General features: G+C 47.7%; 1 protein-coding gene across 5 annotated transcripts; it reads right to left on the minus strand.

The window, feature by feature from the left end:
• Nucleotides 1-15,599: 15,599 nt before the first annotated feature.
• Col6a3 (collagen type VI alpha 3 chain) lies at nt 15,600-98,832 on the minus strand. 5 transcript variants are annotated; one of them, XM_021657422.2, is made up of 44 exons: nt 98,587-98,832; nt 82,413-82,528; nt 80,354-80,971; nt 74,320-74,922; nt 67,666-68,250; nt 64,922-65,521; nt 63,246-63,818; nt 61,763-62,365; nt 60,038-60,643; nt 55,957-56,571; nt 54,217-54,816; nt 53,144-53,481; nt 51,842-51,920; nt 50,013-50,158; nt 47,334-47,426; nt 46,760-46,813; nt 46,244-46,315; nt 45,632-45,658; nt 45,481-45,525; nt 45,322-45,375; nt 44,436-44,498; nt 43,844-43,909; nt 43,342-43,395; nt 41,772-41,807; nt 41,256-41,318; nt 40,540-40,602; nt 40,259-40,321; nt 38,943-39,005; nt 38,181-38,231; nt 38,005-38,040; nt 37,497-37,559; nt 36,468-36,530; nt 34,928-34,960; nt 34,811-34,847; nt 34,693-34,704; nt 34,124-34,617; nt 32,516-32,612; nt 30,078-30,776; nt 28,877-28,979; nt 27,045-27,730; nt 25,054-25,317; nt 23,889-23,987; nt 16,922-17,086; nt 15,600-16,340 (listed from the first exon to the last, which is right to left on the minus strand). In XM_021657422.2, the coding sequence occupies exons 2-44, from the start codon at nt 82,498-82,500 to the stop codon at nt 16,327-16,329; spliced, it is 9,786 nt and encodes a 3,261-aa protein (XP_021513097.1). In that variant the 5' UTR covers nt 82,501-82,528; nt 98,587-98,832; the 3' UTR covers nt 15,600-16,326. The 5 variants fall into 5 exon arrangements, with proteins under 5 accessions (XP_021513097.1, XP_021513098.1, XP_021513099.1 ...); XM_021657423.2 differs by lacking the exon at nt 64,922-65,521 and having other exon boundaries at nt 98,587-98,831; XM_021657424.2 differs by lacking the exon at nt 80,354-80,971 and having other exon boundaries at nt 98,587-98,830.
• Nucleotides 98,833-123,546: the final 24,714 nt, after the last annotated feature.

Below are 123,546 nucleotides of genomic sequence, written 5' to 3' on the forward strand. Positions count from 1 at the left end.
AGCTTACCTAACTGGGCTCTGGGAATCAAACTCATATCAGCATGCTTGCGCAGCAAGCATTTGGCCAGCTAAGCAATCTTCACACCCCGCCTCTTTCACTCTAAGGACCTTTGTTATTACATTGTTCCCACTCGATAATTCAAGATAAACTCATCTCCGCCTTCAGCCCCGTGTCCCTGTGCTATGTAACATGACGTGTTTACAGGTCCCGAGGTCTGAGATGAAGACATCTTTGCAGGGTCATCCTTCCATCTACAGCACCAGGATCACGAAGCTAATGGGTGTCAGGGGGTAATCAAACAGCAGCCTAACTTAGACAGTCGCCTACCACTCCACTCTCCCGTCTCTGGTCACCCAGCATGCTGCTTTTCTGCCCTGCAACATCTGGGACATTTCCAGCACCCCTACAGCCCAGGCCTCTGCGTTCTTCAAAGCTCAGTGTGGCTTTCATCTCTGCCTTGGAGCATTTCCTGAGCAAACTTGGCTGCTGAGCATGAGAGCCATGTGATGGAAACCCCATCTGGAGCCTCCCCTGCCTCATGGTGACAGTCTGGACTAGAATGCATCTGGCATGGAGAACACAGCCAAACACTGGGCAGCCCAGCCCAGTTCCTATCAGCATCCCATGTGCTTTCAGCCATTATGCCTAAGCAGAGCAAGAAAGGTCTTTCTCCCCTCACCCAGAAAGCTTTGCAAATAGAGAGAAAATGAGCCATGGGCGTCTTCCAGCATCTTCTCTTTGTCACGGGGAACAGCTATGACTTCTTCCCCATATTCTCAGGACATGTCTGGCAGATTCCATACACCTGGACACAGTGTCCTGCTGATTCTGTAAGGCCATACAGAGTGGCTGTCACAGAGGCATGTCCTAATCGGCCTTCTTCCTTGATGGCTCATTGCCCCTGAATGAGATCAACCTAGCTTTCTGCCTGGTTCATTGTAGACCAAGTTAAATCTGCATGTGTTCAGACTGAACTGAGTTAACACTGCAGCATGCTTTCTTTCATCCTGTAGATGCTTTTTTACCACTGTTCCCCAAATCAACTTGGGGAGAAAAGTAGTTGCCTTACATTTCCATATCACTCTTCATCACTGAAGGAAGTCAGGGCAGAAACTCCAACAGGGCAGGAACATGGAGACAGGAGCTGACGCAGAGGCTGTGGAGGAACACTGTTTACTGGCTTTCTCTCTATGGTTTTCTCAACCTGCTTTCATATAGCCCTCAAGATCACCAGCCCAGGAGTGGCATAACCCACAATGGGCTGGGCCTCCCACCTCAATCACTAAGAAAATGCCTAGGCCTATAGCCCAATCTTATGGAGCCACAGTTGAGGCTCCCTCCTTCAGATGACTCTAGTTTGTGTCAGCTTAACTTAAGACTAGCCAGCATACAAGGTCTCATTATGTAGACCTGGCTAACCTGGAACTCCCAATGTAGACCAGGCTGGATGCAAACTCACAGAGCTCTACCTGCTTCAAGTGCTGAGATCAAAGACGTGCACCACCACACCCAAGCTGACTTTCATAAATCCGGGTCCTTTTATCCCAGTCTCTTCACTTTCCTCTCAGCTTTATGACATCCTTAAATATTCAAATTCTCACTTGCATTTTTCTGTCCATGGCACTGACCAAAACACTGACCAGCCTGGAATCAAGAGCAGAGCTCTGCAGCCCACAGCTAGAACTTTGGCTTAGTGAGGGCGGGAGGGATCCCTCCAGTCACAACTAACCAGTGAGTGACATACCGAGCTGCACCACCTCCTCACACGGCCCCCACTTGGCTGCGTCCCGTCGTCAGGAACTGTCAGATGCCCTGATGGAGAACAGATGGTGCAAAGAGCAACCACATTCCCAGGGTCCTGCCTGCCAAAGGAGGAAGTGAGTTCCGTGGGCAGTAGCTGCTGGTGTGGGGCGGGGAGGAGATTCTCCCTAGATTTTCCACTAAACACAGTGGAGATAGAGATAACTTCAAACTAGCCCTGAATTCAAGATGACGCTTAGCTCCCTCGGTGCCACAGATAGAGCATTAGAAGAGCAGAATTCCGTGATCAGGTCTGTTGTAGGCCTTTGGCATACGGAGCTCACTTGGTTTCCTGTGAATAGCGTGAGTTTCTTATCTGTCCTAAGTGTTTCTGACTTAGGGTGGGCATCAATGGAGCTGAACTAAAGAGCCTACACAGCGGCAACCTCCCTCCAGCGCTCTGTGTGAGGCGACCACCACACTATTCCAGACACCGTCAACGGGCCCAGCTCTTCTGGCTCAGACAGGGCACACACCAACGAGCAAAGCTGGGGACAATTCTAATCAAAATAACTTCCTTAGAACCTAGGTGATGCAGAGGGAGGCAGTGTGGGTGGAAATAATCAAAATACATTGTATGTATGCATGAAAATGTCAGACAATAAAATATTTTTAAATGCAATCATATATGGTTAGTATTGAGGTTACTGGCAATGCAAATGGTTGCAAACAGTAGATGGCTGATCTTGAGAGAGCCCCAGTCCCGCTTTGCTTTAATAGAACAAGTTCCATACTTCACCGTTCAAATTCTTTTTAGGAATGTGCTTAAGCTATAGCTCTAGCATTTGGGGGGGGGTGGCTTTTGCAAAGGAAAAAGTTATCCAGTGATGTTGACTGGATGCCTCTGGTCACACCCTCCATGCCCAGGCCTGCTCTCAAAGCTGTGGGATGAGTTGAAGCAGAGTCCCTGGTCTAAAACACATCTCATGGGTGAATCTCACAAGTGGACAGTCACACCTGCTAGTTGATGCTCCTCAGTTCCTAAAGAGAGACACAGAGCATGGTGCGGTGTGGCTGTTTTCTCAGCCTTCCTCTGATCACACGGAGGGTGGCTGGTATGTTCAGAATCTGGTAATGTGTAAGTTTCTCTCTCTATGTCTCTCCATCTGTCTCTCTCTCTGTTTCTGTGTGCCTGTCTCCCTCCCTCTCTCTCCATCTTACCCCTCTCTCTGTCTGTATAGCCTTGAGTCCCCCATTTGCGGAGTGGACTTACTGAGCCCTCTCTGCCTCTTTGACAAAGTCATCATCATCTCTGCATTGTCTTCCCTTTGTGCCCTCACCATGGGCCTGCTGGGAAGTCAAAGGAAATAATGTATGTGAAATTGCCAACCCAATGCCAAGGCTAGACAACAGGGTTTCCATGACAAACGCAGCAACAAATACGTTCCTGGAGACGAATCATGACTAATTCATACAAGTTTCCACAAGGGCTGTGGGATGCTTTTGATCTCAAGCTTGGCATTTGCTATGGAGTCAGAACACTCATTCATGAAGTCCACAGTAGATAAACTATAGTTAAAACCTTGTTCATTACATGATTGCTTGGGAATAATAAATAGAAGCTGTCCAGGTTTTCAGAAATAAGATTCTCAAAACTAAAATGTACTCATTTAAAAGCAGAGACCAGCAGAATGGCTCAGCAAGTCAGATTTAGGGACCTGAATCTGACCCACAAGGTTGGACCCACAAGGTAGAATGAAAAAATTGATGCCTGTAAATTGTTCTGACCTCCACACACATACTGTGACATGTGAAGCCCCATCAAACACATCTGTGCTTGGGTACACACACACACACACACACACACACACACACTCACAGAGAGAGAAAGAGGGGAAGGGTGTGGTGAAGCCACTTACTTTTTTTAGTATATATGTATGTTTGCCTGGATGTATGTATGTGCACCACACAAATGCTTTGCCCCACGAGGCCAGGAGAGCACGTTAGAGCCCCTGAAACTGGAGTTACAGTATGCGCTGCTAGATGGGTGTCAGGAACCAATCCGGGGTCGTCTGCAAGAGCACTGGGCTCTTTAACCACTTAGCCATCTCTCCAGCTCCAAGCAAGACCGCGCACTCTTTTTCTACTTAGTATTTAAATTATTGCTATTTTATGCATATGTGTCTTTGCCTACAGGTATGTTTGTGCGCCACTTGCACGCCTGGCATCTGTGGAGGCCAGAAGCTCGAAACTGCAGTTACGGACAACTGTGAGTCACTGTATGTGTGCTGGGAGTCAAACCTGAGGCCCCTGGAAGAGCAGCCAGGGCTCTTACCCACTGGGCCATCTCTCTAGCCTGAGTCACTCAGCCTGAAACTAAAGACATTAAGTAACGATGTGCACACAGTACTTTCCATCCCCCTGCCGATGTCTCTGCTATCTTCCACAGTGAAGCTAAGTGTTGCGTGGTGTGCTGGCAGATGAGGGGTGGACTGACCGATGAACTGAGGGTGTGACAAGGAGATTAGGATCTGATACCTGGACTACTAAGGGACCTTTTAGAACCCACTGAGAGACGTCAGAAGGACCCAATCCTATCTGAGGTTGTGGGACTAAAGAGGAAGCATTAATAACAGAAAAACTCACTAGAAAAGTCAACTGGATACTAGTATTTGTTATCAGCATTTCATAAAGGTTTCCCTTAAGTGACAAGATTTGTCAGATGAGAGCAGTTTAGTGGCTTGATTGGCAGCTAGCAGACCCCTCCCAGGGCCAGGCCATAGCAGCAACTCTGAGGACCAAAACCACAGGATTGACTGGGGTGTGTAGGGACAGAACCAGATCCAGTGTGGCTTCTGTTGTCTCCACAGCTCTCAGTCGGCGCTCCTGGGACCTCACTGTTTTCATTGGATGCACAGCGAGCACTCAATCAAGCAGCCACTACCCCTCTAGCTGTCACGTGGACAGTTGAGGATGGCTCTTCCTCAACCCACTCCAGATTCATCTTCCCTGCAACAAAAACAACCCTATGTTCACTCCCTCATGGCACTGCCTTCCGCCAGCACCAGGAGTTTTCACGTCTCCGTGATGGCTTCACAGTGCCTGGTTGCTGGGGACATTTCTGTGAGGTGCTCACCACCATCAGAGCTCTTACCACACTGTGCTTTGGTCACTGCCTACACACATCTGCTCACAAAAGAGAGTAGGACCCATGGGCTTCTCCTTGTCCGTGTAGTTCTGTGTGGTAGCCACTTGTGGTGCCCGGCCAGCTTGCCCACTGCTTTATCCATGTGACATTTGATGTGTCTTTGGGAAGGCACATACTTTACAAGGACTAGATACAAAGGTGATCAAAAGAGGTCACCTCCCCATGGCCAGTTTGGGAAGGGTGACCTGGCCTGTAGTTTTACTTCTACAAGTTTCTTTTCTTTGTGCTTTTGGTTTATTAAAAAAAAATTCTTCAGCATTTGGCTCATATCACAGAACGGTCTCCTGTCTCCCAGGGCTCTGAACCTAGCGGCGTATCCAGAATGTCCATTTGTGGCGGGTAGGGTTCTACACATATTCTTTCTTGCTTAACACACTGGGCCTTCAAGCAACTTGTAAATCCTCATGATCAGTTTATAATACTCCACAGACCCTGTCATGTGTGCAGTCTTTATATAATGCTCCCATTCAGGGAACTGTCCCTAAGCCAAAGTTTCAAAGGTTTGTACCTTCATACACAGCAGACCACCCACAGAAGCCTGTCCTTGGAAATAAATTTTAACCAGTGCTTCTAAAACCAGAGCATCCCGAGGTCCGTATCTGCCCCGAACACATTTCTTTGACTGTAATGTGTTAAAAACTTTAAACTTGACTACCTTCAAAATGCAAGGCCTACCATTCTAGACTCACATAACAGACGTCTCTGCTGTCCCATCCTTCCGCTGAAGTTTCTCCTCTGTGACGCCTGCTTGGCGGTTAGTGGCATTGAAGCCGGTGGCCCCACCTAGCCCATGCATCCTTAGTGAGGCTCACGAGAACCCTGAGGGGCTGAGGCAGGGTGGTCATGGTAGCCAGAGGGGCTGGCCTACTGAGACTTGTTTTTGACTAGCCCATTTTTATTTTATTCTCCCAACATTGGCATAATCTGGCAGAAAGGTGATGTGACCTGGCTCTGGACTTTAAGGAGGCAAGAGCTTCACACTTGGGCAATTCCAAGAGGAGGAGGAGAGCTCTGAGAGATTCCAAGCTGGTGCCATTTCTCAGAACACCAGCAGTTGGCTCTGGCTGGGGTGTGAGTAACAGCTTCTGCCAAACACGGGCATTAGCAGCATCCCAGCGAGACATCCCTATACTCAGCCGATGAAAACCGGCTGCTGCTGAAGTCCGCCCTGCTATTTTTAGCCGTCCTTACTGCCACGCTGGCAAAAAACTGCTGCTCAATGGCAGGCAAAGGGCTCCTGCACATGCAGGCTGGAATGCAGAGACGAAACACCCCCAGGGGCAGGGGGAGAGGCTGCTTCCTTAAAAGGCATGAGAAAGTCTGTGGACTGTGAGTTAGGAATATGGACCCCAGATGCAGACATATTTCCTTTCAAGAGTTCCTTGGGGCAATGAATTCTCTAGAGCCTCCTGATGAACACGCTTATGAGGAAAGCAAGATTTTGCTTCAAAACCTCAAGAGGGACAGCAATTAGAAGCCATAGCTATGATGCACTCTTCCCGAAGGCAGGGCCCCTAGACAAATTTCCTTCAGAATTTTTTTAATCAAAGTTGTGAGCCAGCTGGTCACAGTTTGTACAGATTCAGTCCTTGGACACAGATTTTTCCAGGGAAATCTTTCTTTCCACAGAAAGCAAGCATTTTGAATACATTCTGAAGGAAGAATAGAATAGAATAATGGAACTAGAATAAAATTAAAATGTCTTCATTGGTGACCTTTATTCTGAGTAGCCCGAGCTGTCCTGGAACTCACAGAGATCCGCCTGCCTTCAAGTGCTGGGACTGAAGATGTGTGCCACCACACTCTTTTCAGAGCCATGCTGACTCCAGCATTGTCCCGGGATTTGGGTTGCTTAATCCAAGAAAACTTCAAATCATGTTTTTTAGATGTGTTTATTTCACTTTATGTGTACTGGGGTTCTCCCACGTGTATGAATGTGCAACGTGTGCGTGGCTTATACCCACTGAGGTCAGAAGAGGGTGTTGGGTCCTCTGGAACTGGAGTTATGGATGGTTGTGAGCCCGCAGGCGCTGGGAGCTGAACCCAGGTCCTTTGCAAGAGCAGCCAGTGTTCTTAACCTCTGAGCTATCTCTCCAGCCCCTCAGTCATTTTTGTTTTTGTTTTTTCCGTAATGCTCAGCTTAAGAAAGACCATGGGACCCTATTCAGGTATCTGAATGCCACCTCCTGGTTTCAGATGTCCCATGGCTTTCCATCACATTGAATGAAAACCTTCAGATCCTCCTCATGATTGAAAAATATGTAAAGGCTGTTGTATAGTGTTCAGCAATGGTGGGTATGCTCGAAAACCAGGTTCAGGTTCAAAACTGGGTGGGAAACAGAGACCAGGCATCCGGAACCACAGCCAGGGGTCACATCACAGAGGGGTTCTGGGCTCAGTTGCTACATCTGGCATGAATGTGGTTCCTTCCGCACCAGCCAACTTTACCGATCCAGTGGGAGAGGGCGCCAGGCATGCCCGGCTGTGGTGCTTTCTCCAAATATTTACCCAGCCAGGGAACAGCTCTCTTTCTTCTAGAGGATGGACAATGTAGTCTCTCACCGTCTTAATTCCTTCTCCGCTGCCACTCCTCTAGATTCATCTCCGATGTGACTGATCAATACCATCCGTGCCCACCTCTGAGTCCCCCTTTGTTTGCAGTGAATGTTTCCAGCCGTATTGTCTACCTCAGTGGTCCTCATCCCCTGCCTCTCCAGCCTAAGCCCTTTCCTTCACAGTGTTGTGCAGGTCTCCAACAGATACAGGGAGTTAGCAGGACCAGGGTAGCCTCCGACCAAAGAACTGAAACAGAGAAGCACTCAGCCCCTTGCTCCTTGCCACACTGTCCCCAGAACCCGGTGGCTCGGTGTGACCCAGTCCCAGCTGCCCACAATACACCTGTGTTGGCGTTCTCCCGCTGCAGTCTTGCTTCTCAGCAGTCCATTTCTTTCATCCCCTGTAGTTTCCTAAATCGCCGTCTGTGGCCAAAACTGGGTGTGGGTCTGCTTCAGGTCAGCCATTTTACACAAGACCTCTCAGCTCACCCGGGCTAGACAGAGTAGCTATCAGGCACTTGAGCTCTAACTTCAGCCTCCAAAAGCAGAAATAGTTTTTCTCAGGTATATAAGCACCACCAGTTTCTTTTTGTTGTGTTATTACTGTTTCCAAGATCTTTGGAAAAATTTTTTTCATAGACTGGAAATCCATCATTCTCTCGAAATCCAACATGTGTGGCTAGTTCTCTCTGCAGATGTCCAAATATCTTCCATCTGATGACTGCAATGGCCACGCAAAGGCTTTCCCAGACACCTCTGAGTCAAGGCAAGAGCACAGCGTCTATTTTCCAGGCTATTACTTAAAAGACGTCCTCATGACACAGCACCCCTTTGCTGCTCATCACTCACTACCAAATGGCACACCTGGATTTACCAGACCTCCTCCCGTCTGGTGTTTTGCTCCATAACAACTGAGTGCCCATGCGTGGGTCACAGAACTGATACTATGTAGACTGGATGCATGTGGGGTGGGGGAGCTCAGCAGCTCACGACAGGTCAGCCCTTGCCCGAGATTCCAAGCAAATAGCAAAGATTCCTGAGGAATGCAGTGGACTTTAGAGCAGCTACCCGCTCCTGCAAGCAAGAGAGGATGGGGCCAATAGGCACTATGGAAACTCTGACCATCAAGGGAACAGAGAAGGAGCAGAGGAAAGTGCCTTCCCTGCCCCATGCCCCACCAGCCCTGCCCCATGCCCCACCAGCTGTATATCACCTACATCCCACTTGCCCAGCCCACCGCCCACCACTTCAGAACTATGACTCGTGGCTCCTTGGCGTAGTCAGACATAGCAACTCTGAAGTTCTCCAGAAGCCACACCCAGCTAGGTGGAATCCTGACACCCTGCCTTCCAGGAACTCCAAGGCCAGCTGGAAAGCTAACCAGGTAAATCTGACATGAGACTATAAAACAACCCTTCCAAATAAATCACTCTGAGGAATAAATTCCAAATGAATCTCAGAGGTCCAGATATTACCTTCCTTCAAAAAAACAGGCGACCATCACATGAGTTAAGACTCCTCTTTAATTGTGTAAAAAATTGTAGAGATGAATAAAAAAAATAGAACATGCTTGAAAATATTACAGAGATGTTGAAGGAAAGGCTGAGGCATGCTGGGTGGTCATAGTGGAGTCAGCACAAACAGTGGAAGGGCAGCATGCTGCAAGAGGTCCTCAGCCCAGGCCACTTCCCCACAAGGCAGAAAGATGGTCCAGAACAGCCTGATTTTTTCTGAAGAAAGCCAGAACAACTTGATAACAAAGGTCACAGTGGAAGGACAGGGAAGGGTAGTGACTCTGTCAGAGAGAAGAACAGAAGGTCCAAGCAGAGCTGGAAAAGGGGGTTGAGCTTGGCTCTGATAGAACATCCAAGATTCTCTGACCTCAGTGAGACAGCCGAGGCTGCTGAAGAACAACAGTTGGGATCAGTCAGGGACCAGAACCCTGAAACTCTGGGAGAGCTGGTGTGTTGTAATGACTTGTGCATTACTGCATAACTGGGTGAACTGGACCACTCTGACATTATGAATAGTCATTTGCTTAGATTAAAGGCTTCCACTGAAGAGCATCGTCTGTAATGGTGTGTGTGAATCACCTATGGTCATGCCAGACTCCAGCACTACTGATGAAAGCAACTTGTACGCTGAGGTCACAACAGCTACTAGAACAAGCCATGGTTTCAGTGCCTTAGTCCAGCAGACATCCATTTCTTTAAAAAAAAAAATCCAACTCAGGAGGAGCTTTTTATTGCCAAGCCAGGCTAGAAGCTGACCCAAAGAGACTGAGGGGACACTAGTCTCATGAACATGTCAGAGATCGAGAAAAGGCACAAAGTGCATGCAGTCTAATGAAGAACAGTCCTTGTGGGTAGAAAATAGCAAGAAGTCAAGGGTCAGGAGGAGCCCAGCAGATCAAATCATACTCACCCCAGCCCTAGCCAACATAAACAACCCCACAAATGTCTTGGGTCTATTTTCCGTGTGAGAACTTAGGTCACTTTTCATCTATTGGATCAAAATGAACCTAGAAGCCACAACTATGGTGTTTCATCAGGTGTCACCATGGGCTTCCCTGAATTTCTGCAGTGGCTTCATGGCTGTCTATGATTGTGCAGTTCTGACATCTTGTGCACCCATACATGGCCACCTGGGAATCCTTCATCTGTTTCCCAAGATGCTGACAGAGCCTTCTTCAGTGTGCAAAGTCAGCTTTCTTGTATACCCGATGATGCCTGAGGCCTTTTCCCCTAGTTCCCCAGACCACCCATGGACCCATCTAGTCTTCTTACTCCTTTGGAGATTCTCAGATTTGAGTTTCATGCTAATAAGAACCCTGAATCTACATTTCCTTCTTATCTTTCCCCTTAACTCCAGTATTTAATACCTTTAGCATTTAATCAGTTACCTCCATGAGGCCTACAGAGATTCCATACAGAGATCTGATGACCCCGTGGTGACATCCCAGACTAGTGCTGTCACCCCTCCCCTTTCCTCACACACTCCTCACAGTTATCCATCATCATCGCCCCCCCCCAGCAGCCTGTCTGTGCTCATCTTCATGCGTTACAGAGGAGGGATCCAGGGCTAATTGTTCACTCATTTTTCCTCTGAGCCCAGAGCAGCACACAAACTCAGCTGTCTTTTGAATTGATTGTAGCACCTGTGGTCTGTCTTCATTGGTCCAAACAACTACTTGTGTCTAGAATTTCCACACAAACTTCAAAGTCTGGGGTGAATGAGTCCTCCACTCTACTTCAGAATGTGCACCAGGTACAAAGCAAGTTTGCCATGGCTACACAGGAGTAGTCAGCTGCTAACTGAGGGAGGCCACTTCCAATGCCCAGTGAGTGATTTGTGACAAAGGGATCCTCCTTCCAGCAGCCTGCAGCTCTGAGCATCCCGTGGTATAAATAGAAGGTCCACAGTGGTAACCAGGGTTTCCCTCCCATGAGAATACCATGTCCTGCTGTAAGAACAGAAGATGAGCAAGAAAAAGGAATCCTGCCGTAGTTACTCTTCAGGACTTCCTATGTGCCAGCATATAGAATGTATCTGTTTTCTAAAGGTTCCGTGAGAATTGTGTTTCCAGTGCCCACCATACAGTTAACACTTCAGAGGCATGTGCATGTGTGGATGGATGGATGGATGGATGGATGGATGGATGGATGGACAAATGGATGGATGTAGATGGATGATGTGGCAGCTAGCTTTAATTGTCAACTTGATACAACCTACAGTCACCTGGGAAGAGAATCTTAATTGAAGGATTATTTACATTGGGTTAGCCTTGGGCATGTTTATGGAGATTGTCTTAAGTTAATTGTTATGGGATAAAACTAGTTGTTGATTCATACCAGGTGTGGTGGTTTGGGTAGGAATGGCCCTCCTAGACTCATGTGTTTCAAAGTTTGGCCCATAGGGAGTGACACTATTAGGAGGTGTGATCTTTTTGGAGGAAGTGTGTCACTGTGGAAGTGGGCTTTGATGTCTCCTATGATCAAGAGCTGCCCAGTGTGATCAACAGTCTCCTTCTTTTGCCTGCAGATCAAGATGTAGAACTCTTGACTCCCTTTCTAGCACCATATCTGCCTGCATGCTGCCATGTTTCCTCCTATAATGACAATGGACTAAACCTCTAAACTGTAAGCCAGCCCTAATTAAATGTTTTCCTTTATAAGAGTTGCATTGATCATGGTATCTCTTCATAGCAATCAAACCCAAACTAAGCCACCAGGAAACATAGATTATTTTTCAAATGGGCAAGAAAGTGATCTGCCTGGTAGGAACATGGCCTGAACCAATCCTTCTGTAACAGTAGCTAAACCTCCTGAAAGTGGGGACTCACCCCACTGACACAGATACTCTTGGGAGCAGAGATACCTAGGATGAGAATGGCTAGCCTGCTCATCCAACCACTTGGATTTCTGTGATCTTCTGTTCTAACTCTGGAGAAGTGGTGGGTGTGATTTTCCCCATAACCTTAGGCAGCCCAGGAGCAGGTGCAGAAAAGCAGCACACAGATGTAGATACCCAAATCAGAGTGATAGGTTAAATATGATGGCAACCGCAGGTAGAAGAGCAGAGAGGGCCTCTTTCTCCAACAGGAGGGCATGTCTCTTCAAGTAGTGGATGCTGCCCAGCTTATTCACAGCTTACCGGGAGCAGACCCTTCAGAGGTTCAGAAATATAGGGGTCCCATCCACATACCTTTAGGCCACCCACTGCTATGTAGACAATATGTGTCTACAGGTCTTTTCCAGAACACAACACACAGGCCCAGTGGCCAGTGGACATATAAGCAGGCTCACTCTCCAGGACAGACAGACAGACACCCCTGAGAGTCTGTGTAAAATAGTCCTGCTTCTTCACACCACAGCTGGGCTGCAAGGTCCAGAATTCCATGGACCATGGTGGTTCTCAGAATTCCCTTGTAGAATTGAACCCTTGACCCTACCACCTCCATCTCACTTTCCACTCCCCAGCTTCTCCGTGGCTCCCTTCACCTCTCAGAGAACTGACTTACAGCTAACACCTCAGGGCTGCTTCTGGAGGAACCCAAAAATAACCCCCCATAACCATTTTAGCTCCATATCATATAAATCAATCAAGAGGGCAGATGCAAAGCTTATCCCGTTGCTAGGGTCAAAAGTTCTCTGCTACTGAGTTGTTTTTTTTTTTTTTTTTTTTGGAGTGGGCTGGGGGCTGGTGTTGGTTGCCTGGAAGTCTCATTTTTTTCAGAGCCATCACTTACCAATGCTCCAAATCAGAGCACTGAACTAAATTTACCATGGTCATTGTGGAGGCAGAAGAGGACAAGGTAAAAAGGTCCTAGTGCTCCTGCAAGGACAAAGCAGGTCTTCTGCAAGGAGACACATGCTTCCCTCATCCTTTGTGGAGAAAGGAAGGACATTCTGATGATTCTTCCTCAAAGCCAAGGTCTCAGAATACCTTAGAAGGACACTCAAAGAATAGGTAGGCATATGAGCCATTCCTCCCCCACCTCTGAGTCACAGGACAGACTCCACTGACCATATGCCCAGCCCCTTTTCTTTCACACAGGATGTGATGGCAACTGAGCAGAAAGAGGGAATTCCAGTTTATGTGGCATTGTCACATGAGTTTTCTATAGACTGAGTAACCCTGGAAGGGGATGGGCTCACTTGAGCTCCACAAGACAAAGACCCGCCTGATAAAGGATGCTAGTACCAAGAGCCTGTGGGTGGCGTTGCCTTACACAGAGCTGCAGAAGAGAACAAGAAGTTCATCCCCCAACCTAGGCAACCAAGAGTCCTCCGGAGAGCCAGTGTATACCTCCCAAAGGAGTTGGTAGGGGAAGCCTGACACAGACATGAGCCAAGAACAACAGCAACTGACAGACACCACCAACTCATACCACCCATCCAGAGTCCCATCTAGACTGCCCCCTGAGGCGGCCCACCAGGGCCCTCCATGGGTCTGGAGAACAGAGGGCAGAATGGGAGGCCAGAGCAAGGAGAGCTTCCACTCAAATTCCACCCAGAGCCAGGGGCTGAGCTTGTCCTGGGAAGTGAGGCCTTCTATGAGGCTAAGACAGCAAGGCTTCATCTAAGATCTGAGATTTGGCCTTTAAAATGCATAGGGGATTCCAGTTTTAAGACTCAGTAGTGATGGTTTCAGGGACCATCACGACAAAGGAACAGTGGGACTTGCTGCGGCCTCATCAGTGGAGCCCCTGTTTAGCAACGAGCTGAATCAGCACCCCGAGGTGGGAGCAGACGTTGAAGGTGCTATGAATGCACTGTTGACTGAAAAGATGACTTCTTGACCCCAGTCACTCAGGGTGTGTTCTTGATGGAAAGCGGGATGACTGCAGATGTCATTAGTTGAGATCATGTCAGACCAGAGGATCAGTGTTCCCGTGAGAAGACAGCTACGTAAAGAAAGAGATGCATGAGAAGCCCTGATTGTAAAGGAGACTAGGGGGAGCGTCTACAAGCTGAGACATGTCCAGGGCTACGGAAAGCTCAGGGAGAGACAAGGGGAGGGTGATTCTTCTTTCTGATTTAGAGGCAGCAGGGTTCTGTTGATATCTTAGTTGTATTCTGTCTTAGTTAGGATTTCTGTTGCTGTGACGAAGCTCTATGACCAAAGCAACTTGGGGAGGAAAGGGTTTATTTCCATAGCACTGTTCATCACTGAAAGAAGCCAGGACAGGAAGTCAAACAGGGTAGGATCCCTGGAGGCAGGGACTGATGCAGAGGCCATGGAAGGGATGCTGCTCATTAGCTTGCTCTCTATGGCTGGCTCAGCCTGCTTTCTTATAGAACTACCAGCCCACAATGGGGCTGGAAAATGCCTTACAGGCTTGCCTACAGCCTGATCTTATGGAGGCATTTTCTTAATTGAGGTTCCCTCTTCTCAGACGACTTTCACTTGTGTTAAGTTGACATAAAACCACGCAGCGTAGACTTTCCACACCACTGATTGTGAGGGCTTTTGAAATGTCCCCAGTGCTTTGCAATTCTCCTGAAGCCACCCTGATAATCAGTTGCCATCTAGCCTCAGATACAGGTGAACTCAAGTCCCCCAGCACCTTGGATCACAAAGCCCTTACTCCTTTCCAAGACCATCATTAATTTCCAGTAGGACTCTCCTTCTCCCAATACATCCTTCTTGTCTACAGTGGCATCAGCACAGAGATCAGTTCTTGCTCTTGTTTCTAAACTATTTGCTCACTCTGAGAACTTATGTCATTTGAGAATCTGGCAGGTGTTCTGAGAATGGCTTTGCATATAGATATATAAAATCTTCCCTGACTTTACAGGTTCTGCACACCCCCACTGTATCTCTCCTCTTCATCCATCTACAGATCCACGAGCAAATCTACCCTCAATCTTACATTCACAGCTCTGTCCACACCTAAGGTCCATCTGAGTCCCACCAGCGGCACCTGGCAGAGAAGAAACATTCTGTCCAAAAACATAGCTCCTTCCCCAGTGGGAATTTTTTGTGCGCCCTCTCCTAAAGTGTACTGGTTTGTAGTGTTGTTGGTGATGGTGATGATAGTAGTGGGGGGAGATTACTTTATTTTATGGGTATTTTACCAGCATGTGTGTCTATGCACTGTGTGTAAGCCTGGTGTCCCTGGAGTCCAGAAGAAAGTGTTGGACTCCATCCTTCAGACCTGGAGTTACAGATGCTTGTGATTGTCTGTGTGATCTTAACCACTGAGCCATCTCTCTAGCTCCAAGAGAGAGATTTCTGAAGGGAAGTGGAATCAAAGAAAACCATCCCCTCTCAGCCATTGTGGGGTAGGAACAATTTAGTCCCAAAAAAGTCACTGTACAGAGGTCAGAAGCTGAGATTCTGGGGTCAACCAAAAGTTAGACAAGGGAGTGAGAATCCTCTCTTGAGTCTCAAAGAGTCTAGGGCTCCCAAGCAAGAGGATGGTGAGCCTGGATCTTCCACAAAAGAGCCAACTCCACTGGCCTCCTAGAAAACTGTCCCATAGGGTCTTCTGTCCTTTCCAGTAAAACCAGAGGCTGGGCGTGAGCAAAGTCCTTGGCCTGGGGGAAGTCCAGTGGGTGCTACCGAAATAAGAGACCAAGAATACCAAACCTATGACACATTCAATATACTTTATTAAAAAGTTTTCTTTGTATAAATTTCCTAAAATTTTAAACATTAAATCCCACCTCCAAGCTCCAAGACAACAACAATAAAAAAACAACCCACATTAAAGGAATGCCAAAAATATTCTCTATGACAACTTTCTTTGAATTCTTTAATGGAGGCATTTGTCCCAACAGTGTGCACAGATGAAGGGGATCTGATTTCTTCTAATTAGATCATTCATCAGAGGATTTAGGAGAAAATTGCTCAATCCAGGAAGTTGGGGCCATGAGAAAGTTAGACTCTCGTTTCTCCATCTAAGCCATGCAACTACAGGGAAGTGAACCAAGCAGAGGTGCGCAGAGCAGCTGCGACCTCGAGGCTAGATCTAGACATCGTGGTTGCCCGGCACAGGCGTAGCGTTAAACTCCAGCAGGGATCTGAATTTATAGGAATGTTCACATAGACACCAGCAGTGGCTAGCTAGCACACAACGGTCCAAGTATACGGTAGAACTGCCTGGAGGCGGAGAGCAGGGTCCACAGACACATTTAGCACCATATTGACAGGTCACGCGCAGAGGGTTTCCTCCCGAGGTTGAGTGTCAATCAAAGCATGAAAAAGGCACCGTGCTGGGGCATCTACCCAGAGCTTTTATAAAAATGAGCTGGAAATGACTGCCTCCTTTTTCTCCCAGAGGTACGTGTTGCCTGAAGGCCATGCTTAGGTTCCTGTCAGGCTGTTAACTCTGGATGTCGGATGTCGAAACATTCAGTGTGGAGGGAGGGAGGGAAGAGTGAGGCAAGAGATATAAAAGAAAAAAAGAGAGAGGTCACTAGACATAACACACACTGTAATTTGCCATGTCACGACCCCACAGTCTGTAATCTCTATCCCTTCCTCACTGGTTCCTGTGACCTTATTAAATTACCCACTCTGCTGGACAGATCAGATAGCCCCCAGTACCAATGGTATTATTTATGGAAAGTAAAATTATTTAAAATAGATGTATGAGTGTTTATCATTCGTTTTCTACTAGTCTCCTCTAATAATCGTGTATGGTATGATATCTCCAAAGAGTTGAGGATGTGGTATTGTTTCTGCTGTGCACAGCTCTGTGTTTCCCAACTGCCAAAGATACACTTATGCTTTCAGGAAACAAACCAGTCATTCCAAAAACATTTATCTCCCTTTAGTGTTTCATTGGCATCTCGTCTGAAGACATCGTTTAACTTTTTCCAGGTACCTCGTAGTCATTGTAATTCAAAATTCTTCAGTGGTAAGGTTATTAAGTGTGACCGAAGCTAAAACACAGGGGGTGCCACTTACCAGGACTGCACACCCTTTCACATTCTTCCTGTGCCTTGAATCTGTTCTCGTTGCCTCCACAGCCTCCATACCAGAATCTCTTGCAACTCTTGTCTTCCATGTCATAGTACCATAGTAACTTAAATTCCTTACAAGTTCCAGCATCTCTGGGCAGCTTACAAATATCTGTATGACCACGAGAAGAAAGATGCGTCATGGGACTGTGCCAACACCTCAGCCTCCAGAGTCCATATTGGAGCCTGTGGTTGGATCTCAATGCTAGAGGAGAGAATTTCCTGATGGGAAGGTTTCAAGCCGCCGAGCCTCGGTTTCCTCACTACTGCACTGACATGTAGTCACTCTCAGGTTTGTAAAGAATAAAAATCACACTGAGGATCTCAAATATTAGCCAATAAAGTGATTAACTTCTCCCCATTTCGTTCATCAAACCATTTGTCTCCCAGTTCTTTCTGTCTACAGTATCCAGAGGAAAAAATCTGAATTTTCCAGACCAAGGACTTTTATACTCCTTGGTAAAATGGCATTAAATTCTGTTAGAATGTACTTCAAAAGTAAGGCTATCCAGTTCACAAAGAAAGTGCATAAGAATTTAGATAGAACATAAGTAGGAGTTCATGTGTGTGTGTATATATGTATATAATTTGTATGTCTGTATGTATTATATCATCCCCTGGAGCTGGGCTCATGGGCAGTTATGAGCAACCTCACAGGGATGCTGGGAACGGAACTCTGAACCTCTGCAAAAGCAGCAATCACTCTACACCTCTGGGTCTTTTCTCTATGTCTTCAACAGATTTTCTTGATTATTGAGCATGTGTGCGTGCACACATGTGTAGCCAAGTATCTCCCTGGCCTCTCACATAAAACTAACACGGAGATGAAGCTCCGCACAACAGCAGAAATGCCCCAAGGCAAGACTGTGTGGGAGCAGGTTAAGGAAATGCATGTTCTGGTGGAGACCAGCAGCAAAGTGAGGCTGGGTCCTGTAGATGCCTACAGAGGTAAATTTACAGTTCGTGAACAGCAAGGCTCCTGTTTACAGAACTTTCTGGCAAACACTCAAGCTTGCTGGGAACGTTGTGTGCATGTATAATGTTTTAATCTGAAAGTCTGAAGGTCTAAGCCTTCTTTCAACAAAAGCCCTGGAGAAGGTAATCTGCATGTTTGTGGGGGTAGCTACCAGCCTGCGAGGCAGCTCTCCATGACTAAGCCACTTCCAAGTAACACTGTGCAAGCCAGAAAGTGATCTCTGTAGTTAGTGCTTCCTTGAGCCACAGCAGGGAGGGGGGAGGGCCAGAAGCATTCAGTCTGCACCTGGAAGTGTTTTTGTCTGCAGTTTCGTGGCTTTACAATCACTAAGTTGATCGCCTTGAGCACCAGCGGTGTTGGTGGGTTGATACGAACCTACAAGGCAGGAGACTTTCTGAAGCCAGAACGCCGCGTCTTCAACTGAGGCTTAATTTCTTCCAAAAGGACAAAGGATTTAGAGGTCAAATTTTCACTTTTGGTTTTCAGTGTGACCGTAACTAAGTTTTGGACTCTTCCTTTCAGTTTTATAGGTCGAATACTGAAACTGATTAGCCACCTTTTCACAAGAGGTCAACAGCCTTGAGGACGGCCAGTGAGAGCAACCATTTGTATCTATTTATCTTAACTTGCAGAGTTTAGCTCTTTAAATTGTTATTGACAAAATTTCCTGTTACATCATTTTATGCCAATCAGTGGTAGTTTAGAAGATGCACAGAAAAATGACAGATAAACAGACAGTTAGCCAGATGATAAATGACAGACAGATGGATTGATTGATAATAGACAGATGATAGATAGATAGATAGATAGATAGATAGATAGATAGATAGATGACAGATATGTAGCTAAATAGATGGACACACAGATACATAGATATGTAGATACAGACAGTCTATCCATTTTGGCATGTGGCTAACCAAACGATATATTAACATCTTAAATTTACTTTCTGTCCTACCAAGTAACACAAAACACGGCCAGAAATCCCACAACATGTACTAACTGTAAATCAAATTTTGATGTCAGAGTGTTACTATGAGAAAAGAATCTTGTGTATCTTAGAATCAACACAAGAACAAAATCTTGGTAAGCATGGGATGACCATTCATTTAGAGCTATGCAATTGGCCCAGTCTTGCCTCTGCTGACATATGTGATCAGTCCTGGAGTCTGGTCATTTTCTAGGATAAGTGACAATATCTACCAACACATGATGAGTTCGTTTGCCTAGATTTCGCATTAACACTTTTCTTCCACAAATATGGCTATTAATTTGGGTTTCATTTGGTAATAGTGAAAAAATTTAAATGCTCTTAAACTTGCTTCATTTAGAAATGTTCACTTTAACAGTAAGGTGCCTAAAACTTTTCACTCAAAGCCTTTGCCAGCCAAAAATGAGATGGGAAAAAATAGTTACTAACAAAATTCTAAAACCAAAATTAACAACCCTTGCAATGAAAGCCTGCGGCTGCCAGCATCCCCACACTCAGGCCTTCCACGTTTTTTTTTTTTGAGTAAGATAAAGTGAAAAATTTGTTCAGTTGTTGCTGAGTGCCCTTAACAGGCAATACCCATACTACTTAAAAGTGGCTGCAATGTAATATTTAAGAGCTGAAGAAAGCAAAGGATAGAGTAGTGTTCTTAAGGAAGGTTTGTTTTGCTTGGTTTTAAAAATCCAAATTTTAACTATTTCAAATGTAATATTGTAAAGTCTAGAATCATTATGATAGTCTGCTTGCCTAGCATAACTGTTTTTTAAGAGACTTCATCCAGCAGCTGAGGGAAACAGATGCAGAGATCCACAGCCAAACAACAGGCCGAGCTCAGGGAGTGCTGAGGAAGAGTAGGAGGAAGGATTGAGGGAGCCAGAGGTGTCTTGGGTACCATAAGAAGACTTACAGAGTAAATTAACCTGGCACGTGGGGGCGACAGAGACTAAACCAACCAAAGAGCAGGCATGGGTGGACCTAGACCGGCTACACATAAGGAGGAGATGTGCAGCATGGTCATCACGGGAGCCCCCTAACGATGGAGCAGGGACTGTCTCTGACTTGGTTGCCTGCCTTTGGATCCTTTTCCCCGAGCTGGGCTGCCTTGTCTGGCTCAGTGGGAGAGGATGTACTTTGTCATGCTGTGAGTTGGTGTGCTAGGGTGGGTTGGTATCCTTTGGGGTCCTTCCCTTCTCTGAGGATAAGGGGAACAAGGGGGTGTGAGGGTAGGCCTGGATGGAGAGAAGGGAGGGGGATCTTATCAGGCTGTACGTGATTAAATAAATTAATGGGGAAAAAAAAAGTCTAGAATCTTGAAAACCAAGTTATGGATGACGCTGTAGGTCTACCAGCAGAATCAACTTCATTAGAGGCAAGGTCTGACAGAGGCACAGTTCTCTGCCAAAGGGGCAGACTTTCGGTGGAGGACATGGCGTCAGACCCGCTTTCCTTGTGAGGCAGACACAGACGCTCGCCTGCATCCTCAGGTGGAGGCTGCTTGCCCATCAGTGTAAAAACCAACTTTAGACTCACCTGCAACCAAATGCTCTGCTCCAGTTAAAAACAAACCCAAATCACCCCTCTTTGTCACATGTCTGGGTAGAAAACCCTTCCCTAATTCTGGAAGCAGCAACTCCACATTTAAAAACAGAACAGCCTGACCCAGATTCCTGTTTAAAGATTATGTTGTTTACACTAACCAAACCCTGTTTATACAACCTCATCCTCCTGAGCCAAACATAAAGAAACAAAACCTTCCCTGAAGCTTGCTGTCTAGGGGTTCCTCCAAGCCATCCTCTCTCAATGAAACAAGAATTTGCTGGAAATGGTGCATTTTCCACACTCACATAAGCAAAAGCTAGTAAGAGGGATTCAAATAGAACACACAGATTCCTGTACCTTTGAAGTGAATGCATTCTGGGCCTTCTTTGGCTGGGATTTTTTCTAAATTGTATTTGGTGTATGTGTGTGTGTGTGTGTGTGTGTGTGTGTGTGTGTGTGTGTGATTGAAGAGAGGGGTATGCCATGGCATGAGTATGGAGATCAAAGGAAAATGTTGTGAAGTTGATTCTCTCCTTCCACATTTGCATGGCTTCTAGGGGTCAAGCTGAACCACCTCACGGGCCACAAGACAGTATCTTGAAGGAAAATCCGGGAAAACCCAGCCATGTCTGTGGCTTCCTTTGAGGTCAGTCCTCACGTCCAGGGATCCTTACCATGGTAACTTAAGAACATACTGAAATAGACTGTGAGTTACAAGGTAGAACCAGGCAGGAGACAGAAATCTGTCTGCAGTCTTTGGTGTGGGCAGCAGACACTGATGACCAGCAGAGTGGAGGGTGTGAACTTACATTCTGTCGCCCTCATCCTTCTCTGCCCTTCCCCTCCCCTAACCAGCTCTCACTGAACCTACCCGCTTCAGTTTTCTACTCTGAGTTCACGTCATAGCATCCTAGTTCTTCAAGGCGTGTCGTAGAGCCTTGGCAGTTGCAGTTTAATCATCATCACCTGTACGGATTCCTACCTCCCTCTTTTTTCCTAAGTTTCTACTGAGAAAATTCCTTAGGTTTCTGCCGGTCTTTTCACTGGAAAGGCTAGAGCCGCTGGACGCTGCGCAGTCATTGGAACAGTAAATGACCCGTGGTAGCTCTTCTGTCGAGCACAGTTACAAAGACGACTACAAATGCTTGTTATGGACAATGAATGGCAGGAAAAAAAAAAGCACTGAGGACTATGAAACAGCGCCATACCTAAGCTCTCACTGGATTTTGAGTTCTCATGTTAGTGATGGCACCTTTGGCTGAACCTATTGCGTTATGCAGTGGTCGCTCCCTCAAAGCTAATGAGCCTTCCTCCCTTCTGCTAAATGAGAGTGGTAGCTTGAATGATGTCGTCACCCACTGGCTCTTATGTTTGAACACTTGGTCCCTGTGTGGCTGGTTTTGGGTTTGACAACTTGACACAAGCTAAAGTCATCTGAGATGAGGGAATCTCAATTAAGAAAATGTCTCCAGGGCTGGAGAGACGGCACTACGGTTAAAGGCTAGGCTCACAACCAAAAATATAAGAAAATGTCTTCAATTTTCTGAGAAGGCACCAGATTGATTTCCAAAGTGTTGTACAAGTTTACATTCCCACCAGCAGTGGAGGAGGGTTCCCCTTTCTCCACAACCTCTCCAGCATGTGTTCTCACTTGAGTTTTTGATCTTAGCCATTCTGATGGGGGTAAGGTGAAATCTCAGGGTCGTTTTGATTTGCATTTCCCTTATGACTGAGGACTTTGAGCATTTCTTTAAGTGTTTCTCTGCCATTCAATATTCCTCTATTGAAAATTCTCTGTTTAGCTCTATATCCCATATTTTAATTGGATTACTTGATTTGTTATTGTTTAACTTCTTGAGTTCTTTATAGATTCTGAATATTAGCCCTTTGTCAGTTATAGGGTTGGTGACGTTCCTTTCCCAGTCTGTAGGCTATGGCTGGCTCTTTGATCACCTCCCCCTGAGAGGATATCAGCCTTACCAAGCCACAGAGGAAGACAATGCAGCCAGTCCTGATGAGACCTGATAAGCTAGGGTCAGATGGAAGGGGAGGAGGACCTGCCCTATCAGTGGACTGGGGGAAGGACATGAGAGGAGAGAAGGGAGGAAGGGTGGGATTAGGAGGGGATGAGGGAGGGGGCTACAGCTGGGATACAAAGTGATTAAATTGTAATAAATTTAAAAAATTAAATTAAATTTAAAAAGAAAAAGAAACTGTCTCCATAAGATCAAGCTATAGGCAGGCTGATAGGGCATTTTCTTAATTAGTGATTGACAGGGGAGTGCAAAGCTCATTGTGGGTGGTTCCATCCCTGAGCTAGTGGTCCTGGGTTCTAAAAAAAACAATCAGGCTGAGCAAGCCATGGGGAGCAAGCCAGTAAGCAGCACCCCTCCATGGCCTCTGCGTCAGCTCCTGCCTCCAGGCTCCCACAATGATGAGCAGTGACCTGTAGGTGTCAGCCAGATGAACACCTTTGCTCCCCAGTGGCTTTGTCGTGGTGTTTCAGCACTGCAACAGTCACCCTACCCAAGACAGGCCCCAGCTGGAAGAATAGTTTAAGAGAGATTAGGAGTTGTGGTCTTGTTGGAGCAGGTGTGTCACTGGCCAGCTTTGAGGTTATAAAAGCCCCACCACCACCAACCCCAGTGAGTTCCCAGGCTTCATCTTGTGGCTCAAGATATGAGCTCTCTGCTGCTCCAGCTGCCAGCAGCCTGCTATCTCTGCTTCACTAGCATGGGTTCTTTTTCTTCTGGAATTGTGAGCCCCAAATAAGCCCTACAAGTTGCTTCGGTCATGGTATCTTGTCACAGCACCAGAAAAGTCACTTGCACATTTGGGGGCATGGGTGGGTTACAGGTTCTCAGACTTGTATTCCAAGAACATAAGCCCTGCCGTATGTTCCTGGAACACACTCTGTGCTCAGGTGCCCAGGGGAGTTGTATATAAGACCAAGTCAGAGTATGTTGATTCAGGGAACTAGGAATACATCCGAACCCATGTGTTCTGTGGGGTCCAATCTGGTTGTCTTGTGTTTCCTAGGCAGTTTCTTATAGATAATCCAGTGAGGAAATGAAACCCTATTCTTGGCAGCACCACAGACCACAAGTCAACCCTCGTCTCAACATAAGATACAGAGGAAGTGACTAATGGAGACGCACATGCTGCCCATGGGCTCAGAAGCAGCTCCATCCAGCTTCCTCTCGAAGTGTGGTGACAAGCACGGTTCCTCTGCATTTGAAACTGAGAATACGAAGAATGGCATGAACCACGGCAGCCGAGGGCCCCTTTAGAACTTACCGTCACGGAGTCCTGTGACTTAGACAGGGGACCTCCATTTCAAAGGGTTTGCAGTTCTTAGGAGAATACTTCCTAAGGTCTATTAGGGGGTCTCCTATTGCCATGACTCACCTGTTTTAGTAAGAAACAATGGCTCTGTGTTCACCATTAGATTGATGGTTGAACTAGATGCTGGTCGTGCTGGCTGAAGAGCTGGAGGTTGTGTCTGCTCTGTAAGGAAAAAAAAATGCAGGCCAACTAGTAGTTGACTCAGAAACTGAAAGGGCTGGGGATGCTAAGCCCAGAGGCATGCTTGCCCTTCTGGGTCAGTCTCTTAGGCAATGGTGTTGAGCACTCGCTACCTGCGCTGCAATACCAGGCTGCCTCCAGCGTTTAACAAGTAGATGGAGGAAGTGCCTGATCCGGGAGAATGGTGTCCTGGAGCTGGATGGGTCTCTGGACTCCCTAAGCTGCAGCTACTGATGGGAATCCCTTCCTCCAAGAAGGATTCCACCATCTGAATCATGCTGAGCTAAGGAGATGCTCCACCCATGCTCTTGAGCAGAAGGGTCAAGAATAAAGGGATGAAGAGCCAGAATAACTCAGAATGAAGAGGGACAACACCATGAGTGGTTCAGAAAGGCATGGGCGGTGTGTGGCCGCAGTCTCAGCTACTTAGGAAGTGAAGTGGGAAGATCATTTGAACCCAAGGGTTCTAGGACATCTTGAGCAACATAGAGACCCAGTTCTTTAAAAAATTAATTTAAAAGAAAAACAAAAGAAAACAGCTGAACAGAAATTTGAGGTAAGGCCCAAGCAGAGTGTATAAGCCAACCAAGTACAGGCAGGTAGGGCCAGGGAGGGAGTGTTATCTGGTAGCCTATCATCCGTAGCTTTAGGCACCTCGTGACTCTGATCAGCAAGGGCTCCTAGACTCTTCCCCGGCTCCCTAAGGAAGCACTTCCACTCACTGAGCTTGGAAACAGGGACCCCACCATCATTATTGCCAGTTTTCCCCGGTGCCGCCCTGGAGGCAATGGACTAGGGCAGAGCAAACCTGGTCTGCCCCTTAACACACCCCAGGAGCTAAGGGTGAGGACAGTGCACAGGAACCCCGTCTCCCGTGCTGCTGCTGTGTTCTATTTTCAGGGTGCAATCTAAGTACCCAGGGTGGACGGGTTTGACTTCGCTGTGTCACTGCAGCCTCTTTGCTTTGCAGCCTCTTTGTTGTGCAGCCTCTTTGCTGTGCCATTTAGGAATCAAGAACCGAGTGCTCTCAAGTCAGCCGCATACTTACTGGTGTTGAAACTTCCTTGGTAGACGGCTCTGACCTGAGAGTGCAGGTAGGACACCACTACCACATGGTACATCTGTCCAGCCAGCAGGCCAGTGATGACCCGCTCAGTGGAAGTGAGGTTTTTCCTCAGAACCACGGACTGGTCATGGGCTGAGGTTATAGTGAGGTCATAAAAGTAGGAACTCGACGGCTCAGGCCGCTCCCAATGGAGTCTGGCACTGTTCTCGGTGACTTCAGAGACCTGGATTTCTCGGGACAATCTCGCTGAAAGAGCAGAGCAGAGTGCAGAGTTAAAAAAAAAAAAAAGTCATACTCCTCATGTCTGCAACAAACACAGGAGCTCCCAAAGAGATCTGGAAGATGTTGGTGGACAGGTGATCTGAAGTTTGCCGAGAAAGCGAACTTATGTCTTATCTCTGTCTGTCCTGTCCTCCATCAGCCTGTGTCTCATGTAATCTCACAGTAACAAAAACCTCCTTATTCATCAGCAAGGTTCATAAACAACTGCTTTCACCTTTCTGTCAAAAATCACTTGTTAAAAAGACACTTGGAAATGTAAGTTCCAGCCTGCTGACAGGAAATGGTGTATGCAGTGCAAAACCAGCCTAGTATTTCCAAGTCATGACATTGTAGGCTACAGCAAGATGCATTGTCAGGAGGTCTCTGCTCTCCTTGCTCATAAGGTGAAGATAGTGTCTACATTTTCATGAGAGCGTGTATCCTAGACTCATTTTCCTTTATAGCCAGGGACATCGCCTTTGGGGAAAAAGGTAACAATAATACCCCGTGGGTCGCATTAACTCACCTACTTCCCCACTAATAAAATCAGGAACATGGCCTTTTTGGGTCAGAACAAGCATGCCTGAAGAATTGAGATTCTAAGGTATAATTTCTCACTTTACTGAATACCCCGATACTGCCGCAGTACTCAGTGTGGGGACCCCTGTCTGCAGCTCTGTCCCTTTTAGAAGGAATGAAGAGACTACCACAGCTCAGCTCCAGCTTAGATCTTTTCAAGGTGGGTTCCAGGAAAAAAAAAAAAAAAAGGAATGAAAGAAAAGAAACAAACCAACATACAAACCAGGAAACAAAGAGGAAGGAAGGAAGGAAGGAAGGAAGGAAGGAAGGAAGGAAGGAAGGAAGGAAGGAAGAGCTGCTCTGCCGGCTGCGCAGAACGAAAGCAGCAGCCTTCTCCTCTGTCTCCCTCCAAGTCAGGAGAGTCCACGGCCCACATTCCACACGCCGCCAAGGACAGCTGTGGACAGGGCCCAACATGAAGCCATAAACTTACTTAAACTACTACAGAATATTTCTTGTGTAACTCAAGCTGCAACTCTGAGGGTGACAGTGTCATGTGCCGATGTCAAAAAGCTAGACAGATACCTAGCCGATTACTCACTGGTGGTGAGGCTGTGGGGCACAGAGAAGACCCTGCTGCCACGTTGCAGTGTAATTTCAAGCTGCGTTCTAAATGTTCGTCTTTATACCCACAGGTAGGTATGCTTTGCTTTCCTCTCATCAAAGATGTCTTTCTACAGCAGAAACATTGCTCAAAATGCAGAGAACAGCTGACCGTGTGGTGCCCAACCCTAACTGAGACATCTAAAACACAACCTCCATACCTAAGGCTCAGGGAATGTCTTGGAAGATGGGGCAGAAATGTTGTGAGAGGCAGAGAACTGGGACAGGGTTCTACAGCAGGGAAGCTACACCCACGGAATCAGGGCTGGCAGTACAGGAAAGAGCTGCCTTCCCCGGGAATCCGGCAGCCTCGAGAGGTGGTAAAAGGGAAAACTGCTTTACGACACAGAGAAAAGCAAAAGCGACATGTGGACAATCCTATGGTGTGGCTAGCGTCTTCTAAAATCTATCTTCTAGTTATTTATGCCAAACTCAGATCAGCAGCCTACCCTGTAAATAGGCTTCTGGGGCGACGTCCTTGGAGCGGTAACTGTGGGCATAAAAGATGGTGTCCAACCAGGCTTCCTTACCCATGGGCTTAGTAGTGGCTGGCTTGGCGGCAGCTGATTTGGCCTGTTGCCTGGAGGCCTCTGGCTTGGTAGAAACTGGCCTTGCAGCTGCAGCCTGGGGTCTTGCTGCTGCAGCCTGGGGTCTCGCTGCTGCACCCTGGGGTCTCGCTGCTGCTGGCTTCGCTGCTGCTGGCTTCGCTGCTGCCACAGGTCTGACTGTGGCTGTGTTCGTGGCCACAGGTTTGGCTGCCACAGGCTTGTTGGCAGAGGCAAGCTTCACAGTGGCTGGTTTAGCAGGGACTGGCAGAGCTGAGGCTGGCTGAGTGTGAACTGGCTTAGCAGGGGCTGGCTGAGCAGGGGCTGTCTTAGCAGGGGCTGGCTGGGTATGAGCTGGTTTAGCAGGGGCTGGCTGAGCAGGGGCTGGCTGAACTGGGGCTGGCTGAACATGGACTGGTTTGGCAGAGGCTGGCTGAGTGTGAACTGGTTTAGCAGGGGCTGGCTTAGCAGGGACTGGGTGAGCAGGGGCTGGCTGAGCATGGACTGGCTTAGAAGGGGCTGGCTGAACTGGGGCTAGCTGGACTGGTTTGGCAGGGGCTGGCTGAGCAGGTGGCAGATTTACAATTGTTGTTGCTTTGGTTGTTGTCACTGGCTTCACTGTGGTCACAACTTTGGATGCAAAACTTGAATTAACAACATACGGAGTGTTTCTGTAAAAACAAATCAAGCATTACTTGTATCCATACTTTTGCATGCTATATGAAAGTCAGAACCCTATCATCTACAGGAAATTTGCTGTATTAACAACATGAAGATACTTGTTTCTGTAGACTTCATATAATATTATATATACTACATTTATTACTTTTAGAATCTACCACTAAGAAAATATCAAACAGCATATTAAAATAGAATTATTCAAAATGATTACATTAATTACAAATGTTATCCTATGTTCAATTGATAACAAATGGTGAAAAGTAAAAGGGAGAAGAATGAAAGTTTAACATTGTTCTAATTTAAATAATTAACTGAGTCATGTACATCAAAATCAAACCAAATCAGTACTATTTGTTTGTACCATTAGGTGAGGTGGCTCACACTTGTAATCCTAGCACACTGAAAAAATGAGACAGGAGAATTACCAATAGTTTGCAGCAAGCCTGGGCTACAAAGTAAATTTTAGGCCAGCATGGACTACACAGTAAGACCATGTCTCAAAAAGTCAAAAAGAAATGAGAGAGAGATTGGGAGAGAAGGAAGAAGGAGGAAAGGAGTGAGTAACGCAACATAGCAGGCCCTCGATTCAGTTCACACTTCCACACTTAAATCTAGGCTTTGGGCATATTTGACCCATAAAATATCATTTAAAGTACCAATGTGCTAGGCCTGCTTCAAGAGAACTTATATTTAATCTTTTCTCATGAAAACCCTCCGTGTCAATTTGTGAACAGTCCAGTCTGGGCCACTGGAAATTGAGAAAGCGTGGAGCAGAGATGAATCTTCCCTCCTAAGACCAGGCTAGACCAGCCTGTCCACCGCTGACAAACATATTCTCATCAATGTAAAGGCGACCGGGAAGGAGACAGAGAACCACCAAGCTGAACCCGGTCAGCTATCTCTAGCCCACAAGATTGCAAACTATTCTTGTTTTAAGTCTCTAAATTCTGGGTATTTCATTATGCAGCAGAAGACAACAAATACAAATGAATGTTTCTTTTCAAGAACTCACATTACTTTAGGGAAGTCATATTTCCATATTTCAATGTCTCCGTCCATGAACCTAGGGACTGGCTGAAGAGCCTCTATACTACGCTAGTGCTATGATACCTGGAATGACAATTATAATTACTCACATCTGTTTGTGACCAAACTTCACACCGTTCTTCACTGGTTGGTCCCCTTGGAACCAGTCACACTGTTTCCTGATATCTGGAGGCAGATAAAATGCATTTTCACCTAGAGGGGGAAAATTTGAATTTTGTGTGAATCATATGGAAATTAAAATTAGTGTTGAAGAGTTAGTTATATAAGTAATTGGGTGAGTCAGTTAAAGATAATATGCCCTCAATGTGAGAGAGTGAACCAGACTAGAAGGAAACTTGAAGTAGAAAGTATAACCGGTTCCAGACACTCATTGAACATCAAATTATAGCCCAGTTATATTCAGCGAGCTCTGAAAGCTTTGTTGGGCACACTCTTGTTTAATCCTCCTAAGATAGAAGCATGGAGCTGAGGCTAACCTCTGCTTCACATCTTCCCCTGAATCCTCTGTGGCAAAGGCCTTCAGAATGCGAATAGTGTGCTTTTTATGGTCCTCAGCTTTCTCTTGAGGGATGAGTACTCAGCATGAACATGCCTTCTTCATAGGCCTGCCTCGGGTGTTTGATATGCGGCCTGTGCTCATTCACTATGAATTATGCGAGGCCTCAACTGTCCACCTGGAGCACAGTCTCCAGAGATGACAGATAGAGAAACAAATTACCCATAGCCCTAAGTCCAGTGTCCAAAGGTGAAACTGTTGAAAAATGTTTTTTAAGGTACATGCAGAGCAGCTGCTGAAATAATGGAGGAGTATATAAGAGGGAAGATGTGTTTCACCCAGAGGCCAGCATGCGTTTGGTGGAAAAGCCCAAATCAGTGCAACTGCTTCTAGAGGTTTCTCTCAAGCCCCCTGACAGGATAGACTTCCTTAAGGCATGCCAGTATGCTAGGTCATGCATAGTCAATGTGTGTTTGGTCCATTTACAAATCCAGTTGTGAACTCTGGGTTTGGAACACGATCAGTGTCTTATTGATAGAAAGTACCAGTCAAATAGGCAGAAAAAGTGATCAAAGGAGGATAAAAGACATTGTCTATGTATGTCCTGTTGACTGTAGCTCCTAACTCAAGGCACAGGGTAGACACGTGTATATATACCTTTGTTGAATGGATGAACAAGGTCACATCAGCACATAGATGTATTTTCTATGACTGTTCATCTAGCCCTGTGACCTGACGGTAGGGGCCAGAAGAAAGCTAGAGCCAGAACATGCTATGTGCGACATGGGACTTACTGCTGACAAAGGATGGGAGCAGCCTCCCAAAGCGCATCAGAGGCTCCTCGTTGAGCTCGGTTGATTTGTCCACGAGTTTGAAGAAGACATCGTTGGGCTCACTGGCAAAGCTGTACACCTCCTTGACATTAAGCTTCCTGCCAATGCCCAGAACCACAAAGAAGTAGCCCTTGCACTTGGCCTGCAGGATGGCTCTCTGGGCCTCCTCCAGCTGCTGCCTCTGCATCTCACCAGTCAGCATCAGCACCACAATCTTGAGGTCCCGTGGGTTTGGCGCACTTTCAAAGACATTCTCTATGGTGTATTCAATGGCATTGCCCAGACCCACGGTTCCTTGCAGCTGGGTCATCCTCCTGCTGAGGAAATCTAGCAGCTTTTCCTTGGCACCATAGTCCGTCAGTGAAAATTCAACCCTCACAGGTGGAACACTGGCATTGGCCACAGATTCATAGGTAGCCTGTTGCACAACAGCTACTCTGGTAAAGTGCTGGGAGGCTTTGGGGTCTGGGCTCAGGTCCAGCTGTCTGACCACGTAGCCTATGTACTTCTTCATCTCATTGAACTGGAACAGGGTGGTGGCCTCTGAGCTGTCCAAGATGAAAGCCATGTCTATGTCCACATCGCTGCCTGCTGCCCTTCGGTCCCTAAAGGAAGGCCTCCAGCTGCCAAATCCACAGGATGGGTCGATATTGCAAATGTCTAGAAATAAAAAGCAGAGTGGCCCATTACCTTGTTGCCCCTACAGCATCTCAACATTCTGAGAGTCAGGTGGCTACACTCATCACAGGAGATAGAAACTCTGCTGGGAAGGATGATACACACCTGGAATCCAGGCACTTGGGAGGCTGAGGCAGGAGAATTAACAGTTTGAGGCAGCCAGCTGGGACACATACTTAGACTACGACTTACTGCTTTAATTGTAACCATATCTCAGTTTTTGTCCCTCATTTCACTAGATGAAACTTGATGATGACCTAATGTCTTTGTAGTTCTCCGTGAAACCAGACACTCCTGTCACTTGCTATTCCTTAAAGAAACATGCTCTAAAAATACTTCTGAGCCGACCCTGAATAATCATTTAGCCAATGTAGCTCATGCCTTAGTTGTACATAAAGGAATTAATGCTCAACTAAAAGGAAGCTTGATGGTGTTCAATCAGATTTGACCTCTTGCAGGAGCAAATTGATACCCTATGGCAAATCGCTCAACCTGGCTGTCAATGAAAGTATGCTGGACTTTGTGTCACTAGCATACAACATGAGAATTTCTCCTGCGCTGCAAATCTGTCTAAACAATTGTTGAGCTATATTTTAGGTAATTGGACTGGAGAATTCGATACTACGATGGAGCAGCTGAGAGTGGCCATTGTCACAGTAAATTCTACCGGAGTGGACGCAGGACTAGCCACAGGATTATCAACATGGATTGCTGCAGCCATGAATCATCTGAAGGAATGGGTGGGCATGGGAGTGTTAGCAGGCCTTCTGGTGTTGGTCTCCTTGGTTTGCCTGTGGTATATATGCAAGATTAGAGTCTCACAACAGTGTGATGCAGCCATGATCATTCAGGCCTTTACAGCCATTGAAGCAGGACATTCTCCCCAAGCATGGTTGGATACCATAAAAAGCTAAAATGTTACGCTCAGGATGGGAGGCTAAGCACTGCACTCAGGGTCAGCCGCTTTGGACCCAGAGAAGAGCATGTCTCATTGCATGCGGGTTGATGCCCCAGGTCCCGCCTCTGAGAAAAAGGTATCAGACGGGTCTGATGCTCTTTGGGTGGATGACACCTAAATGAACATCTGTACAAAGTCCCAATTTATTTCTAATATCAGAGATCAGACCTCTACTCTTGCCTGATGCGTCTAAAACAAAAAGGGGGAACTGTAGAGAGCTGCGGAATGCTATGCCTTAAAGATGGAGCTGGTTTCCGCCTTCCACCTTCCCGATGGTGAGTGCTCTCTGTCACGAACAACTCCACATTTGGCTAAGGCCGAGGATCTGGCTTGCTTCTATGTATGTGGACCTATCTGCATTGCCCCCGTGGCACGCCTCGGTTGGCTACCCAGAGGCTATTTAAGCTGTGGGCTGGCTTTCCCCGGGGTCCGAGGATTGTTCAATGTTCCTGAATAAACTGCATTGAAAAAAAAATAAATAAAAAAAAAATAAAAACACACACACAAAAAAAAAAAGAATTAAAAAAATAAAAAACTTAGACCCTCAAAAAAAAAAAAAAAATACTTCTGAGCCAAGCAAGTAGGCTCTAGATTCTAGGACACATCCTTGAGTGGCCTTTACGTTAATAAATATAATGAGCCTTGAGTCTTAATTCAACGTGAGCTCTTTCAATACATCATCACTCTTCATTCAAATGTCTCCCTGTAATCATAACTTCAGTGACTGGCTAGACAGATCCCCATGACCAGATGAACAGCTTACCCAAGCAAACATGACAGGTACGAACATTCTTCAGGAAGTCTGTGAGATCCCTCCTTGCAGGCAGAACCAGAGCATGTCCCACTGCTGTGTTATTGATCTGGTTTAGACAAAGGGAGATGTTGGGATGGACACACGCATAAGGAGCCATTATGCAAACACACAGTAGCAAGAGGACAAAATCAATGAGATAAACTTCCCCATGGCACAGCACCTTATCATTTGGACTCTGGTTGCTTAGATGATTAATTAGACACTTACCAAAGTGTCTGGTACATCCCTAAGAAATAGTGGGGGGCTAAAAAAATATCATGGTGGTGGTTTTTAACAATGGCAGCAGATAGCAAACACTAATCCGTCCCCTTTCCGTGCTCTCTCCAGTTTAGACAATGACAAGGCAAACAAGAATATCACTTCTAGGGGATGAAAAGGCCCTGCCCACCACAGTGCTGGGCATGTGGCATCCATGTAACGAATGAATGAGTGAGAGAATTCCTTTGTGATCTGTATAACCCCATGTGCTTCTGGGTCACCTCGCTCACACACAGTACATTGAACAAAAATGTTCCCTCACAAAACTCATGTCCAGGAGCTCAGATTTAAAGCTGAACTCCAAACCTAGTGTTTGACCCCAAGCCAGGCTGCAGTTTGGCAGAATAAATGCTGAAGGATGGTGGCACTGATTGAAGCATAGCTTGCTGACAGGAAGTGGTGGTCCCAGCTGGCAAGATACAGAGCTCAGATCACCCAACCTTACCTCACAAGAAAAAAACACAAGACACAGGTGGCAGTGGAGACTCAGGACACCTAATTCTGGTCGGGGCTCCTGTCCTTTGTACCTACTGTCCATGTGTCTTGACTAATGTCCTTAGAAACAGCCCTCAATAAAACTCAGTTATTCAGTTACAGCTAAACACACAAGTGAGATCAGGATATGTCCTCTGCACAGCCCGCCCCGGGGGCCTAGCTAAGGAAAGGTTTGCATAGTGGTTGGGATCCTAAGGCTACTCATATTCTGAGGACCTCACCAAGAGGCTCTAGGTACCTGCTATGGCCAGCTCTGGAAGCGTCTCCTCCAGAACAGAGCAGGGAGCTGTATCCAGTGCATGGGCCTCAGAATCTAGTGGCCCAGCAGCCCCTCCATACACAAGGACCTCACTAACCATGAGACCTTCTTACCCGTAAGGAGGGAATGAAAGTATAAAGTTTAGACATGTGTTATAGGAAGTAAACGCCCAGGACAGGGTCATATGAAACTCAAATTGAGGCAGTTGGTGAGAAGCCAGAACTATCCTACACCACTGAGAGACAGAATCCACCCACACCAACAACCTCGACTTGACCAGCAAGAACACAGAGCCTTGCTACCTAGCCGGAACTACCAGCCTGCATGGCGGGACCTGGAGAAAGTAAGTTACAGTCTTCCAGATGCTGATACAGATACTGAAACCATAGGCTTCTCTAGACACCTCACACAAGCTCTCAATCATCCCAGCCCCATTAGGACCTTTCAGAAGCTAAAGGACACAGATCCTTCATGGAAAACATGGCATTGCTTAGAGTGCTCTCAAAGATGAGAGGGAGGAGGATGCCAAAGCACAGAGCACCGACCTGCAAGGCATTGATGAGCTGTCGGTCCTCCTGGCTTGTAAGGAACAGGGGTGTGATCCCCGCATCCGAGAGCTTGAGCACAGCATCTCGGAGCTGGGGGGACGCTCTTGTGGGCTTATTGCTGAAGAAAACGGCCACTTTCCTCATCAGGAATCCATTCCTCACACGTTTAAATGTGTTCCTGGCCACGAACGACATTGCGGTCTCCAGGCTCTGCTGCTTAGTTGTCACAGTCATTTGGAGATTGCGAATACTGTCTAAGAGGGCAGCCTTCTTCTTGGAGTCAGCAAACCGGATCTCCGTGGTCACCTCATTACTATAGGTGACCACAGCCACTCGGGCACCCCTCGGACAGTTGCTCTCAGCAATGGTCAGATCTCCCACAATGCTCAGGATCACATCTCGCATCCGGGTGAAGGTGTCCTGAGTGACTCCCTCAGAGGTGTCCAGAGCGAAGGCAAGTTCTGTTGGGAATACAGGGCACTCCAGGGGCCCTGTGGGAATGGGGTTTCAGAGGTAAGTCCTACTCACCACACGTCTCAGAAGAACGTGAATTCACCAATACTCACCATAGCAGCAAGCTATAAAGGAAACAAAGAGAAGAAGAGATGAAAGCCAGGTCTGCCTGTGAGAATGGTGGGTGTGAAAACATGACCTGTCTTGGGCGGCAGAAGAGTGAGTACTTACGGCATTTGTCTTTGATGCTCTGGATGAGGGCACATTGCTGTGAAGGGAAATGAACGTGTTAGGAAGAGCGGGCAACAGGCATGTAAAACAACAGCTCACCCCAAACGTGCTACTTACGTCAACGGAGTCGCCTCGGTTGCCCTTGTGACCCTGTAAAACCAAGCAAGGAGAAGTCTGAGAGAGGAAGCAGATGTGCAGTGTAGCATTAGATGGAAAGGGGGCTGGGAGAAGGGAGGGCAGGCACAATCAAATCATGGCATGTCCATGAGTGGAAATGTCAGAGTGAAACCCAATAGCACAATGAATATGTGTTAAGAATGATAATAAGGAGGAAAATGAAAAACACTCCTTTAGCCACAGGAACGTGATGGGAAGCAACACACACCACATAGCCTTGAGCCTCTACAGCCCCTCTGTCTAAATTCAATTCCACTGCTTGAGCAGAAGAAAGACACTTTTGAAGACAGAATGTTCTCCCTAGGAAGTGAGCTGGCTCTGAAGACAAACCACCCCTCACCCCTGGAAGGTCGTGGTTCATCCATATAACCCATGAATCCAACCACAACCACCTGGGGCCCTCTCAACTGCTCTTGGCAATAAACACAGCTTCTCTCGAGAACACAGCTCCTCCAGTATGCTTGCTCTGCATGGCCTGGATCCCTAACGAAGCGAAGGTAAGGAATCATGGCATGTCCCCTCCATGTCAAAAGTACCTCATCTCGGCAGGATTCTATCCCTGCAAGCTCTAAGAACAGACTCATGACTGTCCTTTGTGTTTTGTCATCTTGTGGGCTACTGGCTGTCTCCCTGAGGCAGTTTCTCTTGGCTAGCAATAACTGGCTCAGCACACCCCATGCCCATCACATCCACAGGATCAGCCTTCTTCTCTTGGCTTCGAGAAACCCAGTCCCTCAAATTTTCCATCTAGGAGTGGCTGGCCAACTCCTGGTTACCTTGTCCATCCTTCCTTGAACCTCATGCATTTCAATAGAGGAAAAAAACCAAATATGGAAACAGTGGTATCAGTCACAGAGATTCCTCCTGGGCCCTGGGAAAAGCATGACTGATGGGTTTTAAACAAGGAGTCAGTGGCTCCCTTGAGACTTATAACCAAAGTAAGTGCTCCCCAAACCCAGATTTGGTCTAGTTGTGCAACTTCTACAAGATGCAAGCAAATATACGGCAACTTGCTCTCTCTGAACCAACCTATAGTAGTAAATTACAAAGGTAAATTTATATTATTCCCTGAATCACAGAGTGGCATGTAAAACATATTTACAGCTCAGTGATAGAGTGCTTTCCTGGTATGAATGGGGCCTTGGGTTCAATTCCTAGTACCACACAAAGAATTGCTATTTCTTTTCTTCTTAATGGCTCTAGGGACTAGAGCATCTTGCTCACTGCAAGCATATGCTGTGCACTGAACTACATCCCCAGCACCCATAAAACATTTTTTCAAAGCTTATTATTTCAAAACTCAAATATACTTTTCTCCATCACAGTATCAGAAAGGGAGGCAGTTTAAGAAACAAATAACACAAGTACAGGAAAGCTTTCGGAGGCGAGAAGATGGCTGAAAGTTTTCAGAGCTCAGATGACAGCACCCATTGCACCTCCCTCCGCCTACTGACGTGTTTGCAACCGGATGGATACTTACAGATGGCCCTGGGTAGCCAGGGTCTCCCTTCTGTCCAACTATCCCTGGAGGTCCTGAATTTCCCTAGAGGAGGTAGAAGATGGAACATCTTAGCTCCTGTAGGTGGAAGGGTGGTAGGAGGAACCTCTTCCAACCTTCCCTATCACCATGAGAAGTCTTTCACTTCAACAGGGCTCGATTGTCTCGAAAATTCAGAGGGAAGAATAAATGACCCCAAAGAGCCTGAGTCTCCACACTGCACACTCTGGCAAGCTCAGGTAAGACAGCTGATTGTCCCAAACCATCACTAACAGTCCTCTGAGTGTTCAAGAGGATTAGTGGCTGCCAATCAGATAGATAAATATTCATGGACACACTACCCCATTGTTTCAAAATTATCTAGAATGATGTCTTTACTGATCAAAGTCTTTATGGATCAAAGTAACTGGGTAATTAGTGTTATTAACCATATTGTAGGCTAAAAACAACCGTCAGTCTCATGTATCTATATCTGGAGCATGAATTGAGACTCTGTCAATTAATATTGGAGGGTAACCGAATGATCGTTGAAGAAACAAATCCAGAAGCAATCAAAGTGAGAGGAAAATGGATCTCATCAACCTGGAAATGAGGAGCCCATAGTCTGGGCATGGCTCACCTGGAATGTGCCAGGCTCCTAAGCCACCTCCACCCTCCACTAAGCCCTGCTCCCTGACATCCGAATAGACACGGAATGATGAAGACTGACACCAGCCAACCTAAGTCCTAAACCTCTTTGGCACCGTGATGGAATAATCCATGGGCTAGTGACCTTTGAAACATGCTGGATAAAGGGGTGCCAGGCTCTCCCCACAATAGGCCATGGCCAAAGGATAAACACAATTAGAATAGGCTGTGAGGACCCTGGTTTGAAACTTGAAATTCACTTCTACCACCTGGGCTATCACTGGTCAGGTTGAGAAAGAAGAGGATTTTTTTTAAGCTCAGTATCCCATCACACTGCCATGAGCCTGCTCATTCCCACCCACAACAAGGTCTGGGCAAACTTACCCTTCTGCCTCTGATGCCTTTGGGTCCTGGTGGTCCATCAGCCCCTGGCTCACCAGGGGTACCCTGGGAAGAGAGCCAAGAAGGGACACATCAAGGTCTGCAACAGAAAGTCTTGCGGGGGTCCCTGGGGCAGGGCCCCAGCAGAGAATCTGGACCACACTTTTCAAATAGCTAACTGGTTCACATCTATAAGTGGCTCCAGTTTGGTGCCACTTGCAAGGAGCCTGGATTTATTTCTTCACTGGCATTACTGCCAAATGGCTTATGGTATTTACAGGTCCCAGATTCTTCCACTGTCCACATAACCTCAATCACCATGGACAAGAAGCACTGCCAAGTCCATCCATATAGGAGGGAGCCTCTCAGAGAGATCAGAGACTTTCCCAGTGTGGCCCTGGAGTAAGTGGCTGACCCAAGACTAAAGCTGAAGTGTTCTGACTCCTGGGAATGTTCTGACTCCAGGCTTATCCACAAGCAGTGCTAACGCTCCATCATTTGGGGCACTCACCTTTGGTCCTGGATACCCAGGGAAGCCTCTTTCCCCCTGTAAAACACAATAAATGCTTCAGTATGGGATCCCAACTTAAAGCCATCTAAAATCAATTTTGATACAAGGATGTCAGAAGCCATCCTTGGAGGCTCTCAACAATTGGAACTTCTCTAGAAACTTAAACAGATACGTACTTTTTTGCCTCTACGTCCTTCACTGCCAACTCCGTCTCTTCCATCATCTCCCTAAGAGGAACAAGAGACTGTTACTGTGAGCCATTGCACCAGACACCTCACAGCCACCATGTCACACTATCCCCATCCTTAACAGAGGGTGAGCGCATGAGTGATTTCAGACCAAAGGACCAGTGAAGGAAGCCTCCATCTCTGTGCCCCTCCTCCACAGGTGTGAGCAAAGTCGTGTCCACTCAGATCTACATGAGCATTAATCTGTGAGCCTCCCTCACAACAGGAATATTGACCTCAACTTCGCAGGCCTCCTGAGTGTTCTGGGCTTAGGTCTTACACTCTGGTCCCCAAGCCCTAACCTGCCATCCATTCCAGACAGTCCTCCTCTGAACCCCTGGGCTCTGTGTCTCCAGGCCTGTGATCCACCGTGATGCAGTCATTCAGGTGAACACTGTTAACTGTTCCTCAACAAGAGGAACATGCTGAAGAGACGTGTCGGTATTTTAAAATTTGGGGTTATAATTGGGTGTCTGGTCTTTTTACAGAGTCTTCAAGAAGAAGAGCTCATTTTAGGAAAACTCCTAAGAGCCTGTAGATTTCATTTGCACTCATAAAGCTGCCGATGAATTAAAACTCATTTTGAAAGGAGCAGCTTTTATCGTTTTAACCATATGCCCAATAACTCAAGCAGGGAACCACAAGCCTCTCTAGGTCCCTGCTTTCTGCACCTGTCATCAGCGAGCCCTGCAGGGCACTGGGTGGCCTTACCGTCTCCCCACGGGGTCCACGGTTCCCGATGCCTCCCTTCGGCCCTGGTTCTCCTGGCTCACCCTATTCAGGGGAAACAAGGATGAGACGCTGAGTGGAGGCCAACTCATGGGGTCCCAAACACCACGATTGCCACACTGGTGTCAGGGGTAGTGATGTCCAAGGGCGGGTTTCCCATAACCTCACCTTTTGGGTTTCCATGAGATCAGTTTTTTAATTGTAATAAGCCAGGCACAGCAAGACAAGTGCCACATGTTGCCTTACACATGAAGTGGCAAAGGCTGACGTCATGATGGAGTGGAGGCCCAGGATCAGTAAGGGGCAGAGGGGCGGGGACACACCATACATGCATAGCAGGAGCCAGCACGCTGTTTAGGAGAGTGCTCTAGTGGGCACTGTGGGATGACTGCAGTGCGAGACAATTTGCTACGTATTTCAATAAGAAGAGAGAGGTTCACGGGTCCTGAGACAAAGAAAGGCCCATTTTTCTACCCTTATCAACTCTATGTGTGAATATCACATTGTGCCCTATAAATAGGCACTGTTACATACGTATTTTTAAAATGCCAAGTGCAGGAGCTGTGAAATGGCTCAGGAAGTAAAGGTGCTTTGGCTGCCAAGCCTGATAACCCGAGCTCAAGCCCTGAATCCCATGTGGTGGAACAAGAGAACCAAATCCCACCAAACTGTCCAATGACTCTTACATACCCAGTGTGGTGTGTACACAGACACACACTGGATAAAGAGATAGATAGATGATAGATAGATAGATAGATAGATAGATAGATAGATAGATAGATAGATACATACATACATACATACATGCGTACATGCATGCATTTTTAAAAAATTTTTTAAATTTCTAATTAAAAATTATATATATTTGCGCATGGTCTCACTACATAGACTAGGCTGGCTGAAAACTTATAGTAATCCTTCTGCTCCAGGCTCCTACCAAGTGCTGAGATTACAGGCATAAGCCACCTCAAATGACTGTGTATCTACCTTTTTTTTTTCATGGTTGGGAGTGTTTTTGAGACCTCTATATAGTCCTGGCTGTCCTGGAACTCACTGCGTAGACCAGGCTTGTCTCAAATTCGCAGACATTCACCCGCCTCTGCCTCCCAAGCGCTGGGATTAAAGGCGTGCTCCGTCACTAATTGTAACATTCGTGTGTGGCCAGTGGAGAAAATCAGGGCTGGGAGGGGAGGTTTGTGTTTGTGACATTGGTGCACAGGGGAAGAGGCAAGGGAAAGGGCAGGCAGTGGGAGGTGGCAGCATCCAGCTCTGCAAAGCTCTGCTTTCTCCAGACAAACCTTCCTCCCCAGTGGACCCGTCCTGCCGCGTTCTCCAGGAGCCCCAGGAGTGCCCCCGCTTCCCTGTAAGAAAAGCAGAGAGGGTGCATGAAACATCAACTACCAGATCCTGGCTGTCCCTCATCCGAGGCCAGGGGTCCACCTGCAAATCCCAAGCACTCAGCGATACTTGGTGCTACCCACTCAAGCCCACAGGTCACAGAGCGGCCCTGCAGATGCCACACCGTCGGCCACGCCCACACCCACACCAGCTCCTCCAGCCCACACCCTCAGAAGCCTACCCGAGGTCCAGGAATTCCTTGTTCCCCAATCAGGCCTGGTGGACCAACGGGACCAGGTGGGCCCTAGAGAGTGAAAGGCCATGTCACAGGTGAGTGCGGCTGGGCTGAGCCTATGAAATCCATCCCAAAGAGTGGCAACAACCCAAATGCTAATGAACCAATGAATAGAAAAACTGCTCTTCATCCATGTGCTATGACATGTCTAGATTTCAGAAAAATTATGCTAACTGAAAGAAGCCAAACATAAAGATCCACAGATCAAGTGATTCCATTTTACGAAAAGTTCTGAACAGGCAAATCTATGAAGACAGGAATTCCAGTGTTGGCCAGAGGTTGAGGGCGTCAGGGTTGGAGGTTAGAGGGTGAGGGTCAGTAAAGGTGAGGGGCAAAGGCGGCGGGGGCAGCGAGGTAGAGGGCAGTAAGGGGAGGTGACAGGAGTTAGGATGACAGGGGTGAGGATCTATAAGCGTGAGGGGACATGGCTGAGGAACGACAATGGAGGACAACAGGGTGGGGTTGATAGGGTGAGGACAACAAAGGCAGAGAGCATCGGGAGGGACTGTGCAATGTCTCCTTTGGGGTTAGTCAAATGTTTTCAAATTACTACACAATGCGGCGAACGCCGTAAGTGCTGTGGAACTGTTACCGAAGTCTGTGTCATGCGACCACAGCCTTGATTCAAAACAAAGGGGCAAGGGTCACGCCAGGATACTAACCTGTGAGCCTCTGGTCCCCTGCTCTCCTTCAAAGCCTGGCTGGCCAGGACCGCCCTTGTTGCCCTTGGAGACAAGACAAGCAGTTAAACAAACCCAGCTCTCTGTGCCAGACTGGGGAAAGGGTGTGGATGGTGGCCATGGGGGGCAAAAACCTGTCATGGGGCAGCAGCCGTCTCTCTGAGCTTGCACAAATTGTTACTTGCCTGTTCCATGGGACAACTTTGATAAATAAAGGATTTTTTGGACTGAATCCTCTCTGGCACAGGCATGAAGGCCAGATACATGGACGTGCCTGAGAGAGGGATGCCCCAAACTCTACCTGTCAGCCTTCTCCGCTCCTTCCATCCAATCTGGAAGCTACACAAAACACCTTTTAGCGCAGAAGAGGCTGCGTTTGAGACAGTGATGGAGAAGGAGGCAGGGTTGCTGTAAGCTGTTGGCCAGGGACACTATCGTGATCCCTGGGGCTGACTGTGTAAGAGACAAGAGACATGCCAATCCAGTCCAGTGGCTCACCTTAGCTCCCGCAGGTCCCCTCCGTCCAGAGCCACCCTGTGGAAGAGGGAGTGTGACTTTAAGGAAGAGACGGGATACCAACACATGTGCTCACTCTATGGTAGTGCAAACTCCACGCCTAGGAAGCTGGCGAGCTCACACCAGCTTCACACCAACCCTCCAACCCATCCGCAGCAGGTTCCGCTTCTATGCTGTGCCTGCTAGTCAGTTACCCCAGTGAAAGGCTGGGAATGACTTCTGACCTGCCAAGGAAAATAATGGCTTCTGGCTGCAGAAACCCAGCCAGTTCCCAGAGAAGAATGAGAAGCAGGAATGCGAACCTGCCCATTGCTCTGACTTAGTGGGGCTGAGACACTCCCCCACGGTGGAGAGAGTCCTGGGTTCTCAACCCTCCCAGCCAACTACAACAAGTGCAAACCCAGTTCATACATGTGAACCTGAAAGCTGGGCTCATGTCTTGGCAACTTCTTCCTGGATGTTCCAGAGGTAGGCCTTAGTTTTAAAATATGGGCTCTCTGCAGAAGGACTCAGGGATTCCCACCTCAGGACTGATCCAGTGGAAAGTTGGGGCAGGGGACCTGTGGGTGTGCTAAGCTGTCTCTGCAAGGCCAGGGGCTTGGTCAACCTAAGGGTCACATTCTTCATCCTCAGGGGATTAGCTCAGCCACTCTGCAGTCACCACAGTGCTGGCTGCCTTCCTGGGGTCAGTGTGAATATGAGAGCCGCTCTTATCCTGCATAGAGTAGCTATCCAGCCCTGTTGCTCCCTAAGGAACATTCCATCAAACTTGCTGCCTCGTTGCTCCCTGGCAGCCTATGGAGGCCGGAAAAGGCAGCCGAGGAGTGCTCTAACGCCAGGGAGCACCTCTTAGTCTGTGTTTCGTGTAGCAGAGTTCTCAAGGAAGAGACGAAGGCCTCTCTGTTGGTGCTCACCAAGGCAAATTTACTGTGTTCCAGCTCCTGCCACTCAGCAAGCCCCTACACTGAGACTAAAAGGGGCCCTGGTTCCAACAAGAGTTTCTGCCTCATTCATGTAGTGAACAATACCGTACCCAACCACTGGACTTTCATTCATGTCCCAAAACTGTTGGGGACATGAGCTGAGTTACAAAGGCTTATAGCAATATAGTTGTGGCTCAACCATATTAATCCACCACCACACGCAGACTTTTACATGGGTGCTGGAAGGCAGGCTCAATCTCACGAGCCTGTGTGGTAAGCATTTGGCCGACCGAGCATGAAAGCCCTTGCTAGCTAACTAAGCCATGTTCTGGGGCCTCCCTGAAGCCTCCAGAACTGCAAGCCAAGAAAATGATCTAGGGGCACAGCAACATTAATTAGTCAAAAGCAAAAGGCTCCTCATTTTAAATTGATGCAAATGGTTTGGGTTTTAGTACTGTATCTATACAGCATAAGACAGACAGACAGATGATTTCAGGATTGGCTCCACATTCCACCCTCCACCTCCTTCTCCCAGTAATGAGCTGTCCCACAGCTGAGCTCCAGGCACTATGCACCAGTCACTTGCCACTGATTCCCCCTGGCAGAGCCCAGCATTCCAAAGTACTCACATCCTTCCCTGGGTCTCCTGGCCTTCCCGAGATGCCATCTCTGCCTGGGAGACCCTGATATTGGGAAAAAAAAACTGATGTGAGATTCTCATCTGCAGAGAAGAACATTAAACCCCAGAGTGTGTTGCTGGAGATGGAGCAGGGGGTCAGGGAGGTCTCTATTTCCAGGAGAGTGTCTGTCGGGAGGACAGAGCTCCAGCACTCTTGGGAAGCATAAGGCTCAGGCTCTGTATCAGGCTCAGTATCAGCTCAGAATCAGGCTCTGTATCATCCCTTCAAGACTTTGGCCTCACCAGAACTGTCTGCATGGCTGCCTGGGAGCACCCTGATGGCCAGTCCTGCAGAGGCTGCCCTCCCAGGCACTGTACCAGCTCTGGGGGGAGGGGGGTAGCACTGCTGATCTCATTGAGTCTGCAGTTCATGGGGGATCAGGGGCACTGAAGCTGGTGAGGCGTGACTCCTGCCCTGAGCACAGAGGATCTCTGAGTATGGATTACTGTACCATGGGGCCAATGTCGCCTGTCTCTCCTTTGGGTCCTCTCTGTTGGCTGTCCCGTCCTGAGTCACCCTGAAAACAAGAGGTTGGGGAATGAGCCCCATGAGTAAAGAAACCACAGCCATTAGAATTCTTAGTGAGAGATTGGAGGGAAGGCTCTCGAAGACAGTCCTTCAAGCCACACCCTGGCCAGCTGACACCCAGAGCCTAACCAGGGCCCCAGTGGGGTGGCACAAGTCCTTCCTTACTGAGGACAGTCAGCCTAACATTCCATCTTCTACCACAGAGGTAGGTGGCCTGCAGAACAGGCCATCTCAGCAGCGGCTCTTCTTAAAGGGTTACAAAGCCACAAAGCAGAGAGCTGCATAGGCAAATGCAGTATCCAGAGGTCGTCTCAGAAAGACCCTCAGACATGCCCCTACCAAGAGACTTGTAAATGCCTTTTATGCTGGAAACAAATCATCTCCAATGACCCCCAAATTTGAAAGGAAAAGATAAATTCCATGTTTTAAAACAATTTCCAAATGTAAAGCACTCCTTTCTTCTTCTCCCATTAGCCCCTTCCCCATGAAATCCACAATAAAGAAGTCTTCCTTACCGGGTCACCACGAATCCCAACATCTCCTCTCTCGCCTTTTTCTCCCTTGGGTCCTTTGTCACCCTAAACCAATCACACAGCGCAAGTTTAAAACTGGATATTTCTGGTGGGATTTTTCTTTGACAAGTATTTGAGCAAGTATTTGAAATTTATAACATGATGCCACAAGATATATGCAGGTGTGGGATGGTTGCTATGGTGAAGAAAACGATTGAATCTATTGCTCCGGTCGATTGCTTTGCTTCTGTAATCAATAGCGGATGTCTGCTATTCTGGCCAGAATCTCTAATGCATCCAAGTTTATTTACCGTAACTCTCAGGCTGTAAACCTCCACATCATTCATCAAAATCACACTCCTCATTTTGTAAGCCTCATAAGAACACCTGTTGCCTTTTTCCATTTATCATGAAGCAGGAAAAGAAAATCACTTCTTTCCTAAGATTTATTTTCTTTGTTAGTATGTGTATGTGTCTGCCTTTGTTGCAGTATCTGCAGAGGCCAGAGGGGCCACCACATCCCCTGGAGTGGATCGAGCAACAGTTCTGAAACATCCAACCAGAGCACTAGGAACTGAACTGGGTCCTCTGTTAGATTAATGTGTCTTAGCGGCTGAGACATCTTTCCATTCCCAAGCCATATCAAAATGTTTCTAATGTGTTTAGCTAGTACACAAATGTTTCCTGGAGAGCCAGTCAGTGACAGGCATTGGGAATTCATTTGTGATACAACTAGTCTCCACCCTGTGGGACATGCTTTCCGACAAGGAAACAGCAGATAGGGTGTTCCAGCTGAGACGAGGAAACCATGGAAAGCATACTGAGTGGTCCCTGGAGAAGGTGTTACGTGCCCCCTCCACCCCAAGAAGTGAGATAAGGGAACACCTACCCTTCTTCCAGGACTTCCCTTTTCTCCGGAGGAACCAGGCAACCCCTTGTCTCCCTGTAAGGACAAAGAGAATGGGTCATGCAATGAGACAACAGCTCTTATGGACTGCCGGTGACTGGGACCTCAGGAGTAGAAGCAAAGTGAAGGAAAGTCACTTACATCTTCACCGTCCAGACCATCCAAGCCAATTTCTCCTAGTTCACCCTGAGAAGAAAGACAGACAGTGAGTGTAACAAGTTATTGCAGCAAGGAAAAATAAGAAGTATTGGGGGGAGAGGGCTCATTAAAACAAACAAGCAAACTTTAATACCTTCTCTCCTGGGAATCCTCGAGAGCCCTGGAAGGTGAGGGGACAGAGGAAACATGAGTGAAAGGCAGCCAGTCCCTCTTGGGCAGAAGCCAAGTGATATCTCTCTGCCTGCGTCTGAATGCCTCCGGTTCTGAGGATTCTATGTTAAACATACGTTCTGGCTTGCTTCCTGTCTCCCCAACAAGGGGGGTGTTATAAAGTGAGTTTGCCTGGAGGTGAACACTTGGGAAAGGATCGGTAACTCCAAAGCCAGCAGGCCAGCTCGTAACGTGCAGTAGGCGGGCCCTTCCCGTCCACCGCTGCTCTCCATGTCAGCAAACAGACAACCCTGGATCCTGCACTTCATTCCTGTACCTCTTTCACTTGCCTCTCCCAGGCCCAAGCCAGCCTATTGCACTTCATGACTGGCTCCCGGCTACTCAATATTTCCACAGGAAACTGCTTCTCCACTAATGCAGAGCTGCCTTCAGTGAGAGGCCCTGGGAATTGGGCTCTGAGAGTGGAGAAACCCCAGCCTGCTACCCTCACTCCCCAAGGCACGAGGAGAGGCTGCATCCTCCCCTCCCCTCCCACTCTGTCCTGACTCTTGTATGCCCCAACTCCATACTGTACCTTGACTCCTCTCTGGCCTGGGCAGCCCTGGAAGCCTTGTGTGCCATTCACACCAGGGGGGCCTCTCTCGCCCTGTAAAGAAAACAAAGGCAGTTTGCAAGCTGGAGTCCCTTGTCCTGTCTGTCTCAGAGAACAGCCTACAGAACAGAGAGGGCGTCACTGTAACCAGGCTACATTTGCCAACAGCTTCAGTCTCCAGCTCCTGGGGGAGTCAAAGCACCAGTTTCTGCTCATATGTGTTTACTGGACATATAAACTCGGTGCTCCTCTGTCTAACCTTCCTCCACTCCACTCCACAGATGGCATCTCCCTGTGCTCTGCACACACATACTTGACCCAGTCAAAGAACCTCACTGTTGATAGCGGGGGGATGCAATGGAAATGGCTAAGTACATTAGGAAATAGATGGCCCCTGGCCACCTGACGGGTTACAAACTCCACCGTTCAGTCCCCCCCCCACCCCGGGGAAGAATAGGAGCCAGGAAAATCTTGAGGGACAGGGTAGCATTTACTTACAGGTCCACCCTCGTCACCCGGATAACCTCGGTAGCCATCTTCCCCGGAGATACCCTGAAATAAAGCACAGGAGTTCCCGTATCACATAAAGCGTCGCAGCCGTCCCTTTGCTTCGCTCAGTGGCAGTCAGTGTTGCCCCGAGGTGACCATGCTCCCACTTGCTCTCTATTCAGGGATGATTCTTTCCACGGGGATATTTCAGGCTCTTTCTTTTCCAAGAGAGCTGGTGGCACTCCTTCAAGGCAAACACTAAGGGCTCCATTGACCCACATTGTGAGGCTGCCAAAGGCTATGCATGGGCTTTCACATTATGAAATGTACCCAGATGTCAAAGGGCAGTCCGTCCCACCTAGTGGAAGAGGAGAATGTGGCAGGAGCTTGTGCCTTCTCCATCACCAGCAAGACACACCATGGGGACACCAGGCTGAGAGCAGCACCTTGGACCCCAGAACTGGAAATACAGCGAGGGCCCTTCTCCCTCTCTCATGTTCATCCATGTTACTGGAGAGTCACTCAGCCAAGGAGTGTCAGAGCTGGAGTCTGGCCTGTGGTGAGAAGAGCACAACTGTCGTACCTTCGGCCCGATGCTGCCAATGGGCCCTCTGTCTCCCCTCTCTCCAGAGCACTTGCATGGAACCCCACAGCAAGCTTTCTCAGCAATGTTGTCCTGCCGAGGAAAAAAGTAAATAAACATCAAGAGAAAACAGAGAACCACCACAGTGCTGGCACCGGTCCCATTCTGCCGCACATGTAATGGAGCCACCTAGTGCCACTCCCTCGAGGGCTGGCTGCAGCTGAGAGCTCAGCGGTCAGCACAGGGTGGGGAATCATTGGTGGAAGGGAAAAAGCAACCAACTATGGTCATTCTTATCCACAGTATCCTACACTAGACCCAGTTTCCAGAAGTTTCCAACACGGACATTCAAGGTTGGAATTTTCAGTGTAACCGATGGGTGGTTTGAGTTTATATGGTCCGTCCCCCCCCCCATAGAATCATGCTTTGCCCATAGGAGATGCGGCCTTGTTGGAGGAAGTGTGTCACTGTGGGGGAGGGCTCAAGCTATCCTCAAGCTATCCTTGCTAACTGCAGCTCTAGATGCAGTGCTCTCCGCTCCTTCTCCAGCGCCATGGCTGCCTGGGTGCCGCCATGCTTCCCGCCATGATGCTTATGGACTAGACCTCTGAACTGCAAGCCGGCCCCGATTAAATGTTTTCCTTTATAAAAGTTGCCTTGTCATGGTGTCTCTTCACAGCAACGAAACACTAGCGAATACAAACCTCCATATGTCCAAACCTCAGATATAAAATCCAAACAACATATCGAAGCTGGCTGAGACTGAAGAAAATTCTAAATTAGAAATCAATGGCCTACCTTCCTCTGAGCCATGGTCAGAATCATGGAAATCAGTACTTGATTGGAGGAGACCCTAGAGCAGCATGTGGGACCCTGGGCTCCAAGCCACGACCTCCACAGTCTGGGTCATCAGCCACCTCTGTATCCCTCCCTCAGCCACCCTGACCTCACATATCCCAAACACATTTCCAGCCACAGAGCTAGCACTGATTGCATGTACCCTCTGGCAATGAGCTTCCTAGAGCCTCCATTTTCTCTCCTGTTCTAGGCTGAATCTGCTTATATCCCAATAAAAACATGCTGTTTTTTATGTTGTTATGTGTTTATATTTTTTATTAAATTTATTTTTTAATTTTTATTAATTACAGTTTATTCACTTTATATCCCAGCTGTAGACACCTCTCTCATTCCCTTCCAATCCCACCCTCCCTCCCTCTTCTTTTCCTATGCCCCTCCCCCAGTCCAGTGATAGGGTAGGTCCTCCTCCCCTTCCATCTGACCCTAGCTTATCAGGTCTCATGAGGACTGGCTTCTTTATCTTCCTCTGTGGACTGGTAAGGCTGCTCCCCCCTCAGATGGAGGTGATCGAAGAGCCAGCCACTGAGTTCATGTCAGAGATGGTCCCTGTACCTATTATTGGGGAACCCTCTTAGACACTGAACTACCATGGGCTATTTCTGTGCAGGGGTTCTAAGTTATCTCCATGCATAGTCCTTGTGTGGAGTATCAGTCTCCCCTGTGCCCAGATTTTTTGGTTCTGTAGCTCTCCTTGTGGAGCTCCTGTCATCAGAACAAAATGACAGCCTATAGATTGGGAAAGGATCTTCACTAACCCTGTATCTGACAGAGGGCTAATGTCCAGAATATATAAAGAATTCAAAAAGTTAAACAGCAACAAATCAAGTAATCCAATTATAAGACGAGGTACAGAGCTGAACAGAGAATTCTCAATAGAGGAACATCGAATGGCAGAGAAACACTTAAAGAAATGCTCAACATCCTTTAAATACAAATCAAAATACAAATCAAAACGACCCTGAGATTTTACTTTATGCCCATCAGAATGGCTAAGATCAAAAACTCAAGTGACAGCATATGCTGTAGAGGATGTGGAGAAAAGGGAACCCTCCTCCACTGCTGGTGGGAATGTAAACTTGCACAACCACTCTGGAAATCAATCTGGCGCTTCCTCAGACAGTTAAGAATGGTGCTACCTCAAGATCCAGCTATACCACTCCTAGGCATATATCCAAAAGAGGCTCAAGTATACAACAAGGACATTTGCTCAACCATGTTCGTAGTAGCTTTATTTGTAATAGCCAGAACCTGGAAACAACCCAGATGTCCCTCAGTTGAGGAATGGATACAAAAAGTGTGTGTGTTTTAAGACAGAATGAGGTGGCAAGAAAGAAGGGCCAGCATTGGCCCCTCCCACTCTTACAGACTTAGTCACAAGACTCACTGACCACACCCCCGCCCCTGGTCCCTCCCACTCTTAAGGGATTCTCCCAGTCCCTTAGTCACTGAGATTCACTGACCACGCCCCACCTCCACTCCCCTTCCCAAGAGGCAACTGCTCTTACTGAGAAAGAAGCCCAGAAAGGGAGGCAGGGAGAGGATTTCTCTACCTGAAAGAGGTCTCAGTCTCTCTTTCTCTGCATATTCTTGATTCCATTATGCAGAAGAGACAGATGCAATATCCAGGACTCATACAGCCATAAAGCAGGCCTAAAGTGAATCTCATGATAAATCCATTTACCCTTCCCCCCAGTCACCAGGCCACCAACACATCTGGCTTTGCCAGTCTAGAGAGGCCAAATATCTAAATTACTGTGCGTGTGTGTGTGTGTGTGTGTGTGTGTGTGTGTGTGTAACTCTCTAGAAGAAACAAAGACTCACGAGCTGCTCTGCCAGTTCATAGTCTAAGTCAAGCAAGTTGAGCCTCAGGGGCCGGTCATACATGAAGCCCCGCCCGAACTCCAGCTGCGTCAGCCTCTCCAGGTTTGCCACATGTTCAAGGCCCACCAGGATCAGGGCTCGGACACCTGCGAGAAAACAGCCATTAATCACACCTCGCCTAGTCATCAGAGAGCCGGTTTTCATTTTCCTGACTCTGGTTTTACTCTGTTATCTGATTGCTGGGTGTTGTTGTTCAGTTTATATTTATTTGGTTTTGGGGGGTGGATACAAGCACCATGAACACATGTGGCAGTCAGGGGACCCCTTTCAGGAATCAGTTCCTCCTTCTACCCTGTGGGTCCCTGGAAACAGAACTGAGGTCAGTAGGCCAGGTGGTGGCTGCCCTTACCCATGAAGCCATCTCTCTGGCTATGTGGTTCCAGGGATTTTGCTTGTTTGTTTTTGTGCTTCTTGGTTTGGTTGGTTTGTTTGTTGTCGTTTGTGGTCGTCCTAGGACTTAAACCACCAAAATGGGGCACAAAGTATAGGTACTATGCAAACTGAGGTAACATTCCCAGCCCACCCCGCCCCCTTTTGTATTTTTAAAGACAATGTCACAGTAAAGTTTTGCTGTGACCCATATGTGTTTAATGAAACCAGTTTGTTTCTAGGAAGAATTGGAATCCAGAACTCTTCAGAGTTACTGAAGGGACACAAGTGAGGTAAGTCACCTCTGACCCTGCAGACCAGGAGTGTAGCCAGCATTTGCTACTTGGTGGATTCTTCCTTCTCCCAGCCTTCCCCACCCGGTTTCTTCCGCAGTTTCAACCTCCTAACACTAGATGAAAGAGGGGAGTGGGGAGAAGAATAGAGAAGAAAGGAAAGAGCTCCCTGAATAAAGCTGGGTCAGAAAGGGAACAACATTATTGTTAGACTACTTTCTACTGATTAGGGGCATCAAGTTCCTTAGGGCAAGTATGCAATTTCTTCTGGTTGTTGTTTCTTCTTTACACACAGCTACTTAACAAAGGGCCAACAGCAAACAACCAACAAACAACAACTGCCCATGAAAGACCAACAACCACTGATCCAGCTTCTCAGGGTCCTAGCATTTACATGCTCTGAAAAGTTCCCAGAATTCTAAATGTCATACAATCCCAGAAACTGTTTGCAGCTGGTCAAATCACGCCTCTACTAGAGCACGAGGCAAAGCATAGTCAGCTGCTGCAAGGCAGCCCCACATCCCCAACACCTTCAATTAAAACAAAAACACATTCTTGTAATATTTCTGTGTTTTTAAAAGAAACCAAAATTCTCAAATTGTCGCTACACAGGCATGTATATCATGAGGAGAACTGGAGCATTTAAATCAGGTCACAGCAGGGTCCACTCCACTGTGAGAGAAGGAATAACTAAAAAGTAGGATTGTGCAGGTGGATCAACCCTGTGAAAGGGGTATCGACCCACAGGTTGAGAACCACTGTTCCAGAGCCTCCGGCATTGGCAGCTGCTTGATAGTCAGCACCGGGACATTCCAAAGCTCACGTGACCAAGCAGTGCTACCCGTGCAGTCATTGGCATGACTGCTTGAGAAGTGCTTATGTGGTTTATTTTATATTAGTTATGTGTACATTAATTTTAGTGTTAATGTTGGTTGTGTTGTTCTATTAACTTAGTGTTCTAAATACTAAATAACTGGAAACTGATGGTATGATGACATTCTACTCAGCTCATCCCATCCCTAGTGTATGTGATGGCTTTGAAGGAACTAACACTTGAGAAGGCAGGGGAGGGGCTTACTTCTCACACTGAGGAAGCCTGGAACCTACCTTCCTGGCGGAGTTCCTCAGATGCCCTGTGTAAGTCAGCCAGGTCTCCATCTGCTCCATCCGTGAAGTGAATGACTACCTGTAAGCAATGGAGGAGTCAAGGTTCACCCATACTTTCAGGGAGCGTCACAGAGGGTAGGAAGAGAACTGAGGGGTCCTGGCGAGTTCAAATGCCTCATCTACAGTTGAGGAGACTGGAGGCCAAGGTCAAGGGCACTCACTGTGCTGTCAATGTGTGACATCAAGCAATGTGCATCCATCTTTGATTTATCTTTAGAAGCTACAAGCAACAATGACAATGAAAGTAGTTCATTGCATTCTCTTACTTGTGGGATACAGTTTCTAGAAATTGTGTGTGTGTGTGTGTGTGTGTGTGTGTGTGTGTGTGTGTGTGTACGTGTGCCCATGAGAGTATGCTGGGCTGACCTGTGTTCCCTCAAAAACTCATTGAATTTCCAATTTCTGGTATGTTAGAATATGCCTGCACTTGCAGGCAGGATCTTCAAGAAGCATCCCAGCTGAGTAAGAACGCTCTGTGGCCCCTGCTCTAGTCCGACTGGTGACCTCGTAGGGAGAAGCCTGAGCCACAAGCGGCCAGAGGGATGGCCATGGGAGGAGCCAAGGAGAAGGCCGCCACTCACAAGTCAAGCAGAGAGGATTCAGCGCAGAGCAGCCTTGCCCAGGCCTTAACATCGACCTCCAGCCCCCAGCGCCCTGAGAAAGAAATTCTTGTGGCTTCAGGCACCATGCCTGTGGTATTTTGTTTGGCAGCCTGAGTGTACATAGTATGTGTGTGTGTATTATGTGTATTGCAGTGTGGTGAGTATGTGTGTGTATGTTACATGTATATGTGGCATGGAAATGTGTGTATGATGTGTGTGTTTGTGTGGATGTACACTGTGGTGAGTGTATATGTTTTGTATATGTACAATGTGGTATGTGTGTATGTGTATTATGTGTGTTGCAGTGAGTCTGTGTGTCATGGAGGCGTGTGTATGTCTGTGTGATGTGTGTGTATATGTATGTGTACAGAGGGAATACAATCAACATATCTTACTTAACAGGACTATAACTAAAAATGAATCCGTCACAAATCCAACTCTTCTAGGCTGTTGGGGGCCAAGAGAAGCTCTCAAGAGGAAGAAGACACATGGAATTATGGTCATTCCGTAAGAAAGCGACTTCCCTCAGGGGTGCTGACAACCCCGTCCTGCCCACTGTGATGGATGCCAGTCACTCAGGACGAGCTTCACGGAGAGGAGCTCCCGCGGCATGGAGTGCTCCCAGCCCAGGCCTGCTCACCTTCACGCTGTCGGGAGACGACTGCCTGAACTTGTTTTGATACAGCTTCAGCGTGTCGGCTGTGAGGACGTACGGGTGCTGGCTGCGCATGTTTCGGAACTTCTCGAACAGCTCGGGCTGGTACTCCGCAAAGTCAAAGGCCTCCACTGGCCCCGAGGGCGTGTTGGCCACCACCGACACCTGCACGGTGGGCAGCTGGCTGCCGCTGCAGCTGATCCGTTGCATCTGGCTGATTCTGTTCAAGATGGCGTCCACCTTGGACTCGAGGCCCTTCTGACTCACAAACACGTTCTGATCTCGAGATCCATCAAACCCCAGGATGACTTCCAGATTGCAGGCTGGTGAGGAAAGATGCAGGTAAAGAGCAAATGAGATCTTCCAGGTGTGAACTCAGAGGAGCAACTTCATATGACTCCTCTGAGGGCCAGGAACCAGAACTTCAGACCATCTGAATATATGTTTGCTCTTTAGTGGAGGAGTTGGGCACAATAATGTACATTTGATATTTAAGTATATCTCGAGTTGGTGTTTGTTTATTTTTGAGACAGAATTTCTTTGTGTAGCCCTGGCTGTCCTGGAATTAGCTCTGTAGACCAGGCTGACCTCAAACTCACAAAGATCTGCCTACCTCTGCCTCCCAAGTGCTGGGATTAAAGCCATGCACCACCATCTTGAGGCTCGAGTTGGTATTTTAAATTAAAAACACTTCAGAAGACAAATGTCCCAACCCAGTCAGCTGATCCAATAAATATATATCTGCAACTGAGAGGCACACCTATAAGCCCAGCACCATCCTGTTTGGGGATTTTGTGAATTCCAGGTCAGTCTAGGCTTCAAAGCAGATTATGTTTCAAAAGAAAAAAAAAATGTCTTTAAAGATAAGTGAGTCTAAACCATCTGGGGAATCAAATAGTAGAAAAAACAAAAACACAAAACTAAAGCTTTTAAGACTTTGACTCCTATCCTGGGAGAACCTTCTAGAACAGTGCGTAGGTGAGCGTGGAGGACTCACAAGGTGGCACTGAGGGACAGTCAGCATCAGCAGGAAAGCGAGCTGTGCCCTCGCCGATTACCTTTGGAAACATCCGTCACACCGGGACAGAGGGTCTCGTGCATGGCGTCATGCAGGGTCTCCAGGACCGTCTCGCTCAGCTCAGACAGCTCCTGCACGCTGCCCACCCGGAACGCCGTGGCACTGTTGGAGGCTATCTTCCCCACCTCCTCAGAGTCGATGTTCCGCACGCCGACAGCGAACACCTTGACGCCTTTCTGGGTGAGGGCCAGGCTCACATCCTGGGCGTCCTCCACCGACTTCCCGCCCGTGATCACGAAGGCGATCTGAGGGACCCGCTCATCCAGGCGGCTGCCGGCGCTGGGCACAAAGTGATTCAGCCGCAGGTGCTCCAGGCCCACCTTGGTGTTGGCGTGCCTGCCTCCTTTGTAGACCACTTTGCTGATGGCATCAATGATCTGCCTCTTGGTAGAAAACTCCCTGAGGAAGAATTCGTCCGTGGGGTCTGAGTTGTACTGGACCAGCCCCACTCTGATGGAATCACCATCTTCATAGACTGTGTCCACTATTTCAGATACAAAGCGGAGCACTTCCTGGAAACTGTCCCTCCGAAAATTGATGGAACCATCCAGCAGGAAAACAATGTCTGCCTTCTTCTTCTCTGCAAGTGAGCACAGCAAGGAAGATGAGGAGAGCTCAGGCCCCCAAGCTAAGAACATGAACACACACAATACAAATAAAAAAAAAAATAAAATAAAACTAACATTTCCTCTACTTTGTTGGTGAGGAGCCTTCACTCTATGCCAGGCCCCTCTGGCTCCATCCTGCAGACAGTACACTAAAAACTGTGAGATAAGTGACGGGTCACCTAAAGAAATGGAAAAGGAGGCATAAACTCTGCAGACAGGCCCCAGTTGCCTGACTGCATGGACCAGTGCTGTGAGAGCAAATAGGGACCTGAAGTCGGTACTCCTCCATTTCAGCATTTCAGGAAATGCCACTGATGCTTATCTTTTTGGTCAAAGGTAAGAGATATCCTCTGGCAGGAGCGAGGAGAGATGACTTAGGGACAGAGCAAGGAAGGGTCGGGAGAGACCCATCAAAACATGGAAAGGAGACGCCTCGGCTTCAGCTGCGTCCAGCTTCTACTCCAATAATCAATATTAGACCAAAGGAGGAGACTGGAGACAGTGTGAGGAATGCAGCTCACGCAGCTCAGAAGAGGCAAACAGGGACTGTGGATCCTCCAGAAAAGCCAGCCCTGCTTGAATGCACCAAGTGTCTGAGTGACAGGGAGGAGCGAAGCGAGGTGAGGGGTCTGGAGGAATTGGGTTAGAGTCTCATAGGCGAGAACTTGGAACATGGAGAGGCTGTATGTAGGATAGTCCTGGTGACCATATCAGTCAAAGAAAAAAAAAGTGCCCTAGACCGCAATACATAAGCCACCATGAGTGTGTGTCCAGGGGGACACAGACTGGCTGAGTCCAGCCCAAGTATGTGATACCCAGGGACAGCCACATCAAGCCCGTCAGTAGCTCTACAGTTAACCTCAGGAAAGCTGAAGGATTGATGACCACATGCTTTGGGAGGGAGCATGTTACCCTCTACAGTCTCAAATGAGCTATTTCTCCCAATATTTCTTCCTAATGTCTGTAGACACAACGCTGAGAGGAGAAAATGATTGCAAAGCAAATGTCTGTAGACACAAAGCTGAGAGGAGAAAATGATTGCAAAGCAAGCTAGTTGTCAAAGCAAGCTAGCTGATACCACTTTCTGCAACCCTGCATCAGACAGCGCATACCTGGCCGCGAAGGAGAAGGTAAGTCTACGCCAGGAGGCTGAGGAGTAGGTGCAGAGGGTCCAAATGAAAGCATGACTCTCTCTTCTATGTTGGGCAGCTCTCTGAATTCCCGAACAGTGAAGACCAGTCTGGGGTCATTGGTGATGGATTGCAAGTCTGTCCTGTCGATGTTTCGGTCTCCTATTCCTAAACTCATGATGCCCGATGACCTGATGACCTGGGAATGCCTAGCCACATCATCCTGGGACTTCCCACCGAGGAATACAACCAGGTGTTGAGGGACCCCATCTTCTATCCGGCTCCCGGCAGACTTCACAAAGAGGTTTCTTGCCACAAACTCCAGGGCTCTGCCGGTGTTCAGAGGAGACCCTCCTTTGAACCTCAGGCGCCGTATGGCATCCAGCACAGGGCCCTGTGTCTTGTGGGTCTTCAGGTAGAACTCGGGGAAGACATCATTGCTGAACTGCACGACTCCAATCCTCACTTTGTTGGGGCCAATGTTGAGTCTGCGAACAATCCTGCTGATAAAGTCTCTTACATGAGCGATGCCGTCAGGCCTGACGGCATCGGAGCTGTCAATCAGAAAGACGATGTCGGCAGCGTCACTCTCGACCACTGCAGACAAAGGAAAAAGTGGAGTTCAGTTCCTGTGCGGCCCTGCCCTGGCTTTCCCGCTGCCTCAGCTTCTGGAACTCATGTTTGTGCACCCATTGTGATCCAACCCTGAAGTTATATTCCAACACAGGTGTTGGGCTTTTGAAACTTAGTCATTAAAAGTTGAGTTTTCCAGGTTGGTGCTTGCCAGCATACTTGATAACCTGAGCTCAAGTCTCAGATCCCACAGTAGGAGAGAAATCACTCTTGCAGGTAGTCCTCTAACACACACACACACACATTTTATAAGCAAAAATGTTGGTATTGTAAGTGCAGGTAAGAACTACTTCAAATATTTTGTTCTCCAGAACTTTCTCTCAGTCAGCCTTAGTGTGGTTTTGGCCTGTGGGCTGGGTTACTACTAACTGAAAAGCTATGGGGAATGTTGAGAAACTAATCCTATTTTGCCATAGTGACAGAATCATGAATTCGGGGCAAGAACCACTAGGGAGACTGGGATCATTAGAGCCAACATTTCTCTCATATGAAAAGAGAGACAGAGCTGAGGTCAGCCATCCTCACTTGTCCACAGTGTTCACCAGGAAGATGAACCCCACGTGGCACCCCACATTTGCTGACCCCTGTCTCCATCCATGGGAGAAGGATTCCCACAGTGACATGCTGTATGCCAAGGGTCATGTTAACTGTCCCCAGATATTGACTTTCTTATATTCCTTGATCTGTTAAATTCTGTTTTAATGAATCTATAGCATTCATTATTTTTTCTTTTTACTATTGTTTTCTTTTTTCTTCACATGACTTGGTTTTTAACTAGGGCAAAACTCGATACTGTGCAGTTTAATTTATTCTGAGTCTTTTTTTTTAATTGCACAAAATTAGCTGCATTAGGTCTATAAGGAACAGAAATAATTTGATGTCTAGGCTTCGGTCCCATATGCCCATGTTAGTTCATTATGAATATACAAATATTCCAAAATAGAAATAAATCCAAAATCTGAAGCAATTCTCGTCCCAAGCATTTTGAATTAAAGATATTCAAGTTGTATAAAATTAACCAGACTCTATTGGGAAAGATGAGCCACATTTTCTTGGTGGAGTTCGAGATGCCTCTCAGAATACTCTTTAGCTAAACTAATATGTTGCCTCTCAGATAATTTTGACCTGGTTTTTGCCTCAACTCTGGGCTTTTACGGTGCAATAGTACAAAGTGGAGTGTTGAGCTGATTATGAAATGAAGCCATTCACTGAGAAAGGGAAAAAACTGGGAAGCATGTGCTTTGGTCACAGCCTTGGGGTCCCCTGCTGAGCACCGGCCCATGATTTCAGGATCATGCAGATTCTGACCTTGATGGGGCAAGAAAAAGATGAAAGAACCCTGCCAAATCTGCCTTTCTACAAAGAGGAGCATTGTCTAAACCCCAAGGGTGGCCTGCAGCCCCTATTCTGGTGAGTAGGAGTGGCAGCTCTGCATTTTCAGTCTCTCCCAGGGCGTCCTCCTTCTAGACAAGACTAATGACAATGGCCTCCTCCAGGACTACCTCAAACTTCTGTGCAGCCACATATCCAGGCCAAAGCACCCCCTGCCTTGAGCTTTTCACAAAATTCTCTACCACAAACTCAGACCCTGTCTGTCCTTCAGCAGCAGCCCCCATCTCCCTGTGCCACACTGACAGACAAAGCCACCTTATTTACAGTGTGTTCTGGTGATCTTAGGCTGAAAGCAAAGGAGGACCCCTCTATTTTGAATTCCCTTCTGGCTGGTTGGTTTTTGACATAAACTACACTCACTCTGGTAAGAGAGGATCTCAGATAAGGAATTATTTCCATCAGACTGGCCTGAGAGCAAATCTGTAGGAGCATTTTCTCAATGATTGATGTGAGAGGGCCCAGCCCTCTGTGGGTGGCTCCACCCCTGGGCTATTTATCCTGGGTTGTATAAGAAAGTGAAATGAGCAAGCCATGGAGAGCAAGTCAGTGAGCACCATTCCTCCAGGATACCTATCTCTGCTCCTGCTTGAGCTCCTAACCTTCCCTGACTTTACTCAATGATCAATTGTAATCAGAACTAATAAGCCAAATAAAAATAAGCCTGTTCCTTTTCAAGTTGCTTTTTTATCACAGCCATAGAAAGCAAACTAGGACATTTTACTTAGAGCCTTAGAGCCTGGTATATTTTTATATCAAAAATACTGCAGGAGATACACCATATTTTCTTTTTCCATTCCTCAGTCACTGGACACCTAGGTTGGTTCCTTAACTTGCTCTTCAGAGAGCATTGATCTGTGGTGTGTTGATCTGGAGTCCTTTAAATAAGCACACAGAAGTGGTGTGTCAGGATTTTATAAAAGACTTCTCTTTGGTAGTTTGATAAACCGTGATAGAGGTCTCCATAGTGACTATGCCAGTTCACACTCCCAGCATCATGCACAAGGCACCTTTTTGTCCATATCCTCACCAGCATTTGTTGTTATTCATTTTTAAATGACCATTCTTGCTGGGGTAAGATGGAATCTCAAGAAAATGTGGCTAGCATACACAATGTAATTTTTTTCTAGGCAATAAAGAACAAAATTACATTGTTTTCAGGAAAGTGAATGCACCTAGAGATAATATTGAGTGAATTAAGCCAGTGTTAGAAGGGCTATTGTTATCATGTTTTCTCTCATTTATGGTTAATAGATTTTATAAAGACACATAAAACCATAGGGGTATAGAGCACGTGAAATAGAAGTTAAATTGTCTAGGGCAAAGGTTCTCAACCTGTGGGTTGTGACCCCTTGCAGGCTCAAACGACTCTTTCACAGGGTTCGCTACAGACTATCAGGAAACACACATATTTACATTACTTTCCGAAACAGTAGCAAAATTATAGTTACAAAGTAGCAATGAAAATAATTTTATGGTTGGGGTCACCACAACATGAGGATCTGTAGTAAAGGGTGGAGCAGCCTTAGGAAGGCAGAGAACCACCGGACTAGGAGAACAGAGAGGAGGAAAAGGAGAAAGTAAATAAATACGGTGTGTGTGTGCACGTGTGTGTGTGTGTGTGTGTGTGTGTGCGTGTGTGTGTGCGTGTGTGTGTGCATGTGTGTGTGTGTGTGCGTGTGTGTGTGCATGTGTGTGTGTGTGTGCACGTGTGCATGTGTGTGTGTGCACGTGTGTGTGCACGTGTGTGTGTGCATGTGTGTGTGTGTGTGCGCGTGTGCGTGTGTGTGTGTGCACGTGTGCATGTGTGTGTGTGCATGTGTGTGTGTGCACGTGTGCGTGTGTGTGTGCGTGTGTGTGTGCACGTGTGCATGTGTGTGTGTGCACGTGTGTGTGTGTGTGTGTGCATGTGTGTGTGTGTGTGTGTGCGCGCGCGCGCGCGCGTGTGCATGTGTGTGTGTGCTCAGCCTGTAATACATACCAGTGTGAAATTTTAATTTAAAATATGCTAGGAGAGCAACAGAGCCTCCGTGGGTCTTACCTGAAGGTGGATATTGAGTGCTGGCCAGAATCTGCTGGATCTGCTGCGAGGTTAGAGTGGTGATGGGCGTCAGCAGCTTCTGCTCCAGCCTGGGCAGCTCCCTGAAGGTGCTCACCGAGAACACGTACTCAGGGCTCAGGGAGATCTTCACCAGCTCCTCCTGGTCTGTGTGCCTGGCTACGGTGAGAGGAGCCACGCCAAACTGCTTGAGTTCCGCTGCCGAGTCACCCACCTCGTCGGCAGACTTCCCGGATGAAATGAGGACCAGGAACTGCGGGACGCCCTCTTCTATCCGGCTCCCCAGCGGCCTCTGGAAGATGTTCTTCAGCACGTACTCCAGAGCGTTTCCGACGTAGACCTGCCGCCCCCCCTTGGGCCGCAGCCGGCGCACAGCGTTCTGCACTTCATCCTTGCTGAAGTGGGCGTTCAGGGGAAACTCCATCTTGGGGTCATCACTGAACTGGATGACTGCTACCCGGGTGGTGTCGAAGCCTATGTCCAGGTACTCAACTATCCTCTCAATCAGGGTGCGGATGTGCTGGAACTCAGGGCTGGCATTTTGGGATCCGTCGATGAGAAAGACCACATCCTTCTTGCTGCTAGCACCTGTGAGGGAGATAGGACCGTGACCTTCAGCCTCAGGGATGCCAGACTTCAAGCTTTCTTGAGCCACTTCCTAGTCTGTCCTTGGATCTGTGCCACGTGGGCAAGGAATCCCAGTACCAAGGACTATAGTAAAAACAGCAGGCCAAAGATGTGTGTTTCCACATCTGAATGTCAGACAAAAGGGGGACCAGCAAGAGGCATGGAGGGGTGAGTCAGAGGGAAGCAGAAACTAAAGAGCTGCACCTACATCAGGATGAGGATGGTGTTTTAGGAAGGAGGCTTCAGCTGTGGCAAGAGCTGCCCACTGGCCAGGTACCAGTGCTGGGAGGCAGCCTCCAGTTCTTCCAGCTGGGGTGCTCTGGACAAGCGCACTTTCTGAGGAAGGGTGAACAATGGGTTGGCGTGGTTCAGGGTGGACAGAAGGACCGACTCTGCACAGTGCTCACGCAGGCCTCTTAACAGTGCAGGGCGCTGCTGGAGGGCAGTGGGCACTGAGAGAGCTGGTCTGAGCAATGCACATTGATCATGAGAAGAAGCATCCGGTGGAGAAGGGAGGGGGGATGGAGGAGCAGGGTGAACATGAAGAGGATGTACTGAGCGGGTGCAAAGAGAAGGGTGGAAGAGACAGGCGTCCCAGAAAACCAGAGCGCTCTGAGATATGAAACCATCACGGGGAGGGACCAAGCACAGGTTTCTGAACATTCTCCTCAACTTACTTGTAATGTCTCTAAGAAGTGGGATTCAAGGTCTGCAGCCGAGAGCAAGACTTAGGGAAAGAGTGTGGAGGAAGCTAGACAGAAAGATAGGGAAAATGTACCAAGTGGCCACTCTGATGTGTGTGAGAGTGAATGTAACAGGAACCAAGTGCTATGGAAGCATGGGTCTGGACTCACAAGAAAGAGGCTCTGTGTATGCTCGCGCACGCGCACGCACGCACACACACACACACACACACACACACACACACACACGCGCGCGCAAAAAAGGCTCCAAGTTTCTCACACAGCTCTATACCATGGAGGAAACAAGACTGAAATGCTTTTGTAGCACCCAGTCCGAGCAAATAGCCAACGTGATTAAGTGGAGGGAAACTCAGAAATTCCACCCCCAACTCCTCACCTGCGCTAGGTGAGGGCAGAAACACTGGTTTCAAGCTGCTCAGCTCCTCACGGTTGAGCTGGATCACCCTCTCAGAGACGATCTGCTGCACCGTCCCCAGCTCCCGGAAGGTGGGGATGGCCACGGCGAAGTCCGGGATGAAGGAGATGGTCTGCATCTCAGCGATGTCGGCGTTCCCGATGCCGATGCCGATGGGCACAGCCCCACCCTGCTTCAGGACGACCGAGGGGCCTCTCACGTCATCCCCCGAGCGCTCGGCCGTTAGCACAATCAGGAGCTGGGGCACACCTTCGGCTATCCTGCTCCCGGTGGAGCTGGTCAGGATGTTCTTCAACACGAAGTCCAACGCTGCCCCCGTGTTGGGGGTCGGGCCACCCAGCAACGTCAGCCTGCGGATGGCACTGATGACGCCTTGCTGGTCCATGTGGGAGTTCAGGTAGAACTCAGGCCTGGTCCGATCGCTGTACTGGACCAGGGCCACGCGCACGCGGTCGGGGCCCACATCCAGGCTCTCAACGACTCTCTGCACGAACTCCTTCAGCAGTGGGAAGCCACTCCGGACACCCTCGGAGCCGTCAATCAGAAACACCACATCCTTTTCGCCTGAAATTGGAAAGAAACACCGGTGACTCATGCAGGACTGGACACACATCTATAGGTGTGTCAGAAAAGAGCCTCTGGGGTCCCAATGTTTAATCAAAAGAAATATATATTCCCATGTTATCATTTATGGGAAAATATGTACATTCATTTTATCACCAAATGAAGGAAGACTGGTTAAATACCAGCTGAAGGGAGTGAGAAATTTTAATGCAGCCTTCATGATGGAATTGAATTCATCTGCCTTCTCTAATGTCTTTAGTTTTTAATGAACATAAATAAAAGACTTATATTGGTGATAGCCACCTAAAGCATATCACTTGACACTTGATGCCAAGGTAAACTGTTTAGCTGTAACATAGCCTCATTATCAGACAGTCTGTGTGTGTGTGTGTGTGTGTGTGTGTGTGTGTGTGTGTGTGTGTGTTTTGTTTTGTTTTGTTTGTTAGTTTGTTTTTTTTGAGACAGAGTTTCTCTGTGGTATTCTGGACTCACTTTGTAGATCTAGCTGGTCTTGAACTCACAGAGATGCACCTGCCTCTGCCTCCCAAGTGTTGGGATTAAAGTTGTGCCACGATGCCTGGCTCACACAGGAAGTTTTTTTAAAGACATAAACTATTGATATCTAAACCTCTATAATGCATCTTTTTAATGACATATTCTAGTGTCTTTAAAAATATCCACCCATATCCTTCCAAGACACAAGTTAGAAAATCAGAGAGAGACCACTTCTGTTCTTTTTCTTCCCCTGGAAACAACCTGTAATTTCCATGCTCTCAGTAAGCCCTGGGAAGGATTCAGCTGAGAACCTAGTGCCAGCAACCTCTGCAAAAGTTCTGAAGCTAAAGGCTGGGCTGCGGGGAGTCCACCCGCTGAGCCTTACCTGACACAGGCCCTGCACTCTGTGCTGCTTTCAGGAGGCCCACAATCTGTGGCTGGAGGTCTCCGATCTTGGGGAGTGACTCTGCGACCAGGATGAATGCGGGGGACGGTACGATCTGCTCCAGCTCATCGGGGTTAGCGTTCTTGGCTTGGAAGATGAAAGGTATGATCCCTCTCTGCTTCAGGGAGCCGGCCGGCCCGGCCACAGCGTCTGTCGACCTACCGGCCACCAGCAGTACCAGGAACTGCTGCACGTTATCTTCGATGCGGCTGCCAGCCGACCTCACAAAGACGTTCCTCAGCGCATAGTCCAGGGCGTAGCCCAGGTTGAGGGCTCTGCCCGTCTTGATCTTCATCCTCTTCACGAGATTAAGGATTTCAGCTTTATTCTGGCGATCAGTGAAGCGCAACTCCATCCTGACGTCATCACTGAACTGAGCTATGGCTACCTGGGTCCCATCCGGCTTCACATCAAGCTCCTCAATGATCTTGTAGAGAAAGTCTCGGACAGCAGGGAACTGGCCCATGACATTAGCTGAGCCGTCAAAGAGGAAGAGAATGTCCCGCTTGCTCTCTATGAGAAAAGCAAATGGACACGGTAAACAGAGAGACCCTGACACCAAGTCCATGCCACCTGGAACTGCCACGCGATGTGGGAGTTGACCAGGTTCATCTGACATAGCTACACTAGCAAGGGAGGAGATGCCTGCCACAGCCTCTGTTGTTCCAGGGCAGCACACATTTGCAAAGGAAGAGCACTGGGCTGGCCATTCTACCGGACAGTCTTGACAAAGCAAGCCGAAGGAAAGCCTGCCCAGCCTGATCTTGCAGCAGGTTAGACCACTGGGAACAGTGTTTTCATGTTGTTAGAAATAAAACCATCAAAATTGTTCCTTTCTATGCTTCTGCAGAAAACTGGCCTCAATCTTCTGTGATGGAGACCAGTTACAGAATAACTCCCCACGGATGCCTGTTTTGACATGGGTCTACTGAAACTCAATCATGTGTCCAGTAACCTTAAGGTCAAGAGTTAAGACTCCAAAGATTACCTGTTGATGCTTTAGTGTAGAGGTGGGTCCAGACCTCTGCTAACATTTCCAATTTACCAAAACTGGACCACAAAAACATGAGTGGCAGCAAAAGGAGGCCACACCATACCACGTAAATATCCTCCTAAACCATTCTGAGAACTTCTTCAGTGAGGAAGCCATTGGCTCAGACTTGCTCACCCTCCGGGTGAAGGCAGCAAACTGGTAGGTCTCTCTGAGGGAAACACTAGTCTGCTATGGCTGCATGGAGACAGTTTAAACATGGCAGAGTGTAGAATGCCACAGAAAGGAGGGACTCGAATTTGAAGGGATGCCAGGAAATAGTCAGTCAGCCTCTCCCATCTCCTTCCCTTCTTTCTCTCCTTCCCTCCTTCCTCCTTTTTCTTCTCCCTTTCTCCCACTTCCTTGCGGACTGTTACTATGGAATGTTCACCTCACTCAGCTTCTAAATAAACAGGAGACAGCATGAACAGGGCACAGCTGAATGTCCTAGACTTAGAGCTTAACTGTGCTGGTACATGTCTTCAGACCAACCCCAACGAACCCACCATCCCTCCACAGGTCACAGGCTTTCGCTGACCACCGCTGCTTGGGAGGCCTCTGGAGAGGGGGAGGGGTGGTGGTTTACCTGTCTGGATTAGTGGAACTTCCTGCACACCTCCACTAACATATGTGGTTAGGGGCTGAATCAGCTGCTGAGGCAGAGCTGGCAGGGAGCTGAAATCATCCATGAGGTACACCAGGCTCGGATTAAAAGCAATATGCTCTAACTCAGCCTTATCCGCCCGGTTGGTCCCTACACAGAAAGTCAGCACGCCTGAGCGCACCAGGGCATTGGCAGCTTGCAAATAGGCGTCCTCGGAAGGCCCGGCCATGAGCAGGAGCAGCAGCTGAGGCACGTGTTCCCGGGTCCTGCTGCCACCTGCCTCCGTGAAGTGATTGGCATGGACATAGCTCAAGGCAGAGCCTGCGTTCAGGCCGGAGCCCCCCTTGAGCTGCAAGCGCCTCAGGTGAGCAAGCAGCTCTGCCTTGGTCTGGTAAGTGTCTAGAGAGAACTCTGTGACCGGAGTGTCACTAAATTGCACTAAGCCAACTCGGATATTGTCACTTCCAACATCGAGGCCGTTAACTAGGTTGGTTACAAAGTCACGCACATAAGGGAAATTGTTTTTTCCAACGTTGTCGGATCCATCCAAAAGGAAGATGATATCCCGTTTGTTTATGTGAACTGCAGTGAAGCACAGAAAACACAGTGAGACACGCCCCCGAGAGGGCTTCCATGTGTGCCCCCTCAGGCACACATGTCACACTCAGAACACAGAGGAAGTCAACGTGGCAGAGCATGTCATCCGGTAAAATATGGCAAGCGGCTGCATATTTCCCCCTTGCGGTGGCTGGAGCTGGTGAGGCACACTGAGAGCCAAGTACAGGAAGCCAGATTGCCCGAAGGCAGACAAAGGGCTGGAGTTAGAAGGCGTACAACCAACGACATCGCCAGAACCCTAAGACACAGCATTTCCTTCCTGGAACCGAACTCTACAAGGGTGCTGCCCTTTCTGGTTCACCCCAGAGACGGCCACCTCTGCCGGCTGGGGGCCCTGGGACTCACCTGGGGGCACAGACAGGGCTCTTTCTACCCAATGCTCAGAAAACATCAGCCCACACGGACCTACCAGCACACCTTCTTCAAGACTACCTACCAATCAAAGCATGTGCTCCAGCTGGAGTCCTCACCCCCTGCCGCTATCTACTGTCCTGTTGGGGTCATTTCAATCCTGGGCAATAAGATATCCAGGAGAGATCCTCCACGGAGGTACAGCACAAGCATAGGAGTGATTGTTAAGCTAGGAGACAGACCTCTGTATTGTCTGTAAGGGGGTTTCTAGGTTGGGCTCTTGAGGTAGGAAGATCCACCCGAAATGTCTGTGAACTGGGGTCGTGGGCAGGGTGTACGGGAGACAATCCAGCTGAGCACCAGCACGCATCTCTCTCGTTTCTTGACTGTGAATGTGAGCAGCTACCTCACGCTCTTTCTGCCTTGACTGTGAATGTGAGCGGCTACCTCACGCTCTTTCTGCCTTGCCCCCCTCCACCACTGTTGACAGCACCCTCAAACTGTGAGCCAGAATCAACCTTCATTCACTACCAAAATGCATGTTTTTGTCATACATTTTGTCACAGATTTCAGTGACGTTAGGTGACACTATAATGCAAATTATATCCTGTGTTTGGCCAAAATTACTTGCTTGAAGAAAAATTTATCTGTGGCTCCCATATCTAGGGATTCAGCTAAAGCTCAAAATATTTGGAATAAACAAAGTTTTGTACTGAATATAATTCTGTCTCTTGTCAGTACTTCCTATGTAACCAGCTATAATGCTAGCATCACATTTGTTACTGAGTATATGGGAGAGTATGCATGTGTCACATCTGAGCACTTCCCCGTCTTATACAAGGGACTTGAGCATCTTTGGATTTCTGTAACCATGGGTAGAGGGAATTGACCCGTCCCCTATGGATACTGAAGGACACACATAGAACTCATTACTCCCCTCAAGCCTCATCGTAATTCATTGTAACTGGAGCCTATGTTCATTCATCAAATTTAACTTTGGCTATAAAAGAGTAGATTCAGGGTTGAGGGGGAGGGAAGGAGAGAGAGAGAACTTGAGGACTGTGAAGACAGGCTGATCTGAGGAGCAAGCAGGCACCATGCAGCAGGTTCATGCAGCCCTTCCATGTGAGGCCTGTGAGAAGGGCATGCTGGAGTCCAGGATATGCATCTTCTGCTCCTTGAGGACAGAGGCTGTTTACACAGTTCACAGGCTGAGAACTTTAGTGTCTCTAGGAATCACTCCACACTGTCAATCATAGTAAGTGAGGGAGCCAAAGAACCATGGGCTTAGCCTTCACACCCATCTATCAGTTTGTGTTCCTGTTGAAGAGAACCCCTTATCCAGAGAGAAAAGAGGGGTCAAAAGCTGAGCATACTACATCTTCTCTGAGTAGAGATGCTGTCAGCTCAGGAAAGGACAGTCCTTGGCTGAGGCGAGATTTCTGAAAAGGGGTACTATTGAAAACAGAAGGGATGTCAAACAGAGAACTGAGAGCAACTTCTGTGGCCAGAAGCTGTACAAGCAGGCAACCCGAGCTGCTGCAGTTTAAGATCATCTGCATTTCCGCATTTACAGAATGACATTTTCAACTCTACAGCTTCAACCCTGCAGAAAAATTAAACCTGAAATAAATGTTGTTTTCACCCAAAACAGTGGTCTGTTGGCTAAACATCAATATTATCACCAGATAGTTCTCAAACTTCCAACCCCCTGCCTGCCAATCCCCTCCTGCATGTGTAAACCATGGCTATCATACCTTCCGTGGTTCCGGTGAGGGTCCTGAGAGGTGCCAGCAGACTGAGTAGCATGCTTTGGAGAGGAGCAGGGCGGAATTCAGCGGGAATGAAGACCAGGGAGGAGTCGAAAGCAATCTCTCTCAGCTCGTCCTCATCGGCGGCCCTGCTGCCGATGGCGAAGGCCATGATGCCGCCCCGCTTCAGCTCCTGGGCTGGCTGGCTGACCTCGTCGAGGGACTTACCGCCTGTGATCAGCACCAGGAGTTTAGGAACCCCCTCGGCGGCCCTGTGGCCGGCTGAGCTAGTGAATAGGTTGTTTCGAACGAAGTCCAGAGCTGAGCCCGTGTACAGGGCTGGGCCTTCCAGGGCCTTCATCCTCCGCACAGCGGTCAGGGCGTCCTTTCTGTTGGCATAGGTGTTTAAATAGAACTCCTGCTTGACGGTGTCTGCATACTGAGCCACTGACACCTGGACCAGGTCCCGTCCAATCTCCAGCCTCTGTATGACTTTGGCAATGAAGTCTCGGATGGCATTGAAGTTGGGCTGCCCCAGGCTGGAGGAACCATCCATCAGGAAGACTATGTCTCTCTTGTTGACCTCCATGACTGTAGATAGCAACAATAAAAGGTGAATAGAATGGCCTCGGTGACGGGTCTGCTCTCTGGCCGATGTCCCAGGGGGAACTGTCACATATGAGTGATGGGCTTCCTGCCAACCCTGCCTGCTTATGATATGTTTAGGAAATAGCTTCACAGAGGAAAGCTACGTTTAGCTTCACACACCACTGCTAAAGAGGCCATTGGCTCCTTAGTGCTGCAAACATGGTTTAAATGAGCACAGCTCTTGTCCACTCAGAAAGCTCTCTGTGCCACTAACCTGATTTCAAATCCACACACTGCCAAATGCAAAAATCTGAAAGCGAACGGGCGTGCCCCATTTTCTTTGATTCTATATTACGAGGCTTCCTTTGGCAAGCAAAAATGAATGTCTGGTGGCTCATCATAAAGCTTGGGAAAGGGAACCAGTGTCCACCCTACAAAGCACTGCCACAGCTTTTCACTTCACAGCCCAGGGTGGGAATGGCAGTCAGTGACATACCATGACCGGGTGATTTAGACAAACCTCAAAAGCGAGCATGTTGGCCAGGTCAGCACTGGTAGCCACTGTGACTTTGACAAGCCATGTACAACCTGTCCAAGGGGTGGGAACAAGGCCTCTACCAGAGTCAATGCCCATTCCTTGTTCTCAGGCTGCTCTTGTAAAAATACTAAATGGAGTTGAGTTGGGGTAGGGGTATTTACAAAAAAACACTGTGTATCCCTTGTACCAGAGAGCCGCCATGACAACCCAATGTTCTACACCCAGCAGAAGAAAGAGGGATGGAAATAAAGGCAAGGAAGGGCTTGCTAAGAACTAGAGACACCTCTCACGATATACTCGAAAACACAACTCTTTCCTAATGGCAGAGGTTAGGAACCTGGTGTCAGGGTCACCGGCACTGCCGTAAGAAATGGCTTTAGGGTAACTGCGCCTCTTCTGACACTCTGCACTAAAAGGAGAAAAGTCTGAGTTCTTCCAGGAGGGAGGTGTTTACACATGAGCACTTTTAGTACAGGTTCCTAGTGACCCTCTGGTGGGACTGTGTATGGCATCCACCCACCCTCCCCCCAGTCCGCAAACATGGATGTGACCATCCAGTCATGGATCCGTTTCCTCCTTCGGTTTTGAACATGCAGTCTCTTGGGGTTGCAACTTTGTGATGTAAAAATGTCTCTGCAGATAAACCTAGTGTGTGTGTATGCAGCAGACTCCTCGTGGCTTATGTCACTGGTGTGCATACAAGTGTACATACGAATATGCTGCTCCATATCTGTGTCACATGTACTCATCGCACATCTCTCACACAACAGACAAATATTCATGGGATGGACACCAGACAAGTGTCATGCTATTTCATGCTGTTCACAAGCATATCTCCAGGCTGTAACTTGATAACAGTCACACTGACCACCTCACCACACATTTTACCGGTGGTGCATGGGAAGGACAGACGTTCCACATGTGGGGCACATGGAAACTGTAAAGCACAGATGCAGCTTTGTGGATTCTACAGTGTGCCTCGGAGCTCCCACGTTCCATGACACGAGTCCTCTTTGATTATGGACTAGGTTACTTGGTTTGTTTTGTGTTTAAGGTTCTGGAAGATGCTGATTGGGCACACCTGGAATGGTGCTCGGGCAATTAAGATAAGCACTAAGAGAGGTCCCAACCAATCAAAGGACAATCAGATTCCTGTGTCTGTTACATGCTTCTACACCAGCTGATGAACCCTCTCAGGATTGTGTCCTTTCTCTGGACTTCTATTTCTGTGAGATGGAGTGGCTGCTTTGTGGACCATTTTACACCCAGTTGTTAAACCTCATCATTCTCTGGCTTCCTGTTTGGGATTCGTCTCAAGGATGCACCAACGCTTCTTTATCTGACCCGACAGAGCCAGCCTTTCTCTTCCCCAGAGCTTTGAGGGGCCATTGTCTCTCAGAAAGTGACCTTGAAGTTCCTGCTGTCTCAGCTATGAATGCTCTCCTTCAGCCCTCACTCCTGTGACTGCCAACAGGACATCCCAGGACCCACCCCCACCCTCACCCCCACCAAGCTTGGGAGTTGGGAAAGGATACCCTCACTCTTCCAAACAAATCTTCTCAAATAGCCATCCTGTCCCCATCCTAGGAAGTGCCTTCCCATCTGCTCCACTCCTGTCCCCTGTCCTTGGAGCTTCAGTTTTTGTCCTCTCATCTCTCAGTCTTCTAAATGACTTAGGGGCTGTCATCAGAATCCCCCACAAGTGCAATGAGCATGTCCTCCCATCCACCAAACCCTGCTTCTAGGGTCACACCTATGATCTGTGGTCACTAGGTCACACCTATGATCTGTGGTCACTAGGTCACACCTATGATCTGGGGTCACTAGGTCACACCTATGATCTGGGGTCACTAGGTCACACCTATGATCTGGGGTCACACCTATGATCTGTGGTCACTAGGTCACACCTATGATCTGTGGTCACTAGGTCACACCTATGATCTGGGGTCACTAGGTCACACCTATGATCTGTGGTCACTAGGTCACACCTATGATCTGTGGTCACTAGGTCACACCTATGATCTGTGGTCACTAGGTCACACCTATGATCTGTGGTCACTAGGTCACACCTATGATCTGTGGTCACTAGGTCACACCTATGATCTGTGGTCACTAGGTCACACCTATGATCTGGGGTCACTAGGTCACACCTATGATCTGGGGTCACTAGGTCACACCTATGATCTGTGGTCACTAGGTCACACCTATGATCTGTGGTCACTAGGTCACACCTATGATCTGTGGTCACTAGGTCACACCTATGATCTGTGGTCACTAGGTCACACCTATGATCTGGGGTCACTAGGTCACACCTATGATCTGTGGTCACTAGGTCACACCTATGATCTGGGGTCACTAGGTCACACCTATGATCTGTGGTCACTAGGTCACACCTATGATCTGGGGTCACTAGGTCACACCTTATGAACTAATGGAGCCTGAAATTCCCCACATCGTGCTGCCTGCACAGCCTCTTCTCTTTCAGATGACTGACACTCCATCTCTTCATCTGCTGAGTTCTCGAATCTGACCTTCAACCCTTCCTCTCCTCCACTCAACCCTTCAAGGTCTCACAACCCTCACCTTGAGCCTTTCCTCATGGGCTTCTAATTCACCAGACTTCACTTCCCATGTCCCCAAACCCTCCTGGCAAAGCCTCATTGGTGCACGTCTCTCCTTGCCTGGAATGTAACACCCAGCAAACAAGTGTTCCTGGAGAAACAGTGCAATCAGGAAGCCTACATTCTACATCTGGAACCTCAGAGCACACCTGGGGGACAGCACCAGCAGGCCACTATGGAATGCTTCCAGGAAGTCGGTCTACCCATCCTCCAAAAGGACCACCTCAGGACTCTTCTCTCTGCCCATTCCCCTTCACTGCCAGTGGGAGGGTCTGCCCTCGAACTGTAGTAACTGCTGACTCTCCCTCCCCTAATCCAGTTGCTTCTCAAGTCTTTGCCTGTCAAATAAGGTTAGACTCTAGTTCCTTACCCCTGCTCTCCAGCTGTCATCTGCCTGTCAATTCAGGGAGGTGACCTTTGCAAGGCCATCCTGACTGCTGTGCCCTTTACCTGGAGTATCCTTCCTTCGACTTTTCCTTTGCTCTGCTCATTTCTGTCCTCCAACTTTGCAATCCATTCTCTTAAGTTCCCTGCCTCCACCCTCTCTTTCACAACCCCATTTGGTGGCCTTGTAGCTGGTCACACTTGAGAAATGTATTGCTGTTTGGTCATTAGCTCACAAGTGACAGACTCAATAACTGTATCTCTCCTCTTCTCCACCATTTGTCTCCAGGGAGCTAAAATGCTAGTTAACGGCAGCATACCACCCATTTTAATACAGAAGTCGAACCTTCTCTTGAAGAAAAAAAAATCTTCACCCAGTACAAATTCTTTGATGAGGATTTAAGAAATCAGAGCCCAGGGATGTTGTATGATCTGGCCAGGATCACAAAAGACTTGGGACCAGAGCAAGATCTTCCAAAGGCAGTCATAGCACTCATTCTGTTTCTAAACCATGGAGCAATAGTTTGCTTCCAGCGTATTCCAGCTCAGAGAGGCCTCAGTGGGCTGTAAATTTCCCCTTCCTTGTCTCCTTAATCACCAGAGCCATGCCAAGGCAGTCTGATGAATGCTTCAGCTCAGACCCTGGCAGAGCAGATCTCAGACCTGGAGTCCCTTCTCCGATGTCTCCTCTCAGAGTATCCAGCTCAGGCTGCTGGCCTCCCCCTTCTGCACCCTGTCCCCATCAAAACAGGAAGAACAAGAAAGCAAAATGGGACACAAGCTGCAACCAGACTGGCCTCTGAAGCTGGTGTTCCGAAGATCCTTCTCTGGACAGAGGTTCTCACATACAGTTAGTTCCGGTGGCCAAATCAGGTGAAGATGTTGTGGCCCTGAGCCACAACTGCTGTTATCGCCAGAGCCCTATCTTAAATGTGTCTGAAGGAAGCTGTCCTAATTCTGGCTGCATGTTCAGCTGAGGAAGTTGAATATGCTATTCAACCATTCCATCCCATTCCATTCCATCCCATTCCATCCCATTCCATCCCATTCCATCCCATTCCATTCCATCCCATCCCATTCCATTCCATCCCATCCCATTCCATTCCATCCCATTCCATCCCATTCCATTCCATCCCATTCCATTCCATCCCATTCCATTCCATTCCATCCCATTCCATCCCATTCCATCCCATTCCATTCCATCCCATTCCATTCCATTCCATTCTATTCTTTGGCTAATTAACAATAAGTAATTGACTAATTAACAGCCAATTAACAAAGTGCAGGGAAGCAGAGGTCAGCTCCATACAGAAGCCAATGAGGAACTTCAAAGTGTTTGATTTAGCCCTTAAAGTGTTCTGCTGTTAATTTCACACATGCCAATGCTTGCCAAAACATTTGTTTCAAAAATCATGGTTACCCCTTTTACTAAGAAAAAAAACACTCTGGAATCCCAGGGATAAAATGGGTGAGAGCTACTTATGACATCAGTTATTTCTCTTTCTTTATAAAGCTAGCAACCATAGCTAGACAGACAAGTACTTCCACCCAGAAAACTAAGAATCACAGGCTGCAAGTGTGAGCCAGGGTTTCCCATGAGCCCCATCCATGTGCTCATTTTCTCTGGGCCCATACTCTGCTGAGGAACACTGGGGACAGGGTCTTACATTCCAGGCCTGATCTGAGAGCACCCCGATGTGTCGACAACACCAAGAGGTGAATTGGATGTTTATAGATAGTGAAGCCTTTGGTGGCGACTGTGTCCCCACTTCCTGGGTGGCTTCCACTGCCTGTCTAGGGTCATGAAACTGACACCATCTGTGATGGACTCTCAGAGAGGCAGCCTTTCTGGTGTTTCCTCACTGCCATGTTTAAGTGTATATATCTCACATTGGTTGGCTGCATTCTTTACATGACTCTGGTTGACTGTGCTGCTGAAGGCCTTCCATTTCGGCATAGATGATAAACCTGCCCCTCAAAGCAATTTGTTCCAAACTTGGCAGCATGGGACCAGGATGTTCTATAAATACCCCATTCAGCCAGTGCTCGGCTAAGTCTTACCTTCACAATTGTCCCTCTTATGTCCACCACAGAGACAGGAACAGACACTGCCCCCTTTGCTGCTTTTGGGAAGACATTTATGAGAGCATGTCTAACACACTGACAACACCTTTACCCTGGAGTAGCTTTCTCAGAATTGTGATAAATCCCTCAAGCCTATTTCAAGATGACCGGATGATGGATAGATAACACATTGGTGCCTAACAGCTCAAAGTGGTGGGTTTGTTATATTAGCCTAAAGACCACGTTTTTGTTGAAACCCATGTTCTAAGAAAGCATTCCACTCACTTGTTCATCTTTAGGTTTTTCTGAACAATTCAGTGACCACACACAGGCTGCCTGACTGGCTGTGGGTACTTACGGGTTCTCCCAAGGTGAATCACACCAGTGCCCATCTTCCTTTTGTGACAATTACCACACAGCACCCCCCCCATTCCTGTAAAGATGGCAAAAAAAGGGCATACATACCTTGTGTGACAATGGTTGGCGGTTGTAAGACAATGTGCCTTTGGGCCACACCACCAAGGTACGACAGTAATTGCTCCTGGAGGTTCCCAAAGCTACGGAATTCCGGGACAGTAAACACCAAGCTGTCATCGGTAGCTATGTGCTGAAGCTCCGCCCTGGAGGCGGCCTGGGCTCCGAGGCCAAACGAGAACACACTAGCCTGCTTCAGAGCTACCACCCCATCTCGAATCTCATCACTAGAAGGCCCAGAACTTATGAGGACCAGCACCTGGGGGACCCCCTCCTCCGCACGGCTGCCACCTGCCCGTGTGAAGTGATTCTCCACCACAAAGTCAAGGGCCAGGCCTATATTGGCCATCTCCCCCCCAGCAAAGCTGAGCCTTTTCACAGCATCCAGAACCATAGCCTTGGAGGGGTAGGTGTTCAAGGAGAACATGGTTCTGGGCTCATCGCTATACTGGACCACCCCCACTCGGATGTGCTGATTTCCAACTGAGAGTCTCTCAAGGACATTTACAAGGAAGTCTCGAATGACAGCAAAATGGGCACTTCCGGTGTTGTTTGATCCATCAATAAGGAAAATAATGTCAGCTGAGTCTTGTGCTTTAAAAGAAAGAAATGCAAAAAAAAAAAAGTGAAAGCATTAGAATAAGTGACCACATGCATCATCCCGGCTTTCTGACGTGTTTCCTTGGAAACCAATAAGAAACACGAAACACAGACACACAAAACACAATGTTGGTCAAAGAGTGTGGAGTCTCTTAGTTCTGCATTCTGAGTGGATAAGAGGCAACTTCTTAGGAGTCGTGGTTGAAATAGGCACATTGTAACATTTCCATCCGTGATGTGGCCACGGTTAAACTCCAAAACATCTTACTCCAAGGGAGAAATCAAATCTGGAAGTTTTTCCATATTTGGGGGGAGTATACTTGCATCTCATTATAGGACACCATGTTGCAGAAGAAACGGTTGACACAATCCAAAGGTTCTTTCTAATTCGTGCTCATTTCTCCCGATTCCTCAAGTAAAGTTATCATAAAAATTTTGATGCTAGTGCACAGCGTAGGATAGAAAAGCCCAGGTTCATGGTCCAGTGACTGATAGCTCCAGAGGTTATTTAATTCCTGGGATAACTATTTGTTTTGTTTCTTAAAAACCAAAATGGACAACTCCACACACATCTGAGACCCAAAACTCAGACCCAGTTAAAGTCTTCATTTTAAAATCCCTTGATGTGTGTTGGAGGCTATGTTCATCTCTCGGGTGCATGGATGTGCAGAATCCAAACATGGGGCTGGGACCAGAAACGATTGTTTGGCATTGCCTCTATATTCAGTCAAATAATGAAGAACGATGTTAAGAAGAGTGACATGAAACCAGTCATGACATAATTATCCAACCTCGTTTTATGACATCTTAGTGGCTCGCCTAGCCGAACCAAGATTGGCTGAGAGCTCCTAAGCCAATCAGCACTGTCATCATTGAAGGACCTAAAAATGGTTGCCAAAGCCCTTTCACCCCAGTGATGGAAACTTGGGCCTTCCATTCCCTTCCTGAAAATGAAGATTGCACTGAGGCTCAGGTAAAGGGAAGCAAGGTGTGAGTCTACAAGTCAGGGCAGGGGGTCCAGAGGCTCAACTTGAGTCCTTAATCAAACTGTTCTATATTAGAAGTGAGGCAAAATCACCCTACCATGTGCTTTAATGACTTAAGGGTATACTGGGGACAAAAAGGTCCTCTGTGTGAGTATGAATATTCATACTCTGGGGGTCTGAAGCATAATTCTTACAATGTAATATAAGAAAAGACCATTCATTCAGCTTTTGAGTGGCAGTGAGGGTTTTATATTTAAATTTAGTTTTTCCTTGTGCAAGAAAAACACACACAAAAAAGTCTCATCTCACAAAACCGGAGTTTTTCTCTCAACTTACGAGAGCTGAAGCACGCTTAGGCATGTTCTTCCATCCCTTCATACTTAAAACCCTTCAGGGTTTATCCTTTGCACAGAGAGCGGCAGTAACTCAGAATGTTGCTTCTCCCTTTGCTTCTCCCTACACTCTTCTCCCCACAAGCCACAAGAGGACAATCACTGTGCAACGTGACTGAGACTGTAGCATGTTAGTGACTGATTCTCGCACAAAATCAGCGTAAGACCAGACCCTTGGTTTGAAAAGTAGTCGCCAGTCTTCAGCCAAAAGACAAGATTTCTGAAGGATTTGGGAGGACAGAGTAGGGTTTCACAAACCATGAAAATGGCTCTCACCATTACATGGAGTACACCATAAAATGCCTCCATGTTTCCAGGTCTAAGCCAGTGACTCAAAGGACACAGAAGGACTCATCATATCTAGACCTTTCAAAAGGCTAATTATCATCAAGATGGACAATAAAAATCTTCAGTCACAGCGTGACATGATTCTGTCTTCCTTACTTCCACTATTCCGTACTCTTTGGTAGCAATTTCTCAGATTCAGGGTCAGAGGCCTTATCAATTGATCTATCCAAGCCTTCTTGCACGCAGTTTCTAATGGTGTAATACTATTAAATAAATGTGGTAAATACCACAAAAGAATTCTCTGGGTGGGAGAGTAGGCTGAACCTCATCAGAGGTAGGTCATAAAACGGTGGATAATTTGTCATCACTGAGTCAAAACCACGATCCTCTTACACATACAATAATGGAACACACAACAGAGCATGCTTTGTTAGCCGCGAGAGCTGAAGCCTCACAGAGACCCAGGAGCCCTGGGTTCTGGTGTGCAGCGAGGCGTGCCAGCGGCCAACACCAATCCCAAGAGAAATCGGATCTGCCCGAAAGTGTAAAATGCGGAAGCTTTCTAGTTGTCTACTTTGCGTCTCATGTGTCGTGGCCTCTGTGGCGCTTTCTATGGAAAGTGATCAAGACGTCCAAGGAACAGCCCTAAGGTGCCCAGGAAGCATCATGCCCTGATTTCCTACTCAAAACACAATTTTTAAAGAAGTTGTATGCTGAGCTCCTCAGAATCACCTTCAGCTTTTGTTTTAGAATAAGGGTCCCACTTCTCAGTTGTACCCATCTTCAAAGGGTGACAAAGGGATTTCATAAAACACAACCCTGACTAATAAGCAGTGCAGCATCTGTTCAGAATGGTGACCCTTTGCAGCAACCTTAGTCAGACCAGTGATGTGCCTTTTCCAAAAATTTGTGCAGGGCTCACGGTTGTGATCCTGGCTATTCGCTTTGTCTTATTTTAGTCTTGCAGTGGAACATGCAGTGAGATGTGAGAGGAAGGAGCTGCAGAGTGCAGTTAATCAGAAAAGATGACAGAGTAATACTTCACCCTGGTGCTGCATGACTTAGGCGTAGAAGACAGAGATGCTCTCTTGGCATAAAAACAAAGGACTTAGCTGTACAGAAATATGCAGTTGGTAGACTCTTTGCTCTTACTATGATTATTTCAATTTTTATCAGTATAATAGCTGCGTCATCTATTCGTGTTTATTAATTTGTGAAGACATTAACTTTATAAATAATCACATTTTTAAACAAGTTTGTTATCACACCCATATTCTTGAAGGGGTAGATCAGAGACGCTTTGTGGACACGGACAGCTACCCCAGGTGCCCCTTGTCCTTCCCTTTGAAACCCAGGGTAATCTCTAGAAAACACATATGTTTCCTATTACCTGGCAATTGCAAAACAATACCAGAAGAGAGGCCCCTCCCTGGAGGCAGGGAAGCTCAGAAGTACAGATAAGGTTGCCTTCTCCCAGTCATTTAGAAGACTTTGGTTACCCCAATCCTACCAAGGCTGAGATCATGGGGAACCATGGAGGAAGCCGCAGGATGAACAGCTTTCAGGCTGTCCTTAGGACGTGTTAGTCCCAAAGCCCTTATGCACCCAAGCCTTGTCTGTCCACGGCAGCGGGTTTCTTTCTGCTAACACCCACCCCCTTTCTTTTCACCTGCTGCTTTCTAAATCTCTGTGAGGAAACCTGTCTGCCATGACTTCCTCATAGCTGCTCGTTGATCTGATTATCATCCCAAAGGCTCTTTTCTGTCTGCCTCCCCTGGGCTCCCCCACACGCCCCTAGAGTGTTTGACTCATGCCTCAACTTCTCTACTGCTTCTTCGTCCCACTCCTTAGCATCTCCATTGTAGGAGACTGACTTCACCAGAAGCCTCACCTCCAACTTTCTGCCTTGGCCATCCTTTCGGCAGAGGAGAAAAGCTGCCAGTGAACCTTGCCTCCTCTACCTCTTCCTCTGGGCTGTATATGCCGCCTGAGTCCCAGCTGCATGATCATTCTTTCCCTTGTCAAGAACCAGCTGCCACCCACCGTGCTTAGCAGCCACACTGCATCCTCAGAGCTCTCTGAAGAGACTTTCATGTCTGTGTGGATGACCCTGATGAGCACCAAACTCTCAGCTAGCTCTTCAGCCTCTCACCCAGGGGCCCTCTCTTCAGTGCTTCTATGCATGCCTAGGCCGCCCTTCCAGCCTCCTTGGCAACCCCTCCAAGTTCCCAACCCCGAAATCCCAAAAGCCCTCCCACTACACCCTGTGCTATAGCCCTGATATATTCAACTGTCCCGAGTACTCTGGCTTCTAGTCCTCTCTCTCATGCTTTGATCCTCAGAATCCTTCCCTTTAGCATCTCACTCGGTTGTTCCCTGCCAGAACTCCCTGGGAGGGTGTGGCGTGGTCCGAGTGACTTCCGTTCTACATCTTCTCTCCTTGCGATTCCCTCTTTCAAAACTCCCAGTCCGGGAGTTTGTTTGACTCTGAACGTACCCGAGGAGTTTAAAGAAAAGCTAGGAGGGCCCACTGTGGAGAAGTGCCCTGGCTGACAAGCTCTCGTTTATAGTGGGCATCTCCGTAAGCCATCAGTTATTTCCTGAGTACTGTGTGAGCCCTCGGTGGATCTCTGCAGCCACTGCTCCAAACAGCCCCTCCTCCACCTATGCCCACTCCACTGAGCTGCCCAGCTACCCACTCCAGACTCGTAGGGGTGCAGACCCTTTCTCTTGTGGAGGACCTAAGACTCTCTCCCAGCTCGCCTCCCTACTCCCCACCCATTTCTCAGGAGTATTCTCCTTCCCACCTGCTTCGTGGCCTCGCTCCACCCATGGCTGATGAGGAAGCCAGTCCTGACCATAGGCAAGATTGCTGTTGAGCACTAGAATTTACATTCTTGTCACAGTCCTTCCCTCTCAGTCTTTTGGGCTGAGAAGTGGAAGAAAAGCCAACAGGCATGATTGATGTAAGGACTCTCCCTTCAATCTGCCCATTCAGAGAGAGTCTGCCCATCTCACTGTGAAATGTGAACATACAATGTGACAGACACCTGACGTCACGTATTCCCAGGGTGACCGTGAGTAGGCCATTGGAGTAGAAATTAGAATTAGAAGAGTCAGAGGCTTGGGTAGCTCAATTGGTAAGGCTCCTGACCCTGAGTCTGAGAATGAGAAGAGTCTCATGATTACAGTTACAGGGTTCAGAAGACATGGCAGTGTGGACCCTGGGCAGGGACACCACGGCTCAGCGGCTCAGCACTGGCCCCTTCCCCAGCTTGTCATCCACCCTCTAAAAAAAAAAAAAAAAAAAAAAAAAAAAAAAAAAAAAAAAAAAGCCTTGGGCCACATCAGAAATAAGACTCCCTGTCCTCTGATTCTGTCAAGTCTTTAAAATAGGTTCCACCAAGTGGAGTGGACACAAACACGGGCTTCCGCTCCTCCCTCAGCCCCTGCTTCCTGGTGCTCTCTGTTCCCAGGTGGAGGCCTGCCATCTGAGGAAGGCTTTCTTCTTAAGGAAGGTAAACTAATTCTGGGATCACATTTGAATGTGCTTTTAAAGTTCAAATGTTGGCTGTTTCGAAATCTCTTGGGTACAGGTGGAGGCTGTGTTTGAAGGAAATTAAAAAGTAATCATGCCTTTGTTTTTAAGTTTGAGAACATCTCTTCCCTTAGCCCCAGCGTCTCCTAGGCACTACGGTGCTTCAGGCCAGTTTTTGCTAAGCTCGAAGCCACAGAGCAGCAGGGCAGTGAAGACATTACCTGTGATGTCTTTAAGGCTTTCCGTGTGCCCAGCCCTTTCTGGATTCACAGAGGAACGTATACAGGACACTAAGTTCCCTACTGTGTCATGAAGTAGGGTGGCATTCTCTAGGCTGAACACATGCATACTGAGCGGTTCGCTTGCTAATTCTCTTAAGGCTCGTTCGTCTGCATCCTCAACTCCAACTGCAAACACTTCAACATCCACAGACTTAAGTTTCGCTGAGGGCAGCACAAAACCATCCTCTGATTGTCCGTCAGTTAATACTATGATAACCTGAGGGACTCCGTCAGCAGCCCGGCTTCCAGAAGCCTCAGTGAGGTGGCTGTGAATTATGTATTCCAATCCTTCTCCTGTTTGATTGCTTCCCTCAATGTAAGACATGTTCAAAATATGAGAAAGGACTTCTTGTTTAGTTTGGTACATATTTAACAGGAACTCGGTATGTGGGTTTCCGTTGAGCCGGACCAGAGCAAAATGGAAATCATTGTCTCCCACAGCTAAGGCCTCTACAACATCAGACAGAAACTGTCGCACGAGCAGGAAGCGGTCGTTCCCAGCACTCCAAGAGGAATCCACTAGAAACACTATGTCTGCAGCCGTACCGTTTTTGACATCTTTAAAAGAAGACATTGGTTCAGGTCTTTCTACCGACTCAACAATGACCTCCTGTCCATGCACCTCTTCTTCAATAAGCAGAGCAGACTCTCTGCTGCTACCAAATGAGTCAGACCCCAGGTGCGATGAGGGCAGGTAGGAGGACTTACCTGCATAGCAGACCCCAGAAAGAGGACACAGCTGCTGCTATGCCCAGCAAGCGCCCAAGTTCCGTACTGAATAGCCCCAAGCTGGGGGCCAGTAGAGTATTTCAGACTAGGAGAAACAAGCCTGGGTGACTTGGAGCCAGGGCGTGAGTGTGACAACTTGAACCTCCCCCACCCCGTAGCCGCCTGACCAGACCAAAGGCATCTCTTGTCATTGGGAAACAACCGTCATTAGTGACTCGCTCTGTAAGTAGGGTAAGAAGTGGCCCTGACGGGGATAGAAGGAGCACACTGGTGCTGTGCTAGCTCACCCCCACACACGGGGCTTCAGGAAACTTGCAAGAAATGTAATGCGACAAATAGTTTTATATATGGAGAAGACCATGGATATTTAGAGACAGGAGTCTTGTTTCTCTCGGAGTTTTGGTTGCGAAGAAGAGATCTCTAACCAGTCACTACAGATTTCCAGAGCAGATCAGCCTGTCTACACTCTGAGCAGCATTGTGCTTGGTCAAAGGTGTTTCCCCTCAAGTACAGAAGCCTAGGACCAATCCACCAGTGGCCCTGGGAGGCGCCGTCAGAAGGTGCTGTTTCAGAGGCTGCCTCTGAAACTCTACTTACCTTGGGTTTACATGAGAGGCCTTAAGCCTTGCTGCTCTCCCATTGAGGTAGGCTATTTTCCCCTCCATCTAAGGAACCCAGCCTTGTAGACAGACCTGTCAAAGGCCCAGGATCCCTAGGCAATGACAGGGAGACCCGGTTGAGGGCTTCCAGTTCCAACCTAAGGGGCTTATCTTGCTGCCCTAAAACTCTGAAAGCAAATTCTCAATAGAGATAACATGGCCCGCTGTTTCAAGTTGTTTAGGGAAACATCTTTTTTAAAGATGCCGTGGTTCCATGTATATCTGTCATTCCGTGTCTAGAGCTAGAGACAGGGAAATTGGGGTTAGTGGGATGTTTGTTTGTTTGTTTGTTTGTTTGTTTCAGGGAAAGAATTTTTATCACGGTAATTGTCTTCTTCCTGCAAACCAGTGTCAGGGATGTGGGAAAGTCCTCCAGGCGGTGAGCCTCATGGCAGAGACTTTGCTCAGACCCCAGTGTTAAGGTAATTCAACTCAGGATTTGACGCTGAAGTTTTAGAAGGAGAAAAATCGCTTTGCCCTGGACACAGTCTCTGAAAGACTAGCCGCATGCCAACCTGACTCTCAACCTTCCCAGGCCCCGTGTAAAGCTCTAGGTGGCCTGATCTAGACTCAAACAATGCTAGTATTTAGAAAATAACATTAAACCTTACCTGCTTGTTGTTGAGCATGAGTCAAGGCAATGCCGGAAAGGATGAGGCTAAAGATGGCCACGAGGGGCAAGTGCCGGTGTTTCCTCATGTTGAATGTCTAAGCACCACGTGTGGACCTGAAAGGAAAAAGCAGGGTGCTGAAAAACTTTCTAAAACTCATTGCTTTTTCCTGTGTGATTTCTTAGACTTCTGAGCAAGTTTCATGAATGATTACTGTTCGACCCAGCAGCAAATGGATAGATAAGTAAGTAGGCAGATGGAGAGGCAGGGAGACACAGACAGACACATCACATGCTACACAATGACATCCAGTTGGCAGTGGCCCCTCAATATAACCTAGTAATGTCATAGTGTCCTTACAATACACTCTGGTGTCCCCACAAAGACGACCACTCAACATAGCTCTCAGAGTGAGCCCCCATTTCTAGGCGACATACACCACACACATACACACACAACACGGACATGCTTGCCTTGTGGTTCAGGCCTGTAGTCTCAGCTACTGCAGGCTGAAGTAGAAGGATTACACATTTACAAATACAAGAACAGTCTGATCTACAGAAGGAGTTCAAGGCCAACCTGAGCAGCTCACTGAGACCCTGGGTCAAAATGAAAAGAGAAAAGAGAGCTAGGGATACAGCTTGGTGATAAAGCCTTCGTCTAATGAGAGTGAGGCCCTTGGTTCAGCCCTCTATTCTACAAACAAGTTGGCTATCAAGAAGGTGAGACGAGCAAACACAAAGTGGGTAGATGAAGTCTTCCCAAGGGACCACTGAATTCATTGTTCACTTTATTAGAGATGTATGTGCCTGAGTGTGTATGTGTGCCTGTGTATGTGTGTGTGTCCAAGTGTGTGTGTGTGTACATGCAGGAGCCCCTGGAAGACAGAAGAGAGTTCTTAGATCCTCTGGAACTGGGTTTACTGATTGTTATGATCCCAGTGTGGGTTCTGGGAAGGGTTAAGTCCTCTGAAAGAGCAGCGAGTGCTCTTGGCCACGGAGCCACCTCTCCAGCCCCAGGACCTCAGACTCTTGCAGATAATAAGACACACATCCCCCTGTGGTGGATTGTCTCATTTCCTACCTGGACTTTTTTTTTAAGCTTGAGGACAATTTTATTAGAGGTTATGAGAGAAAAAAACTAACAGAGCCAGCAAGGTGTAAATCTCAGCAGATGCCAGGAGAAGGGAAATGAAGACAGGGCAAGAGAAAGTCACGCTGTTTGCAGTGGTGATGGACAAGCATCCACTTGGCAAGAGGAGATGAGGCTTAGCCTTTAGCTAGTATACATAAAGGAGACCAAGGCAAGTTAAAATAGAAAGAAAAGGTTACAACAGCAGAAGGTCAGAGTCCCAGTGCTCTCTACCACAGTGCTCTGCTCTCTGCCTGAGCAGAGAGGCTTCTGGGAAGGGAACATGCACTGCCTCATCGTAACTACCCTTCCCCATCTCTGGCTGCTCATTCCCAAACGCAGTGTGAAAGGCATAGTTCTGTTTTCTTAGTGGACCTTCAGAGCAAACCCAGCACATCCTGGAACATTCTTCCTTCACTCCAATTACTACGTAATGAGCTACGTGGCTCCCCTCTTGTAGAAGTAGTATCCACTGACCCTCTAAGTGAGAATTGCTTACTCCAGTGGCTGCATGCATCAACCACAGTCAGGAACTATATGACTAAATGATTTTCCAAATTGAGGCAGGTGACATGAAGACAACACGCTTCGGGGGGGGAGGACTTCTGAATGAGTAAAGCACTCACGTGGACAGAGGGTTTAGGGGTGCAGAGGGATTCTGGCCTTCTTGATAGGAATAGGCTCTGCCCAGCTAAGGCAGGGAGGATGTGTCCAACTCTGCCTTTCCCTCCCTTGCTAGCCAGCACTTTCCCTGCCATGTGGCAACCTCCAACCTCATCATCATGGAACAAGCCCAAGGAGATTCAGTTTGCAGGAAGATGAAGCCATGGTGGAGGGCAGAATGCTGATGTCGGGCCTTGGTCCGGTGCACTGTGTATTCAGATGCTGAGTCCTGTGCCCCCAGATCTGGCTGTCATGATCATTGATCAATGTTGTGTAAACACTGTCCCCAATTATCTCTGAGTAGTTAATAAAGAAGCAACTTATAGCTGGGCAAGAGAGACAGGGAGGCTGGCTGGACTTTCATTCCAAATTGAGGAGTCTCAGGCAGGGACCACAGGGAGAGAGAGGAAAGAAGAAGATGGAAAAGAAGGAAGAAGGTGTAGAGAAAGGACATGGCCTGAGGACTGACCTGATGGAGCAGCCCAGGTGGGACTAATAGGATAAGTACTTCGGGGCCTGTGGCTGGAAAGTAGCCAGACTAGCTCAGAGGCTAGAATGGATGAATATCTGCCCATTTCTAGTGCTTTAAAGATTGTTGGATAAATCTAATAGGTCTCGATGTCAATTATTTGGGAGCAAGAGTGTGTTATTAGAAAAGGCCCAAATAGCCAAGAGATAGCCAGGGTGGTACACGCCTGTAATCCCAGCACCCAGGAAGGCAGAGGCAGACAGATCTCTGTGAGTTTGAGGCCAGCCTGGTCTACAAAGCAAGTCCAGAACAGCCAATTCTATACAGATGAACCCTGTCTCAAAAAAAAAGGGGGGGGAGGAAGGAAAGAAGGAAGGAAGGAAAGAAGGAAAGAAAGAGAGAGAGAGAGAGAGAGAGAAAGAAAGGAAGGAAGGAAGAAAGGAAGAAAGCCCAAATTAGAGCACATATTTCAACAATTGGTACCCCACTATGCACATAACTTCCCGACAGACATGATCAGGTTTCAGTGTTCAGTAGCCCATGTCATCAAGCCTGCCAACATTTTCTCTTCCCCCTCAGGCTTCCCATCTACCTCCTCCAATAATGAACCAGCTTGGGGCTGGAGTCTTCCTCAAGACTCCTTCACAGAGCTGCTTGGGTGTTTCCACCCAGGCTGAGGTCTTGCTTCTCTCCCTCTGTGGCCTGGAGCACTGATTCTTGCCATTAGGGACCCATGGACTTTGGTGGGACTCAGCATCTCCCACTGAGCAAGTGAAAAGGCTGGAAGGCACATGTGACCAAGGGTACTTCAAAATACACAGCCTACCAGGACTATATCTAAAACAATAAAAACTTTGAGCTGATGGAACTACTGCGGAATTTGAATCTGCGGCCAAACTCTCCTGAAAGTAAGGCTCAGGAGTGGGTGGCTGCAGTGGGAAATCCCATCAAATGTTTAAAGAATTAACCCAAGTTCTGCCCAAACACTTTCCCAAACACTGAGGAAGAAACAACACTTCCAGGCTCCTTTCATACGGCCAGGCTTATCTTGAAACAAGAATAAGAAAAGATACTACCAGAAAAGAAAATTACAGCCAATATTCCTGACAAATACTGATGCAAATGCACTCGGCTAAATTCTAAAAAACCAAACTCAAAAGCGCTTAAAATAAGGACACACCATTAACAAATGGGATGTGTTCCTAGAATGCAAGGACAGATAGGTAGGGAGGTCGATAGATAGATAGATAGATAGATAGACAGACAGACAGACATCCATACATAGATGCATAGATAGATACAGGGATAGACACATGGATGACAGATAGATGGATGATGGAGAAATCACATGATCATCTCAGTTAACTCATTTGACACACTTGAACACATTGTCATGGTATAGATAAATAAAATAAACCATTCAACAAACTGGGGCCTGAAGGAAACAAGCATACAATAAAGATAATATCCAGAAGCTCTCAGCAAGCATTACAGTCAATAGAAAAAAAAAAAAATTTAAAACACCTGCCTGAGGGCAGAACTCAGTGCTGGAGCACTTCCCTAGCATACGGGAAATCCTAGATTCCATCCCCAAACAACAAAAAAGGTATAGTTGAAATGGAAAGCTTTTCTGCATAGTGACTGTACTTTCTTTCTCACTTCTTTCTAAGAAAAAATTAGAAAGTCCCAGTCAGGGCAATTAGGCAAGAAAAGGAAGCTGAATGCATTAAATTGAAAAAGAAAAAGTAAAGCCATTTCTATATGCAGATGGCATGTGCTGTGAAAACTGGCTGTCCACAAGCAAAAGAATGAAGCTGGACCCTGACCTCATTCCATGTACAAAAATTAACTCAAAGTGCATGAAAGACATAGCTGTAGAACTGGGGAGATGGCTGAGTCTGTTAAAGCTCATGCCACCAAGCTTGACAACCAAATGCAATCTCTGGAATCCACATTGTAGAAGGAAAAAACTAACCCTTTCAAACTGTCTTCTCAGACACACACAGGCACACACTCACACACACACACTCACCAGACACACAAACACACACATACAGGGAGAGAGAGAGATGCACACACACAAAGATAGATAGATGATATAAGATAGATAGAGGATAGCAGGGCCAGTAAGATGGCCAGCAAGGCAATTACCACCAACCCTGATGACCTACATTAGAAAAAGAGAAACAATTCTTGTAAAGTGTCTTCTGACCTCCATGTCTGTGCTGATGCACACAAATAAATAAATGTAACAAAGTGTCAAAAAAAAAAGTAAGAGACAAAAAGAACATGAAATTGGTGGGTGAGGACATTCTCGGAGGAGTAGAGAATACGATCTAAACATTTTGTATGAATTATCAAACAATAAATAAAACATTGAAATAAACATTTTTATCTATTTTAAAGACATAGCTGTAAGACCTGAAGCTGTAAAACCTCCCAGAAAATAGCTGGAAGAGGCTTTACATCACTGCACTTGTGTGGATTTCTTGTGGGAGACACCAAAAGCCTAGTCAGGCAAAGAGAGCTGAGAAGTAGGACTATGTCAACCTTGAAGAGAACCGAGAAGGGGCTACGTCAATCTGGACCCTGTCCAGAGCCAGGGATGCGGCTCAGCTGATAGAGTGCTTTACCCATTCTCAAAGTGCTGGGTTAGATCCGTGACACCCCAAATCCCAGGTGTGGTTACACCCCTGTTAACTACAGCACGCGAGAGATGGAGGAAAGGGACCAGCAGTTCCAAGTCATCCTCAGCCACACAGCAAGAAAAAAGAGAAATGGGAAAAGCTGATTTCATTCTAACAAGAAAAAAAAGCATACTGAAAAAGCACAACTCACAGAATAAAAGGAAATACTGACAGCCATATCTCTGATTAAGGGTTAGCATCCACAGCACAGAACACACAGCAGTGAAAACCACCGGTTTAAATGATTGAAGGGCATGAAGCTGGATTTCTGCAAAGCAGACACACAGATGATGAATAATTATGTGAAAATATGTTCAACATTACTAAAATTGGCACGTCTAAACCAGATCTACACTGAGCTTTCACACCTATAACGATGGCTGCTATCAAAACACAAAGGCAGGACAGAATACTATACAGAGAAACTGGCTCCTGTGTGCTACAGCAGGGCCGGGAAATGGTGCAGCTAATAAGGAAAGTGATGCAGAGGGTCTGCAAAGATTAAATGTAGAACGGCCATATGACCCATCAGTCTATGCATTAGTATGTAAATACAAAACTCTGAAGCAAGTGGGATATTTGTGTAGTCGCACCCACTGCAGCATTATTCGAGATAGCTAAGTGATTTTAACAGATGAACAAATTTTAAAAATGCTATTTCATTTTTTTTAAATACTAAAAAGAAGAAGAAGAAGAAGAAGAAGAAGAAGAAGAAGAAGAAGAAGAAGAAGAAGAAGAAGAACTAGACCTTAAAGGATGTAACTGTCATATGCTACAGTGTAAATAACCTTGAAGGCATTATACTAGGCAGTCTCACACACACACACACACACACACACACACACACACACCACACACAGGCACACACACACACACGCACACGCACACACACACATAACAAAAAGAAACAAAGTGTATGAGTCTCTCACATGAGGTGTCTACTGCAGCCAGACTCTCAGGATGGACGGAGGATGCAGGGAAAGGAAGGCTGAATCAGTGCTCAGTGGCTATAGCAACTTCTACAAGATCAGAAACTTCTAGAGATCTATGGTGCAAGGTACCTAGAGCTAATGCTGTTGCACTGTGTGCCCAAACACAGTTAAGGTACAGTTTATAGGCTTACAACAACAAAATAAGTAAATAAGAAGAAGGCAGTAAATACCATAGGCAGTTAGTTTATTTATTTATTTACTCTCCTGGGGGGCACAGGTGTGCCACAAGCAGGCATGTAGGGGTCACCTTGGAGAAATCGGTCCTCTCCATCGAGTATGTGGGTCCTGGGAGTCAAACTGAGGTTATCAAGCTAGGTGGTAAGCACCTTTACCTGCTGAGCCATCTTGCCTGCCCCACTGCCAGTTCTTAAAAGCATGGAATGATGCACCCCTAAAAAAAGCCATTGACATAGTATGAAAGAGCTTTGAGGGTCATAGACCTTGACCCAAGAGGGAGACAACATCCGTGGCTGTGCCCAGTATTGGAATAACACCACAGCTATTTCTTCTTGTAACTAACACCTGGAGGGGAAGGGAAGCCTGTAGGAGCAAAACGATGAGGCTGGGGGAAGGGTGTGTGCTTTGGGAGAACACTGTTGCCAACTATTTGGCAACGGAGCTTTACTGTGAGTGAGGAGAAGGTAGGACACCCGGCAGAAGGGCATGGCCGGGGGTTAGGAGGGAAAAGCGTGTTCCTGAAGGAGCACCTGACGACAGAGCGAAGGAGATGCCTACAACACCTGCAGCTCCTCCCATGGATCTGCCACGGAGCCTCCTTCCCGGGGCCAAGCCCAGCCTTAAGGAAGAATGGAACGTAGCTTGGGATGAGGTATGGCATGCCCAAAGACAAAACCATCATCAAGAGACTCAATTCCAGACCCATCATGGCCTTGGATTTCCAAGCTGCATCAACAGAGAGTATCAAGCGTGACTCAAACCTGCCCTGCGGCTCAGATTTCAAGACTTTCTAGAACTGAGCTCAGCAGCCACCAAAGCACCTGACGATACACCTTCCTCGTGCCAACATGTCAGCAGTGGGAAAGAGGCACGGTTCTATAATGGCATCCGGAAAGCTTTCCTCACACCTCCTCCCGCAATGAAGTCAGGCTGTGGCAACACTGTAAAGTGACACGGCCTGTTAGACACAGAAGCACACAAGCCAGAAGAGCAGAAGTGCTCAGGGCTGTGGCTCCAAAGTGTGTCTGTGTCATCGTGCAGCCTCAGAGGCTGTGGTGGGGCACTGCCCACAGCCAGCGCAGGACCCTGCTGACCTTTCTACCCTTCTAGGCCATTCTAGGGTTTTCTTCACTAAAAATGCTACAGCAAGTGTATTGCCCCCCTTCCTGTGTGTGTGTGTGTGTGTGTGTGTGTGTGTGTATGAAATTAACTGATGTGCACTCGAGGACAACAGAATAGGACACTGTACACATGCTATTCTTCATCCTGCTTTTGTTGGTAGTCAGACATTTGATGGAGAATCTGTTCCTTCCCGATACTCTCCGGAAACACACTCTGTTCTTCCAGAGCCACTAATGGCTTTGTAATTAATCTAGAGCAGCATTTTAATGTTGGATCAACATATGCAAAAACCTGCAACTCCCCCACAGTCATGTACCAAACTGCATCTCGGAAAGTGCTGTGTGCGCGCGCCCCAGGGACAGGAGATTCTTCCATGATTCTGAATTCAGCTGTGCCACTGCCTACCACCACCTTCCATTGGAGCATCTAGCTTCACTCAAAAGATGTGCTTGCAGCTCTTCTGGCCGTCCAGTGCAATTATTTTAAAGAGTTAATGTAGGAAACTTTAAGTGGCATTGTGTGTGCTCTCGCACACTCACGTGTGCCCACGTGTGCATGTGCACACGTGTGTGCATAGACAGGACAGATGTCAGTGTTATGTTTTCCTCAGCTGGTTTCCACCTCCTGGTCTGAGACGAGATCTCTCTCACTGACCCTGGAGCTCACTGACTGGGCTAGACTCACAGCAAGCCTCCAGGAAGCCTGTCTCTGCCTCCCGGAGCTGAGGTGACAGGTGCGCACAGGCACGCCTGCTTTTTATCCATCCTCAGGCTTGCATGGCAAGGCCTTTCCTAGCTGAGCCATTGCCGCATCCTCCAGGTAGCATTTCGTGGGGGAATTAGGACACAAGAATGTGCTGGCACCTTGCTATGAGGCAATAGACTGTGGCATCCGTGGAGGGAGAGGGGAGCCCTGAGGTGAGGGCTGTCTGACCACTGTTGAGTCTAAGCTGAGGACAGGAGATGCTTCGACGTCTCTGCAAACCGCATGGACATGCACGGAGGGCTCAGTGTGGGTGAGTCATGTGGAGTAGTTTTGCTAATGATCCCTGCCCCTCACAGGAGGGACTCCTTTGAACACGCTAATTCCGCCATGTCTTAGTCACACCATGAGTCACCCCGAGCAGCCTCTAAGCGAGTTCCCAGCCTTCGGTGCCCCCTGAGGTCTAAGTGGCAATGCTGTGATTCTGTGAAGATTTTCTAGGCCACCAGCTAACTGATCTTCTCTAAGGAAGCGGCACTCATGTTACATGAATGACCGGAGCCAAGATGCTGATTTTCCCGGCATTCATCTCGGAAGAACGGCTCCCTCGGTACCAGTGGCTCAGAGTGACAAAATAAACACAGCGCAAACGGGCGTTAATTTTTTCAGACTCCATCCACGTGTTGAGGGAGAGGTAAGGCTGGGAGAATCCCCCTCACCTCTGAGAAGCGTGGCAGGAGCTGGTGGTGCCCTGGGTCGATATGTCATTGACCAATCATGCTGCCAGATCCCCAGATGTAAAATTGAAAAGAAATCGTCTCCATGGTTTGCTTCCAGGAAATCAAGACTCTAGGACGTAATGAACCTCACAGCAGAGTAAACAGTAGGTGAAAGCATTAATACGTATTCTTCAGAGGGGAAGGCATCCCCACAGCATGCGGCTGCCTCCTCAGGATGAGGCCTGGATTGCCCACTGTAACGACACCCTCTTGGCAGGCCGCTCTGGGGAGGAAAGAGGAGTCAGCACTGGGCAGAAGACATAGCCACTCGGCTTCTATCCTAGAGGCAGGATTTCTCACCTCCTTCCCTGTAATCCAGTGGCTGTTCTCCTCTCCCACCATGTTAAAGCTGAGAAACTTAAAACCAGGTGAGGAAAGGCGATTTGCCAAAGCCACATAAATAAAACAAGATAGGGCCAGCGCTCAGATCCCAGGCCATGACTCAAGGATGAAGCCCAGAAAATGGTACAGTCTAGGCAGGCTTTGGCAGGGACCTCCAGGAAACTGACCCCTCCCCATGTCTTGGTGGGGGAAGGACAGACATCCTTGGTGTTGGTGAATGGTTCTGTTCTTCCGATGTGAAAACACAAGAGGCCAGACTTGGCTGCCTGGGACAGTTGTGCTGGGCGGGGTGGGCTGTCCTTTGTGAGAGACTCTGTGCCCTCAAGGCGACAGATCTAAAACCCCAAGTGCATTATTAACTGTGTCCTCGGCTTTCTGGTCAGCGCGTCTACATCCTGTATGTCATTGTCTCCTTTCCGCAATGCTAAGGTGTCTTGTCCCGTGTGGCTACTGCCCGCTTGGAGCTTCAGGAGGCCCCTCCCATTGTCAAGGTTGCCCTCCGCAATCTTCAACTTGAAATCGTAACTGTCGCACAGACTTCCCCAGGCCATTTTGCAACTCTGTGAAACTAGTTTTCATTAAGCCTCCTCAAAAGCATTTTTATTTTCCATGTCTGGAAATCTTTTCTTTCTTTTTTTTTTTTTTTTAAGAAAGACACATGCACACACATGCACACACGGAAATAATTTTGAAACAAAGACTTAAATGTATCCAGCGCTCCCATTTTGAAGTCTTTCATTTGATTTGTCTCCAGGCACAGCTTTATAAAACCAGGCAGCTCTCCTATGGAGCTCTGAGGTCCCTATTAACACCTCACTGTCCTGCTTAAACTGGAGCCGCAGCCATACCAAAAGCCAGAGCAAGAGCCCATGTGCACCACCCCTTTTCCTGCCGGCTGTGGAATGAAGTCTCAATTTTTAGTAGAGTTGGGATGCTCACTTACTCTTGCCTTTACCACCCCAGTTTCTTGGCTTTTAAGAATCAAAGTAAGGACTGCAGAGGTGTCTCAGCAGTTAAAAGGATGCACTGTTCTTACAGAGGACCCAAGGTCTGTCCCCCACACCCACATCAGGCAGTTTCTAACAGCCTGAAACTCTCGCTCTAAGAGAACACACACACACACACACACACACACACACACACACACACTTCCTTTGTTGCAGAGATCCTATGGTGAGACGTAAAAGAAGAGGACAGGGCTTACTGTATCACTCACATAACTTTGCAGAAACCTTCAAAAGCTAATGATTTGGAACACACGCTCCAAAAATAAATACATCTGAAATTGAGGTGGGTTTTTTTTTCCCATTTGTTTAACAACTGTGGCCCTGCGTTTCTGTTCTGTGACAAGGCTCAAAAATAACAATTTGAATCTGCATCTTTCCTGTGACTACAGACTCTTTCAACATTTCTGATTGTGTGTGACCATGCCTGAGCAAACCCGCTTCTGCGTCACCTGCCAGCACTGGAGAGCACTGGCTGCTCCTGGTGGACCTTACAGGGCAATGCCCAGATGCTTGGTAGCCATCATAAGGTGCTGCTGAGAGGCCATGGAAAGGGTGTGGCTGCCTCTAACAGCTCCCTGTGGAGAAGACAAGCAGTCCCAGACACGCTGAGTCCCTCAGAGGTTAGCTCCTTTCCTTATCTGGAAGCAGCACTTGGGAGGTGGAGGCAAGAATTTCAGGAGTTCAAGGCCAGCCTTGACTTAGAGGCCAGCCTGGGCTACCTAGGTCCCTGACTCCAAAAGAGCAGACAGGAGCAAACTCCAGACTCATTGTCCAGATATTTAGAAATGGGCTCTAAAATACATTCCTAAAATCCAAGAAAATAACCATGAAACAGAAAGTTCTGACTCTGCCGTGCTGGAGGCCACCATGAAACATAAAGGCATTCTAAAGATCTGAACTGCATGGCATCCAGATGAGACGCTCTGCCCATTTATCCAGCTAATTATAACTGTTAGGCAGAGACTGGCTGGCTTCTAACAGTCAGGGGGAGAGAGAGCCTGCTACAAAATGCTTTCACAAGCAATTACGCAAGGAGCCCCTCCCTCCCAACCCACAGTGCAGGCCACAGTTGGATCTAGCTCACGGCTCGTCCCACATTCACCCCATTTCTTCCTTTCTTGGCTAGGGATTTGAGTTCCACCAGTTCCTCTCTGAAAACCATGTGTGCTGCTGCAGAATTAGGAAAGCAAGCGTCCCCGGCATTCTCACAGCCTAAAGAAAAGTGAAGTTTTTTGCTTGCTTTCGGGTATAAAAGAAAAGCTCGTCTTTAAGTAGACGGAAATATTGTATCAGCTTTTCTTCCTCCTTACTGTCTCTACCACTAACCTCCCCAAGAGTTACCAATTAGGAGTAAAATGAGGTAAGTTGTGTGAACTGGCAGGGATCCCTGGACCATCTGTATCCACGAGGTCTGACGGAGCAGGGCTCTGACAGCCCACATCCCCTGCGAGGCTATAGGTGGGCTGAAGCTGAGCTGATTCCTATGCCAGTACTGGCTGCTGACTCAACTAGAGAAGATTGCAGAAGCAAAAAGCCAGTTTCCTGGAATAGTTTCCCCTGAGACCTGAGTCATCTCCAGCTGCTGGTCAGTTCTGAAATTAAAGTAGCCCATGAGCTCTTTCTTGCATCAGACATTTCCCAAAATGCGGGGGCTGTGGAAATCAGGGATCCAGGGCACACCTGGGGATTCTGTAGCGATGGCTGCCCGGGAAGCTTTTCCTGGCCACTTCCACCTCCAGAACCCCTCAATATTTCACGGGTGTTAAAGTTAAGGAGGAGAGAGGATGGGGCTATGCACAGTGAGACCCTGAAAGGTGAGTGTCATGCCCCTGGACAGTGGATTGGCAAGCCATCTTGTATTTGTCCCCTTTCTCTCCTTTTTTAAATGTTCAGATGCATATATCACCTTTCTTCCCATGGCTTCTCAAGGCTGATCCACCCCTCTCCCACCCCATGCCTGGGTCCCATGTGCATGCTTGTGGAATCCATCCCTCAGGTGCAGAGCATCGGTGGGGCTGGCTTTATGGCCACTCCTAACGCTGTGGCCACATACCAGCAGGTTGCCTCTCTGCATACCATGTCCCATGTCCCCAAAGGACATGAGGAAAGCGTCCACCAAGATAACATTCATTTTAGTATCTCAATAGCCAAACAGAAGCCAGGGGTTTTGCTAAGCAGAAGAGCAGAGCTATGTCTTCGCCATGTTTGTCCCCTTCCCTGGCCTTGAAGCCTAGCACCCTGGAGCACAGTGAGCTTGATTGACAACGTGTTACTGAGTAATTAATAGGAGGAAACAGTGCTCTGAGACAGGATTTAGTGCCTTGGGTGCTCTCAGATAAACGGGTAAGTCAGAGAGTCAGCAATGTATTTTAATCAACAAATATTTAAAACGGGGTGAAAATTCCTCTCAAATATGCATGTTGTTGGGGAGAGCAGCACCGGTGGGTTACGCATGCTTTCAGAGCTCCTGGGCAGCGGAGGTTCACGCCTTTTCCAGTGTTAAAATAGAGGTTATGCAGTGTGTGTGTGGCGGGCTTTAGTCGCCACACTCTGCGGAAGCTTTTGTGATTGAGGCTCAGGCAATACATTTCCTCTAAAACTTCTCAGTTGCCCAATGCCCTTGACATGAAATTACTTAAGAGCAGAGACTGTATTAAATGAAAGCATCATTTCATTTCTGTGTGCTCACACACAAGCAAGGAAGAAAAATGGAGTTTTAAATCTATGCCTGTCATAGAGACTGTTCTGAAGCAGCTGTAGGCCAATCCTAACTGCCACCCACAAGCTGGGGTGTAAATTGGCTGACTCCCCAGGAGCCCTTAAGCCCCACCCTGGAAACACCAGGAACTTGGGTTTTTTCGGACACACCAAGGGACACACTGCCTTCTAGAGGAAAGAGACCAGAGTGCAGTCCCAGAAGCTGCTGTGTGCTCGCTCAAACTTTCCTTCCCAGAAGAGACCGGTGAGATTGGGATGCACTAAAAGTCACAGTTTTGAAAGCTAACATAATTAATTCCTAAAGAGCTCTCTCTCTTTACAAACCAGGACCGGGCGTGTGCTCCTGAGCAGCGACCCTCAGCGCCACGGTCCACATGGCAGTGGTTTTTTATTAATAGATGACTCTTGGGGCTTTGACACTGAGCAGCACAAATGATCTTATCTAAAAGTGCGGGAACAGAGAGAAACATTCTCGTCGCTTTAACATCATGTTTTAGAACCTGAAGCAGGTCTGGCAGCCACGAGCACCCACTGCAGAACTCTTGCAGAAGACCCGAGTTGAGATCCCAGCACCTGGATCAGGTTGCCCACGGCTGTCTGCCACTCCAGCTCCACTCAGACACCGGCGCTCACGCTCACACACGTGTACACACGTGCACATGGTTAGAAACAATAAGCATAAATATTAAAATTTAAAGCATTGTGTGGGTTTGCCTTGTTTTCTAAGCTGGGCTGCTAGTAAGATGTTTTAAATGTCAGATCACTCCTCAAGTCATCAACTATTTCTGTAGTGGTCCTGTGTTTTTACTGCCTGCCACAGCCAGGACCGTTCCTACCTGTAGGTCAGTGTAAAAGCCTCCTCACTACAGTGTCTCATTCACCCCTGGACATTGCCAACCACCCTTCCCCAAAGACACCAAATTCAAGCTCCTTCCACAAAAGAAGCAACAGTAATTTCTTTCTTTTTTTTTTCTTTCTTTTTTTTTTTTTTTGCTAACGTTATTAGCATGATCACAACACATCTCATGCAACAAAACTAACAACTCACTAATAAATTTTAAATCCTAAATGTGGAATTTCACATAAATGCAGGTGGTGACACAGACAGCTGCTCTATTTCGGCCGCACTTTCTTCAAATCATTAAACATCTGGAAAGAGCGGGAAAGTAAGGGAGCCCTGGGTGGTAAACCCCTCCCCAGGACGGCGGTGGTTTCAGGAGGAGACAGGGGCCTTGAGCACTGGGGTCTGTGGGCTCCACTCCAAAACTAAGGTCAGAGTTCACAGCCCCTGGAGCTGGTGAACAAAGGAAATTCTTGTATTTTTATGGCCAGTGAGAGATTACATTGTACTATAGGAAATCACAAAATGCAAATACAATGCGAAGTGCAGAGACACAGACAATTCCCGCTCTGAGCCGTGCTTGTCTTGTCTCAGGTACATCATTAGGATCCCAGGCTTGAGGGTCTCCGCCAGAATGGCCATGCCCTAGGAAGGTACAGTGACCACACCCTCTAATTCCCAGACTGGAAAAATCCAGGAGAGGCACTCTGTGTCACCCATCCTGTCCACCATCTTCGCCCAGTGTCAACTGAAGGGCCTTTCACTGCTGTGAGTGAAGAAAAGACAAGAATTCTCTCTGTGGTGATGTGCAATACTGTCTGGGCCAGGGCATGGGCTCACTATCCCCAGCTTGAATGTCTCTAGAGGAGATTCTACAGCCCCAGTCCCTCACCCTCAGCAGAAGACCCAGCAGGATAGAGCACGGAGAGCCCTGATTGCCCTCGGGCTGGCTGGGGCAGCAGCAAGCCCACCTCTTGGTGCTGAGCCTCCCCTCTTTCCCCATGAGTTCTGTATCCTTAGATAGACTAAGCCAACTGCGCTAGTGCTTTGAATAGAATGTAATGGGAGGACAGCCCCTCTGAGAAAATCACTCAATCGGCCCACCCCACATGCAAGCACAGATGTATCTAGGGTCCCTCACGGCTGTGTCATCAGCGCCATGGCTCCAGCATCGGGGAAGGATGCTGCTGGAAGCCCATCCACTCAGGTGAGTCCTGGCAAGTAGCTCAGCATCTCAGAGCCTCTCTGTCCTCACCCAGAAAGACAAAGTGACAGCGCTGGAAGCTTCCAGCCCCAAATCACCCAGCAAAGAAGTCAAAAGTCCCAGTAACTGACCATGACAGCAACCAGCTGGTTCCACACTGTCTCGTTAAGAGCGATGTAATTTTTATTTTAATGGCTTCTCCACATTTAGGCTTCCTGCAGTACTCAGAATGGTGTCCCCCTGGGAAGCTGGGAACTATCCTCAGGTGTCCTGGGTGCCCCTAAAGTCTTAAGGCTCTGAGGCTTTCATCAGGAATCAGCTATGGGTAGGGAGAGGAAAGGCCCCTCTGTGGTGTAGTGTTCCTACCCGTGCTCATAACTGCTTTTTTCTTGAGGTCTGTACCAGTCCTTAAGTTTGCCTGGGCTTTTGCAAAATTCATTTTCCTGAAGCCACTCTCCAGTGCTCCAGGGAACCCTTCCTGATGACCCCACCCTTGCATTGATCCTATAGTAGCTTGAAATAGGTCCCCCAACAGGCTGGCAACCATCCACGAACACTTTCCATCCTCACAGAGAGAGGGCCCGAACCCCACCCAGGATCCACAGGGTCAGGGAATAGCCCTTGGGCCTCCCAATTTGGCACAGGCCTCCCATCTGGACAACACAGGCCAGCCCAGCCCTGAGCTTTGCCTTATCCACTGGGAAAGCTGCCCTAGCATCACATTCCTGTCCTTTAGGCCTGAGGTTCCCTCAAGCACCCCCAAAGGACAGATCCTGCAACAGTGACTTCAGATTCCTGAAAAGATGAAGAAGCCTTGCTGCTCATGGCTGAGCCGAGGCAGCGCTAGCTCTCCAAACAACGAAGACAGCAGTTTGCCTGACGAGCCTTTGCACACTCATGAGTGTACCCCTGCCAGTGACCCTTGGAGAACCCAGAGAGATCTCAGGGAGCTCCCAGGGGCCCGCTCCACAGGTGGCCTTGCTCCCATCAGATGCCTCTGCAAACAAAGCAGCCGGGCTGGGAAAGAAGAGGCAGCTTTCAACAAGCCAGCAGGCAGAGAGCACCACAGCCGGGGTCGCGCAGGGCGCAGGCAGGAGTACACAGGACGCTCCTAATGGCAGCAAACCTTGACACCATTGGGCAGCCAGTGACCTTCAGCAGGTTAAAGAAGCCGGGGACCACAAAGGAAAGAAAGAGCAGCGGCCCCTTCCAGAAACCTAAAATACATCCTGAAAACTGACTGACAGGGGGACCGTAAGAGCCACTAACTATCACCTCTGATTGAAGTGTTTCCTTCATGCCACAGAAGAAACAAAAAAACAAACAAAAATCACACTTACCCTGAGCAAACCTGAAGACGCGTTTCCCTGGGCTTCTAGACTCAATCACGCTTCACCAGGATGCATGTTTTTCTCTCTCGCTGAGTCTCCTTTTCTTCCTACCACCCTTCCCAACCAAGGAGAGGAGGACCCGGGATCGCAGGACAGTCTCTTGCAGTCCTTGCTGGAGGCTGGAGTCTGAAGAACTGAGCAGCCTTTGGTGAAGGACTGAACTCCAAACTGGACAGAGTCCAGGGTACAGTCAGGGCTTCCTCCTGCTCCTCCTCTCCCTCCCGCCTCCCTGCCTTCTTCTCCTCCTCCTTCTCCTTCCTTCCTCCAGACCCCTCTTCTCCCCCGTCCCCCACCCCGCTGTAGGACGGACCCAAACTGTAAATGAAAACCAGACCCGGGCTCTGTTGCTTCTGGCCTGCTCTGCAAGCTGATGTCACCTATGAATGCCGTCTTTGCCCTACAAGCGTTTAGCTGGACTCCTGCAAACTCCAACTCTGGGGAGGGGGGGGAATCGACCATGAGCTAGAAGGGATTATAATTTTCAGTCACTGGTTTCCGAAGTAAAAATAAAGTGTGGTAAAGATGGGAACCAAATGTGCTGGGGTGACAGCTTAGCCCTGTGGTCCTCAACCTTCCTAACGCTGTGACCCTCATGTTGTGGTGGCACTGCCATCATAAAATTGTTTCATCGCCATACTTCATTACTATAATTTTGCTGCTGCTATGAATCGTAATGTAAATGTCTGATACGCTACCCCCAAAGGGGTCACAACCCACAGGCTGAGATCCACTGAAGCCACTAACATGCTCGATGCCTGAGCATGAGGACCTGAATTCTACCCCCTCCACAAAAACCCACTTAAAAAAAATCCAGTGTGGTAGCCTTGGCATCCAACACTGGGGAGGCAGAACAGGCAGATCCCTCCCTGGGTCTCACTGCCAGCAAATCTAACCAAATCGGCAATCTCCAAGTAAAGTCAGAGAGACCTGTCTCAAAAATTAAAAAATTAAAAAAGACAGAAAGAAAGAGAGAGAGAGAGAGGGAGGGAGGGAGGGAGGGAGGGAGGGAGGGAAGAAAGCTGGTGGCTGGAGAGAAGTGTCAGCGGTTAAAAGCACTGGCTCTTGCCGAGGACCCAGGTTCAGTTCCCAGCACCAGCGTGGCAGCTCACAACCATCTCGTTTCAGGGCATCTGACACCCCGTTCTGGCCCCCATGGGCACCAGCTATACACGTGGCACACAGACATAAACGCAGGCGAAACAGTCACACACGTGAAATAAAGGTAAATTTAAAATAAAACCCACTTCAATAGCTGAACATTTAATAGTAATAATGAATTAACCACTTCTACCCATCACCTTTTGGACCAGTCCTCTGGCAGGAAAAGGAATGAGTTTTGAAATTTCTCCATGGGTATCCATGGTTTTCCACCGCCATCTGAAAGGAAAACAGGAAATGCAATCTCCCCCCTCCACCCTCACCACACCCTCCCGTTTCTTCTTGAAGTTTCTGAACGGAGACCTCACTTAATAATCTCTCTTTTCAAATATCAAACCCAGCAATTAGCGTCGGCTCCTTGGCTTGCCGCTAACCAGAGCTCTGTTGGCCAGCAGGAAAGGCAAGAGAGGGAGCATTCTATGCATAATGATCCTGATTGTGAGGCGCTCTCCTTCTGGGACTCACTGGGATGGGGGTGGTGATCTGGCGCCGACTCTTAAGAAAACTCTCCAGTGGGAGCATGGAAGAGAGCTTGGAACCTTTCAGAGCACTTTAAAGTACCTCTCTACATTTAGTCTCTTGAACATCTCAAGGACTTCCTCCACCTGAAGCCCTTTCAAATAATACACGCTGGGAAGCGGGGTGTCCACATATGCACAGGGGTTCCTTCGGCGTCTCTCTCCACCTTACTCCCTTAGCACAGGTTGCTCACTGAACCTGGGGCTCCACTGTCAGCCGCCAGGCTCTGGCAATCCTGTCTCTACCCCACATGCAGGCCTGAGGGCACAGGTGTGCACACACCTGGCCACGCCTAACTTCTCACGTAGGGTCTGGAAGTTCAACGTCAGGTCCTCATACTTGAAGTGCCCTCAACCATCCCACCGTCTCTCCACACCCCATGATAACTTGGGTACCACTTAATTATGCTCCTGTTTCCACAGGTGAGTAAAGCCACATCCCAAGAGGACAGCTGACATTGTTATGAACCCCCCTCAGCTAGCAGCAGAGCTCAGGTCAGAGGCCCAGCTTTGGATGCCCCTACATTTCTCACCACTCAGCCATCCGGGGCCCACATGAAAAGGTAGAAATCACAAACCATCGGGAGATATCTGAAGAGCATATTTTACTAGGAGATCCCATCATGTGCAGAAAAATGAAGCCATTAACTCCTTCCATGTGCTACCTCATTTCAGTATAGGGGAGGAGGAGAGGGAGCACCCCGGGAAGAATGCTCAACCCTGCAGCTCCTCGGCTTCCTGCTAACAGGGTTACTCCGCTGCTGACAAGGGACTCACTTGCTGGGTGTGGGGTGAGCAATGGGGACGGAGACCTGAACAGGGCAGTTTCCTCAGCCACCTTCTTTGAGTGAAAACTGTGGGTATGGAACCACACTTCCCATGTGACATGGGAGGAGAGCCGCCCCTGCTCACACCCCAGTCCTCTCTCCATACAGTATGCATAGACCCTAGCCCCACTAAACACCAAGGTGCTTGCTGCCTTTCTCTTGGCTGGACTGCAAGATCAGCACTATCTGATGGTTCACTCCTGCAAATAAACAACTTTTAATAACAATTATATGCAGCTTACCCCACTGAGGCTAACAGCTTTGCACAAGATCCCACGTGTGGTTCTCTTTGTCAAGCCCAAATGCTACTGCAGTTTTTCAAAATAGCTACTCACTAGTTATTAGAAATCAGTCTTATTCAAATGGCAAGGGTGCTAGGCCAGCTATAACCAGGAGTAAAGAAGGGAGTGCCTCAGCCCAGCAAAGAGTTAAACTCTTTATTACATAATGGTTGCCATGATCTAGGCCCACCCCCACCCTACATGTGACTGTGAACCTTTTGGAACCTGGTGGCACCCCTGGAGAATCTCCCTTGTACTGGTGAGGAGATCCCAGCCTATGTCTTTCTCACCCAACCACCAGTATTTGGGATCCTACTTTGACCCTTGGTCCCAAGAGAAGACCCCCCCATTGCCTTCCTGATGGGGATTTAGCAGATCCATCTCCCAGAACCCCTTGCGCTCAGGAGCTGGATGGCGTTAGGTGCACTTCAGACGCACTGCTGATCAACGTGCGGCATGGAAGGTAGACCAGGGGACTGGTGACTGCTCTGGCTGGCCTTGGTTCCGAGGGCCAGCATCATTTAAAAGATGCTCTGCTGGTCCTCCTGGTGCCCTTTATAATAAAGGCAGTGGCTCCTGGTTCACACCCACACTCTTTCTGGGGCCACTGCCTGCGGATTCTGTGAGCTACCATGTCACAGTGCTGCAAAGGCCTCCAGGGAAGGGAGACCCTGTCTATTCTCTCTGCTTGAGTGCAGGTGGGACCTGAGTCTTCATCAGTGTCATCTGCACCTGACAAGGGTTATGGCTCCCTCACTGGAGTCACCATATACGGTAGTGGTGGTGGGAGTCATTCCGGCCATCACTTCCCACCTCAGAGGGCTCTGTCTCCCCTTGGCTTCCCTGATCTGAATGTCTGTCCTTTCAAAATTCACATGGTGAACTTCTGACTCCCAGGGCAGTTTTATTAAAGTATAGCATGAGCTATTAAGCCAGCTTTGAAACAGTAACAGCAGCAGAATTACACACAAGAGGCTGAGACCATCGTAGTCACTCAGCGCTTCAGGCTGGGTGCCTGAGCAGTCAGAGCAGTCCCACAATGCCTTCTCTCACTGGTTAGCTGACAACTAGCTGTTATTCAGTCTGTAAGGCTGGGCACCTCAGCAGTCCCAATCTGGTGTCAGGAGCCAGGAAGGAAGGTTCTCGGAGAGTCACTGGTCCCGCGTTCACAAGGAACCTTAGAAACTGGTTCTGCTATCAGGGAAGAACTCAGCAGTGGCAGCAACAGGGCAAATCAGCCCTGCTGCGGCAGGGGGGTGAAGCAAGCCCAAGGTGGGATGGTCTTTGGTTTACCATCCCATTATCTGGGCTGATTTCAGAAGGTGTCCCTGAAAATCAAGGTGGGCCTTCCCCCATCAATGATGAAATCTTCTTCATGTGAGGCTCCCTAGCCAAGTGACTACAGTTTGTGGCAAGCTGACATTTGAACCAACTGTAACAAGGCCTTTGAGAGGCTTAGACAATGAGAGTGGAGCCCTCTTTCGAAACTCCATCTGTGGGCCAGGAAGCAGACCTTGCTAAACACCAAGGCTCTTGGTGCTTTGCTCTTGAGCTTCTGCTCCCCAGAACTGTGGAAGTGGAAACTTGGCCACTATAAGCTGTGAGTTCATAGTGTTTTACTCAGCATCCCCAAATGGACAACAGCCTGACAAAGGCAGCTGTTGTCCCATGAGAAGATCATACAGCAAGCAAACTTAGGAGTCTCCAGGAGCTTCCAACAGCCTCAGACCAACAGTTGTCAAGGGAGGGGATGTGAATCCTACAGCCATACAACAGACTCCTGAAGCCCACCGCACCACACAGCCCACAGCCTGGACCCCTGTGGGGACCCACCCAGCCCATGTACTAGACTCTCATGGGTTACCCTCCAGAACACCCTGACTCCCTAAGACCCTCAGTCCACCCTCTGACCGCCCATGGATCTCCTCAGCCCTGTAATGATCCCTCCCTAGCCCACACGCTGGCCACCCACCCCGACAAGGTTCCCTCAGGAATACACTGACCTCCCTGGGATCTCCTCGCCCTGGCTTCTTGTCCTGCTCTTGGCCTCCTTTGCCCACCCTCAGGAGGTGAGACTCTCCCTGAGCAATCACTTGCACAGGGCATCCTGCTTCAGGGACATTTGAACATAGATACGGCATCTTGGAGATGCTCTGGGTGTTAAGAGACAGCTGCAGGCTGTGGGAGCCGGCTGGGCCCCGCATCCTAGCCCCTACCCTGGCTTCTGGGAGATGGCAGAAGCTGTGATGACTGAGGGAACATCCAAAGTCCACATTCCAGCACCCAGCAGCCTCTGCGGGCTACTGCTCTTCACCCCTCAGCCCTGGTTCCCACACGCACAGCCCTGGAACAGCCTTGATTCCAATTTTCTAAAATGGGGGTGTGGAGGGCACTAGTGCTGGGCTTCCTGGGGACTACCGCCGCAGGAGGGCTAGCTCTGGGGAGTACCGCCGGAGGGCTAGCTCAACGCCTCTCCTCTGAGGCTCCCCACCAACTCCAAGCATGAGCCAAGCGAAGCTGACAGTGTCAAGGTCAGTCTCCTTCCTGCTGGGAATGGGACTGAGGCACACGTGAGTGAGTAACGTCTACCCTCCCCACTTCCTGAGCACTCCACCCCCCTACACACACACACACACACACACACACAGCATTCCTGCAGCTCGTCCAGGGCTCTGTCCTGCTACCCAAGCAGTTTTAAGCAGTGCCGAACAGGGCAATCAAATGACCCCTCCCTTTCACACGCTGAAGCACAGAAGGTGTGAAGGAGGCCATGCTGACAGCAGTCAACTGCCTCTACTGCTCTGTGCCTTGGGCAGCTCCTCCAGCTCCTTTCCTCAGAAGGTCAGAAGAACACGGCCCTCTTCCTGCAGACCCTCCCACCGCTACTTCCGGGGGCGGGGGGTGAAGGGAGGGAGCGTCCAGGATGGATGTGTCCAATCTGGAGCATCCTTGGGTTTCCATCTTGCCCACAGCTGACCTTCAGCCCTGGGTGATGTGATCACGGAGCTGTCTGTCTGCTGCCCTCTGGAGGAAGCCAAGCAGAGAGCAAAGAGCAGGTAAGGGACAGACTGATTCCAAGATACTAATGACAGGCCTGTCCCAGAGTTTAATCTTACCCCCTTCCATCTCAAGTCTGCCTTGAATTATAGCAACCAAAAAAAAAAAAAAAATCAAGTTAAGTTCCAGACACAGCCAAATATGTCCTACACAGTGCACTCATAAAACTGCTTCAAAAAAATCAAATTACAAACTGTCCTGGGCCAGCTGGTCCGAGGGGCCTGCACAATAATCCCGTCTATAAGTCTATGAATCCCTCTACAAGTGTCCCTTGAAATATTCTTCTAAGCAAAATAGACAGAGGTGAAGTTTTCACCACTGACACGAAAGTCCAAATGACAGCTGTCTCCCACCCAGCTTCAACCCAAGACAGGTAAGGACCTGGAGCCTGTGTCAGTCAGATTTTTGTTTCTGTGACAAAACACCAAAGAAAAGCAACCTCGAGGAGGAAGTGCTTGGGGTCAGTTCCAGAAGTGATAGTCCATGAGCAGCTGGCTGCGTTGTTGCTACGCTAAGGCTGAAGGGCACTGTGGGGCAGAGCTGCTCCCTGGATCCCTCACGGTAGCCTGAGCTGCAGGAAAGAATCATGGAGGGGTGTATCTCTGGGTGACGTGCCCCAGCGACTCACTTCTTCCAACCTGCCCACCTCCCATCACATCCCGGTAGACTAATAAATTACACACCCACCGATGGGTTAATCCTCGGATGAAGGTAGCACCCTTGTGGTCTCACCCCCCACCATCCTCACTGGGGATAAAGCCTTCAATGCATGAGCCACTGGAAAGACACGGCATATCCCAATTGTAACGTGGTGCTACAATCTTTGACCTGAAGACTGTGGAAAACCCAACAACAACACAGGGAAAAAAAAAATACTGAGGGCTTCTACATTTATCTCAAATCAGTAACTTTGGGGCACTTTAGCTCTCCCTCTGGGGCTGTGAAATGATGGTGTGGCCCAGAAGTAGCGTGTCAGCCCTAAGCTCTAGGAAAATCTTGCAAGATCACTCAGTTTAAAAATATAACAGTCTTCCTAGAAGACTGTGAGCCGTAAACCAGGTCTGGCTGATTAATTTTAAGGATGTCACAAGCCTGAGTGTGAGAGGAGCCAAGAAACCTTCTGTAGTTGATTGGAATTCAAAGATTTTTAGTGGAGAGATGTTTGGTTTTATAATTATAGGATGACATGAAAATTCCACTTTGACGCTTTGCTTTTTTTTTTTTTTTTTTTTTTTTTTTAAGTTTGAAATGTACATTTCCATTTGTAAAAAGTACGTGGATCTGGTCTCTTGTAATCTCAGGTTGGGTTTTTTCTTTGTGCTCAGAGTCAGCCATCTCCTCATTGTAATTTTGCTATCATCTCAGATTCTCCTTCTGTTCAACAAAAGTGCCCCAAGGCCTCTGTAGGGGAAGACCAAAGACCAGAAGGTGGTGCCTGAACAAATCTCCATGGGGACCTCCCTGCAGAAAGGCTGACATCCCTGCTTGTAAATGTGAGAAGTGGGCATCTGCATTACGTCTTGGAGAAATGAGGGCTGTGGAAGCTATGACCTTAGAGAGACTTAGAAACTAGAAATTGCATTTGTAAAGACAAAGGGGAGATTTCTCAAGCGTCTTAGTCAGGGTTTCTATTGATGCAACAAAACACCACGACCAAAGCAAGTTGGGAAGAAAGAGTTTATTCTAAGGCTTACACTTCCACATCACTTCTCATCACTGAAGGAAATCAAACAGGGCAGGAACTTGGAGGCAGGAGCTGAGGCAGAGGCCATGGAGGGGTGCTGCGTACTGGCTTGCTCCTCAAGGCTTGCTCAGCCTGCTTTCTTATAGAACCTAGGACCACCAGCCCAGGGACGGCACCACCCACAGTGGGCTGGGCCCTCCCCCATCAATCACTGATTAAGAAAATGCTCTACAGGCTGCCTACAGCCCAGTGTGTGAAGGGATTTTCTCAATCAAGGTTCCCTGCTCTCAGATGACAGAAGTTTGTGTCAGGTTGACATAAAACTATCCAGGACACTCGGGAGTAAGAAGTTTGGGTTTTGGTTTTGTTTTGTTTTGTTTTTTGTTTGTTTGTTTGTTTGTTTTTCAAAACTGAGCTATGTCTGAATGGACAAGGATTTGTTGGAATTCTGTGCAAGGAGGATGCCAGATCCTAGGTCTTCAACCCAATAATGTTAAGAGCAGTTTAGCAAGAGATGCTCCAAGGAGCCAGACTTAGGAACAGCAAATACAGATGGATGAGGGTAGATCCTACACTGACAGAGGAAGTAGAGGGAGGGATGAAGTCAAGTTGTTGCAGGAGCAGGGTTCCCCCTCAGAGCCCTCCTTCTCCCAATGGAAATGACTCAAGCATCAACAGGCACCTTCTTTGTTCACCTGGCAGTGGCACCAGAGCAGCATGTCTAAAACAACAGAGGCCTGTGCTCTCACCGTTATAGAGGCTGAAAGTTGGGGTGTGGCAGAGCATCATGGACTCCAGAGCATACAGGGGAGCATTCTGTCTGCTGCCTCCAGCTGCAGATGGCTCCAGGTGCTTCTCAACCCATGGCAGCCTGTCATGGTGAAGCTTCTCTGTGTGTCTGCTATTAGGAGGCTCTTCAGGGTCTGTCTGTCTCATCTCATTAGCATGGCGGCCATACTTGATTAGACCCAGCCCTCTCCACAGTGGCTACATCATTACTTAGTTATATATGCAATGACTCTACTTCCAAGCAAGGACAGGCACATTGTAAGTACTGGCAGTTAGATTTTTAACACATCCATTCAGGGGAACGCAATTCAATTGATAATGCCCTGATGGCATAAATATAGGTTTTCCCTGTGGAGGACTGGACCTGAAGAAAGATATTCTGTTCTGGTATATAAGAGTGTTTGAAAAATAGATAAGCCATCACCCAACTGGGAACTTCATTGTTCAATAGATTATTCCATAAATGCAGATTCCAATTAGCATTCCAGTGACTTCTCCCTAATATAAACAACCAATCAAATGCCCTCTAAGAAAAACCCCTAAGAGAGTAACAGAAATGTAAACAGCAGGCGTAAAGAAGAAAAATAGAGGAAAAGAAAGGCAAGAATGAAAACAGAAGAGAGGAAGTAAAAGGAGAAAGAGAGAAACCAGGAAAGAAGAGAAAAAGGAAGCATGAGTGCAGTAGTGGTTTGAATGAAAATAGCCCCCATAGGCTCATAGGGAGTGGCACTATTAGGAGGTGTGGCCTTGTTGGAGTGGGTGTGGCCTTGTTGTAGGAAGTATGTCACTGGAGGCAGGCTTTGAGGTTTCATATGCTCAAGCCAGGCCAAGTGATGCTTTCTGTTCCCACTGCCTGCTGACCTACCTATAGAATTCTCAGCTACCTCTCCAGCACCATGCCTGCTTGCATGCTGCCATGCTTCCTGCATGATAACAATGAACTAAAGCTCTGGAACTGTAAGCCAGCCCCAATGAAATGTTTTCTTTCATAAGAGTTCCCGTGGCCACGGTATCTCTGGTATCTCTTCACAGCAATAAAACTCTAAGACAATGAGGAAAAAGAAAGGAGAGAGAAAGAAGAATAAAGGAGAAAGAAGGAAGGAGAGAGGGGAAAGAAAGAAGGAAGGGAAGGAGAGAAAGAGATTAAGGGGGCCAGCCAGGCCTAGAAGCATACACTTTAAATCCCAGCACTCTAGAAGAAGGTGCATTTCTGTGAGTTCAAGGCCAGTCTGATCTACATAATGAAGTCAGCCAATGCTACATAGTGATATCCTGACTCAAAAATAAATAAATAAATAAATAAATAAATAAATAAATAAATAAATAAATATGGAGGGACGTTTTATATAGAAAGGAAAGCTTTTCTGTGGAGTAATAGTAAGTATTCATAGGGATCAGGAAAAGATACTGGTCTGGAGAGATGGTTCAGCAGTCAAGAGTGTGGACTGCTCTTTCAAAGGACCTGAGTTTAGTTCCTAGCATCCACCTCAGGCAGCTCACAACTGTCTGTAACTCAGGCTCCTGGGCACCCAATGCTTCTAGCCTCCAAGGGCACTTGCATGTACCCATACAGGTTTTCTCCTCTCCCATCCCCTCCTATTCCTCTCTCTCTCTCTCTCTCTCTCTCTCTCTCTCTCCCTCTCCTGCCTTCCTCTTTCCCAACTGATGCCATAAGGTGAGATTTCCTCCATGGCACAGTGCTCTATGCACTACTGCCTTCAAAATAATGGAGCCATGAGACCGGGGGCTGAAACCTCTAGGAGCATGAGCCAAAACAAACCTTTTCCCAATGTTCAGATCCAGGCCAGACCTCTGCTGAGACCTAGACACCTGCAGCAGCCCCTGCCCTCCTACAGGTGCTGACGGGCACCCTGTTGAGAGCACTGTGTGAATCTCTAGCTAACAGGCTTCCAGGTGCCCAGGTGTCTGGACTAGGGAGTTGGGTTTACATCAAAGGGAAGCTAGTGAGGACCCATCCTGCTCCAAACCCCTTTCCCTGCCTTCTGGAAGAGAAACCTAGCTGCAGACTCCAGCTGAGAGTCTTTCCAGCTTCCTCACAGAAGGAACTGATTCTGCTTCATAGCTCCACACACAGAGACACACACACTCATGCAGTCTGATTCTGGCAAACTTTCCTCAGAAGCCCTGCCATGTTTTGTCCATCTTTCTGTCTGTCTTGTCTGTCTGCCCATGGAATTAAGTAATAAACTAATCCCAATGATCCATCTCAGTGTCTGAAGGGACGCTAGCCAGCCCAGGCATGGCAAACATGGTGAATAAGGCTAAGTCAGGCTTTGCTATTTCCCCCATTCCCTCTGCTTTGCTAAAAACCATTAGGTTTCATTCCTAAAGGTCTGTTCTTTTATTTGTCCACTTCTTCCTCCCAAGGCTGACTTCCAAGAGCCAGCTATCAAAGTTTTGAAGTCCAGCAATCAAATGCCCCCTTTGACTCACCTAACCAACGTGCCCAATCAAAAGTAAACATGTCATCCTAACATGGGGGTTTCACCTTCTGCCTTTATAGACCACCATTTGCCTATGATCCAACTCTGTCTCCTCTCCTTTGCCTCCACACACCTACACCTCAGAGACAAATACCTCATCCCCCTCTCCCTTGTTCCCTTCCCCTTCTCCATTGTCCTTTATTTCCTGCCTTTTGTCTCTTATGCTCTGACCTCTCTCCCTTTAGGACAAATAAATCTTCTCTGTGCTAAGAACCTGGTCTTGGGGGTCCTGAGCCAACACCAATCATTTCATAGAGTTTTCACTTTCTATTTTGAAGTTGATTTTCTAAACTATCTTGTCATAGAAACAAGAGATAATGCTGTAGGGTTTGCACAAAAGATCATGGATCGGAATACATACCTGGTGCTCCCCCAAGTAACTCTGGAAGCAAAGAGACAATGGAGCAGTGTCTCCAAATGCCTGGGAAGTATTTGAATTCTGTGTTCAACAAACTATTCATCAAATGTAAACAGACACTATTAGAGAAGTCCTAAAAAAATTGTTGTCCAAACTTTGGCCAGAAGTCCACTAACAGATGTGCTCCAGCACAGCAAGATGGAAAGCAGGGAAGAGGAAACAAGTTGAGCCTGGGAGAGCTGCAGGAAAAGAGCATCCAGGCAGACTCCAGAGCAGCCTGTGTAACAGGCACAAGGTCAGGTCACTGTGCTAGGATCAGAAAACCAGGGCTCCAAAGTAAGCTCAGGAGCTGGGAAACAAGAGAAAGAGTTTGGGGGATCAACATGGATTCATACACACACATTAAAACCCATGGTGGGGTCACAGTTAATTCTCTGAGGAACATGTGCTGAAGAGTTACTTAGTCGATCATGGCACACTTATGAGGGAGGGGAGCGTGGCTGACGTAAGACAGAGGTGATTTGGTGTCCAAAGAAGGATGGCTAAAGGCCTGGAGGAACAGGCAGATGAGGGCCAGAACCAAAGCACTTTCCAGGACAGATGACAGTGTCTGAAGGAGTAAGGGATGGAGGCGTGGTGGATTTGGGTTTATTAAAAAGAAAGAGAGGGGGGTCAGCGGAGCCATATTCTTAAAAGGAGGGAAAACAAAGTCAGAATGCTAATCCAATGCTTAGCTGCCCTTTGAAACTGTTTCAAATTCACCAAAATGATTAAAGGGTAGAAAATTGAGAATGGGTTTCCTAGCAACAGCATTGAGTGTGTTGGTCTCAAAGTACTAATTTTCAATTTGAAGAAATGGACTTTTTGGCTTAAAGTTTAAAACTTCCAGGCATAATTTAATATACAATGGTCTTTCCCTTTTCATTATCATTTACAAAGGAAAGAAAATGGAAGAGAGAAAGCCTGACACATTCTCGAAACCCACAGCCCCTTCAGAGCAGCCTCAGAGGGTGACTGTGGGCAATGGTCGTGCTATGGTTTACAGGCTGTCTCGGCCTTTGTTTCCAGAACTCACCCTGATAGATCCCAAAATGACGAGGGCCTTCTGACATTCCTCATTCATTCTTACTCTGTATCTACTATTACTAAAAGATGGATTCGGTTTCCTCAAACTAACCTCAATCTCCACCCAAAATGAAATGCAAACTTGCGGGAATGTTTGCAGTTTGCTGGGGGTGAGTGCATCACAGAAAATGCAACCAGTGGGGCTGGTGCTGCTGGCTAGCCAGCTCTGCTATTGGGAGGCACTATTTTCAGAACCTAGTCATGTGTAGAGCCCTTGAAGGAGTTTTCGATCCTTCAGAGACTACAAACTGGAGGTAGATCCCCACAGTGTTCAAAGATCACACCAGGTAGTGAACCCTGCAACCTTGACACTCAGGAGTCCAGTCCAGAGGGTCAGAGCCACCACTAGCTGTGTAGCAACTTCCAAGCCAGCCCCTGTCTCAAAAGAAAAAAAAATAATATGGGGATTGAGGTTCGGTTCAGTGGCAGAACACATGGAACCCCAGCACTATAAAAGCAAGCTAAAACCAGATGGCTGCCGAGGTAGCCCAGTGGCCAAGAGCACCTGCTGCTCTTACAGGGGTCGAGGGTTCAATTTCCAACACCCACATGACAGCTTACAACCACTGTCAATGCTGTTCCGCAGGCTCCAACCACTCCTCCATGGGCATCAGGCATGCAAAGGGAGGCACATACATACATGCCAGAGCTCACACCTACACATGAAATAAAAATAAATAAGATTCTTAATAGTGAGAGCTGTGTCACACACACACACACACACACAAACATATGCACACACACGGAGAGAGGAGGGAGACAGAGTGAGAATTAGGTTGGGAACTTACTTTACCATCTCTGTGACCAAGAAGGCTGCTGAATTCTATTCCCAAGCCTGAAATAACAAAGCCACCATGAACAAAAGTTCTCTAAAAGTGTCCACATGTTTCTATAGATATTTACACTTGGTTAACTCTGAACAAACCATCACATTATATTCCACATTATATATAGTAAGGTTTTTCTCCCTCAGCTATTCAAAAGATAATTCTAAGAGCTCTTTCCCCCAAAAGGATATAGTCTGTCACTGAAATTCACAGGTTTTGTTTGAAAGTGTGAGACAGCTATCAATAGAACCAAAGGGCATGGCATGTGATGGAACCAGTAATGCATGTTCTCATCCTTGGCCCTTTCCACAAACTGAATTAAATGTGACCTCTGGAATCACCAAGGGCACGCAGCTCCACCACTGGAGCCCATCTGAAATTCCCCATGGTCCCTGCTCTTCAGCTATTAGGGAGGGGAGGAGAGTCCCTGGGGGTAGGAGGGTGAATTGTTGCTCCCACTCTTCTCTCTTTCCAGGAGAGAAAGACCTGCCCCTCGTCATCACTGATGGCCCAAACTCACTTTCGTGGCCCCACGATGTGCGGGAACCCATGACGAGTTCAGCCACTTACAGGTGATGCAGTCGTGGTTTTAACACTACGTAACAGAGTTCTCAGCTCCCCATGTCTCTCTTGTGCACAGAAGTGGTGCACAGTGGCTGCTTCTCCAGCTCAGTCAGGCATAGACTCTAGCTGCTGGGAACAACACACAAGTACTTTCCTATGACATGGGGAAGAAGCTGGTCTGTGACCCGGAAAGCCTTTGGTGTTGAGGAACTGCTTGCTTGCACAATGGCTGCTAGACAAGTTTGGTGAGGAGAAGGAAGGTAGCTCCTGTACACTGCCACCGTGTAGAGGATCATTCCCTAGAACAAAGAGCTCTCCTTCAACCATGCCCTGGCTTGGCCTATTCGGCTTTGTGCTCCTCAGGTTCAACCCCTACCCTTCTCTTTTCACCCCAGAGTATGAAAAGGGTGTTTTGAAACTTCTAACAAAAACACCTACTTACTAAATAAAATGACACTTTCCTAAAGAATCTACATAGCACAGTACTGTTCAAGTGCTTTGTAAATTCGATTTGTCAAATTGAAAATGCTATATAGCGTAGGCTGGTGATATAGGTCAGTGGTGGGAAACTTGTCTACCATGTACATAAGAGAATCTGCACGTGTGCTTGTGTACGTGTGGGCATCAGTGTGTGTGTGTGTGTGTGTGTGTGTGTGTGTGTGTGTGTGTGTGTTCATAGCCCCTTTCATTGACCAGGTCACAGCACACTGGCCATATCCCCTTGCAGTGAACATCTGAGATGACTTTAGGAGTCTTGAATATCACCATGCAAATATCACCAAGCAAATGTGCGTGGTCTGCCAAGCAGAGTTACCTGGCACACATGGCCAATGTGTATGGTCAACCTAGATGTGTGTGGTCAACCAAGTAGATATATATGGTCAACCTAGCAGGTGTGCATGATCAATGAAGCAGATGTACAAGGTCAGCTTGGCAGATGTGCATGGCTAACCTAACAAATGTGCAAGCAGATGTGCATGGCCAACCAAGTGAATGTACCTTGCCAACCTAGCAGATGTGCATGGCCAAACAGGTGGATGTACATAGTCAGCCAAGCAGACATGCATGGTCTAGCAGATGTGCATGGTCAAACAAGTGGATGTACATGTTAGCCAAGAGAATGTGCATTATCAGCCAAGTGGATGCTCATGGTCAACCAAGTGGATATGCATGGTCAATACAGCGGATGTTGTCAGGTGGCAAAGAAGGCCAGCCTATGGTTTGGTCTAATGAGTGCCAGAGTCTTGTGCCACACCAAGCTGGGTTCAGCCACAGAATTAAAATAATCATTTAAACTACCTAAGAGAGTATCAAGTGCAAAGCCTTCACATTACGATGAGAAAGGTGGGTTAAGAAAAGGTCAGAGCTAGATCCCCTCTGGAAGTCCTTGAAGTCCCAAGGCCTTCCGATCCTTTTCTCTGTGGCTTTCCTTGTGGGGTATCTCAGTCTTAGCGGTAACTACTATTCTAGTTTTGCCTCTGCTATGATAAAACACCCTGAAACAAAGAAATTTAGGGGAGAAAACATTTACTTAGCTTACAATTCCAGGTCATAATATATCATGGGGGGGGGGGAATCACGGCGGTAACTTGAAAGCAGGCCTGCTTGCTATCCCACACAGCATTACCTTTGATCATGAAAGGTACTTCACAGCCAAAGAACATAGTAGGACCATGGAAGGTGTGACTTACTGGCTAGCAGGGAGGGCCTGTGCTTTCTGATATAGTTCAGGAACACTTGCCTAGGGAATGGCGCCACCCATGGAGGGCTGGAGCCTCTTATTTCAATTAACAATAAAGACAGTCCTCCACAGACATGTCCACAGGCCAGTCTGATCCAGGCAATTCCTCAGCTGAGACTTTCTCCTTGGGTGGTTACAGGTTGTGTCTTGACATTTAAAATTAACTAGCACAGACATAAAACTCCTAAAAAGAACATGGAGTTCTCCTTGGCTCTGTCTCTTTCCAGCCTCCAAGTATGGCAACCTTTTACTGCTTAGCTCTTTGTTAGAAGAACATAATAGTGAGACTTTTCTTTTGTGAAGCAACTCAAGCTCTGCTGGTCCCCTTTCTCATCTTCCTCATCTAAGCGACTCTGGATCACACCCATATCCAGTCCTTAGCTCATATGCCAAGATCAGAATATTTTTAATACTACCTTGGTTTTCATAAAGTTGTTTGGAATTAGGAACCTTCAAAACAATAAGCATCCATAGATCCCAAGCTGGATTTATGAAAATTAAAGACAGAATAAGTTCAGAGTTGAAAGCAAATTTTTCTCCTTTCACCAGCCCTAAAATAGTCTGCTCCTAGCTTGGTGGAATACCCCTTGGAGGATATTAAACGGTCCTGTTAAGCTCTGGGAAATACTGATGCCTTTAATCTACTCACATCCCAGGATGGGACACCCAACCAAAGCAAGCTTATTCCCATGGCACCCTTGGACTCTGTCTCCTTGGACCACTCCCTCCATTTTGCTCCTTTTTCTACATCCCTCTGCATCCACAGAAACTGGATTTCTGGGTTTCTGTTGTCAGCCTGAGCTTGTCTCATGAGTGTAAGACCTAACTCTCAGAAGTTTAAGTCTACATAAGGAAAGAACTGACTTCTTTGTTAAAAAAAAAAAAAACTGACTTAAAATTCATAAGAATTCAAGAGACCCTGAGTATCTTGAGAAACTAGAACAAATCTGGCTTCCTGACTTCAAAGGTTACTACAAAAGAAAAACATCAAGACAGTGAAGATTTACATTGTAATAGATGAAGCCTAAGGGAGTCCTACAGAGTCTAGAAATAACCTTTGTGTTCACACTCAGTTTGCAGATGTCCCTTCCACCTGTGTTTAACAAAGTTTTCAACAAGACAGTTCCAAGGTAGAAAACACTTTGGATAACTTGATAGTCACATTAAAAAAAAAAAAAGTCAATCAGCAAAAAGTTATCTTTCTAACTCACATCAAATACAAAAAAATAATAATTCATAATGAGTCAAAAACCTACATACAAAAGCTAAAACTTTAAGATTCTGGGGACAAAGAAACCCGCAGGTCTAAGTTTCTACAGCCTTGGATTTGCCAATGTGACTTACATATGACACTAACGCTGAAGACAAAAACAAAAGAAAAAGTATAAACTGGATTTCATCAGTATTGAAAGCTAGTATTCTTCAGGAGATATTTTCAAAAAAAAATGAGGAAATCTTAGAAAGAGATAGTGTACATGAAATGCATATATAGGATAAGGAATTTGAAGCAAAAATACATCAAGAACTCTTACAATTCAGTAGCAAAGAGGCAACCCAACTTAAGACCTGTAAAAGGCACCGAGTAGGCGTGGCCCCAAAGAAGATGAGCAAAGAGTGACTGGCGCTTGAGAGTGTGCTGTGGGTGAGCATCCGGGTAGCACAGCAGTCCCCGTGAGGTGCTGCGCACACACGAGGTTGACTCAGATGTGATCACCAGGGAGAGTATGGAGAAAGTGAAGCTCTGTGGTGGGAGTAGAAGTCAGTGGCGACACGTCAAAAACTAGCCCAGCAGCTCTTCAATCAACTAAGCTAGTTAACCACATTTCAGCAATTCCATTCCCACACACCCAAGGGACGTGAATAGTTATGGTTTTGTGTGTGTGTCCAGAGGCTTGCACTCAAATGCTCATAACAGCAGTATTAAAAAAAGCCAAAAGGTGGAAGGCATATAAATGTCCATCAGACAGTGAATGAAGGGCCAAGCAAGATGGATCAGCAAGTAAAAGTACCTGTGGTCAAGGCTGACAACCTGAGGTCAATCTCAGGAACTTACACGGTAGAAGGAGAGCACCAACTCCCACAGGTTGTCCTCTGACCTCCATACAATGTGCCATGAAAGATAATGTACACACTACCTTAGTTTCATTCCTGCTGCTGTGATAAAACGCTGCATCAAAAACAACTTAAAAGAGGAAAGGGTTTATCTTGCTTATCCTGCTGGGTCACAGTCCATCTCTAAGGGGAGTCAAGGCAGGAACTCAAAGCAGGATTCTAAAGACTAAAGAGGAACACTTACCAGCTCATGCCTAGCTACCTTTCTTAGACAAACCAAGATTACCTCTTTAGGGAATGGTGCTGCCCAAATGGGCTGGCCTCTCCATATCAATTAATAATCAAAACAGTACACACAACCTGATAGAGATAATTACTGGGTTGAGATTCCATTTTCAGGTGATTCTAGGCTGTGATAAGTTAATATTTAATACTATCTAAGACACAAGCACACACATGTATAAATAGATCTTAAAAGTTTCAATGGTAACTGCATAAACAAAATATGATATTAACCATCTATAAGAAAGAGGATGCTACAACTTGAGGGACTTTGAAAACCTCATGTTGAGCAAACCAGTAAGCATCATTCCTCCATGGCCTCTGCTCCAGTTTCCTGCTTTTAGTTCCTGCTCTGAATTGCTTCAATGATAAACTATGAGGTGGAAGTATAAACAAAACAAACTTTTTCTTCCCTAAATTTCCATAAGAACCTCATGCTAGCTAAGTGAAAGAAGCCAGGAACAGAAGATCACGCACTGTAAGATATCTTCCACACATGTGTCTGAGAAGGTAAATCTATGGGCACAAACAGGTGCATGGCCACATAGTACCAGCTAGGCAGGGAAGAGCACGAGACGACAGGAGACAAGATGAGATGAGGACACAGGTCACGTGCGTCAACCAAGCAATGGAGAAACATGGAACAGGTGCAAGACAGTCATGTCAGTGCACAGGAGGCGGGCTGGACGTGCCACTACTCTCTGTGGTAAACCATGGGATTTTGAATTGGATACTCCCTTTTAAACTGAACTCCCTTTATGGTAAAATGAGGATAGCGCCCGTCTTTCTGGTTTCACAGGGCTACCGTGGAGACTGATAGAAAGGGGTGAGTAGAAATGTACTCTGGCAAACATAACTCATATGAAGCTTCAGGAGACCAGAGCCACTCATTCTGTTTTTGGCCTTGAACATTCTCCACAGTTGCCTCTTTGGCACCTTGGACAAGGCGAGTTCCTCTTGCCAGGAGCAATGTCAGGTCTGTGTGGCACTCCCTGGTGAAGCTATTCTATGAACGGTGAGGAGATTTTACAACCCTAAATAGGATGCTTTCCACATCTTTGTCAACTCCCTCTGATAAACAGAAGTGGAGAGGTGAGTCCCTACGGGAGTGAATGGTGACAGATAAAAATGGTTCTGGAGAGAGGAAAAGCAGGAATGAGGGCTCCTTACAGAAGCCGTCCTGGGACAGGGGACCATTAGTTGCTGTGTGGGTGGATGACATAGCAATGAGTAATTGAGGACAGCCAGGCTCACATCCCACCCTCCCACTATGGCCACAGACAGGGCGTGGTTAGAGCCCTGAGTCGGGGGTCAATGAGGCATGCCCAACAGCCATTCATAGGAACTGGCACAAGAGTGTCCTGTTCTAGCTGCCACCTCAGCCCTCCCTCATGCAAAGTAAATAAGATACTCACTAAAGCCGTTAGTGAGGGCGGTCACTGATTCATGGTTTACAAGCACCGTGAAGGGCTTTTTCCTTTGGCTACAGTCACAGATGGCGAAGAAGCTGTAAACAGCAACCGTCACCATGGGTGACCCTCCCCACCTGGGTGTTTCCTCAACTCACCTCTCCCACCTTGAGCATGACCACTGGGAACCCAGAAAATGACCCACCACTTATTACCTGCATAGCTTGCATCTTCAGTGAGTGCTTGGAAGATGCACAAGGCATGTGTCAAACCTGCTGCCAGGGTTTTGGGAGAGGCAGTAGGTGAACTGCAGCCCATTTCCTAGCGACACTGAGATGGTCTGTCTTCCCCGAGGGGGAGGGGAGGTTGCTAGGCTATTAGCCTGGTTGTATTATTGCTTCATTCATTCATATAACCAAAAGAGTGAGCTCCTGCATGCTAGACCCTGTCGGAAATGAAGGGTACATGTCACCATCAAACCACATGGTTCTCAGTGTGTAGCGGAGGCTTTCAGGTGCTAGGGCATCCTTTGTCCTTTGCCACCTTCACTCTCCCGGAAAATGAATCCATCCCGATGTCCTGCATAGAAATGCCTGGCGTCCATGTCCTCTTACGGCTGCCAGCCAAGGTTCTAGAGCCCTGAAGGATCTCAATTGAAGGACTGTTTTGATCAAGCTTAGAGCTGTTGGGTCCAGGACATGTTACAGCTCTTCACTGGGGTTAAGACCGAGAGTTTTTGCAGCCACACCACTGTCTCCCACCATCCCCATGTTCTTTCAGGCCCAAAGAACCCATCTCTCAAAAGCCTCAACTGCTGATGGGGAAAGCCCGTGTTAGGGCCTCCCTCAGAAGTCCATCCCTGAGCAATGGAGCCACCTCCCCAGAAAGAAGCCCCGCACACAAGGCTGGCAGAGGTGGAGTGTGGGCATCTCAATGTATGCTCTAGAGCTGCTGAGCTTCCTCCACCATGAACCCCTTCCATATTCCCTATCCTCTTCTGCAGTCCTTCCTCCTCACTGGTGTCTCCCACTGGATCAGCCATTTGTAAAAGAGCCTAATGCTGGCTCTGCTTCCAGGGAGCCAGGCCTAAGGTAAGATGAGCCAGAAGGTCTGAGTCAGATCCCAGATGCACAGGTTGTCTGGCCATGTGCTCCACCTCCCCAGGTTTCAGTCATCTGTAACGTAAGCACAGTAGTAGCATTTGCCCGGAAGGGCGCCCTATAGGCGGACTGCGTATGTTAACACACTGAAGTGATTAGCCCCTCAAAAGTATCTGAAGATGCCACACATTCCTCAAGACAGTCATAAGCCGGTAGCTAGCTCTGAGCTACCTCCCAGACAAACCTCACAAAACAAGAGTCTGTATCTTCTAGGATCTTCCAAATGACCACACCTCAACCCTTTAGGACCTACGGGATGTCATCTTTGCCAGCTAAGATGTAGCAGAACAAACGGTGGACTGCTTTCCCCCATGATCACAGGATTCGTATCCAAGTCTCCTGAGGGCAGCTGAGCCTATTGTCATACTGCGGGGTGGAACTGGCCACCCTCGGGAGCCCCCTGGAGTATGACAATTTCCAAAGTGCCCCTGAAAGGTGGGATACACACCTGTTACTCCCCACCCTAAACCCCGTCTCTGTCAAACAGAGGCAAAGGACTCCACCAGCGCACACTGTGTAAGTACTTTTTGCCCTGGCTTTCAGCATTGTCCAGGCCAGGCTACAAAACATACCTAACAAAGACAATCTCCTGCAGACTGCTGCTCCAGACAAGAATCTTGCCTAATTCTCAAAAGCAATCACCTGCCCTCCAATTCTAAGTGTCTCTCTCCTTGCCCCCAGGTGTTTTCCAGCTGATCTCTCTTCTTGACTTATTTTAATAACTGCCTGTAGAGACAGGGTGTATGCGGATAGGAAGGAATCTCTAACACTTTAGAAAAAAAGATTATGAAATACATATTAATTGGTTGACTTGTTAATTAAATATAGCATATAGATTCTGTGACTGGGAATTCCTGGAAAGAATCATGTCTGCAAAAGCTGATTGGTGATTAGAACTTGAGTGCAATGGAGAGGTTGAAATGCTGCAGGTCCAGAAACTGGTTGCTATACCCTGGGCTACTTTGCCCCCTTGCTCACCTCTGTATCAGACCTAACATCTGATAGACTTAAAGACCTTTGAAATGTATTAACAAAGCCCTATTCTCCACCAGTCCGAGAGCTAAGAGCATCACTGGACAGCACCTGAAGCCTCTAGCTGAGATCTCACCACTCTGCTTCAACTGCCTACTTAATGTTTTCACCAATGTATTCAAAAAGGCCCTTGGCTTATGACTTTCTTTGTTCTGTTAGTGTAAAAGCTTCATAAAACTTCTTTCATATTGGAACGTGGTATTTGGGGTAACCTAAATCTGTGTTGCCAGGCCATGCTCACTCAAATTCGGCTCTAGAAGAAACCCTATTCTCTCTGAGGTGAAAGCTGTGTCTGTAGGTCAACAGAAAACAATTCTGAGGAATCTTTATTGGCATGTTTTCTCTGTGAGGGGGCTGAGGAAGGTATCGTGTAGCTTTCTGGAACTCTGGGAGTCTTGGGGCATATATACAAGGTTCTATAGCTCAGAGATGGTCATGTTCTTCTTCCCTCCCCCACAGCATCCATCATCACCTGACTCACCAGGGGCCAAGAGGCTCAGCAGTTTTTCTTCTCAACCTTTATGAGATGACTATGACAGCCAAACCCACCCTTCCAGCCATACACACTTTCCAGCCACATGTAAAAATATGTATGCTTATATATCTGTCTCCTATAGATAGGCAACACTGAGGTTCCTCCTTTCTGGTCCCACCTCTCTCCAGAATCCTCTCCCTAATCATTAAGTAAGGTGAAGTTGGAAGTATCAAGGTTCCAAATGGAACATCCCAGTACCCTGCCCGATTGCCAGCCCGAGCAGCCAAAACTCCAGCATTGCCAGAGAAGCCAGAGATCTGACTTCGCTGTAACATATGACTTTCAGATGTTACTGGAAGTATTCTTTGAAACAACACATCCTGCAGGTCTCTAGTTGTGACCTTGCCCAGAGAAAGGAGACAGCTGGAGTCTGAACAGTGGAAGGCAGGCCTGTGTCTGTCACCTGTTCACTAGCAAGGAAGAGAGAGGCCAGGGGAGGACTCCAGGTCCTCCCAATTCCAGGTTTCTGCCATCTCTGCTTCTCCTCTCTGACTCCAAAATATCCAGACTTACATTCTTCAGTCTCTCTCGGTGTCATTTTATTAGAATATTAACTACATTATAAATGTGTCTGTTCAAATTGGTCTGGTCAGTGAAACTTCAGCTAACTAGCAGATTTCTGACTGTTTTCCATTGACCCATATATTAAAATAGCAGAAGCCTTTGGTCTCTGGAGGGTGTTGGACAAGTCAGGATCCAGTAGAAATGACGCTCCCGTTGTGGAATTTCACTAGGCAACAGGGACAAAACAGAACATGCTAGCCCTTCTGAGGACAAATGCAGTCTTTTTGGCTGCTTCCCCCTCAGCCACTTCCCTGTACTCAGTTTCTTTGCTGTTTTATTTTTAACATTACCTTTAAGTGTCTTGTGTGTTTTTATTACTATAATTTAAGTAGCACCCATTCCTTACAATGGTCCTTTCTCTAAACTTACCTTGATGGCCCCTTATTTGGAATATGGCCATCCTATCTCCCTCTTCCTCCCCCCCCCCAAAAAAAATACTCATCTTAGGACAAGCAGTGAATCCCTGATTTTTTTTTACCAGGGTCTGGATGCTACAGGGATGATTTAGGGGTCAGTTTTAGCAGGAGGTCAGGAAGGATAACTGGTCAACCTCAGAAGAATCTTGGTCCAAGTGGGAGAAGGGCCAATGTCTAGGTCCAGTGGAGGGTCTGTGAGTTGGGAGTGTGATTCGGGCACTAGTAAAGACCATAAACTGAGGTTGTAGATGTGAGTCCATCAGACACTCTTGACCACTGTACCCACTCTCCACTACACAGAACACAAATAGAGATGTTACCCAACTCACAATTAAGGCCGATCCCCTAACACACCTTCACTCAAAACAGCAAGTGTGGAAAATGCAGTTGGTACCCTAACCTGCTGGACACGTTCCCTTAGCCACATTTACTCCCGCAGCAGACATTGATGCCCATTGGGTCGCCATGTTAACTGAACTGTGCTCAGGGCCATTGCTCAGAAACAAGATCAGACCACATATCGCTAGCCCACAGAAGGGTCGGCAGCAGAGTCTGAGGTTCAGTTTCCATTGACTCTGCGTTATGAATGTATGAGTCATCATACAGGTAAAAAATCATAAATTAAGGAATCAGAAATTTAGGGCCTTTGAGTAGCAGGTGCCCCAATCTGCAGGGCCATCTTACCACACATTGCCTTTGCCTTTCAAATGAATATAAATGATGAGGTACCCCCATCTCCCTGCAGTTTATTGTCCCTCATTTCATGGAGGGACAGCTCCTTTCATGGGGCTACAGAACACCCATTGCCCAGGTATTTAGGTAGAAAAGAGGGATGTGGCAAGAGTACAGGGAGTATGGGGAGCGGCACGATGGCCCCAAAAGGAATGTCCAGATTCTACTCCCCTAAATCTCAGAATATGGACTTATTTGATAGTAAATGAAATAGAAGTATCTCTGTAGATACAATGAAGAATTTTTGAGACAAGATTGTCTTGGATTACCTGACTCCTTTTTTTGTTTTATTAATTACACTTTATTCACTTTTTATCTCCCCATAAGCCCCTCTCTCCTCCCCTCCCAGTCCCACCCTCTCTCCCCCTTCTTCACACATGCCCCTCCCCAAGTCCACTGATAGGGGAGGTCCTCCTCTCCTTCCTTCTGATCTTAGTCAATCAGATCACATCAGGAGTGGCTGCATTGTCATCTTCTGTGGCCTGGTAAGGCTGCTCCCCCCTCAGGGGCAGGTGATCAAAGAGCAGGCCAATCAGATTATGTCAGAGTCAGTCCCTCTTCCCATTACTATATAACCCACTTGGACACTAAACTGCCATGGACTACATCTGTGCAGGGGTTCTAGGTTATCTCCATGCCTGGTACTTTGTTGGAGTATGAGTCTCTGGAAAGACCCCTGTGTTCAAATTTTCTGGTTCTGTTGCTCTCCTTGTGGAGTTCCTGTCCTCTCCAGATCTTACTATTTCCCACTTCTTACATAAGATTCCATGCATTCTGCCCAGCAGTTGGCCATAAGTCTCAGCGTCTGCTTTGATAGTCTGCAGGGCAGAGCCTTTCAGAGGCCCTTGATGTAACCCTAACCAAGCAAGTCAAAGACTTGTATGAAAAAAAATTTCAAGTCTCTGAAGAGAGAATTAGAAAAAGATATCAGAAGATGGAAAGATCTCCCATGCTCATGGCTTGACAGGATTAACATAGTAAAAATGGCCATCTTACCAAAAGCAATCTACAGATTCAATGCAATTCCCATCAAATTACCAACATAATTCTTTACAGACCTGGAAAGAAAAATTTTCAACTTCATATGAAATAACAAGAAACCCAGAATTGCTAAAACAGTCCTCTACAATAGAAGATCTTCTGGCGGTATCTCCATCCCTGTGGTGAGCTCACACCAGGATGCTCAGGATGCTACTATAGAGCAACAGTAATAAAAACTGCATGGTACTGGCATAGAAACAGAATGGTGGATCAATGGAACCTAACAGAAGACCCAGAAATAAACCCACACACT

The sequence above is a fragment of the Meriones unguiculatus genome, chromosome 15 (genome assembly GCF_030254825.1).
Source record: "Meriones unguiculatus strain TT.TT164.6M chromosome 15, Bangor_MerUng_6.1, whole genome shotgun sequence".
Classification (NCBI taxonomy): Eukaryota; Metazoa; Chordata; class Mammalia; order Rodentia; family Muridae; genus Meriones; species Meriones unguiculatus.

Coding starts and splice junctions, on each gene's coding strand:
- Col6a3 (XM_021657422.2), bottom strand. CDS start 82,500: ATGAGGAAACACCGGCACTTGCCCCTCGTGGCCATCTTTAGCCTCATC. Junction 37,560..38,004: donor CTGGGTATCCAGGACCAAAG/GTGAGTGCCCCA, acceptor CTCTCTTCCCAG/GGTACCCCTGGTGAGCCAGG. Junction 30,777..32,515: donor TACCTGTCATGTTTGCTTGG/GTAAGCTGTTCA, acceptor TTTTATTTCTAG/ACATTTGCAATATCGACCCA.